The sequence below is a fragment of the Thalassophryne amazonica genome, chromosome 6 (genome assembly GCF_902500255.1).
Source record: "Thalassophryne amazonica chromosome 6, fThaAma1.1, whole genome shotgun sequence".
Lineage (NCBI taxonomy): Eukaryota > Metazoa > Chordata > Actinopteri > Batrachoidiformes > Batrachoididae > Thalassophryne > Thalassophryne amazonica.
Window position 1 is genome coordinate 10,158,747 of NC_047108.1, and position 132,599 is coordinate 10,291,345.

At 41.5% G+C, this 132,599-nt stretch overlaps 4 protein-coding genes across 5 annotated transcripts in view; all 4 read left to right on the plus strand.

The window, feature by feature from the left end:
* The window catches only part of LOC117511834 (helicase ARIP4-like), a 112,864-nt gene extending 107,991 nt beyond the window's left edge, over positions 1-4,873 (plus strand). For both annotated transcript variants that reach the window (XM_034171740.1, XM_034171741.1), the window contains exons 21-22: positions 452-547; positions 1,898-4,873. In XM_034171740.1, the coding sequence (XP_034027631.1) occupies positions 452-547; positions 1,898-2,982 (1,181 nt within the window). In that variant the 3' untranslated portion in view covers positions 2,983-4,873. The remainder of the gene's footprint in view (positions 1-451; positions 548-1,897) is intronic.
* A 17,691-nt stretch (positions 4,874-22,564) lies between these two features.
* Positions 22,565-29,307, plus strand: LOC117511406 (transmembrane protein 115-like). Its single transcript, XM_034171439.1, is given in 3 exon segments — positions 22,565-23,335; positions 28,886-29,066; positions 29,069-29,307. Coding segments are annotated over 3 exon segments (912 nt in total). The 5' UTR covers positions 22,565-22,843.
* Positions 29,308-48,036: 18,729 nt separating this feature from the next.
* Positions 48,037-70,448, plus strand: LOC117511835 (transmembrane protein 115-like). The gene is given in 5 exon segments (XM_034171742.1): positions 48,037-48,896; positions 48,898-48,955; positions 48,958-49,313; positions 54,860-55,224; positions 67,516-70,448. Coding segments are annotated over 5 exon segments (1,437 nt in total). The 5' UTR covers positions 48,037-48,542; the 3' UTR covers positions 67,820-70,448.
* Positions 70,449-75,063: 4,615 nt separating this feature from the next.
* On the plus strand, positions 75,064-117,350 carry rhoab (ras homolog gene family, member Ab). Its single transcript, XM_034171743.1, is given in 7 exon segments — positions 75,064-75,136; positions 111,520-111,677; positions 112,649-112,769; positions 115,269-115,333; positions 115,335-115,365; positions 115,368-115,399; positions 117,099-117,350. Coding segments are annotated over 6 exon segments (579 nt in total). The 5' UTR covers positions 75,064-75,136; positions 111,520-111,521; the 3' UTR covers positions 117,273-117,350.
* The last annotated feature ends 15,249 nt before the right edge of the window (positions 117,351-132,599 follow it).

Here is a 132,599-nt window from a genome sequence, read left to right on the forward strand (position 1 = left end):
GTAAAACTTGTTCCTGCCACGGTGCTGTGATGCAGTCCACATCTTCTGGATCAGGATTATTACGAAGCCTTTAAGCTTCATTGAACCTGCTGAAAGTCACTCATGACTGGAGATGATTTGTGAATTTGTCAATGTGTGGGATAAATCACATCTAATCTTCAGTGAGGAGGAGGAAGTTTTAAAAAGGATCTTTCAGAAAAAATCTCAAGAATATTGAAGAATTGTAGATAAAAAAAAAACCTTTTTTGTATTTGTCACTTGATCATAAAAGAAATTTAGCCCTACCTTTTCGGTTTTTATTTTTTTACCATTACTAGTATGACATGAAGCGTCATCAGAAAATGTAAATAATTGAGATGTAGTTGTTCTGTTAGTCAACGTAACAAAACCCTCTGTGCTATGTGCAGTTTTTTGTGTATTTGAAGTTGTATGGTTCTTCTTTTTGTGTCAGGGACATACATCAGAACGTCTGACGGGAGAATCTTTGCCATCAGAGCAGCTAACCGTGCTAAGACAGCAGAGGAGAGCACGACAGCGCCACCTGAAGGTATGCTGATTTGTATGTATACCACATCAAAACATCGTGAGAAGTCTTAGTGTGTCGTCAAAGCCAAGTGGATGATCTGGATTAGCAGTGTTTTTAGATGTTTGTTACTTTGGTGGATGTTGTTGTTGCTAAGTATCCAGTGACAAAAGTATCACATTTTTCTATTATTGTCGTTCTGTCAAATAAATCTAGAGTCATGTGTGCAGCACCACTAAAAACACAACTTTTCTGTTATTTGTAATTATTGATTCTATGCTACAACAACATTTGTCCATGGGTGATAAATCTTTTTGAGTTGTGTATTGATTGAAATATGTTGTATTGCTTATTGAAATGAATGGGGCAGATAAGGCTACTGTATATTAACTGTTCATACCAGACCAATATGGCAAAAGACCGAATTTGACCTATGGCCCCAGTAGAATGGTCAACCGGGGTCAATTATAACGCACTCACTGACCCACCAAGACATCTCCCAAGGCACAGGAGGCTCCCTCTGACCATTTAATTTAAATTGGAACTTTGACCTAGTCCATGCTTGACCGACCATTCACAGTCATCATGTTCCAACAGGTCCCCTAAACCATGTCCTGTATAGGGCAACAACCTGATTTGACCTATGAATGTGATGAAGGGGTCATCCAAGGGTCAACCATAACATACCCACTGATCCAACGAGACCTCTCCCAGGGCACAGGTGGGTTTCAGGGTTGACCTTTGGCCTGGTCAGTGCTTCACCGACCTTTTCAAGATTCACCTGTTGTACTACAATAAATAAAGTCCTATACTAAACAAATACCACCTTTGATATCGGTCAAGGGGTCATCCAAGGGTAAGAGTCAACCATAACACACCCATTATACCACCCCGACAGACCCCACGGTGTAGATGGGTCTCAAACTGCGGCTTAAGTTGACCTGTGGTGGTAACAGAAAACAAGTTTGATTTTGGACTCTGATCAGGAGTCATCTAAGGTCAAGGGTCAACCATAACATACACTGCGACCCACCTCTGCCCTTTGTGACAGCTGAGTCGCAGTGAAGCTTATAATCTAAAGTTGACCTTTGGCATGGTCATCAAGCCGATGCCTAAGATTCCCATCATGCAATGTGACGTCATCATGCAAGACATAAGAGATGGTTCAACTCATGGAGTCCACGGAGAACAAAGTTTCTGTCCACATATATGTGACACTGTGTTTTCTATACAATAATGAAATTTTAAAAAAGCTTGCAATGGAAAATTTGGGGATTTTCATTTTTTTTAGCAGCTAAAAGGAGCCAGACCTTCACAAGAGGTTTAAATGAATCTCCAAACCTGACTTGCACTCTATGTTGCTCTTGTTCTCAGACGCCCACACCTCGGTGTCAGCCAGTAACGGCTGTGTGATACCTGACAGGAGGCAGCAGATGGCCACAAAGACTTTGCCCCGCCCTCCTTCCTCTGACAACCCAGAGATCTTTCGCGAGCCGAAGCATGACACTGTCAGGCCCGGAGTTAACCCTGAGAGAGCATCAGAGAGCATCACCCCCGCCACTTTGAGCTTCAACAACCTGCCTTCAACCAAAGTGCTGGAAACCAAAGGCAGCGTCAGCAGTCTTGGCAGTGGAAACACGAGTACGGTTAGCACCCACCGCGACATCACTGTGACAAACGTAGTTCAGCCCAACATCGATGCAACTTCTGCTCAAGACATGCGAATGGGCACCAAGCGAAGGGCCTTGTCGCCATCATTGGACAAGTGTCCCAGGAAGCAGGTCCCTCCTGAAAAACCCTCCTCTGCTGCCAGCTTCCCTTTTGCAGGCGGGTACAGCCTCCCTCATCTGGGTCTCAACCCGGCGGTGCTGGGGTCTCCTGGTGGGTCCCTGGGATACCCGTTCTTCATGGGGGCAGGCTCGCCTTATCTCCAGCCCCCCTACAACCAGCTGGGTGACCCCAACTTCATGTATCCTGATCTTTATGGCTTGAGTGGAGTTGGCACGGTTGCTGCTACCTCCTCCTCCCCGTCAGTCATGACCGCGGCTCCTGTCGCCTCATCTTCTTCGTTGACATCAGCTAATGCCGTCGGCTCCATTCCAGGTGCCCTGCCACCTTTCTTGCTGAGCCCCGGCAGGGCGGGCATGTCCGGGCTGCTCCCTCCAGGTTTCGTCCTCCCTTACAGTCAGTCAATGGCTAACCTCTACACAGGATCGCTGCTCCCTGGCGGGTTGCCGAGTCCAGCTGCCACTCCTGGCCCTGCTGGAGCCAGCTTCCTTTCTCAGTTCCCCCCAAACACTGAGTCCTGCTCCTCCTCATCTTCCCCGTGCTCCTTCTCATTGGCGCTGTCCGAGAGCCAGCGTTGTCCGCCAGCGGTGGTGGACGGTGGCATGATTAACAGTGCCAGCAGCTCGGATGATGATAACGACGATGATGTGATGGAGGTCAGCAGACAGTAATGAATGAACAATGGATGATGTGCCGTTTGCCAAGCCAAGGGCCTGAATATTTTTTAAAAAATGGCGGCAACAGTGAGCTTCTGTTGTAGTGAAAACTTTGGAGAAAAAAAGAGTGCTGAAGATAAAAACCAGAGGACAAAAAATAATTATGGGATGAAGAAAGTGAAAATCTGACAAACTCAAGTTTTTCTTAGATTCTGTTTGAATATTGATCACTGGACTTGCACTGCTATGTGTGGGTCCACAGCGCCCTCACGTGGCCACTAAGTGAACATGAAAGCTTCTATGGCGTCACAATTTGTTTTCCAGCTACTAAAAAAGGTGACTAGTAAAATTTGGGTCTGGTCAGTAGCAGCATTGTTTAAAAGTCTGTCACCTAAAGGGTTTTGTTGGCTACTTGTCAAATATTACTACTGATTTTCATTTTTACTTTATTTTTTTCTCTTGAGATGTTCAAGATGGACAAATTGAACTTTCAGAAAGTGTTTTGGTTGAACTGAATAATTCACTGCCAGGACAGGTGGGTTGTGTGTATGTTTCAGTTCTTGCAGACACAAGATCATAGAAAATCTACAAACACTAACTGATGCAGCTGATGCTCGTCGAGGGTGAGACTAACCACAAATACTCAGACCTTAAACTCTGATCAACGAATGTACGCTTAAACATATGCCTTCAAACCAGGCCTTTTTTGAAGTACTCCTTCTCTTCAAACATCAGACGTGACCAGAGCTTTTGTGTATTTTCTATTTATTTCACATTTTATAGATTGTTGCCTGAAACCAGACAGGTGAAAACGAAGACAAGCTGTGTTCTCGCTGAGGCGTCCGGTGCCTCGCCGTGGACAAACAACAGAAAATGCCTTTTTTTTTTTTTTTCCTTTTGCCTCCACCTTTCTGAATGTTAACTGTGAGAGAGGGGAGGCTAAAGAGAGGTGGCTGCTCACTGCAGCTCTCTGTATCTCACCCGTAGTCTTACTGTAGCCTAGCGATTATTGATGCAAAACTCACTCCAGCCTATACATGTCTGCACAAGCCCGGAGAAATTAAGCTGCCACTTCTTCTTGTTCTTTTGTTTTTTTTTTCTTTTTGGTTTACGCTCGTGCCGTCACTGTTTGTTTTCTTGGTGAGGGAATCTCACAAAAACTATGTATAAACTTGTGTGAGTCTAGTTGCTAACTTGTGCTGCCGACGACACAGGTTCCATCTGCTGGGTTTTTTTTTTTTCGTTCACGCTTATCGTTTCAAAGTTGATGTGAAACCAAACTGATTTAGAAACTTTTGCCAAATTCCCAACATCAGCAAGCACATCGGCAACTTTTCGTTGATATGTGGGTTTTGTGTTGAAAGCATTAAACCAGGGGTCACCAACCCTGCCTCCCGGCTCCACCCACCGCTAATTCAGTAAGTCCGATGTGTTCAGCCAATAAGAAGCAAGGAAATACATGATTAATGAATCACATGTGGTTCCAGCAGGTACGCATGGACAACATGCAGGGCAGGAGGCACGTGGCCTCCAGGAGCATGGTCGGTGACCCCTCCATAGAAGAGGGCGGAGGTTACATTTGTTTGATTGTGTTCACTGAAAATGTAAACAGATTTGGATGAAATTTTGTGGAGAGATGCTCCTTTGTCGAGGAAGGTAAGAGATTCCTTTATTTGTCCTGCTTGGGGAAATGTGCAGTGATAGTAGAATCGTACAACAGCAGGGTGAAGACAGGTGTGCAAGCAAACGTAAACATCAAGACCTGACAAATCAAGCGAAAGAACTGATCCAGATCCCAGAATATCTTTGCTTAAAAAAAAAAACGACCTTATGACATCACAAAGAACGTTGTAATAATAAACTTTAAAAACAAAAGAATTTAAATCAAATCAGTATTATAATTAATGTTCTAATGCGCTTACAGTAGACATTAAAAATCATAAAATTATACACTAGTAACATACAAAATGTAGATCAGAGACACAAAAATCTTACATTAAATGCATTTTGGAATGTGCATCTTGAACCAGAAATATGTCGCTGATACTTGTGTAGCAAATTTAACCAATGACATTCATTGATTAAATTTATTTCAAACCTACATGTAATTAACTCTTCCTCGACCCAAAGATCTCTCCAGAAAGATTAGTCTGATCACGTAACCTTCATCATTTAATGCTTTTCAAATGAACTAAATCCCATATTGAAGACTTAATTTATCAAGAGACCAAATAATGTAAAGCAGAAATAAATTATAAAGCCTTTTTTGGGTGTGCAAACTGTAACTCTTGCAGTATTTTGACTTTCAAACATGTGGCACCTTGAACAACACTGAGGCGTGTGGTTGCAGAGTGATCGAGCTGGTCTGTAGATATTTAACTGCTCTCTGCGCTGGTAATCAGTTTCTTTTTTGATGCGTTTCACGTGTTGTGTGCATCCAATCAGGACAAATTGCTGCACCAAACCGGAGTCTGAATCTACAAGGTGTGTGTGGCTGTTCTGTTCCGCTGTCTCGATCGCCAACATTCGGAGTTCTCTAAGGTTGGCATGGAACCATCAGACCTGCCACTTCTAAATGTGGGCCTTCAACTTGTGTGTCTTTGTACTGAGCTGTGAAGACATTTTGTCGTAAACATCACACAGACACATGACGTTTTGTAAAACTTGCTTTCAAACGTGACGCCATGAAGTCACATTGGGGGGAAATTTGTCAAATAAAGTGCACGTTTGAAAGAAGTTTTTATCTGCAGCATACAGTAGTGTTCAGAATAATAGTAGTGCTGTGACTAAAAAGATTAATCCAGGTTTTGAGTATATTTCTTATTATTACATGGGAAACAAGGTACCAGTAGATTCTCACAAATCCAACAAGACCAAGCATTCATGATATGCACACTCTTAAGGCTATGAAATTGGTTTATTAGTAAAAAAAAAAAAAAAAAAAAAGTAGAAAAGGGGGTGTTCACAATAAGAGTAGCATCTGCTGTTGACGCTACAAACTCAAAACTGTTATGTTCAAACTACTTTTTTAGCAATCCTGTGAATCACTAAACTAGTATTTAGTTGTATAACCACAGTTTTCCGTGATTTCTTCACATCTGCGAGGTATGGAGTCAACCAACTTGTGGCACCTTTCAGCTGTTATTCCACTCCAAGATTCTTTAACAACATTCCACAATTCATTCACATTTCTTGGTTTTGCGTCAGAAACAGCTTTTTTGATGTCACCCACAATTTCTCAATTGGAATTTAGTTCCGGGATTTGGCAGGCTACTCCAAAACATTAATTTTGTTAGTTTAGAACCAAGATTTTGTTTGTTTACTAGTGTGCTTGGGGTCATTGTCCAGTGACCAAGCATTCATGATATGCACACTCTTAAGGCTATGAAATTGGGCTATTAGTAAAAAAAAAAGTAGAAAAGGTGTTCACAATAATAGTAGCATCTGCTGTTGACGCTACAAACTCAAAACTGTTATGTTCAAACTTCTTTTTTAGCAATCCTGTGAATCACTAAACTAGTATTTAGTTGTATAACCACAGTTTTTCATGATTTCTTCACATCTGCAAGGCATTAATTTTGTTGGTTTGGAACCAAGATTGTGCCCGTTTACTAGTGTGCTTGGGGTCATTGTCTTGTTGAAACACCCATTTCAAGGGCATGTCCTCTTCAGCATAAGGCAACATGACCTCTTCAAGTATTTTGACATATCCAAACTGATCCATGATACCTGGTATGCGATATATATAGGCCCAACACCATAGTAGGAGAAACATGCCCATATCATGATGCTTGCACCACCATGCTTCACTGTCTTCACTGTGAACTGTGGCTTGAATTCAGAGTTTGGGGGTCGTCTCACAAACTGTCTGCGGCCCTTGGACCCAAAAAGAACAATTTTACTCTCATCAGTCCACAAAATATTCCTCCATTTCTCTTTAGGCCAGTTGTGTTCTTTGACAAATTGTAACCGCTTCTGCATGTCTTTTATTTAACAGAGGGACTTTGCGGGGATTCTTGCAAATAAATTAGCTTCACACAGGCGTCTTCTGACTGTCACAGCACTTACAGGTAACTCCAGACTGTCTTGGATCATCCTGGAGCTGATCAATGGGTGAGACTTTGCCATTCTGGTTATTCTTCTATCCATTTTGATGGTTGTTTTCCGTTTTCTTCCACGCGTCTCTGATTTTTTGTCCATTTTAAAGCATTGGAGATCATTGTAGATGAACAACCTATAACTTTTGGCACCTGTTTTCCCCTCTCCAATCAACTTTTTAATCAAACTATGCTGTTCTTCTGAACAATGTCTTGAACGTCCCATTTTCTTCAGGCTTTCAAAGAGAAAAGCATGTTCAACAGGTGCTGGCTTCATCCTTAAATAAGGGACACCTGATTCACACCTGTTTGTTCCACAAAATTGACGCACTCACTGACTGAATGCCACACTACTATTATTGTGAACACCCCCTTTTCTACTTTTTTTTTTTTTACTAATAGCCCAATTTCATAGCCTTAAGAGTGTGCATATCATGAATGCTTGGTCTTGTTGGATTTGTGAGAATCTACTGAATCTACTGGTACCTTGTTTCCCATGTAACAATAAGAAATATACTCAAAATCTGGATTTATCTTTTTAGTCACATAGCACTACTATTATTCTGAACACTACTGTAGTTTGGAAAAACACACCCACGTGCACGGTGAAATATCTTGACATTTTGTAAAAACAGGGAAAAAAAAAAAAAAATGCCCAAGTGTTCCCGACTCTATTACCCATAAACCATCTGTCTGCTGTTGGAACGGAGGCGCTGTGATCTGACTGCTTGTACTGATCTGCTGCCTCACCTGCACGTGGAGGAGAACTGGACAGTCAACGCTGTCCCACGTGGAAATTCTCCTCCAAAAAAAAAGGAGAGCTTTAAATGCCATCATCATCACTGGCTCTCCTCCTTCCATCTTGAAACCTTCTGTTTACTTTTCATTGTTTTTACAAAGTTTGAACTCACTCACCAAATTTATTTATGATGATGCATATTTATTTGTATTTTTAATTTTGTACAGTTTTCCTTTTGTAAGATTTTGATTTTGTTTGTCTTTAGTATCATTACTAATTTGGAAAGCAGTTTGTTTTTTGTGTGTGTTGTGATTTTGTTTGTTTCTTCCTGTTGAACTTAACATCTGCAGGTTTGACCCATTGCACGGGAACTTTAAGCACAACACTCACACAATCCAGTAAAGCTCACACAGTCCTCATCGTTCAGAACCCCAAAATAGACGAGATTAAAATTAAAGAATGTTTGCAGCTCCATCAAAATCCAAAACATCTGGCGTGGAAATGACTCTTAGGCATTAACGAGTCGGATAATGATGTCATCGTCCAATCGTGTGTTGGCAGGACAGAGCGTATTTTGTTTCTTTGGTGTTGCTCTTCCATATCATCATGAATGTCCGTCTGTTTGTGTCGTCTCTCTCATGACAAACGAGCTGCGTCAGGCCGCTCAGGTGTCTGCTCGCCGTGTGCTGATCACTGCTCTTTGACTTCAGTGTTCTACTTGAATTTACATATTTATTTATGAAACTGATTTCCATTTTAGCTGGGGGTTTGAAGTTTGGTGTGAGTTTGAAGCTGCTGTCTGAGGACTCGAAGCCTGTTGTCTTTGTCAGGAGCCGATGTGTATGACCTTAGATTACTTTTTGATTTCTTTTTTAATTTTGTAAATAAACAGAAACATGTTTGAAACTATAACTTTCTCCCTTTCTTGACATTAAGGTGATCAATCTTTAAAGATAATCAAACTAATTCATATTAAAACTCATGAAATTATGCTCTTTCGGGCCACAATGAAATCTTTATAAAGTGATATAAAAATGAGGCTTGTAGCAGGGGAACAGATTCTGTACATCACAGGGTAAATTGTACATACGTACAATTAAATTTGTCCTCTGCATTTAATCCATTCTAATTAGAGCTGGACACAATCCAATCAGGCAGCACTTTACTGTTTAGCAGTGCTGCATTGCAGCAAGAAGGTTGTGGAATCGATTCCCAGCTGGGACCTTTCTGTGTGGAGTTTGCAGGTTCTCTCCAGGTGCTCCGGCTTCCTCCCAAATCCAAGGACATGCAGGTGAGGTGGACTGGAAACTTTAAATTGGCCGTAGATGATGTGTTTGTTTATGGGTGATTCTTAGACTATGGGCACTTATGTCCTTTGATCATATTGTATGAAAAACAGAAAAAAGGGGAAATTTCACACTTTTATAGTTATCTTTACAATGAAAGTGTGTTAAGAAATTTGTTCTAGTAGTCTATGATGACTTTTTTCACCTTTTTTCAGCATCATTATATGCAAATATTGCCGTTTTGTGCTTGTCCCACACCCAGACATTTGATCTTCAGTGATAAAAATGAATGGTAAAGAAACGTTTTTTCTAATGTTTTAAAATATCTCTGAATAAAATATCAATAAAATAAAACATAATTGGGGTATTCAATGTCATACAGCTGTTGTGATTTTTTTTTTTAAACAAAATGTAGTTGTCCCACACTATTGCTGTAATTTCCACCACAACACTGTAATGTCCCTAAACAGTTTGTATGAAAGATTGTTTGGGTAGTTTCTATGGAGATAAACAGTGACATCAGAGCACATGTATATAGCGCCAAATCACAGCAAACAGTTGCCCCAAGGCGCTTTATATTGTAAGGCAATGGTGTGGTGGAAATTACATTTACAAGGCCAATAGTGCCCGTAGTTAAAGAATCACCCTTATATGCCATTCTGTTCAGGATGTACCCCACCTCATGCCCTGTGACTGCTGGGATAGGCTCCAGCCCTCCCGTGACCCTTAATTGGAGTAAGCGGGTACAGAAAACGGATGGCTGGACACTCCAGCCACGAGGAGCAGCGTGCTGTCACAGTCCAACACCCAGGAACCAACTGCAGATGGAGAGCTGCTGCTTTGGTCAGGGTCAAGTGAAGGAGCAGACCCGACCCGAAATAAGCATGTTTTTGATAGTGGGAGGAAAATAGACATGGGGAGAGCATGCAAACTCCAACAGGAGTAGGGAAGCGATCCCAGGACCTTCCTTTTGTGAGGCAACAGTGGTAACCAGGAAGCCACTAAATAAGTTGCACTCCTGGGAGTTGAACCCATTACATCCAAACTTCACAGCAGCGGCCTGATCTTCTGAGCCACCTACAGACATACGAATGAGCACTACCATGAGTCAGATTCAAACCCACGAGGACATTTATTCATTGTAACTTGAGTGCAACACCTTAACCACTCGGCCATCCTGGTTCACTTGAAGGTTCTTTGACCACAGACTGAAGTATTCGGGAGTGATAAACACCATTCAAGGCTGCAGAGTTGTGACACTCACCTTAAATCATAAGTTCTGATGTTGACATCCTACCCAGTCTCACGGCATGTCATGATTCAGCAGCACGAAATATACATTAATCTATTGGTTTGTGGTATTGTCACGAAAACTGCAAAATTTTTGTCATGGGAGCACAAATTTATTCTAATTCACTGCGTTACAGGTGCACATAATTAAAATTGTAGCGGGGTGGGGGGGGGGTCGGAGTAGGGTGAGTAATAGTGAAAAACCCTGTCAGGAAAATTTTAATAATTTAGTGACAGAAGGACAACAAAAAAAATCGTGAGACTGGGCTGTGACATCATGAGGTGGTGTCCCCTGTATGAAGGAACCAGGTAGCACACATAAAGCAGTGTGGTTGCATGTCAAGTTTCTGGATATGCCACATGGTGTCAAACATGCCAGGTCATTGCTCAAACACCATTGTATCGACCCATTAATTTTTTTATGACAAAATTGCCAACAACTGGTGAAAATTTGAGAAGGAATGGAGAATCTACTGGGACCATCGGTTAAATGAAAGAAAATACAAACATACACACTTCTGAATCTCTTCTACCCAGAGCTGTTGAAAAGTCAGAATCGTTGTCTACGGGGAGGGGGGAATCATGAAAATCCAAGGATTTCTGCTCACAAAGTTCACTGAATTATGCTTGCCACTGAAAAATGTCATTATGGACAGGCATGCTTTTAACACCACCAGTCAGACGCCCGGGGAGTCGATCCAAGCATACGTCTCCACTTTGAAAAGAACAAAGAAGTGTGATTTTGGTGCACAGTGCGAGTCACTGATAAGGGACTGTATCATATGTGGGCTTGAGAGTGATGATGTCTACAAACGGCTGCTACGTGAAAAGAGCCTTATCCTTGAGCTGGCGGTTAGCGTTTGCATGCTCCATGAGCAGTTGGAGAAAAGCTCCAAGTAGCTGAACTTACAAAGCATGCTGCAGTGTGCACAGTTCAGAAAGATCACTGTGGCAATGGTCAACACTCCCCCAACTGTAGTAAAGGTTTTGCATTCAGCAGTGCAAGATCTGTGGAAAACAGAACCATTTTGCAAGCTGATGTTCCACACCTGCACAGGCCGCGGCCCGTCCCAAAGACCCAAATCAATCCACAAGATGACGGACACGCACAGTGAAGGAGTTGACAACAGAAAGGGACAATCCACAGGATGATACTTTTTACTCTGACTCAATACACACACCAACACAGAAGGGACAAATCGTTGCCACATTGACAGTGAAAAATGGAAAGGGGCATCTGAAGGTCAAAGTGGACACTGGGCGCCAACTGCAATGTGCTGCCCAGACATACGCTGCATGCAGTTCACCACTCGATACCAGTGAACCCAGTTAAACTAGTGGCATATGGGCGTAAAACATCAAATGAGATGGCACGGCAACATAGCACTGTCAATGGTAGCAACTCAAGTTTCACATGGTCAACAGGGATGTGAAGCCCATCCTGGCACAACAAGACAGTGTTACCATTGGATTCATACATCTTGGGCCAGATGTCCACACATTACAACATGAGGCTCCACAGGTTCGAGAGTACAAAAATCTCTTTGACACCATGGTCACTGCCTGTCATATACCACTTGAGGCTGGATGAAACTGTTGCCCCCATAATATGCACTCCCCACAAGGTCGCAGTTTTGATGAATCAGAATTAAAATCAAGTTCATTGCCAAGTAAGTTTTCACATACAGTACAAGGAATGTGCTTTTGTTGTATGACAACAAACGTACCGTGTATCTGGAAAGTATTCACACTGCTTCACTTTTTCCAGATTTTATGTCACGGCCTTTTTCCAAACTGGAGTAAATTAATTTTTTCCCTCAAAATTCTACTCACAATACCCCATAATGACAACATTAAAAAAAAATTTTTTTTTTTTGCAAATGTATTAAAAATAAAAAACTAAGACATTTTTGCAAATGAATATATAAGAAATCACATATACATAGGTATTCACACCCTTTGCTCAATACTTTGTTGATGCATCTTTGGCAGCAATTACAGCCTCAAGTCATCTTGAATATGATGCCACAAGCTTGGTGCACCTATCTCTGGGAAGTTTTGCTCATTCCTCTTTGCAGCACCTCTCAAGCTCCATCAGGTTGGATGAGGAGTGTCGGTGAACAGCCATTTTCAGATCTCTCCAGAGATGTTCATTCAGATTCAGGTCTGGGCTCTGGCTAGGCCACTCAAGAACATTCACAGTTGTCCTGATGCCACTCGTTTGATATCTTGGCTGTGTGCTTAGGGTGATTGTCCTGCTGAAAAATGAACCGTCGCCCCAGTCTGAGGTCAGGAGCACTCTGGAGCAGGTTTTCATCCAGGATGTCTCTGTACATTGCTGCATTCATCTTCCCTCAATCCTGACTAGTCTCCCAGTTTCCTGCTGCTGAAAAACATCCCACAGCTTGATGCTGCCACCACCATGCTTCACTGTAGGGATGGTGCCTGGTTTCCTCCAAACATGACGCCTGGCATTCATGCAATTGTATCAGGAGTTGAATCAGGAAGGGCATCCGGCATAAAACTTGTGCAGGTCCACCTAGGATCTGCTGTGGCGACCTCGAGTGAAAACAAGGGAGCAGCCGAAGGGACTTACTTTTACAAGAATATTATTAGTCTTTAAACAAAATTATCAAAAATTTCAAGAAGCACATAGAACCTTTCTTATTAAACACACATAACAGAGCCTGTTTACTGACATTGTTCAATCAATTTCAATTCAATCAATCAATTTTATTTATATAGCGCCAAATCACAACAAACAGTTGCCCCAAGGCGCTTTATATTGTAAGGCAAGGCCATACAATAATTATGTAAAACCCCAACGGTCAAAACGACCCCCTGTGAGCAAGCACTTGGCTACAGTGGGAAGGAAAAAAACTCCCTTTTAACAGGAAGAAAACCTCCAGCAGAACCAGGCTCAGGGAGGGGCAGTCTTCTGCTGGGACTGGTTGGGGCTGAGGGAGAGAACCGGGAAAAAGACATGCTGTGGAGGGGAGCAGAGATCGATCACTAATGATTAAATGCAGAGTGGTGCATACAGAGCAAAAAGAGAAAGAAACAGTGCATCATGGGAACCCCCCAGCAGTCTACGTCTATAGCAGCATAACTAAGGGATGGTTCAGGGTCACCTGATCCAGCCCTAACTATAAGCTTTAGCAAAAAGGAAAGTTTTAAGCCTAATCTTAAAAGTAGAGAGGGTGTCTGTCTCCCTGATCTGAATTGGGAGCTGGTTCCACAGGAGAGGAGCCTGAAAGCTGAAGGCTCTGCCACCCATTCTACTCTTACAAACCCTAGGAACTACAAGTAAGCCTGCAGTCTGAGAGCGAAGCGCTCTAATGGGGTGATATGGTACTACGAGGTCCCTAAGATACGATGGGACCTGATTATTCAAAACCTTATAAGTAAGAAGAAGAATTTTAAATTCTATTCTAGAATTAACAGGAAGCCAATGAAGAGAGGCCAATATGGGTGAGATATGCTCTCTCCTGCTAGTCCCCGTCAGTACTCTAGCTGCAGCATTTTGAATTAACTGAAGGCTTTTTAGGGAACTTTTAGGACAACCTGATAATAATGAATTACAATAGTCCAGCCTAGAGGAAATAAATGCATGAATTAGTTTTTCAGCATCACTCGAGACAAGACCTTTCTGATTTTAGAGATATTGCGTAAATGCAAAAAAGCCAGTCCTACATATTTGTTTAATATGCGCTTTGAATGACATATCCTGATCAAAAATGACTCCAAGATTTCTCACAGTATTACTAGAGGTCAGGGTAATGCCATCCAGAGTAAGGATCTGGTTAGACACCATGTTTCTAAGATTTGTGGGGCCAAGTACAATAACTTCAGTTTTATCTGAGTTTAAAAGCAGGAAATTAGAGGGTCATCCATGTCTTTATGTCTGTAAGACAATCCTGCAGTTTAGCTAATTGGTGTGTGTCCTCTGGCTTCATGGATAGATAAAGCTGGGTATCATCTGCGTAACAATGAAAATTTAAGCAATACCGTCTAATAATACTGCCTAAGGGAAGCATGTATAAGTGAATAAAATTGGTCCTAGCACAGAACCTTGTGGAACTCCACAATTAACTTTAGTCTGTGAAGAAGATTCCCCATTTACATGAACAAACTGTAATCTATTAGACAAATATGATTCAAACCACCGCAGCGCAGTGCCTTTAATACCTATGGCATGCTCTAATCTCTGTAATAAAATTTTATGGTCAACAGTATCAAAAGCAGCACTGAGGTCTAACAGAACAAGCACAGAGATGAGTCCACTGTCCGAGGCCATAAGAAGATCATTGTAACCTTCACTAATGCTGTTTCTGTACTATGATGAATTCTAAAACCTGACTGAAACTCTTCAAATAGACCATTCCTCTGCAGATGATCAGTTAGCTGTTTTACAACTACCCTTTCAAGAATTTTTGAGAGAAAAGGAAGGTTGGAGATTGGCCTATAATTAGCTAAGATAGCTGGGTCAAGTGATGGCTTTTTAAGTAATGGTTTAATTACTGCCACCTTAAAAGCCTGTGGTACATAGCCAACTAACAAAGATAGATTGATCATATTTAAGATCGAAGCATTAAATAATGGTAGGGCTTCCTTGAGCAGCCTGGCAGGAATGGGGTCTAATAAACATGTTGATGGTTTGGATGAAGTAACTAATGAAAATAACTCAGAGCAATCGGAGAGAAAGAGTCTAACCAAATACCGGCATCACTGAGAGCAGCCAAAGATAACGATACGTCTTTGGGATGGTTATGAGTATTTTTTTCTCTAATAGTTAAAATTTTGTTAGCAAAGAAAGTCATGAAGTCATTACTAGTTAAAGTTAATGGAATACTCAGCTCAATAGAGCTCTGACTCTTTGTCAGCCTGGCTACAGTGCTGAAAAGAAACCTGGGGTTGTTCTTATTTTCTTCAATTAGTGATGAGTAGAAAGATGTCCTAGCTTTACGGAGGGCTTTTTTATAGAGCAACAGACTCTTTTTCCAGGCTAAGTGAAGATCTTCTAAATTAGTGAGACGCCATTTCCTCTCCAACTTACGGGTTATCTGCTTTAAGCTACGAGTTTGTGAGTTATACCACAGAGTCAGACACTTCTGATTTAAAGCTCTCTTTTTCAGAGGAGCTACAGCATCCAAAGTTGTCTTCAATGAGGATGTAAAACTATTGACGAGATACTCTATCTCCCTTACAGAGTTTAGGTAGCTACTCTGCACTGTGTTGGTATATGGCATTAGAGAACATAAAGAAGGAATCATATCCTTAAACCTAGTTACAACGCTTTCTGAAAGACTTCTAGTGTAATGAAACTTATTCCCCACTGCTGGGTAGTCCATCAGAGTAAATGTAAATGTTATTAAGAAATGATCAGACAGAAGGGAGTTTTCAGGGAATACTGTTAAGTCTTCAATTTCCATACCATAAGTCAGAACAAGATCTAAGATATGATTAAAGTGGTGGGTGGACTCATTTACTTTTTGAGCAAAGCCAATAGAGTCAAATAATAGATTAAATGCAGTGTTGAGGCTGTCATTCTCAGCATCTGTGTGGATGTTAAAATCGCCCACTATAATTATCTTATCTGAGCTAAGCACTAAGTCAGACAAAAGGTCTGAAAATTCACAGAGAAACTCACAGTAACGACCAGGTGGACGATAGATAATAACAAATAAAACTGGTTTTTGGGACTTCCAATTTGGATGGACAAGACTAAGAGACAAGCTTTCAAATGAATTAAAGCTCTGTCTGGGTTTTGATTAATTAATAAGCTGGAATGGAAGATTGCTGCTAATCCTCCGCCCCGGCCCGTGCTACGAGCATTCTGACAGTTAGTGTGACTCGGGGGTGTTGACTCATTTAAACTAACATATTCATCCTGCTGTAACCAGGTTTCTGTTAGGCAGAATAAATCAATATGTTGATCAATTATTATATCATTTACCAACAGGGACTTAGAAGAGAGAGACCTAATGTTTAATAGACCACATTTAACTGTTTTAGTCTGTGGTGCAGTTGAAGGTGCTATATTATTTTTCTTTTGAATTTTTATGCTTAAATAGATTTTTGCTGGTTATTGGTAGTCTGGGAGCAGGCACCGTCTCTACGGGGATGGGGTAATGAGGGGATGGCAGGGGAGAGAAGCTGCAGAGAGGTGTGTAAGACTACAACTCTGCTTCCTGGTCCCAACCCTGGATAGTCACGGTTTGGAAGATTTAAGAAAATTGGCCAGATTTCTAGAAATGAGAGCTGCTCCATCCAAAGTGTGATGGATGCCGTCTCTCCTAACAAGACCAGGTTTTCCCCAGAAGCTTTGCCAATTATCTATGAAGCCACCTCATTTTTTGGACACCACTCAGACAGCCAGCAATTCAAGGAGAACATGCGGCTAAACATGTCACTCCCGGTCCGATTGGGGAGGGGCCCAGAGAAAACTACAGAGTCCGACATTGTTTTTGCAAAGTTACACACCGATTTAATGTTAATTTTAGTGACCTCCGATTGGCGTAACCGAGTGTCATTACTGCCGACGTGAATTACAATCTTACCAAATTTACGCTTAGCCTTAGCCAGCAGTTTCAAATTTCCTTCAATGTCGCCTGCTCTGGCCCCCGGAAGACAATTGACAATGGTTGCTGGTGTCGCTAACTTCACATTTCTCAAAACAGAGTCGCCAATAACCAGAGTTTGATCCTCGGCGGGTGTATTGTCGAGTGGGGAAAAACGGTTAGAGATGTGAACGGGTTGACGGTGTACACGGGGCTTCTGTTTAGGGCTACACTTCCTCCTCACAGTCACCCAGTCAGCCTGCTGGGTTTGTTCCATGCAAATGTTATTTTGTTCCATGCAAATGTTATTTTAAAGACTGGCTAGCAGATGTCGCCATATATAACTGTATCAAAGCTTCAAAATACTGAATCGTTGTTTCATATTGATTCAGTGTTTCAAAACATTTCGTTTTCTCCATCACTAATTGAATTCAGCACTCAAGGCTATACTGGATAAGGTTGTGCCTCCTCTTTTAAGGCCACGCCTTCCCAGGGCGCAGTCGCCTTGGTTCAATGGTTACTTGCGTGACCTTAGGCAGAAGGCTCGAGGTTTGGAACAGAAATGGCGTAGTTCTAAATTAGAGGTGTTCCACCTTGCATGGCGTGATGCTGTCTTAGATTATAAGCATGCACTACTGGCTACAAAGTGTGCCTATTATTCTGATTTGATCAATAAAAACAAGCTTAATTCAAAGTTTTTGTTTGAAACTGTAGCATTTCTCATTTATGGACAGCCACCTGTTATTCACTCTCCCTTTTCAGCACAGGACTTCTTGGACTATTTCAAGAAGAAAATTGAAGATATTAGGTTGAGCATATCTCCGCAGGCTTTGGTCCAGCCACCGCATACTGCTGTGGAGGTGGATTGTGCCCACTGAGGTGTTACCCAGATTACAGATTTGATGGTATCTCGCTAGGCACGCTGGCGAAGCTCATGACGTCTACTAAAAGCACAACCTGTTTATTTGATCCTATACCAACAAAACTGTTTAAGGACCTGTGGCCCATTCTTGGACCGACTGTGCTGGAAATGATAAATCTCTCATTAACTTCTGGATCTGTTCCTAAATGTTTCAAGTCTGCATTGATTACTTTTACCATTACTTAAGAAATCCAATCTCGACCCTATTGTATTGAAAAATTATAGACCGATATCAAATCTATCATTTTGTTCTAAAATCCTGGAAAAAGTGGTTTCGCAACAGCTCGTGGACTACCTCACTGAGAATAATCTTTCTGATCCACTGCAATCTGCTTTTAGAAAATATCACTCCACAGAGACAGCACTTACTAAAGTAGTGAATGACCTTTTGCGAGCAATGGACTCAGATACCGCTACAGTCTTAGTGCTGTTGGAGCATAGTGCTGCGTTTGATACTGCGGATCATCATATTTTACTCAATAGGCTGGAGAATCACTTTGGGATTACTGGAACTGCTCTTGCATGGTTGATGTCATACCTGTCCAGTCATTCTTACTGTGTATTGTGTAATGGCACCTCCTCTGATCGTAGGGACATGAAGTTTGGGGTTCCGCAGGGATCCGTTTTAGGCCCCCTGCTTTTTTCCCCTTATGTAGCACCCCTTGGGAATATACTGCGGCACTTTGGGATTCCCTTTCATTGCTGTGCTGATGACACTCAACTGTACATGCCAATAACTGCTGGTAATCGCATTCACATAAAATCCTTGGAAGATTGCCTTGTATCAGTAAAAAGTTGGATATCTAGTAACTTCCTACTTTTAAATTCTGATAAGACTGAAGTTATGGTTCTTGGTCCAGCGAGGTATGGGCATCAATTTGATCAGCTAGCACTTAGCTTAGGTTTGTGTGTTATACACACATTAGAGACATTACAAGGACTGCTTCTTCCATTGCGAAATATAGCGAGATTCGTCCCATCCTGTCTATGGCTGATGCTGAGACTTTGATTCATGCATTTGTCTCTTCTAGATTGGACTATTGTAATGCTCTATTTTCTGGCTTACCGCAGTCCAGGATTAGGGGCCTTCAACTGGTTCAAAACGCTGCTGCCAGACTTTTACACAAAGCAGAAAGTTTGACCACATTACGCCCGTTTGGCCTTCCTGCACTGGCTTCCAGTTGCTGCAAGATCGGATTTTAAGGTACTGTTATTAGTTTATAAAATTGTTCATGGACTTGCACCTCCCTATCTGGCTGACCTGGTAAGCCCCTATGTACCAGCTCGGGCCCTGGACTTCTGTGTGTTCCCAGGGTGAATAAAAAGTCTGCCGGTCACAGAGCTTTCTCCTACCGTGCCCCAGCTCTGTGGAACGATCTCCTGGCACACATTCAGCAGTCTGATACTGTGGAGACTTTTAAATCACGTTTAAAGACTCATTTGTTATCCTTGTTTTATCACTAGTGTTATGATGTGTTTTTATTCTTGTATTCTTTTATAGTTTTGTCTTTTTATTGTGTTTTTAAATTTTTAATTCAGTTTTTTTGTTGTTGTTTTATGTTGTGTGAAGCGCCTTGAGACGAGTTCATCGTGAATTGGCGCTATACGAGTATAAATTAATAAATTTTTAAATTTGACTAATTTTCATGAATAAAATGCATCAGCAACCGCTGATTATTACCACATATGCCCAGATAGACTTATAATTATGAATACTTTAATGTTGTTTTGTGAACCAGGACGTTAATTAACGTGCGACGAGTTTTAAAACTTTTAAGACTTTTAAACACTTACTGAAGAACGAAGCAGAGACTAACTCACCGAGATCTTCTCACATAACATCTAATCCAGTGTGTTTCTCTGTGCGCCTTTAAAACACTGATTTATAGCGCACGCAAAACACTTTGGCATAAATTTAAAAATGCATAAATACGCAAAAATATGCAAACTGATTCTCATTCCTGTAGCTGTCAATCAAAATGGGATTCAGCCTTTCAACTGATCATCCAATCGTGCAGAACTCCAGCGTCCAGGCCCGCCCCCAGGGGTCAAATGTTGCTTCAATTTTGATTAAAAAAAAGTGGTGCAAATTATTGGTTGAACTAATGGGATTATTAAATGAAATAGTTTTGACTCTTGAATGTTTGGTCTCCAAAGTAAAGGTTAAACAATGTTGACGTCCATTGGATTCTGTGAAATGTGACATGTTACCCCATAACATAACTAAGCATGACGGGGCAAACTAGTCCTTTTTAAAATCCTGTTAACCAATAATTTACGGGTGATTCTTTAACTACGGGCACTATTGGCCTTGTAAATGTAATTTCCACCACACCATTGCCTTACAATATAAAGCGCCTTGGGGCAACTGTTTGTTGTGATTTGGCGCTATATACATGTGCTCTGATGTCACTGTTTATCTCCATAGAAACTACCCAAACAATCTTTCATACAAACTGTTTAAAGGGACATTACAGTGTTGTGGTGGAAATTACGGCAGTAGTGTGGGACAACTACATTTTGTTTAAAAAAAAAATCACAACAGTTGTATGACATTGAATACCCCAATTATGTTTTGATTATTTTACTGATATTTTATTCAGAGATATTTTAAAACATTAGAAAAACCATTCATTTTTATCATTGAAGATCAAAAGTCTGGGTGTGGGACAAGCACAAAATGACAATATTTGCATATAATGATGCTGAAAAAAGGTGAAAAAGTCATCATAGACTACTAGAACAAATTTCTCAACACTTTCATTATAAAGATAATTATAAAAGTGTGAAATTTCCCCTTTTTTCTGTTTTTCATACAATATGATCAAAGGACATAATAAGTGCCCGTAGTCTAAGAATCACCCTTACATCACTTTTTACCAAAATTGAATCAACTTTAAGGGCCTGTTCACATGTAACTGAAGCCGACTAACGCACAAAGGAGGAATTGCATGCCATTCGTGAAAACTCGACGTTGCTTCAAACGCCTTGTACACCTGTCGCCACAACTTTCACGCACACAAGCGGCCGAATGCCCTGCGCACGCTCATTTGATCCCCCGCTCGGCAGGTGTCGGCCTGCAGAGAGAGGTATAGTCACGGGGGAGAGTGGGGTGGGGGGGTGCGAAATGTTTGCTTCTTCCGGGGGCAGAAAATAATTGAGAAGCACTGCATCAGATGGGGCAGCACGGTGGCTTAGTGGTTAGCACTGTTGCCTCACAGCAAGAAGGTCATGGGTTCAGTTCCCGCCTGTGGCCTTTCTGTGTGGAGTTTCATGTTCTCCCCGTGTTTGCATGGGTTTCCTCCGGGTGCTCCGGTTTCCTCCCACAGGATTGGATTGGAATCTTTAAATTGTCCATAGGTGTGCGAGTGTGAATGTGTCTGTTTGTGGCCCTGTGACAGACTGGCGTCCTGTCCTGAGAAAGTGTTAAGTCATTATCTATCAAAGTACCCACGTTTCCTGAAAGCAACATCATGTGAGGACTGATTGCTCTCCTGTCACTCACAATTCCACACCCCTCTCAATCGAAGCCACGCCCTCCCAAGCCAGAGTAAGTAAGTCAAGTAAGTCCTTTTGGCTGCTCCCCTGTTCGCACTCGGGGTCGCCACAGCAAATCCAAGGTGGATGTGCATGTTGAACTGGCACAGGTTTTTGGCACAGGCCAGATGCCCTTCCTGACGCAACTCCACATTACATGGAGAAAAGTGGCAGGGGTGGGATTTGAACCCGGAACCTTCTGAACTGAAACCAAGCGCATTTACCACTTGGCCACCACCCCTAGTTTGAAACTGAAAAAATAAGACCTGAAGGTGAAAAAAGAAATCCGAATGAAAATAAATTATTTGATCAAATAATTACAGAGCTGAATCAAAAATATATTTAAACTGAAAAAGATATATCTTACACTATTTTTATTTTAATAATACTTTTTAAATGATTATAAATTCAAGAACAAACATTGAATTTTCAGTTTCAAAATATATTTTTCAATCTTTTTTTATTTTGAGATTACAAAACTTTGGCCTGGAGTTAGTGCCATACAGGCGAAGTCAGAAGCATATTTCCATGGTCAGAAGAGTTTTTCTCCTTATTGAGAACTCAGTTTCCAGCATGCTTTGGTGCTAAAAAGATTGCGTGACTTGACGTTTTTTTTTATTGACGGTGTGGCAGTCAGCGCATGTCAGGGTGAATGTTCAAGGAGTGCCTGGAAATACAAGATAAAAACGGGTTTTTTTTTTTTTTGTTGCGATCTGCCGCACAGTAACAGCAGAACAGGGATGGAAAATTTAGCGAGGTAGATGTAAAGGCTCTGAAGTATGTGGGGATTTATGCTGCGTAGCCTCAGGAACGTTAGCTCTGTTGAGAAGGCCTTCGTGAATTCCTCGGACTCGCTTCCCGTCGCACACCAAACCGAGACGACACAGATGATCCGGACGGCAGCCTCGCCCCGGACTGGTTCCGATGTTATGTATTCTTTGTAAATATAGGTAGAGGCAAACGTCTTTTGCTCGTCTGTGACGGACATAAATCAGTGAAAGACGCTTCCTGTCTGTCGGCTAGTTAGCATTAGCTCCCCTGTGTTTACAAGCTAACTCAGCAGACGTCAAGTGAAGAAGTTGGAAGTTGGATTTGTTTCTGTAAGGATTTGCATGCTTGGCTATGATTCTGTTCCACTGAAGAATCAAGACGGGTACGTAAAAACTACATGAAAACGTGGCTGAGGTTATCCCCTGCATTTTTTTTTCGATGATTGGCAGTGGCAGTCAGTTCTTTTCAGGGTTACATGTACTGAAAAATGACTCCACCATTTACTTTTTAATGCAGAGCCTTCAGTTACACACAGTATCGCGGATGAAGACTCACAGAGAAGAGTGGATTTTCACAGGTGTCACCTGTTCTGCTTGGCATTGTTAATCTCGCACCCTGTGCTGCGGCTAAAGATCTGCTTTTGCCGTCTCGACCTGAAGAAACAGTCGTGCACAATGAATCGGTACCTGCCTGTGGCCCGGCAGCACTTTCTGGCTGCCCTGGCCAGTACCAGCGTGGTGGTGAAATCCATAAGTGTTGTGGTGGTTCTCCTCTACCTGCTATCATGGGCCGTCAACACTCCATACGTGCTGGGGGTGACGCCGGGCTACCTCTTTCCTCCCAACTTCTGGGTGTGGACACTGGTGACCCATGGAGTGGTGGAGGAGCACATCTGGTGTGTGGCAACCAGTGTGGGCCTGGTTATGGCCTGTGGGCGCCTGCTTGAACCTCTGTGGGGCGCGCTGGAGCTTCTTATCTTTTTCACAGTGGTTAATGTCTCCGCAGGCCTCCTTGCAGGTTTCTCCTACCTCCTAACCTATGTGGCCACCTTTAACCTGGACTACCTGTTTGGCGTGCGTGTCCACGGAGCAGCTGGGTTCCTGGGAGGGGTTCTAGTGGCACTGAAGCAGACCATGGGGGATACTACAGTGCTCAAAGTGCCACAGGTAAAGCATACAAAAACATTCTGTTCTGCAGTGGTAGTTCATCGTGGCTCACGTGTAGTGAGTTGTGACATTATATCCAGTCACATTTGTCATAGACCCCTGCCCGGCTTTTAGCAAGCATGTCAGTCGCAGTTCCTTAAGCTACTTTGACACTTTGTACAATTTTTTTTTTTTCCTGCACTGCTGCTCAAGTCATCATGCCAGTGTGAGCCACTTTGTCCCGCTGGACGGCATGTTACATAAGAGAAATTATATGCAGCTGCAGCCTCTCTCGTGCGTCGTATGGTGGAGAACACATTTTGAATTGTCTGAAAGGTATTTATAATATATATTGTAGTGGATTGGTAAAACAGTTGCATTTTCATTCTTTATGAGTTTGATAATGTATCTGTAAAATTACATTTATTATAGCTGTAACATCTCATCTATAATCGTTCAGATGCGCTGCGGCAATGACACACAGTGACACACACAGTGCTTTCGAATAGGTTGGACAATGTTCACGACTAGTTCACAAAATTAATGCGTGCCAGAAGTTTTGAACTTTTCAAAATTTTCTTTGCGCACCTGCTCACAGCCGTGCACAGTTAATGCGCAGTTTACGGGTTTACTTACCGGCACACCAGATTGCGTGGCAGTGCGGGGATCACATTTGTGCAAGTGTCAAGGCACCTTAACACTTGTAGTTTATGGTTCAGTCCACATAGTTCACTGTTTCAGTATCTTGTGAAATGCTCCAGGTTTTCATTATTGTACCTGATAGGCCACTTGCCATATATTCATTTCAAGTTCCGATTTGTTAGGATACATCTCTAGTTACTTCACGACAGCTTAAAAACTTTACAACTTTCATGTGTACAAAAACAGTCACTGTTAGTATGAGTCTTGTAACCCAATAACAATATCTGTAATATAATGATGCATGCAGCTAGTAGGTCCAAATCTATATTTGTCCTATATGGCCAGTTATATCAAAATAGCCAAGAAAGTCTCCACAATAAATCTTGACAAACATTAACATGTCAAAATCCATTGCTCTCAATCGCATGACATGTAGAAGGTAATTCCTCATCTGTTAAGACTCAAAATGACATAGCTCAAAGTCACAGCATGCACTTTCAACACTTGACACACCAATAATGTTGTTCTTTCGGCTCCTCCTGTTTGTTTGGGGTCACCACAGTGGATACAGCCAGACCTGTATTACTATTTGGCACAAGTTTTACACTGGATGTCCTTCCTGACGGAACTCCAGTTTTACATTGAGAAACACACACAGCCCCGTGTTCCAAAGACATCTCCCATCCAGGTATTAACCAGGTCCACACTGCTTAGCTTCTGAGGTCTGACAGGATCAGGTTTATATAGAGTAGACTGGCTGGCTAACACCTGACACACCAATATGATATAGAAATAATTTTTAATCAAGGTTTTGAACCGGTTTGTGGAACGAAAACCAGAAACCTTTGGCATTTTGCTAGGAACAAAAGCAAATCCAGAAACTTGATTTTTTTTTTTTTTTTTAAATGTTCCAAAACAGAACCATTCATTCATTTTATATACCTGCTTATTCCAGTTAGGGGTCATGCGAGTGCTGGAAACTTTCCCAGCAGTCATGGGGTATGAGGCCGAAACAACCGTTTATTTAAAATAATGCCAACCAGTTAATGCCATTATTTATTTATTTTGTTCCTGAAAAGGTTTCCATTTACAATGACCCACCTGGTGAGGATGTCAGGCTGTTAATGGTCTGCACCCAAATGGTTGATGGTGGTAATATGCCGTGTCGGTTTGCAAACCACCTATAAACTCGACAGTAGAGAAGACCCGGCCTGTTGTTTATTTTTAATGTTGTTGGCAGTACAAAGCGCTGCTATCCTATGTTTCACACTGAGCAACGCACCCAGAGCAGACAAACATCGATGGAATTCTTTAAAAACATTGCATTTATTTGAGTCATTATTATGCTTTAATTTTTATTTTTTTGTCTTAGTGGATCAAATTGGATTTCTTTTCATTGTGAGCAGAATTCTGAAGATATGTCAGATGGCTGAACACTGTCGGGAAAATATTTCAACTTTTAAAATAACTTATATACGAGGTCTGTTAGAGAACTATCCGACCTTTTTATTTTTTGCAAAAACCATATGGATTTGAATCACGTGTGATTGCATCAGCCAAGCTTAAACCTTCATGCGCATGCGTGAGTTTTTTTTCACGCCTGTCGGTTGCGTCATTCGCCTGTGAGCAGGCTTTGTGTGAGCACTGGTCCACCCCCTCTTCGGATTTTTATTGCGGATAAAATGTCTGAACGATTTGGAGCTTTGCTGCATCAAATTTTTCCAGAAACTGAGAGACCTCCAGGTGGACACCATTCGGAAAATTCAGATGGCTTTCAGGGACGATTTTATGGGGATTACACAGATTAAGGAGTGCTCCAGCCGGTTTAAAGACCACCCACAGTGGCTGAGAGCGCGGCGCACTCCGAGCACCGATCGACACGCTGAAACCCCGCTGAAACAACCAGATCATTTCCAAAGTGAAGGCTTTGTTGATCTGGGACGTCGTCTGACTTCCACAGAAATAGGCAGAAGACGTGGACATCAGCAGTTTTTTGGCACATTCCACTGTTACAGGAGTTTTTGTCATGGAAAGAGAAGTGGAGGGATGCGCCACGGAGCTGCTCATGGCGCGGGACAAAAGCACGTCCCCCTGTGGTCTCCCTCCACAGCTTAAGTGAAGTGGTATTTTTTTACACTGTTGCAAGCAAAAATTTGGAAAGTTGATAGAAATCATCCCATCCATCTGTCGTGAGTCTTCTAAGCCTAAATCTCTTCTTGTGATTGGATCTTCACCCAGCAAAAATACTTCAGGAAGCAATCTTTGGAAACTGCTCTAATGATGAAACTTAAAAAAAAAAAAAAGAAGTATTTGCTTAAACTTTGATGACAGCCCCATTTATTTGCAATAAAATCACAAAACCTGGCTGAATCTGTACATGGAGTCTCTGAAAAGTGAGAAATTTGTTGTCTGTAAAACTTATCAATGATTTTTAATCTTACATTAGCCAACTCTTCATGCAGTGATGAATGTAGACTTCACTGACCCACAGTTTAATAATCATCATCATCATCAAGATGAAAAGAATCACAGACGTCGTAAGTGCAGTTAGACATGTTCTCACCTTTCCCACGTTTAGGGTGTGCACTGTCACGGCAAGTGCAAATCAAACTGTTTACTTCTGTGAGTTCACTGGATAAATGCCAAGCTGTGTCCAGTATATACTAACCTTGAGTACATCGATGTGTCACACCTTGTCTAATAATTTTCCATTTAAATATTCTTTTTTGATATTGGTGATTTGACTACAAGTTCATGTCATAAACATGTATAAGAAGGTCCAGGCTAACAGGTTTTCAAGTAGTACATCACAACCTTAGGGCTGTTCCACAAGGTGTCTTTCTACTACGGTCACCCACGATCCAAAAAAAGTGCAAAAGTAAGAAACTGCGCCCTCGGCTAGATATGATCAAAACCGCAACAAACAGTGCTTCGGCTTCAGATTTTACCACGATGGAGCACGATCAAAGACGTTTCAACCTGTAGTCACTACTAATACCCCATTTACAGAAGTAGGAACATTACTGAAGGCGTTAAAACTGCAAATACCCACAGGTTACAACGTACTGTCAACGATTTTGAGAATCGGGATGAATTTTTGAACAGTTCAAAATTGTATCGTGGTTTTCAAATCTGGTGGCGATGATGGCTGTAACTACTACGCATACCAAATCTATTCAAGATTGACAAAGCTGGATAAGAAGTTACTGTGATGCTTCAAAACATGCACTGATTTGCTATTCAGTATTGAACTGTAAGGAACGGTGCTCTGTGGAATAGCCCCATAATCAGTTGCTGCAGTTCTTTGCTTGCTGCCACTACTTGTCTGTAACTGATGGGACAAAAACAGTTGGATTTCATCATTTAAGGTTTCCAGTTGTGACAACCACTTACAATCCAGTGAATCAATCAAACTGACCTAGTTATTACTCCAGAATTGCATCAGAAGTAAACCTTTCAACTGTAACATTGATTGCACAAGAGCTGATAAGATCAGTGATGTCATGAGGAAAACATGGTGATTGGTGGTCTGGCTCAAAATATTTCGCTGTAACGATAAATACCAGAGACAAAAACCCTCAATGGATATGCAAAAGCAGATAATTAGTGGGCGGTGGTTGTTTTTTGATAAATCGATTATCAAAGTCACTACTGGTTATCTTTTTTTTCTGTGGAAGTGATTGTTTTTGGTGGGTGAACAAAAACAGTTCTGTGTTCCTTGTTTGTTGTATTTTCAAACTTTGTCATCTTTCTTTCCTTTAATGTGTATAATGTTGTCCTTTGTTTGAATGAGCAAAGGTTTTCCAAGAATCTGAGGGAGCAGTTTAACTGCAGACAGTCCCTGTGTCGAAGCGTGATGTTTAGTTCTGCCCTTGGGACTTTCTGGACATGAGCCCATCTACATCATTTCCTCTGTTTTTCTAATTGTTGTCTTTCTACACTGTATTATATGCAGGGAAAAGATTATAAAATGCATCACCAAATTCCTGATGACTCCATGAACATGTAGTAGGCATTACTTAAACTGCCTTACTAACTTTGGATGAGGTCGATTGTCTGACTTCTTGTGTCTAAATCCAGATTGCTGTTGCTGCTGAGCATCAAAGTGCTCATACTGAGCCTTACTGAGAACGACATTTCCAAGTTCCATGCCATGGATTTAATACGCCTATAGTTGGAATCCAGGCGATCACCCTTTCCTTTAGACTCATTTTTATATTTAGAGGGCATTTTCACCCCATTTTATGGTTTTATCCACTTGTAGAGGAAAAAACAAGCTGGAGCTGTATCAGATTGTGGTCAGAAAATTCATATGGCTTCCAGTTTTTCTGATGTTTCTCCATTATGCAGTATTCACTGTTATGACACCTAAATGGTTTGGTGTTGTTTGATAGGTGGATTCCATGTCAAGTGACATTGATTATTTGTCCCTTTGCATTGGCGACGTCACTCACGTGAATTTTTGGTGCTGTTTGCCGACGTGCATTGTTCTCCCATCCGTTTGGCTCTGTTGCACGGCTCCACTAGCTTCTAATAAAAAAGCTTCAATGATACGAGGAAGTTAAATCGAGCAGCCTGTCCTGTGCTGAACTTGGTCAGCTACACATTTCATGCTCCTAACTACCAGCTAGCTCAGATGTACCTTCTGTTATTGTTGATTATGTGCTTATTTAAAAATGAATGTTTTTTAAAACTGGTTTACCTCTTCAAGCCCTTGATTCCTCAGCTGAGTGAATAGGGAAATGAAACACAGGTTTACATTTTTAGAATTGCTTCTGCCCGCCACCTTGGAACAGATCCATCCATTGTTGATGTTCCCGTTTAGCTTCGGCTGTATTGTTGCTTCATTGAAGGCAGAAAGTGGACTGAGTTTTAATTTATTTTTGCAGCTGATCAGAATTAAATCTCTCCCCCTTCATTTCTTCTCAGGTGAGACTCAAAGCAGCACCGGCTTTGCTGCTCCTCCTTATGGCCTTACTACGCCTATCAGGACTACTCGCTAGCTCTGCCCCTCTGGCGGCATACAGCTATGGCGCCTTGTCCGGCTGGGTCTACCTGCGGTTCTACCAGCGGCACAGCCGGGGCCGCGGAGATATGTCGGACCACTTTGCCTTGCTAGTTTCTTCCCGGAGGCGTTGCAACCGGCTGTGGGGCTGCTGGCCGGGCTGATCCACTCGGCCCTGGTGAAGATGAAGGTCTGCAGAAAGATGGTGAAACGCTACGATGTAGGCGCGCCTTCTTCCATCACTATTAGCTTGCCCGGAACTGACCCACAGGATGCTGAAAGAAGAAGGCGGAGTATTATATTTATTTATTCATTTTACTTTATTCAATCAGGTTACTCCTACTGAGATCAAAATCTTTTTTTCAAGAGAGACCTGGCCAAGAATACAAATACCTACAGCAGGGCACATAATATTTAAAATATCACTACGATTGTGTATTTTATGGTAACGGCATCAAAGTTTCTACACTGAAAGATAATAAAAAAAAAAAAAGTTAAGCCAAGCTTCTTTTTTGTGTCAATGTAATTGTGGTTGGAATGGCTGCAGCATGTAAGAAAACATTAAAAAAAACACTTAATTTGTGTTTGTATGACAGCTTTTTTTTTCACGCTGACTCCATTGCAACTACAATTACATGTAGTTTTATAAAAATGAAGGGGAAAAAAACTGGCACATCTACAACCCCTGGCAAAAATTATAGAATCACCGGCCTCAGAGGATGTTCATTCAGTTGTTTAATTTTGTAGAAAAAAAGCAGATCACAGACATGACACAAAACTAAAGTCATTTCAAATGGCAACTTTCTGGCTTTAAGAAACACTATAAGAAATCAAGAAAAAAAATTGTGGCAGTCAGTAACGGTTACTTTTTTAGACCAAGCAGAGGGAAAAAAAATATGGAATCACTCAATTGAGGAAAACATTATGGAATCACCCTGTAAATTTTCATCCCCAAAACTAACACCTGCATCATATCAGATCTGCTCGTTAGTCTGCAGCTAAAAAGGAGTGATCACACTTTGGAGAGCTGTTGCACCAAGTGGACTGACATGAATCATGGCTCCAACACGAGAGATGTCAATTGAAACAAGGAGAGGATTATCAAATTCTTAAGAGGGTAAATCATCACGCAATGTTGCAAAAGATGTTGGTTGTTCACAGTCAGCTGTGTCTAAACTCTGGACCAAATACAAACAACATGGGAAGGTTGTTAAAGGCAAACATACTGGTAGACCAAGGAAGACATCAAAGCATCAAGACAGAAAACTTAAAGCAATATGTCTCAAAAATTGAAAATGCACAACAAAACAAATGAGGAATGAATGGGAGGAAACTGGAGTCAACGTCTGTGACCGAACTGTAAGAACCGCCTAAAGGAAATGGGATTTACATACAGAAAAGCTAAACGAAAGCCATCATTAACACTTAAACAGAAAAAAACAAGGTTACAATGGGCTAAGGAAAAGCAATCATGGACTGTGGATGACTGGATGAAAGTCATATTCAGTGATGAATCTCGAATCTGCATCGGGCAAGGTGATGATGCTGGAACTTTTGTTTGGTGCCGTTCCAATGAGATTTATAAAGATGACTGCCTGAAGAGAACATGTAAATTTCCACAGTCATTGATGATATGGGGCTGCATGTCAGGTAAAGGCACTGGGGAGATGGCTGTCATTACATCATCAATAAATGCACAAGTTTACGTTGCTATTTTGGACACTTTTCTTATCCCATCAATTGAAAGGATGTTTGGGGATGATATCATTTTTCAAGATGATAATGCATCTTGCCATAGAGCAAAAACTTTGAAAACATTCCTTGGAAAAAGACACATAGGGTCAATGTCATAGCCTGCAAATAGTTCGGATCTTAATCCAATTGAAAATCTTTGGAAGTTGAAGAAAAATGGTCCATGACAAGGCTCCAACCTGCAAAGCTGATCTGGCAACAGCAATCAGAGAAAGTTGGAGCCAGATTGATGAAGAGTACTGTTTGTCATGCATTAAGTCCATGCCTCAGAGACTGCAAACTGTTATAAAAGCCAGAGGTGGTGCAACAAAATACTAGTGATGTGTTGGAGCGTTCTTTTGTTTTCATGATTCCATAATTTTTTTCCTCAGAATTGAGTGATTCCACATTTTTTTTCCCTCTGCTTGGTCTAAAAAAGTAACCGTTACTGACTGCCACAATTTTTTTTTTCCTGATTTCTTATTGTGTTTCTTAAAGCCAGAAAGTTGCCATTTGAAATGACTTTAGTTTTGTGTCATGTCTGTGATCTGCTTTTTTTCTACAAAATTAAACAACTGAATGAACATCCTCCGAGGCCGGTGATTCCATAATTTTTGCCAGGGGTTGTACATTTAACATAAATATCACATACAAATACACACCTCAAAATTAAATCGAGCTAAAGTGCAAGGAAAACAATATTAATCTAAACATCTACACATTTCAGTTAGACTACATGAACTTTACAGTTCCTTTAAATTCAGTGAGTGAAATGAGGTCTGTCAGTCCGAGCTTTTTGTGGAGATTGTTATAGCAGCTGATCCTGAAAACATGAAGCCCTTCTTCTCATAGCTGGCAGTACGTGCTGTTGTACAAATACTGCCATGAGTACATGATTGGTTTAACACATGCCCACACATCCTCAGCGTCCAGCATAAAGGTTCAGATGTGGGCAGGCCCTTTCATCATTTTAGTATCTTGGGTTTCCATGACAAAGCTCAATATTTTTATGGCCTGTGGCTGGCCGCAAAAGTTTTCTCTGTGGCTACCATGATTCAACCCTTCTGAGATGTGGTGTTACTTAACAGTTACACAACTATTCAAAATTCCTACAGTTCTATAAACACCGCAGTCCTTCACGCCTAGTAATTCAAAATGCTACAAAAACAGTGAGCTGTACAGTAATGTGAAGTAACATGTGACTGCAGATTGTCCAGTCACGTCAACCAAACATACAAATAACTTGATTATTTTTTAATTGATTGAAGTATCACAGATAAGGAAAGAAATAAGTTAACTGGACTTTTCTGTATTATTCTTAAATAGATTTATATTTGGACCACCAAGAATGTACTTTGGCTATCAAAGTTGAGTGTTGAACTTTTAACCCTGAGCGCAAACATCAGACTTTTTAAATTCTCACACAGACACACAGTATTTTCAAACTTTGGGGATTGTAAAAGTGAAACAGTAGACTAAACTCTCAAATTAGTCATCTAGCTGGGTGGTTGCCATCCAGGACCCCAGGTTAGTTCCAGAGTGTGGTGGATGCAGTACAGTTATGCACTCATACGGGTTTAAGCAGAACACGTTTGCATCGTAGGGCTGAAATAAAGTCACGCCCACAGTCGCTTGAATCCATCAGTCAACACTCTGTGTCACTGTTATTTACTCAGGGAAGGTTTAGTGTTCTGCTTCAGTTGGTACAAGTTCCTGACTGAGAGCTAAAGACCCCCCCCCCGAGTGGACCATGTTCTCCACCTCCATTGTCAGTGCGGCCGCTTGTAGCTGTGGTCACAACGTCTCTGGTGCTTGTCGCGGCGGCAATCCCCGAACCTGGTGGTGGATGCTGGAAGTAAGGGATGCTGTCAAGCTGAAGGAGGAGTCCTACTTGTCTTTGTTGGTAAGTGGGACCCCAGAGGTAGCTGACAGGTACCGGCAGGCCAAGCGTGCTGCAGCCCGTGCAGTCGCAGAGGCAAAAACTCGGGTCTGGGAGGAGTTCAGGGAGGCCATGGAGGAGGACTATCGGCCGGCCTCGAAGAAATTCTGGCAAACCGTCCGACACCTCAGGCGGAAGCAGCTCTCCACCGGCACTGTCTACGGTGCGGGTGGGGAGCTGTTGACCCTGACTCGGGATGTTGTCGGGCGGTGGAAGGAGTACTTCGAGGATCTCCTCAATCCCATCGTCACGTCTTCCGAAGAGCAGAGACTGGGGACTCGGAGGCGGACTCATCCATCACCCAGGCCGAAGTCACAGAGGTGGTCAGAAAGCTCCTCAGTGGCAAGGCTCCTGGGGTGGATGAAATCCGTCCTGAGTATCTTAAGTCTCTGGATGTTGTGGGACTGTCTTGGTTGACACGCCTCTGCAACATCGCATGGCGGTCGGGGACAGTGCGTCTGGATTGGCAGACCGGGGTGGTGGTCCCTCTGTTTAAGACTGGAGGGTGTGTTCCAACTACAGGGATCACACTTCTCAGCCTCCCCTGTAAGGTCTATTCCAGAGTACTGGAGAGGAGAATTCGAACGATAATCGAACCTTGGATTCAGGAGGAGCAGTGTGGTTTTCGTCCTGGTTGCGGCGCACTGGACCAGCTCTACACACTCCATCGGGTTCTCAAGGGTTCATGGGAGTTCGCCCAACCAGTCCACATGGGCTTTGTGGATCTGGAGAAGGCGTTCGACCGTGTCCCTCGGGGCACCCTGTGGGGGGTGCTCCGGGAGTATGGGGTCCGGGGTCCTTTGCTAAGGGCTATCCGGTCCTTGTACGACCGCAGCAGGAGCTTGGTTCGCATTGCCGGTAGTAAGTCAAACCTGTTTCCAGTGCACGTTGGCCTCCGTCAGGGCTGCCCTTTGTAACCGGTTCTGTTCATTATTTTTATGGACAGAATTTCTAAGCGCAGTCAGGGTGTAGAGGGGTCCGGTTTGGGAACTGCAGAATCTCATCTCTGCTGTTTGCGGACGATGTGGTTCTGTTGGCTTCGTCAAATCAGGACCTTCAGTGTGCACTGGAGCGGTTTGCAGCTGAGTGTAAAAAAAAAAATGCCCAAGTGTTCCCGACTCTATTACCCATAAACCATCTGTCTGCTGTTGGAACGGAGGCGCTGTGATCTGACTGCTTGTACTGATCTGCTGCCTCACCTGCACGTGGAGGAGAACTGGACAGTCAACGCTGTCCCACGTGGAAATTCTCCTCCAAAAAAAAAGGAGAGCTTTAAATGCCATCATCATCACTGGCTCTCCTCCTTCCATCTTGAAACCTTCTGTTTACTTTTCATTGTTTTTACAAAGTTTGAACTCACTCACCAAATTTATTTATGATGATGCATATTTATTGTATTTTTAATTTGTACAGTTTTCCTTTTAAGATTTTGATTTTGTTTGTCTTTAGTATCATTACTAATTTGGAAAGCAGTTTGTTTTTTGTGTGTGTGTGATTTTGTTTGTTTCTTCCTGTTGAACTTAACATCTGCAGGTTTGACCCATTGCACGGGAACTTTAAGCACAACACTCACACAATCCAGTAAAGCTCACACAGTCCTCATCGTTCAGAACCCCAAAATAGACGAGATTAAAATTAAAGAATGTTTGCAGCTCCATCAAAATCCAAAACATCTGGCGTGGAAATGACTCTTAGGCATTAACGAGTCGGATAATGATGTCATCGTCCAATCGTGTGTTGGCAGGACAGAGCGTATTTTGTTTCTTTGGTGTTGCTCTTCCATATCATCATGAATGTCCGTCTGTTTGTGTCGTCTCTCTCATGACAAACGAGCTGCGTCAGGCCGCTCAGGTGTCTGCTCGCCGTGTGCTGATCACTGCTCTTTGACTTCAGTGTTCTACTTGAATTACATATTTATTTATGAAACTGATTTCCATTTTAGCTGGGGGTTTGAAGTTTGGTGTGAGTTTGAAGCTGCTGTCTGAGGACTCGAAGCCTGTTGTCTTTGTCAGGAGCCGATGTGTATGACCTTAGATTACTTTTTGATTTCTTTTTTTTTTGTAAATAAACAGAAACATGTTTGAAACTATAACTTTCTCCCTTTCTTGACATTAAGGTGATCAATCTTTAAAGATAATCAAACTAATTCATATTAAAACTCATGAAATTATGCTCTTTCGGGCCACAATGAAATCTTTATAAAGTGATATAAAAATGAGGCTTGTAGCAGGGGAACAGATTCTGTACATCACAGGGTAAATTGTACATACGTACAATTAAATTTGTCCTCTGCATTTAATCCATTCTAATTAGAGCTGGACACAATCCAATCAGGCAGCACTTTACTGTTTAGCAGTGCTGCATTGCAGCAAGAAGGTTGTGGAATCGATTCCCAGCTGGGACCTTTCTGTGTGGAGTTTGCAGGTTCTCTCCAGGTGCTCCGGCTTCCTCCCAAATCCAAGGACATGCAGGTGAGGTGGACTGGAAACTTTAAATTGGCCGTAGATGATGTGTTTGTTTATGGGTGATTCTTAGACTATGGGCACTTATGTCCTTTGATCATATTGTATGAAAAACAGAAAAAAGGGGAAATTTCACACTTTTATAGTTATCTTTACAATGAAAGTGTGTTAAGAAATTTGTTCTAGTAGTCTATGATGACTTTTTCACCTTTTTTCAGCATCATTATATGCAAATATTGCCGTTTTGTGCTTGTCCCACACCCAGACATTTGATCTTCAGTGATAAAAATGAATGGTAAAGAAACGTTTTTTCTAATGTTTTAAAATATCTCTGAATAAATATCAATAAATAAAACATAATTGGGGTATTCAATGTCATACAGCTGTTGTGATTTTTTTTTTAAACAAAATGTAGTTGTCCCACACTATTGCTGTAATTTCCACCACACTGTAATGTCCCTAAACAGTTTGTATGAAAGATTGTTTGGGTAGTTTCTATGGAGATAAACAGTGACATCAGAGCACATGTATATAGCGCCAAATCACAGCAAACAGTTGCCCCAAGGCGCTTATATTGTAAGGCAATGGTGTGGTGGAAATTACATTTACAAGGCCAATAGTGCCCGTAGTTAAAGAATCACCCTTATATGCCATTCTGTTCAGGATGTACCCCACCTCATGCCCTGTGACTGCTGGGATAGGCTCCAGCCCTCCCGTGACCCTTAATTGGAGTAAGCGGGTACAGAAAACGGATGGCTGGACACTCCAGCCACGAGGAGCAGCGTGCTGTCACAGTCCAACACCCAGGAACCAACTGCAGATGGAGAGCTGCTGCTTTGGTCAGGGTCAAGTGAAGGAGCAGACCCGACCCGAAATAAGCATGTTTTTGATAGTGGGAGGAAATAGACATGGGGAGAGCATGCAAACTCCAACAGGAGTAGGGAAGCGATCCCAGGACCTTCCTTTTGTGAGGCAACAGTGGTAACCAGGAAGCCACTAAATAAGTTGCACTCCTGGGAGTTGAACCCATTACATCCAAACTTCACAGCAGCGGCCTGATCTTCTGAGCCACCTACAGACATACGAATGAGCACTACCATGAGTCAGATTCAAACCCACGAGGACATTTATTCATTGTAACTTGAGTGCAACACCTTAACCACTCGGCCATCCTGGTTCACTTGAAGGTTCTTTGACCACAGACTGAAGTATTCGGGAGTGATAAACACCATTCAAGGCTGCAGAGTTGTGACACTCACCTTAAATCATAAGTTCTGATGTTGACATCCTACCCAGTCTCACGGCATGTCATGATTCAGCAGCACGAAATATACATTAATCTATTGGTTTGTGGTATTGTCACGAAAACTGCAAAATTTTTGTCATGGGAGCACAAATTTATTCTAATTCACTGCGTTACAGGTGCACATAATTAAAATTGTAGCGGGGTGGGGGGGGGTCGGAGTAGGGTGAGTAATAGTGAAAAACCCTGTCAGGAAAATTTTAATAATTTAGTGACAGAAGGACAACAAAAAAAATCGTGAGACTGGGCTGTGACATCATGAGGTGGTGTCCCCTGTATGAAGGAACCAGGTAGCACATAAAGCAGTGTGGTTGCATGTCAAGTTTCTGGATATGCCACATGGTGTCAAACATGCCAGGTCATTGCTCAAACACCATTGTATCGACCCATTAATTTTTTTATGACAAAATTGCCAACAACTGGTGAAAATTTGAGAAGGAATGGAGAATCTACTGGGACCATCGGTTAAATGAAAGAAAATACAAACATACACACTTCTGAATCTCTTCTACCCAGAGCTGTTGAAAAGTCAGAATCGTTTGTCTACGGGGAGGGGGGAATCATGAAAATCCAAGGATTTCTGCTCACAAAGTTCACTGAATTATGCTTGCCACTGAAAAATGTCATTATGGACAGGCATGCTTTTAACACCACCAGTCAGACGCCCGGGGAGTCGATCCAAGCATACGTCTCCACTTTGAAAAGAACAAAGAAGTGTGATTTTGGTGCACAGTGCGAGTCACTGATAAGGGACTGTATCATATGTGGGCTTGAGAGTGATGATGTCTACAAACGGCTGCTACGTGAAAAGAGCCTTATCCTTGAGCTGGCGGTTAGCGTTTGCATGCTCCATGAGCAGTTGGAGAAAAGCTCCAAGTAGCTGAACTTACAAAGCATGCTGCAGTGTGCACAGTTCAGAAAGATCACTGTGGCAATGGTCAACACTCCCCCAACTGTAGTAAAGGTTTTGCATTCAGCAGTGCAAGATCTGTGGAAAACAGAACCATTTTGCAAGCTGATGTTCCACACCTGCACAGGCCGCGGCCCGTCCCAAAGACCCAAATCAATCCACAAGATGACGGACACGCACAGTGAAGGAGTTGACAACAGAAAGGGACAATCCACAGGATGATACTTTTTACTCTGACTCAATACACACACCAACACAGAAGGGACAAATCGTTGCCACATTGACAGTGAAAAATGGAAAGGGGCATCTGAAGGTCAAAGTGGACACTGGCGCCAACTGCAATGTGCTGCCCAGACATACGCTGCATGCAGTTCACCACTCGATACCAGTGAACCCAGTTAAACTAGTGGCATATGGGCGTAAAACATCAAATGAGATGGCACGGCAACATAGCACTGTCAATGGTAGCAACTCAAGTTTCACATGGTCAACAGGGATGTGAAGCCCATCCTGGCACAACAAGACAGTGTTACCATTGGATTCATACATCTTGGGCCAGATGTCCACACATTACAACATGAGGCCACAGGTTCGAGAGTACAAAAATCTCTTTGACACCATGGTCACTGCCTGTCATATACCACTTGAGGCTGGATGAAACTGTTGCCCCCATAATATGCACTCCCCACAAGGTCGCAGTTTTGATGAATCAGAATTAAAATCAAGTTCATTGCCAAGTAAGTTTTCACATACAGTACAAGGAATGTGCTTTTGTTGTATGACAACAAACGTACCGTGTATCTGGAAAGTATTCACACTGCTTCACTTTTTCCAGATTTTATGTCACGGCCTTTTTCCAAACTGGAGTAAATTAATTTTTTCCCTCAAATTCTACTCACAATACCCCATAATGACAACATTAAAAAAAAATTTTTTTTTTTTGCAAATGTATTAAAAATAAAAAACTAAGACATTTTTGCAAATAATATATAAGAAATCACATATACATAGGTATTCACACCCTTTGCTCAATACTTTGTTGATGCATCTTTGGCAGCAATTACAGCCTCAAGTCATCTTGAATATGATGCCACAAGCTTGGTGCACCTATCTCTGGGAAGTTTTGCTCATTCCTCTTTGCAGCACCTCTCAAGCTCCATCAGGTTGGATGAGGAGTGTCGGTGAACAGCCATTTTCAGATCTCTCCAGAGATGTTCATTCAGATTCAGGTCTGGGCTCTGGCTAGGCCACTCAAGAACATTCACAGTTGTCCTGATGCCACTCGTTTGATATCTTGGCTGTGTGCTTAGGGTGATTGTCCTGCTGAAAAATGAACCGTCGCCCCAGTCTGAGGTCAGGAGCACTCTGGAGCAGGTTTTCATCCAGGATGTCTCTGTACATTGCTGCATTCATCTTTCCCTCAATCCTGACTAGTCTCCCAGTTCCTGCTGCTGAAAAACATCCCACAGCTTGATGCTGCCACCACCATGCTTCACTGTAGGGATGGTGCCTGGTTTCCTCCAAACATGACGCCTGGCATTCATGCAATTGTATCAGGAGTTGAATCAGGAAGGGCATCCGGCATAAAACTTGTGCAGGTCCACCTAGGATCTGCTGTGGCGACCTCGAGTGAAAACAAGGGAGCAGCCGAAGGGACTTACTTTTACAAGAATATTATTAGTCTTTAAACAAAATTATCAAAAATTTCAAGAAGCACATAGAACCTTTCTTATTAAACACACATAACAGAGCCTGTTTACTGACATTGTTCAATCAATTTCAATTCAATCAATCAATTTTATTTATATCGCCAAATCACAACAAACAGTTGCCCCAAGGCGCTTTATATTGTAAGGCAAGGCCATACAATAATTATGTAAAACCCCAACGGTCAAAACGACCCCCTGTGAGCAAGCACTTGGCTACAGTGGGAAGGAAAAACTCCCTTTTAACAGGAAGAAACCTCCAGCAGAACCAGGCTCAGGGAGGGGCAGTCTTCTGCTGGGGACTGGTTGGGGCTGAGGGGAGAGAACCGGGAAAAGACATGCTGTGGAGGGGAGCAGAGATCGATCACTAATGATTAAATGCAGAGTGGTGCAATACAGAGCAAAAAGAGAAAGAAACAGTGCCATCATGGGAACCCCCCAGCAAAGTCCTAACGTCTATAGCAGCACATAACTAAGGGATGGTTCAGGGTCACCTGATCCAGCCCTAACTATAACGTTAGCAAAAGGGAAAAGTTTAAGCCTATCTTAAAAGTAGGAGGAGGTGTCTGTCTCCCTGATCTGAATTGGGAGCTGGTTCCAAAAGGAGAGGAGCCTGAAAGCTGAAGCTCTGCCACCCATTCTACTCTTACAAAACCCTAGACTACAAGTAAGCCTGCAGTCTGAGAGCGAAGCGCTCTAATGGGGTGATATGTTACTACGAGGTCCCTAAGAACGATGGGACCTGATTATTCAAAACCTTATAAGTACGAGAAGAATTTTAAATTCTATTCTAGAATTAACAGGAGCCAATGAAGAGAGGCCATATGGTGGATATGCTCTCTCCTGCTAGTCCCCGTCAGTACTCTAGCGCAGCATTTTGAATTAACTGAAGGCTGTTTAGGGAACTTTTAGGACAACCTGATAAGAATGACTTACAATAGTCCAGCCTAGAGAAATAAATTGCATGAATTAGTTTTTCAGCATCAACTCTGAGACAAGACCTTTCTGATTTTAGAGATATTGCGTAATGCAAAAAAGCAGGTCCTACATATTTGTTAATAGTGCGCTTTGAAGTACATATCCTGATCAAAAATGACGCCAAGATTTCTCACAGTATTACTAGAGGTCAGGGTAATGCCATCCAGAGAAGGATCTGGTTAGACACCATGTTTCTAAGATTTGTGGGGCCAGACAATAACTTCAGTTTTATCTGAGTTTAAAAAGCAGGAATTAGAGTCATCCATGTCTTTATGTCTGTAAGACAATCCTGCAGTTTAGCTAAGTGGGTGTGTCCTCTGACTTCATGGATAGATAAGCTGGGTATCATCTGCGTAACAATGAAAATTTAAGCAATACCGTCTAATAATACTGCCTAGGGAAGCATGTATAAGTGAATAAAATTGGTCCTATCACAGAACCTTGTGGAACTCCACAATTAACTTTAGTCTGTGAAGAAGATTCCCCCTTTACATGAACAACTGTAATCTATTAGACAAATATGATTCAAACCACCGCAGCGCAGTGCCTTTAATACCTATGGCATGCTCTAATCTCTGTAATAAAATTTTATGGTCAACAGTATCAAAAGCAGCACTGAGGTCTAACAGAACAAGCACAGAGATGAGTCCACTGTCCGAGGGCCATAAGAAGACATTTGTAACCTTCACTATGCTGTTTCTGTACTATGATGAATTCTAAAACCTGACTGAAACTCTTCAAATAGACATTCCTCTGCAGATGATCAGTTAGCTGTTTTACAACTACCCTTTCAAGAATTTTTGAGAGAAAGGAAGGTTGGAGATTGGCCTATAATTTAGCTAAGATAGCTGGGTCAAGTGATGGCTTTTTAAGTAATGGTTTAATTACTGCCACCTTAAAAGCCTGTGGTACATAGCCACCTAACAAAGATAGATTGATCATATTTACAGATCGAAGCATTAAATATGGTAGGGCTTCTTGAAGCAGCCTGGCAGGCAATGGGGTCTAATAAACATGTGATGAAGGTTTGGATGAAGTAACTAATGAAAATAATCAGAGCAATCGGAGAGAAAGAGTCTAACCAAATCCCGGCATCACTGAGAGCAGCCTAAAAGATAACGATACGTCTTTGGGATGGTGATGAGTATTTTTTCTCTAATAGTTAAAATTTTGGTAGCAAAGAAAGTCATGAAGGCATTACTAGTTAAAGTTACATGTGATACTCAGCGGCATAGAGCTCTGACTCTTTGTCAGCCTGGCTACAGTGCTGAAAAGAAACCTGGGGTTGTTCTTATTTCGTCATTAGTGTGAGTAAAAGATGTCCTAGCTTTACGGAGGGCTTTTTTATAGAGCAACAGACTCTTTTTCCAGGCTAAGTGAAGATCGTCTAAATTAGTGAGACGCCATTTCCTCTCCAACTTACGGGTTATCTGCTTTAAGCTACGAGTTTGTGAGTTATACACAGAGTCAGAACAACTTCTGATTTAAAGCTCTCTTTTTTCAGAGGAGCTACAGCATCCAAAGTTGTCTTCATGAGGATGTAAAACTATTGACGAGATACTCTATCTCCCTACAGATTTTAGGTAGCTACTCTGCACTGTGTGGGTAGTGGCATTAGAGAACAGAAGAAGGAATCAATCCTTAACCTAGTTAGCAAACGCTTTCTGAAAGACTCTAGTGTAATGAAACGTTAAGTCCCCACTGCTGGGTAGTCCATCAGAGTAAATGTAAATGTTATTAAGAAATGATCAGCAGAAGGGAGTTTTCAGGGAATACTGTTAAGTCTTCAATTTCCATACCATAAGTCAGAACAAGATCTAAGATATGATTAAAGTTGTGGTTGGACTCAGTTACTTTGTGAGCAAAGCCAATAAGAGTCAAATAATAGATTAAATGCAGTGTTGAGGCTGTCATTCTCAGCATCTGTGTGGATGTTAAAATCGCCCACTATAATATCTTATCTGAGCTAAGCACTAAGTCAGACAAAAGGTCTGAAAATTCCCATAGAAACTCACAGTAACGACCAGGTGGACGATAGATAATAACAAATAAACTGGTTTTTGGGACTTCCATTTGGATGGACAAGAACTAAGAGACAAGCTTTCAAATGAATTAAAGCTCTGTCTGGGTTTTTGATTAATTAATAAGCTGGAATGGAAGATTGCTGCTATCCTCCGCCCCGGCCCGTGCTACGAGCATTCTGACAGTTAGTGTGACTCGGGGTGTTGACTCATTTAACTAACATATTCATCCTGCTGTAACCAGGTTTCTGTTAGGCAGAATAAATCAATATGTTTGATCAATTATTATATCATTTACCAACAGGGACTTAGAAGAGAGAGACCTAAGGTTAATAGACCACATTTAACTGTTTTAGTCTGTGGGGCAGTTGAAGGTGCTATATATTATTTTTTCTTTGAATTTTATGCTTAAATAGATTTTGCTGGTTATTGGTAGTCCTGGGAGCAGGCACCGTCTCTACGGGGATGGGGTAATGAGGGGATGGCAGGGGGGGAGAGAAGCTGCAGAGAGGTGTGTAAGACTACAACTCTGCTTCCTGGTCCCAACCCTGGGATAGTCACGGTTGGAAGGATTTAAGAAAAAATTAGCCATGATTTCTAGAAATGAGAGCTGCTCCATCCAAAGTGTGATGATGCCGTCTCTCCTACCAAGACCAGTTTTTCCCCAGAAGCTTTGCCAATTATCTATGAAGCCCACCTCATTTTTGGACACCACTCAGACAGCCAGCAATTCAAGGAGAACATGCGGCTAAACATGTCCACTCCCGTCTGATTGGGGAGGGGCCCAGAGAAAACTACAGAGTCCGACATTGTTTTTGCAAAGTACACACCGATTAATGTTAATTTTAGTGACCTCCGATTGGCGTAACCGCGTGTCTTACTGGGGCCGACGTGAATTACAATCTTACCAAATTTACGCTTAGCCGTAGCCAGCATTTCAAATTTCCTTCAATGTCGCCTGCTCTGGCCCCCGGAAGACAATTGACATGGTTGCTGGTGTCGCTAACTTCACATTTCTCAAAACAGAGTCGCCAATAACCAGAGTTTGATCCTCGGCGGTGTATTGTCGAGTGGGGAAAAACGGTTAGAGATGTGAACGGGTTGACGGTGTACACGGGGCTTCTGTTTAGGGCTACTTCCTCCTCACAGTCACCCAGTCAGCCTGCTGGGTTTGTTCCATGCAAATGTTATTTTGTTCCATGCAAATGTTATTTTAAAGACTGGCTAGCAGATGTCGCCATATATAACTGTATCAAGCTTCAAAATACTGAATCGTTGTTTCATATTGATTCAGTGTTTCAAAACATTTCGTTTCTCCATCACTAATTGAATTCAGCACTCAAGGCTATACTGGATAAGGTTGTGCCTCCTCTTTTAAGGCCACGCCTTCCCAGGGCGCAGTCGCCTTGGTTCAATGGTTACTTGCGTGACCTTAGGCAGAAGGCTCGAGGTTTGGAACAGAAATGGCGTAGTTCTAAATTAGAGGTGTTCCACCTTGCATGGCGTGATGCTGTCTTAGATTATAAGCATGCACTACTGGCTACAAAGTGTGCCTATTATTCTGATTTGATCAATAAAAACAAGCTTAATTCAAAGTTTTTGTTTGAAACTGTAGCATTTCTCATTTGGACAGCCACCTGTTATTCACTCTCCCTTTTCAGCACAGGACTTCTTGGACTATTTCAAGAAGAAAATTGAAGATATTAGGTTGAGCATATCTCCGCAGGCTTTGGTCCAGCCACCGCATACTGCTGTGGAGGTGGATGTGCCCACTGAGGTGTTACCCAGATTTACAGATTTTGATGGTATCTCGCTAGGCACGCTGGCGAAGCTCATGACGTCTACTAAAAGCACAACCTGTTTATTTGATCCTATACCAACAAAACTGTTTAAGGACCTGTGGCCCATTCTTGGACCGACTGTGCTGGAAATGATAAATCTCTCATTAACTTCTGGATCTGTTCCTAAATGTTTCAAGTCTGCATTGATTACTTTTACCATTACTTAAGAAATCCAATCTCGACCCTATTGTATTGAAAAATTATAGACCGATATCAAATCTATCATTTGTTCTAAAATCCTGGAAAAAGTGGTTTCGCAACAGCTCGTGGACTACCTCACTGAGAATAATCTTCTGATCCACTGCAATCTGCTTTTAGAAAATATCACTCCACAGAGACAGCACTTACTAAAGTAGTGAATGACCTTTTGCGAGCAATGGACTCAGATACCGCTACAGTCTTAGTGCTGTTGGAGCATAGTGCTGCGTTTGATACTGCGGATCATCATATTTTACTCAATAGGCTGGAGAATCACTTTGGGATTACTGGAACTGCTCTTGCATGGTTGATGTCATACCTGTCCAGTCATTCTTACTGTGTATTGTGTAATGGCACCTCCTCTGATCGTAGGGACATGAAGTTTGGGGTTCCGCAGGGATCCGTTTTAGGCCCCCTGCTTTTTTCCCCTTATGTAGCACCCCTTGGGAATATACTGCGGCACTTTGGGATTCCCTTTCATTGCTGTGCTGATGACACTCAACTGTACATGCCAATAACTGCTGGTAATCTCATTCACATAAAATCCTTGGAAGATTGCCTTGTATCAGTAAAAAGTTGGATATCTAGTAACTTCCTACTTTTAAATTCTGATAAGACTGAAGTTATGGTTCTTGGTCCAGCGAGGTATGGGCATCAATTTGATCAGCTAGCACTTAGCTTAGGTTTGTGTGTTATACACACATTAGAGACATTACAAGGACTGCTTTCTTCCATTTGCGAAATATAGCGAAGATTCGTCCCATCCTGTCTATGGCTGATGCTGAGACTTTGATTCATGCATTTGTCTCTTCTAGATTGGACTATTGTAATGCTCTATTTTCTGGCTTACCGCAGTCCAGGATTAGGGGCCTTCAACTGGTTCAAAACGCTGCTGCCAGACTTTTTACACAAAGCAGAAAGTTTGACCACATTACGCCCGTTTTGGCCTTCCTGCACTGGCTTCCAGTTGCTGCAAGATCGGATTTTAAGGTACTGTTATTAGTTTATAAAATTGTTCATGGACTTGCACCTCCCTATCTGGCTGACCTGGTAAGCCCCTATGTACCAGCTCGGGCCCTGGACTTCTGTGTGTTCCCAGGGTGAATAAAAAGTCTGCCGGTCACAGAGCTTTCTCCTACCGTGCCCCAGCTCTGTGGAACGATCTCCTGGCACACATTCAGCAGTCTGATACTGTGGAGACTTTTAAATCACGTTTAAAGACTCATTTGTTATCCTTGTTTTATCACTAGTGTTATGATGTGTTTTTATTCTTGTATTCTTTATAGTTTTGTCTTTTTATTGTGTTTTTAAATTTTTAATTCAGTTTTTTTGTTGTTGTTTTATGTTGTGTGAAGCGCCTTGAGACGAGTTCATCGTGAATTGGCGCTATACGAGTATAAATTAATAAATTTTTAAATTTGACTAATTTTCATGAATAAAATGCATCAGCAACCGCTGATTATTACCACATATGCCCGGATAGACTTATAATTATGAATACTTTAATGTTGTTTTGTGAACCAGGACGTTAATTAACGTGCGACGACTTTTAAAACTTTAAGACTTTTAAACACTTACTGAAGAACGAAGCAGAGACTAACTCACCGAGATCTTCTCACATAACATCTAATCCAGTGTGTTTCTCTGTGCGCCTTTAAAACACTGATTTATAGCGCACGCAAAACACTTTGGCATAAATTTAAAAATGCATAAATACGCAAAAATATGCAAACTGATTCTCATTCCTGTAGCTGTCAATCAAAATGGGATTCAGCCTTTCAACTGATCATCCAATCGTGCAGAACTCCAGCGTCCAGGCCGCCCCCAGGGGTCAAATGTTGCTTCAATTTTGATTAAAAAAAAGTGGTGCAAATTATTGGTTGAACTAATGGGATTATTAAATGAAATAGTTTTGACTCTTGAATGTTTGGTCTCCAAAGTAAAGGTTAAACAATGTTGACGTCCATTGGATTCTGTGAAATGTGACATGTTACCCCATAACATAACTAAGCATGACGGGGCAAACTAGTCCTTTTTAAAATCCTGTTAACCAATAATTTACGGGTGATTCTTTAACTACGGGCACTATTGGCCTTGTAAATGTAATTTCCACCACACCATTGCCTTACAATATAAAGCGCCTTGGGGCAACTGTTTGTTGTGATTTGGCGCTATATACATGTGCTCTGATGTCACTGTTTATCTCCATAGAAACTACCCAAACAATCTTTCATACAAACTGTTTAAAGGGACATTACAGTGTTGTGGTGGAAATTACGGCAGTAGTGTGGGACAACTACATTTTGTTTAAAAAAAAAATCACAACAGTTGTATGACATTGAATACCCCAATTATGTTTTGATTATTTTACTGATATTTTATTCAGAGATATTTTAAAACATTAGAAAAACCATTCATTTTTATCATTGAAGATCAAAAGTCTGGGTGTGGGACAAGCACAAAATGACAATATTTGCATATAATGATGCTGAAAAAAGGTGAAAAAGTCATCATAGACTACTAGAACAAATTTCTCACACTTTCATTATAAAGATAATTATAAAAGTGTGAAATTTCCCCTTTTTTCTGTTTTTCATACAATATGATCAAAGGACATAATAAGTGCCCGTAGTCTAAGAATCACCCTTACATCACTTTTTACCAAAATTGAATCAACTTTAAGGGCCTGTTCACATGTACTGAAGCCGACTAACGCACAAAGGAGGAATTGCATGCCATTCGTGAAAACTCGACGTTGCTTCAACGCCTTGTACACCTGTCGCCACAACTTTCACGCACACAAGCGGCCGAATGCCCTGCGCACGCTCATTTGATCCCCCGCTCGGCAGGTGTCGGCCTGCAGAGAGAGGTATAGTTCACGGGGGAGAGTGGGGTGGGGGGTGCGAAATGTTTTCTTCTTCCGGGGGGCAGAAATAATTGAGAAGCACCTGCATCAGATGGGGCAGCAACGGTGGCTTAGTGGTTAGCACTGTTGCCTCACAGCAAGAAGGTCATGGTTCAGTTCCCGCCTGTGGCCTTCTGTGTGGAGTTTCATGTTCTCCCCGTGTTTGCATGGGTTTCCTCCGGGTGCTCCGGTTTCCTCCCACAGGATTGGATTGGAATCTTTAAATTGTCCATAGGTGTGGCGAGTGTGAATGTGTCCTGTTTGTGGCCCTGTGACAGACTGGCGTCCTGTCCTGAGAAAGTGTTAAGTCATTATCTATCAAAGTACCCACGTTTCCTGAAAGCAACATCATGTGAGGACTGATTGCTCTCCTGTCACTCACAATTCCACACCCCTCTCAATCGATGCCACGCCCTCCCAAGCCAGAGTAAGTAAGTCAGTAAGTCCTTTGGCTGCTCCCCTGTTCGCACTCGGGGTCGCCACAGCAAATCCAAGGTGGATGTGCATGTTGAACTGGCACAGGTTTTTGGCACAGGCCAGATGCCCTTCCTGACGCAACTCCACATTACATGGAGAAAAGTGGCAGGGGTGGGATTTGAACCCGGAACCTTCTGAACTGAAACCAAGCGCATTTACCACTTGGCCACCACCCCTAGTTTGAAACTGAAAAAATAAGACCTGAAGGTGAAAAAAGAAATCCGAATGAAAATAAATTATTTGATCAAAATAATTACAGAGCTGAATCAAAAATATATTTAAACTGAAAAATATATATCTTACACTTATTTTTATTTAATAATACTTTTTAAGATGATTATAAAATTCAAGAACAAACATTGAATTTTCAGTTTCAAAATATATTTTTTCAATCTTTTTTTATTTTGAGATTACAAAACTTTTGGCCTGGAGTTAGTGCCATACAGGCGAAGTCAGAAGCATATTTCCATGGTCAGAAGAGTTTTTCTCCTTATTGAGAACTCAGTTTCCCAGCATGCTTTGGTGCTAAAAAGATTGCGTGACTTGACGTTTTTTTTATTGACGGTGTGGCAGTCAGCGCATGTCAGGGTGAATGTTCAAGGAGTGCCTGGAAATACAAGATAAAACGGGTTTTTTTTTTTTTTTGTTGCGATCTGCCGCACAGTAACAGCAGAACAGGGATGGAAAATTTAGCGAGGTAGATGTAAAAGGCTCTGAAGTATGTGGGGATTTATGCTGCGTTAGCCTCAGGAACGTTAGCTCTGTTGAGAAGGCCTTCGTGAATTCCTCGGACTCGCTTCCCGTCGCACACCAAACCGAGACGACACAGATGATCCGGACGGCAGCCTCGCCCCGGACTGGTTCCGATGTTATGTATTCTTTGTAAATATAGGTAGAGGCAAACGTCTTTTGCTCGTCTGTGACGGACATAAATCAGTGAAAGACGCTTCCTGTCTGTCGGCTAGTTAGCATTAGCTCCCCTGTGTTTACAAGCTAACTCAGCAGACGTCAAGTGAAGAAGTTGGAAGTTGGATTTGTTTCTGTAAGGATTTGCATGCTTGGCTATGATTCTGTTCCACTGAAGAATCAAGACGGGTAACGTAAAACTACATGAAAACGTGGCTGAGGTTATCCCCTGCATTTTTTTTTTCGATGATTGGCAGTGGCAGTCAGTTCTTTTCAGGGTTACATGTACTGAAAAATGACTCCACCATTTACTTTTTAATGCAGAGACCTTCAGTTACACACAGTATCGCGGATGAAGACTCACAGAGAAGAGTGGATTTTCACAGGTGTCACCTGTTCTGCTTGGCATTGTTAATCTCGCACCCTGTGCTGCGGCTAAAGATCTGCTTTTGCCGTCTCGACCTGAAGAAACAGTCGTGCACAATGAATCGGTACCTGCCTGTGGCCCGGCAGCACTTTCTGGCTGCCCTGGCCAGTACCAGCGTGGTGGTGAAATCCCATAAGTGTTGTGGTGGTTCTCCTCTACCTGCTATCATGGGCCGTCAACACTCCATACGTGCTGGGGTGACGCCGGGCTACCTCTTTCCTCCCAACTTCTGGGTGTGGACACTGGTGACCCATGGAGTGGTGGAGGAGCACATCTGGTGTGTGGCAACCAGTGTGGGCCTGGTTATGGCCTGTGGGCGCCTGCTTGAACCTCTGTGGGGCGCGCTGGAGCTTCTTATCTTTTTCACAGTGGTTAATGTCTCCGCAGGCCTCCTTGCAGGTTTCTCCTACCTCCTAACCTATGTGGCCACCTTTAACCTGGACTACCTGTTTGGCGTGCGTGTCCACGGAGCAGCTGGGTTCCTGGGAGGGGTTCTAGTGGCACTGAAGCAGACCATGGGGGATACTACAGTGCTCAAAGTGCCACAGGTAAAGCATACAAAACATTCTGTTCTGCAGTGGTAGTTCATCGTGGCTCACGTGTAGTGAGTTGTGACATTATATCCAGTCACATTTGTCATAGACCCCTGCCCGGCTTTTAGCAAGCATGTCAGTCGCAGTTCCTTAAGCTACTTTGACACTTTGTACAATTTTTTTTTTTTTCCTGCACTGCTGCTCAAGTCATCATGCAGTGTGAGCCACTTTGTCCCGCTGGACGGCATGTTACATAAGAGAAATTATATGCAGCTGCAGCCTCTCTCGTGCGTCGTATGGTGGAGAACACATTTTGAATTGTCTGAAAGGTATTTATAATATATATGTAGTGGATTGGTAAAACAGTTGCATTTTCATTCTTTATGAGTTTGATAATGTATCTGTAAAATTACATTTATTATAGCTGTAACATCTCATCTATAATCGTTCAGATGCGCTGCGGCAATGACACACAGTGACACACACAGTGCTTTCGAATAGGTTGGACAATGTTCACGACTAGTTCACAAAATTAATGCGTGCCAGAAGTTTTGAACTTTTCAAAATTTCTTTGCGCACCTGCTCACAGCCGTGCACAGTTAATGCGCAGTTTTACGGGTTTACTTACCGGCACACCAGATTGCGTGGCAGTGCGGGGATCACATTTGTGCAAGTGTCAAGGCACCTTAACACTTGTAGTTTATGGTTCAGTCCACATAGTTCACTGTTTCAGTATCTTGTGAAATGCTCCAGGTTTTCATTATTGTACCTGATAGGCCACTTGCCATATATTCATTTCAAGTTCCGATTTGTTAGGATACATCTCTAGTTACTTCACGACAGCTTAAAAACTTTACAACTTTCATGTGTACAAAACAGTCACTGTTAGTATGAGTCTTGTAACCCAATAACATATCTGTAATATAATGATGCATGCAGCTAGTAGGTCCAAATCTATATTTGTCCTATATGGCCAGTTATATCAAAATAGCCAAGAAAGTCTCCACAATAAATCTTGACAAACATTAACATGTCAAAATCCATTGCTCTCAATCGCATGACATGTAGAAGGTAATTCCTCATCTGTTAAGACTCAAATGACATAGCTCAAAGTCACAGCATGCACTTTCAACACTTGACACACCAATAATGTTGTTCTTTCGGCTCCTCCTGTTTGTTGGGGTCACCACAGTGGATACAGCCAGACCTGTATTACTATTGGCACAAGTTTTACACTGGATGTCCTTCCTGACGGAACTCCAGTTTTACATTGAGAAACACACACAGCCCCGTGTTCCAAAGACATCTCCCATCCAGGTATTAACCAGGTCCACACTGCTTAGCTTCTGAGGTCTGACAGGATCAGGTTTATATAGAGTAGACTGGCTGGCTAACACCTGACACACCAATATGATATAGAAATAATTTTTAATCAAGGTTTTGAACCGGTTTGTGGAACGAAAACCAGAAACCTTTGGCATTTTGCTAGGAACAAAAGCAAATCCAGAAACTTGATTTTTTTTTTTTTTTTTTAAATGTTCCAAAACAGAACCATTCATTCATTTTATATACCTGCTTATTCCAGTTAGGGGTCATGCGAGTGCTGGAAAACTTTCCCAGCAGTCATGGGGTATGAGGCCCGAAACAACCGTTTATTTAAAATAATGCCAACCAGTTAATGCCATTATTTATTTATTTTGTTCCTGAAAAGGTTTCCATTTACAATGACCCACCTGGTGAGGATGTCAGGCTGTTAATGGTCTGCACCCAAATGGTTGATGGTGGTAATATGCCGTGTCGGTTTGCAAACCACCTATAAACTCGACAGTAGAGAAGACCCGGCCTGTTGTTTATTTTTAATGTTGTTGGCAGTACAAAGCGCTGCTATCCTATGTTTCACACTGAGCAACGCACCCAGAGCAGACAAACATCGATGGAATTCTTTAAAAACATTGCATTTATTTGAGTCATTATTATGCTTTAATTTTTATTTTTTGTCTTAGTGGATCAAATTGGATTTCTTTTCATTGTGAGCAGAATTCTGAAGATATGTCAGATGGCTGAACACTGTCGGGAAAATATTTCAACTTTTAAAATAACTTATATACGAGGTCTGTTAGAGAACTATCCGACCTTTTTTATTTTTGCAAAAACCATATGGATTTGAATCACGTGTGATTGCATCAGCCAAGCTTAAACCTTCATGCGCATGCGTGAGTTTTTTTCACGCCTGTCGGTTGCGTCATTCGCCTGTGAGCAGGCTTTGTGTGAGCACTGGTCCACCCCCTCTTCGGATTTTTATTGCGGATTAAAATGTCTGAACGATTTGGAGCTTTGCTGCATCAAATTTTTCCAGAAACTGAGAGACCTCCAGGTGGACACCATTCGGAAAATTCAGATGGCTTTCAGGGACGATTTTATGGGATTACACAGATTAAGGAGTGCTCCAGCCGGTTTAAAGACCACCCACAGTGGCTGAGAGCGCGGCGCACTCCGAGCACCGATCGACACGCTGAAACCCCGCTGAACAACCAGATCATTTCCAAAGTGAAGGCTTTGTTGATCTGGGACGTCGTCTGACTTCCACAGAAATAGGCAGAAGACGTGGACATCAGCAGTTTTTTGGCACATTCCACTGTTACAGGAGTTTTTGTCATGGAAAAGAGAAGTGGAGGATGCGCCACGGAGCTGCTCATGGCGCGGGACAAAAGCACGTCCCCCTGTGGTCTCCCTCCACAGCTTAAGTGAAGTGGTATTTTTTTACACTGTTGCAAGCAAAAATTTGGAAAGTTGATAGAAATCATCCCATCCATCTGTCGTGAGTCTTCTAAGCCTAAATCTCTTCTTGTGATTGGATCTTCACCCAGCAAAAATACTTCAGGAAGCAATCTTTGGAAACTGCTCTAATGATGAAACTTAAAAAAAAAAAAAGAAGTATTTGCTTAAACTTTGATGACAGCCCCATTTATTTGCAATAAAATCACAAAACCTGGCTGAATCTGTACATGGAGTCTCTGAAAAGTGAGAAATTTGTTGTCTGTAAAACTTATCAATGATTTTTAATCTTACATTAGCCAACTCTTCATGCAGTGATGAATGTAGACTTCACTGACCCACAGTTTAATAATCATCATCATCATCAAGATGAAAAGAATCACAGACGTCGTAAGTGCAGTTAGACATGTTCTCACCTTTCCCACGTTTAGGGTGTGCACTGTCACGGCAAGTGCAAATCAAACTGTTTACTTCTGTGAGTTCACTGGATAAATGCCAAGCTGTGTCCAGTATATACTAACCTTGAGTACATCGATGTGTCACACCTTGTCTAATAATTTTCCATTTAAATATTCTTTTTTGATATTGGTGATTTGACTACAAGTTCATGTCATAAACATGTATAAGAAGGTCCAGGCTAACAGGTTTTTCAAGTAGTACATCACAACCTTAGGGCTGTTCCACAAGGTGTCTTTCTACTACGGTCACCCACGATCCAAAAAAAGTGCAAAAGTAAGAAACTGCGCCCTCGGCTAGATATGATCAAAACCGCAACAAACAGTGCTTCGGCTTCAGATTTTACCACGATGGAGCACGATCAAAGACGTTTCAACCTGTAGTCACTACTAATACCCCATTTACAGAAGTAGGAACATTACTGAAGGCGTTAAAACTGCAAATACCCACAGGTTACAACGTACTGTCAACGATTTTGAGAATCGGGATGAAATTTTTGAACAGTTCAAAATTGTATCGTGGTTTTCAAATCTGGTGGCGATGATGGCTGTAACTACTACGCATACCAAATCTATTCAAGATTGACAAAGCTGGATCAAGAAGTTACTGTGATGCTTCAAAACATGCACTGATTTGCTATTCAGTATTGAACTGTAAGGAACGGTGCTCTGTGGAATAGCCCCATAATCAGTTGCTGCAGTTCTTTGCTTGCTGCCACTACTTGTCTGTAACTGATGGGACAAAAACAGTTGGATTTCATCATTTAAGGTTTCCAGTTGTGACAACCACTTACAATCCAGTGAATCAATCAAACTGACCTAGTTATTACTCCAGAATTGCATCAGAAGTAAACCTTTCAACTGTAACATTGATTGCACAAGAGCTGATAAGATCAGTGATGTCATGAGGAAAACATGGTGATTGGTGGTCTGGCTCAAAATATTTCGCTGTAACGATAAATACCAGAGACAAAAACCCTCAATGGATATGCAAAAGCAGATAATTAGTGGGCGGTGGTTGTTTTTTGATAAATCGATTATCAAAGTCACTACTGGTTATCTTTTTTTTCTGTGGAAGTGATTGTTTTTGGTGGGTGAACAAAAACAGTTCTGTGTTCCTTGTTTGTTGTATTTTCAAACTTTGTCATCTTTCTTTCCTTTAATGTGTATAATGTTGTCCTTTGTTTGAATGAGCAAAGGTTTTCCAAGAATCTGAGGGAGCAGTTTAACTGCAGACAGTCCCTGTGTCGAAGCGTGATGTTTAGTTCTGCCCTTGGGACTTTCTGGACATGAGCCCATCTACATCATTTCCTCTGTTTTTCTAATTGTTGTCTTTCTACACTGTATTATATGCAGGGAAAAGATTATAAAATGCATCACCAAATTCCTGATGACTCCATGAACATGTAGTAGGCATTACTTAAACTGCCTTACTAACTTTGGATGAGGTCGATTGTCTGACTTCTTGTGTCTAAATCCAGATTGCTGTTGCTGCTGAGCATCAAAGTGCTCATACTGAGCCTTACTGAGAACGACATTTCCAAGTTCCATGCCATGGATTTAATACGCCTATAGTTGGAATCCAGGCGATCACCCTTTCCTTTAGACTCATTTTTATATTTTAGAGGGCATTTTCACCCCATTTTATGGTTTTATCCACTTGTAGAGGAAAAACAAGCTGGAGCTGTATCAGATTGTGGTCAGAAAATTCATATGGCTTCCAGTTTTTCTGATGTTTCTCCATTATGCAGTATTCACTGTTATGACACCTAAATGGTTTGGTGTTGTTTGATAGGTGGATTCCATGTCAAGTGACATTGATTATTTGTCCCTTTGCATTGGCGACGTCACTCACGTGAATTTTTGGTGCTGTTTGCCGACGTGCATTGTTCTCCCATCCGTTTGGCTCTGTTGCACGGCTCCACTAGCTTCTAATAAAAAAGCTTCAATGATACGAGGAAGTTAAATCGAGCAGCCTGTCCTGTGCTGAACTTGGTCAGCTACACATTTTCATGCTCCTTAACTACCAGCTAGCTCAGATGTACCTTCTGTTATTGTTGATTATGTGCTTATTTAAAAATGAATGTTTTTTAAAACTGGTTTACCTCTTCAAGCCCTTGATTCCTCAGCTGAGTGAATAGGGAAATGAACACAGGTTACATTTTTAGAATTGCTTCTGCCCGCCACCTTGGAACAGATCCATCCATTGTTTGATGTTCCCGTTTAGCTTCGGCTGTATTGTTGCTTCATTGAAGGCAGAAAGTGGACTGAGTTTTAATTTATTTTTGCAGCTGATCAGAATTAAATCTCTCCCCCTTCATTTCTTCTCAGGTGAGACTCAAAGCAGCACCGGCTTTGCTGCTCCTCCTTATGGCCTTACTACGCCTATCAGGACTACTCGCTAGCTCTGCCCCTCTGGCGGCATACAGCTATGGCGCCTTGTCCGGCTGGGTCTACCTGCGGTTCTACCAGCGGCACAGCCGGGGCCGCGGAGATATGTCGGACCACTTTGCCTTTGCTAGTTTCTTCCCGGAGGCGTTGCAACCGGCTGTGGGGCTGCTGGCCGGGCTGATCCACTCGGCCCTGGTGAAGATGAAGGTCTGCAGAAAGATGGTGAAACGCTACGATGTAGGCGCGCCTTCTTCCATCACTATTAGCTTGCCCGGAACTGACCCACAGGATGCTGAAAGAAGAAGGCGAGTATTATATTTATTTATTCATTTTTACTTTATTCAATCAGGTTACTCCTACTGAGATCAAAATCTTTTTTTCAAGAGAGACCTGGCCAAGAATACAAATACCTACAGCAGGGCACATAATATTTAAAATATCACTACGATTGTGTATTTTATGGTAACGGCATCAAAGTTTCTACACTGAAAGATAATAAAAAAAAAAAAGTTAAGCCAAGCTTCTTTTTTGTGTCAATGTAATTGTGGTTGGAATGGCTGCAGCATGTAAGAAAACATTAAAAAAAACACTTAATTTGTGTTTGTATGACAGCTTTTTTTTTCACGCTGACTCCATTGCAACTACAATTACATGTAGTTTTATAAAAATGAAGGGGAAAAAAACTGGCACATCTACAACCCCTGGCAAAAATTATAGAATCACCGGCCTCAGAGGATGTTCATTCAGTTGTTTAATTTTGTAGAAAAAAAGCAGATCACAGACATGACACAAAACTAAAGTCATTTCAAATGGCAACTTTCTGGCTTTAAGAAACACTATAAGAAATCAAGAAAAAAAATTGTGGCAGTCAGTAACGGTTACTTTTTTAGACCAAGCAGAGGGAAAAAAAATATGGAATCACTCAATTGAGGAAAACATTATGGAATCACCCTGTAAATTTTCATCCCCAAAACTAACACCTGCATCATATCAGATCTGCTCGTTAGTCTGCAGCTAAAAAGGAGTGATCACACTTTGGAGAGCTGTTGCACCAAGTGGACTGACATGAATCATGGCTCCAACACGAGAGATGTCAATTGAAACAAAGGAGAGGATTATCAAATTCTTAAGAGGGTAAATCATCACGCAATGTTGCAAAAGATGTTGGTTGTTCACAGTCAGCTGTGTCTAAACTCTGGACCAAATACAAACAACATGGGAAGGTTGTTAAAGGCAAACATACTGGTAGACCAAGGAAGACATCAAAGCATCAAGACAGAAAACTTAAAGCAATATGTCTCAAAAATTGAAAATGCACAACAAAACAAATGAGGAATGAATGGGAGGAAACTGGAGTCAACGTCTGTGACCGAACTGTAAGAAACCGCCTAAAGGAAATGGGATTTACATACAGAAAAGCTAAACGAAAGCCATCATTAACACTTAAACAGAAAAAAACAAGGTTACAATGGGCTAAGGAAAAGCAATCATGGACTGTGGATGACTGGATGAAAGTCATATTCAGTGATGAATCTCGAATCTGCATCGGGCAAGGTGATGATGCTGGAACTTTTGTTTGGTGCCGTTCCAATGAGATTTATAAAGATGACTGCCTGAAGAGAACATGTAAATTTCCACAGTCATTGATGATATGGGGCTGCATGTCAGGTAAAGGCACTGGGGAGATGGCTGTCATTACATCATCAATAAATGCACAAGTTTACGTTGCTATTTTGGACACTTTTCTTATCCCATCAATTGAAAGGATGTTTGGGGATGATATCATTTTTCAAGATGATAATGCATCTTGCCATAGAGCAAAAACTTTGAAAACATTCCTTGGAAAAAGACACATAGGGTCAATGTCATAGCCTGCAAATAGTTCGGATCTTAATCCAATTGAAAATCTTTGGAAGTTGAAGAAAAATGGTCCATGACAAGGCTCCAACCTGCAAAGCTGATCTGGCAACAGCAATCAGAGAAAGTTGGAGCCAGATTGATGAAGAGTACTGTTTGTCATGCATTAAGTCCATGCCTCAGAGACTGCAAACTGTTATAAAAGCCAGAGGTGGTGCAACAAAATACTAGTGATGTGTTGGAGCGTTCTTTTGTTTTTCATGATTCCATAATTTTTTTCCTCAGAATTGAGTGATTCCACATTTTTTTTCCCTCTGCTTGGTCTAAAAAAAGTAACCGTTACTGACTGCCACAATTTTTTTTTTCCTGATTTCTTATTGTGTTTCTTAAAGCCAGAAAGTTGCCATTTGAAATGACTTTAGTTTTGTGTCATGTCTGTGATCTGCTTTTTTTCTACAAAATTAAACAACTGAATGAACATCCTCCGAGGCCGGTGATTCCATAATTTTTGCCAGGGGTTGTACATTTAACATAAATATCACATACAAATACACACCTCAAAATTAAATCGAGCTAAAGTGCAAGGAAAACAATATTAATCTAAACATCTACACATTTCAGTTAGACTACATGAACTTTACAGTTCCTTTAAATTCAGTGAGTGAAATGAGGTCTGTCAGTCCGAGCTTTTTGTGGAGATTGTTATAGCAGCTGATCCTGAAAACATGAAGCCCTTCTTCTCATAGCTGGCAGTACGTGCTGTTGTACAAATACTGCCATGAGTACATGATTGGTTTAACACATGCCCACACATGCTCAGCGTCCAGCATAAAGGTTCAGATGTGGGCAGGCCCTTTCATCATTTTAGTATCTTGGGTTTCCATGACAAAGCTCAATATTTTTATGGCCTGTGGCTGGCCGCAAAAGTTTTCTCTGTGGCTACCATGATTCAACCCTTCTGAGATGTGGTGTTACTTAACAGTTACACAACTATTCAAAATTCCTACAGTTCTATAAACACCGCAGTCCTTCACGCCTAGTAATTCAAAATGCTACAAAAACAGTGAGCTGTACAGTAATGTGAAGTAACATGTGACTGCAGATTGTCCAGTCACGTCAACCAAACATACAAATAACTTGATTATTTTTTAATTGATTGAAGTATCACAGATAAGGAAAGAAATAAGTTAACTGGACTTTTCTGTATTATTCTTAAATAGATTTATATTTGGACCACCAAGAATGTACTTTGGCTATCAAAGTTGAGTGTTGAACTTTTTAACCCTGAGCGCAAACATCAGACTTTTTAAATTCTCACACAGACACACAGTATTTTCAAACTTTGGGGATTGTAAAAGTGAAACAGTAGACTAAACTCTCAAATTAGTCATCTAGCTGGTGGTTGCCATCCAGGACCCCAGGTTAGTTCCAGAGTGTGGTGGATGCAGTACAGTTATGCACTCATACGGGTTTAAGCAGAACACGTTTGCATCGTAGGGCTGAAATAAAGTCACGCCCACAGTCGCTTGAATCCATCAGTCAACACTCTGTGTCACTGTTATTTACTCAGGGAAGGTTTAGTGTTCTGCTTCAGTTGGTACAAGTTCCTGACTGAGAGCTAAAGACCCCCCCCCCCGAGTGGACCATGTTCTCCACCTCCATTGTCAGTGCGGCCGCTTGTAGCTGTGGTCACAACGTCTCTGGTGCTTGTCGCGGCGGCAATCCCCGAACCTGGTGGTGGATGCTGGAAGTAAGGGATGCTGTCAAGCTGAAGGAGGAGTCCTACTTGTCTTTGTTGGTAAGTGGGACCCCAGAGGTAGCTGACAGGTACCGGCAGGCCAAGCGTGCTGCAGCCCGTGCAGTCGCAGAGGCAAAAACTCGGGTCTGGGAGGAGTTCAGGGAGGCCATGGAGGAGGACTATCGGCCGGCCTCGAAGAAATTCTGGCAAACCGTCCGACACCTCAGGCGGAAGCAGCTCTCCACCGGCACTGTCTACGGTGCGGGTGGGGAGCTGTTGACCCTGACTCGGGATGTTGTCGGGCGGTGGAAGGAGTACTTCGAGGATCTCCTCAATCCCATCGTCACGTCTTCCGAAGAGGAAGCAGAGACTGGGGACTCGGAGGCGGACTCATCCATCACCCAGGCCGAAGTCACAGAGGTGGTCAGAAAGCTCCTCAGTGGCAAGGCTCCTGGGGTGGATGAAATCCGTCCTGAGTATCTTAAGTCTCTGGATGTTGTGGGACTGTCTTGGTTGACACGCCTCTGCAACATCGCATGGCGGTCGGGGACAGTGCGTCTGGATTGGCAGACCGGGGTGGTGGTCCCTCTGTTTAAGACTGGAGGGTGTGTTCCAACTACAAGGGATCACACTTCTCAGCCTCCCCTGTAAGGTCTATTCCAGAGTACTGGAGAGGAGAATTCGAACGATAATCGAACCTTGGATTCAGGAGGAGCAGTGTGGTTTTCGTCCTGGTTGCGGCGCACTGGACCAGCTCTACACACTCCATCGGGTTCTCAAAGGTTCATGGGAGTTCGCCAAACCAGTCCACATGTGCTTTGTGGATCTGGAGAAGGCGTTCGACCGTGTCCCTCGGGGCACCCTGTGGGGGGTGCTCCGGGAGTATGGGGTCCGGGGTCCTTTGCTAAGGGCTATCCCTGTACGACCGCAGCAGGAGCTTGGTTTGCATTGCCGGTAGTAAGTCAAACCTGTTTCCAGTGCACGTTGGCCTCCGTCAGGGCTGCCCTTTGTCACCGGTTCTGTTCATTATTTTTATGGACAGAATTTCTAAGCGCAGTCAGGGTGTAGAGGGGGTCCGGTTTGGGAACTGCAGAATCTCATCTCTGCTGTTTGCGGACGATGTGGTTCTGTTGGCTTCGTCAAATCAGGACCTTCAGTGTGCACTGGAGCGGTTTGCAGCTGAGTGTGAAGCATCCGGGATGAAAATCAGCACCTCCAAATCCGAGGCCATGGTTCTCGACTGGAAAAAGGTGCCTTGCCCTCTTCAGGTCAGTGGAGTGTCCTTGCCTCAAGTGGAGGAGTTTAAGTATCTCGGGGTCTTGTTCACGAGTGAGGGACGGATGGAGCGTGAGATCGATAGACGGATCGGTGCAGCATCTGCAGTGATGCTGTCGCTGTATCGGGCCGTCGTGGTGAAGAGAGAGCTGAGCAGGGGGGCAAAGCTCTCGATTTACCGATCGATCTACGTTCCGACCCTTACCTATGGTCATGAGATTTGGCTCATGACCGAAAGAACGAGATTGTGAGTACAAGCGGCCGAGATGAGTATTCTCTGCAGGGTGGCTGGGCACTCCCTTAGAGATAGGGTGAGGAGCTCGGTCACTCGGGAGGAGCTCGGAGTTGAGCCGCTGCTCCTCCACGTCGAAAGGAGCCAGCTGAGGTGGCTCGGGCATCTTTTCCGGATGCCCCCTGGACGCCTCGCTGGAGAGGTGTTCCGGGCACGTCCCATCAGGAGGAGGCCCCAGGGAAGACCCAGGACACGCTGGAGGGACTACGTCTCTCGGTTGGGTTGGGACCACCTCGGGGTTCCCCCGGAGGAGCTGGGGGAGGTGTGTGTGGATCGGGAGGTCTGGGCGGCTTTGCTTGAGCTGCTACCCCCACAGCCCGACTCCGGATAAAGGGGAAGAAAATGGATGGATGTTATTGATATTTTACCATGATTTTTAAAGTATTCTCCAAGCTTTAAGCTGTGGTTTTTGAAATGCTTTAACAGTCTTTTCAGTCTTCATGAATTTCATGCAGTTTAATCATTCTGAGTTAATACATAATTTGGTTTACAACTGAAAGGAAACTTATTGCAGGTCCATGTCATATTATTTTAACATTATCATTTACAGATCAACTGAAAGGTTGACTCTAGGATCATTTGAATGTGGACTTCTTTTGAGATTTTTCTTCCAGGAGATCCTGAAAATGTATCATTTGACACTGAATTAATTTGGCCCCAGACCCCCTGCAAATTTTACTTGGAATTTACAATTTTCATTTCCCAGCCCTGCATCACACATACATAAACTACCATACAAACATGCTAATGTATATGTTTCTGTGTAGGCTCTCAGTTGTCCAGGTGGTTTCCATAGTAGAGAAGCTTGAATCTTCGACTGGACTGGGTTGCTTGACGTGAGGACGTTTCGCTTCAAATCGCAGAAGCTTCCTCAGCTAAAATTCTTGCTCTGGTGGTCTGACTTCTGTCTTGACTCTTGTAGAGAAGAATAATCAAGAAGTCACAAAAGCTGGAGTTTTAAACCTAACCAGACCCCTCCTACAGAGAGGCAGACTGCTATAGGCTAGTGACTAAACAGAAGCTCTAATTAGCACCATTTGTGCTCCAGTTGGCACCCTCCTAATGACAGGGCAGCTGTCCCTCTCCTGATGGCTCCCTTGACGACTCTGCTGATGACGTGAATGACTCATTACCATGAACAAAAGACTGAAACTGCTTTGATCTGAGTACCCCATTGTAAACAGGGGATAAAGCGTGTCTCAGACCCCCTCCCCGGTTAAGGCTGGGTTTCAAACGTTTCACAAAGAATGCCTCCTTGACCCCTCTCTCAAACCATTTCTTCTCTCTGGCTAATATTTAACTTCCTTGTCCTCAAACGTGTGGTTAGTGTCTTTAAGGTGGAGATTCAAGCTTCTCTACTATGCAAATGTATAATTAATCAGGAATCCTTATACATTTTTAAACTCCAAAAAGATTTTTTAATGGTGATTTTCTTTATTGCAACTTCAGACCAGAGTTCTAACAATTTATCCAGAATCTGTTTGATATTTTACACTTTTAAATTTGACTCACTGCTGATTTTCAGGCAGCACGGTGGTTTAGTGGTTAGCACTGTTGCCTCACAGCAAGAAGGCCATGGGTTCAATTCCCACCTGTGGCCTTTCTGTGTGGAGTTTGCATGTTCTCCCCGTGTTTGCGTGGGTTTCCTCCAGGTGCTCCGGTTTCCTCCCACATCCAAAGACATGCAGGTTAGGTGGATTGGAATCTTTAAATTGTCCATAGGTGTGCGAGTGGGTGTGAATGTGTTTGTTTGTCTGTTTGGGGCCCTGCAACAGACTGGTGTCCTGTCCTGGGTGTACCCTGCCTCGCGCTCTATGGCTGCTGGGATAGGCTCCATCCCCCGGCGACCCTTGACTGGACAAAGCGGTTGAAGGTGTGTGTGTGTGTGTGTGTGTGTTGATTTTTAGTCATGTTTCTGCACATCAGATAAAAACACTAAAAAAGCTTGATTGAATGTTTAAGTTTTGATAAACTAACAGGCGTGTTTGAGATGTTTGTCTTCTGCTAGAAGGTTGCTTACTTAGTGGTGACACACTTGAAGTATTTGCTGCTCAACCCCAAAGAGTAATTTTCTTCTTGAAACTCCTTCAAAAAAAAAAGATTTAATGAGTCATTTTACTTTAAAACAAATGCTCGTGACTTAAAGCAGACTGATAGATTTATGTGTGGGGGTTTTTCCTGTTTGTTCTGACTGTAAACGTTGCCATGATCCAGGATGTCTGTAGGGCAGTTTACACACGTGATTGACGCCTGTAGTGTTTCTGAGGTCGAGTGACATTGTTTGTCCATGTTTCATATGTTGTTGTTCAGGGTGTTAGCATGCAGCGTGGTGCATGAGACCTCAGCCTGTCCTGATAATTACTATATTGACATTGTTTTATTATATAAAGATTAACACCATCATTCTGGCCTTCCTTTATCACCCTTTACATGCATGTTTGTTTCCATAAGTCACCAAAATTTTGTCGAGTTGCACTGCTTCTCTCCCTTTCATGTGTGGGAAGTGCTCATGCAACAGTGAAGCAGCCGGTTAAAGTGAAGTAACTGCATTATTAAATCTGGAACGTTTGGAAGAATAAACTGAACTGGCTCTCTTGCCTTTTTTCTTGGACCTAAAATTCAAAGCGTACCAAATCCGATCCACATTTGTACTGAATCGCTGTGCCTATATGAATCAAACTGACACTGCGTGTCAGTTTGGGCAGGCGCCACCAGCAGTTAATTAGAGGCGTTTTGTATGAGATTTCAGGGATGGTTAATAGGGTTGTGAATCTTACAACAACTCACGATTAAATTTGATTCCGATTCTTGGGGTGACGATTCGATTCAGAATCGATTTTCGATTGAAAGAGCTCTGAGAAATGTTTAAGAAAATGCAGCTTTACAAGGTTAATCAAGTGATTGTAGATGTAAATTTACTTATCTGCTTTGCTCGTTCAGAGTTGGCTGGCAGTTTAGCGAATCGCTGGTCAGTAGTCGGCAGAGACCGCTGCGCTGCTTCTTTTAGCTCCGGGTGATGGCGTAGCATGTGGGCTTGTGGATTTGAAGTGTTCCTGAAGTACTTGACTTTCATTTTGCAGATTTTGCACACTGCATAAGTCATGTCAAGCTCCTTCTTACGCAGAAAATAATAAAATCCAAAATGTGCCCAAACATTTGTCTTCAGCAAAGACGGTGTTGGCTGAACTAGCTCTTTGTCCACCATGCTAAGCTGCAGCTCACAAATGCTTGAAGCACGCCAGACCCTCTTCTCGCGGGAACACTGTAGTACAGAGGCTGTTGCCTGACAAACAGTACACGCAGCGAGTAAGTAAGAAAATGTAAAAAAAAAAATGCTTTTTAAAAATCGATTCAGAATCTTAATAAATGAGAATCGCGATTCAGACGTGAATCAAATTTTTCTTGCACCCTTAATGGTTAAATAAATAGCGGTACCGTCTGTGATGATTTTAAATCTGCACATTGAGGTTTTATGACATAACCGCCATTTGCACAAAAAACAAAGTTAAAATTGACAAAATATTGAAGGCAGTTTGGTGCGGCAAGTTGCGAAAACCCACTTAACGCACTGCAAGGTCAGTAGACCGTTCTCAATGCACATGGTCAGTAGTGCGTAAATCTGGTGTGACTAAGCGTGAGCTCCCACCTTCGCTCTCCATTTGTTCAAAACACGAATGAGGAGCACCTCTTGCAGCTTATTCCACAGGGCGCTGTTCTGCTATGATCACCCACGATTTAAAAAAAAAAAAAAAGGAAAAAAAAAGTCCTGAAACAGGATGAAAGGGCTTAATCCGGTTTTCCTTCTAACAGGCTGGTTTATAAAGTGCAGACCTTTTAACGCCTTTTATTGTTCCATAATGCTTGAAAAATAATGAGTTGGCTTGTTCTTTTCAGGACAGCTCCAGCAGCACACTTTAATGTTTTAGAGTGATTCTTTAACTACGGGCACTTTTGGCCTTGTAATGTAATTTCCACCACACCATTGCCTTACAATATAAAGCGCCTTGGGGCAACTGTTTGTTGTGATTTGGCGCTATATACATGTGCTCTGATGTCACTGTTTATCTCCATAGAAACTACCCAAACAATCTTTCATACAAACTGTTTAGGGACATTACAGTGTTGTGGTGGAAATTACGGCAACAGTGTGGGACAACTACATTTTGTTTAAAAAAAATCACAACAGTTGTATGACATTGAATACCCCAATTATGTTTTGATTATTTTACTGATATTTTATTCAGAGATATTTTAAAACATTAGAAAAAATGTTTCTTTACCATTAATTTTTATCATTGAAGATCAAAAGTCTGGGTGTGGGACAAGCACAAAACGGCAATATTTGCATATAATGATGCTGAAAAAAGGTGAAAAAGTCATCATAGACTACTAGAACAAATTTCTTAACACACTTTCATTGTAAAGATAACTATAAAAGTGTGAAATTTCCCCTTTTTTCTGTTTTTCATACAATATGATCAAAGGACATAAGTGCCCGTAGTCTAAGAATCACCCTTTAGTGGAATGAATAAATGGAATGTTGCATTGTTATGGCGTTCTGCACTCTGCCTGACAACACTTTCTGATGGAAAATTATGCTGTTTTTCCAGCTTTCCTCCCAAAACACAGCTTTCATTTGTTTGATGCACGTTTGAATCAAAACATTATAGTTTTCACACAAGCTATTTTTACTGTTTTAATACTGAATGATTTTCACCAATAAAGTTGTGACAGAAATGTGCACACAGTGTGTACAGATTACAGCTGACGGCACCAATGTTATCTACTAAATACTGTCTTAATTGTTCTGATTATCACATCTGGGACATGTTTCAGGGACTTTGTCCACCTTTCTTTGGAAAGTTGCAGGCGTTTGTCTCAGTGTTATCCACAGATTCAGTCATGTCCGTGTAGTTACACGGAGCCTGCACGCCCGCGTTAAAAGGCTCTGCACAGCGTTCTACATGAGCGACCTGCGCAGTACTCAGCGCGCATGCGCCAAACAGTGTAACATCGCTCTATTCAGCCAATGAGAATGACCAGCGGTGTATGACAATTCAAAAACATTTAATGAAAAATGAAAGTTTACTTTTCCTGCTCCTGACAGAGCTCAGCTGTCTGCCTGACAAGATAAAACTACAGTATATTTCTGACCTATGCTTAATGTTGAATGAGAGTTATATGTAAAGGTTTGGGCACCCCTGATGATTTCCATGATTTTCCTTTATAAATCATTGATTGTTTGGATCAGCAATTTCAGTTAAATATATCATATAGCAGACAAACACAGTGATATTTGAGAAGTAGATCCTCCATTTGCAGAAATAACAGTCTCTAACACTTCCTATGGCTTCCAGTGAGAGTCTGGATTCTGGTTGAAGGTATTTTGGGCCATTCACTTTTACAAAACATCTCAGGTTTGTTGGTTTCCAAGCATGGACAGCCCGCTTAAAATCACACCACAGATTTTCAGTAATACTCAGGTCAGGGGACTTGAGAGGGCCATTCCAGAACGTTATACTTATCCTCTGCATAAATGCCTTAGATTTTGAATAGTGTTTAGGGTCATCTTATTGAAACATCCAGCCTCGGTGAAACGTCAACTTTGTCACTGATTCATGAACATTGTTCTCAAGAATAAAGATGAACACCATCATTCTTTCTGGCCTTCCTTTATCACCCAATTCCTGGACCATGACCAAAATCCCTGCTGCAGTGTGTGCAAACCTGGTGAAAAACTACAGGAAACGTTTGACCTCTGTAATTGCAAACAAAGGCTACTGTCCCAGATATTAACATTGATTTTCACAGGTGTTCAAATACTTATTTGCAGGAGTAACATACAAATAAATTATTAAAAAAGAAAAATCATACATTGTGATTTCCGGATTTTTTTCTTTTAGATTACGTCTCTCACAGTGGACCCCTCCATGATTTCTAAGTGGGAGAACTTGCAAAACTGCAGGGTGTTCAAATACTTATTTTCCTCACTGTATATATACGAATATTAGGGATGTGAATCTTACAACTCACGATTCAATTAGATTCCAATTCTTGGGGTGACAATTCGATTCAGAATTGATTTTCAATTGAAAGAGCTCTGAAAAATAGTTATATTAAAAAATGTTTATGTTTAAGAAAATCCAGCTTTACAAGGTTAATCAAGTGATTCTAAAGATGTAAATTTACTTATCTGCTTTGCTCGAGTTGGCTGGCAGTTTAGTGAAGCGATTGTGTGTGAGCTGGTCAGTAGTCGGCAGAGACCGCTGCTCCCCTTCTTTTAGCTCCGGGTGATGGCATAGCATGTGGGCTCAAGGATTTTAAGTGTTTCCAAAGTACTTAACTTTCATTTTGCACACTGCATAAGTCATGTCAAGCTCCTTCTTACGCAGCAAATAATAAAATCCAAAATGCGCCCAAACATTTGCCTTCAGCAAAGACTGTGCTGGCTGAATTAGCTCTTCGTCCGCCATGCTATGCTTCAGCTCACGAATGTTTGAAGCACGTCGGACCCTCCCCTAGCGGGGATGCTGTAGTATGGAAGCCATTGCCTGACAAACAGTACACGCAGCGAGTAAGCAAGAAAATGTTAGAAAAAAAATTATTTTTAAAAATCAATTCTTGGACATTTTGGATCGATTCAGAATCTTAATAAATAAGAACCATGATGATTTTTTTTTTCTTCTCGGCACCCCTTATTTTTACACAAATCTTGAATTATTAATTTTATTCCACTTTGCCTTTGGCACGTTGATGTCTGAGAAGGGCCGATCATGGGGACAAAATGGCCCATTGCTTCAGGCACTGAGGGGACATTAGCCCATACCACCCTTTGGTAATATGAATTTTTTTTTTGCATTTCGATTCCAGTTTTGAATATTTTTGAGAATTAAAAGTTTGTTGGTCTTTGAAAGGACATACTTGCATTTTTATGCTATGCAATTGTATCAATGGCATAAATGGTCTTAATTGGACGTTAACAATCCTATCGTGAATTATCATTTATTGATTTTTCTGAGCCAATATATCGTTGAGCAAATTTTATCATCAGTAGCCAGTGGTCATTGCAGAGAATGAATTACCTGTCGACTTCCAGCTTAGGTTGTCAAAAAGATGGGTTGGCTGGTCTCTGGATAACACGTAGTTGCTGTGTGTTTAGTATCTTTGCCCATCTTCACTGTGACTATCTTTGATTGCTCCTCATGTGTATCTCAGCTGAGTTCTAACAGTCTGGCAGTTTTTGTCCTGAATCATCATTTGACTCAGTCTAAAAGATCCTCCTGCCAACAAAATTTCAGTGGCATGTGTTCATAACATTTTGAGATGTCCTGCTGATGGACAGTGACAACTGAATTATTTTTCCCTAATCTTGTTTATTTTATTTATGTTTTGTGATACTAATGATGATGTGCATGTCTGTCTTCCTGTCTGCAGACAACTAGCCCTGAAAGCCTTGAACGAGCGCCTGAAGCGTGTGGAGGACCAGTCTGCCTGGCCCAGCATGGACGACGAGGAGGATGACGAGGATGATGAGGTCAGGACCGAAACGCGGCCGCTTCTCCAGGGGGGGCGGAACCCTTCCTCCACTTCCACACTGAGGCACTCAGGGGGCCCTGCAAGCCCCTCTGTCTCCAGCTCTGGTTCTTTGCCACAGAGTAGCGGAGCGCCATCTGCAGGTGGCACACAACATCCAGAGTCCAGCATTATCAGCTTTGAGGATGCACCTTCAAGATTGTAACGAATGAAATGCTCGGTGCGTTTGGCGTCACTGAGAAGTGTACAAATGCGTTCAGTGATTAGGCATACACTCTGTTTCCCGTAGGCGCCAACACGCACGCTCCACGTGGTAAAGCAGTTTGTGCACCAGGCGGTGCGCTCACAAACGGTGGCTGTGGAGCACACGGGTATGTCAGCGGTGCAGAGCTTTCACTTAACACGTTTCGGTTGTAAATGTTGTGTGTAGTTGGGCAAACTGGAGTCTTAATCCTTCTTCCACTCATACAACCAGAAGTTGGCCAGAAATTCTCTCTAGTCCAGACTCGACTCCCAGCGTAGCATCCTGCAGCTCTGTCCTGTTCCATGTGGCATTTTCTCTTGCTTTCAAAATAAATGATTGGTTGTATAATATTCTTTTTTTTTTTTTCTAAAAACAAAACAAAAAGTGTCTTGATAGACTCTGTGTCATTTTCTTGATTTGCAAAAATCAAAGTGAACAGACTGTAACGGGTGCAGGTAGGCTAGAAACTGCGAACGATTCAGTGGTTGCGAAGCTACAGCCTGGAGTAGGTAATGTATGAAAGCACCATCTGCAGGACAGGAGGGGAGGCACAGCTACACCTTTGTCCTGTGGTTAAGAATTTCCTGGACTGCGGTCGCTGAAGGACGGTTTCTTTCATCAGCCGTTAAGTGAAAACACTATCAGGACATTTATGATGGTTCTGTTGTTTCTTCTCCTTTTCTGACACGTTTTTGAAAATTTTAACATAAATTTAGAGCAAAATGCTGGATTTGGAATAGAGCTGCAAGAATTAGTTGATTGATGATTAAATTTAATCATCTATTTTGATCAGTTGATATTTGGTTTGGGGGGGTACTACCCAAATTCACTGATTTCAGCTTAAATGTGAATATCTGGTTTATTTTCTTTAATTCTGTCAGTAAACTGAATGTTTTTGGGTTGAGGACAAAATGTTTGAAGGCTTCATCTTGTGCTCTGAAAATGGTGGCCAGCATTTTTCATTATTTTCTAACATTTTTGACTGAAGAACTGCTTGATTAATCATTTAGGAAAATAATCATTGGTTCTCGTTCTAATCTGTATTTATCAGGGAATCAGTGGTGGTGGTTCAGGTTGAGTGTTTCTTCTTATGGTGTGATCAATGTCCAGAGTTCAAACCCATGTTTGGTTCCAACGCTGGACAAAGTCAAAGAGAAGGATGAGGGAAGAGAGATAATTTTATTTTTTGTTTAAAAAAAATAAAAAATAGTCGTTTGTTGTGTGCCATGTCAGAATTTAAGCCCTTTTCGTATCACTGAGATTCTTTTACCTGCTATGTGTTTCTAAAAGAAAAAAAAAAATCAGTTTCAGTTAGAAGAAGTTACTGCTGCTTTAAATTATTCTGGCTCATAGTTTCTAACAAATCATACAGTTTCTCACTTGTCTTGAGTAAAGTACTTCAGACTGCTAAATTCATGGTGCTGTGGCAACCATGAGGAAATTGGTGGAAGTGTGTTGCTCTTAAATTTTCTTTATCAGCTTTTATCAGTTGAGTTTCTGTCTCCAGAACTGAAGAAAAATTTTAGCAAAGTATAAAACGTCATGTGTTCTCAAAACGTCAACATTTTATATATTAAAAAAAAAAGAAGAAAAAAAAGACTGCTGATGGAATGTTTGGTGACAGATTTGGACTTGTGACTTTCTGACTGCTGCTGATCCCACAAATAAAATGTGTGCAGTAACTTTGAAATAATGTCTGTAATGTATAGTTTGGATGACTGTGGCTGTTACTCGGCTGGGGATTATTACAGTTTCCATGATATCGCATGGGAGAAGGTCAGCTGCAGGAAAATATCTGAAATTTCAAACCGTTTTAATGACTTAATTTACAGCAGCAATTAATTTAAACCACATTCTTGCATATGAGTGCAGGTTGTTTTCATGATGCTTGGCTGAACACTCACTGATTTTATGACCAAATGTTGATCGTTAAGATTTTATTTGAATGAAATTGAGCCGCGGAGGAAAGAATATTACACGTTATTTTCACGTGTTTTTAGGATTGTGTGTTTCCCCCTTGCTTTCTTTTAAATGTTATGGGAAAAGAAAGAAACACTGGCTGTATTTATGAATCACACTAATGTGCAGTTAGAAAACTGTTCAGAACCATTGTGCTGTCACAGTTCTTCCGTTACTAAAGTCTCGTCTGTCTGCAGGTGTCGTTTTTGTTTGACCCAAACACTCATTCCTCCAAAAACCTTTAAAGTGCAGAGCAGCCACTTAAGTTAGAAAAGGACACAAAGTCACAACTGCCTTTTCTGTTTAAACAAAAAAAAATTGCAGGTGTTTAATTAGCAGAGCACTGATTACACTGCATACCTCTGCTAAAGCCCAGTCTATGCATACGAGTATTTCAAAATTACATTACATTTTTTTAAGAATGTCTACATGAATGGTTTTCCATCTGTTTCTGATCTGACTACAGTGTAGTTCAGCTCCTGAGCCCAGTGCATGCCGGGATAGGCCCCAACACCACCACCATGACCAACAGAATAACAAGAATGTTTGCTTTAAAATTTTGTCCTCTTGTCCTCCTCCGCCTCGTTATCAATCTCAAAATATTTTATGCTGCACTCAACATTTTCACTCTAATTTTTTTTTTTAAATGTGCAATTGGGTCACTTCATGAAAAGGGGTCACCATTACACAAGCCGACATATTGGTCAGTAAAAACAGAACAGCCCTATATGCAGGAAAAAAAATATAAAATGATTCTCTCTCTCTCTCTCGAACTGTGATAACATAGAATAATAAAATATCTTTTTTTTTTTTTTTTTTTTTTTTATTTATCTGGAAGGGGGAACACCAAACCCCACCAAATTTGTGACACACAACACCTAGCTAAGTATTATTTTGGTAAAAATAAAACAAATCACTTCAACTAATTTATCTGAATTTACTTCTGATTTGACGGGCACACGGTAAAATTAATTTCTCCCCATAGACCAGTGTCTTCATCGCTCATGCCAAAAATGTGGTGTTGAATGTAACCTGTAGTGTCCCAGTCTTACATTTATAACCCATGTTCCTAAACTTCTAATTTATTCCATAAATAAAACTAGTTGTGTTGTTTGAAAGCACCACTCTCGAGGGCCTTTAACCCATGGGGAGATCGAATTTAGTTCAACAATGAAGTAACAGTCATCAATTATTTGCTTTATGTTTGGTTCATGCTCATGTCCCAATATAGGTGCCAAAAAATGGCACTTTGGGGCTTTCCCGCAAGCCCATCCAAAAAAAAAGTATTTGTATCAATAGTGGATTTTATGTATTCCCAGTGGTCTGTATATCTTAGTCTATAGCACCTTGCTAGAAAATTTAAAAATTGACCCTCATGTCACATATTGGTGACTCCCTTTTCATGAAATGGCCCAATTATGAGTTCCTACAACAAACTGAGCAAGAATAGCCCACCCACCCCACCCCACCCCCAATTTAAAAAATGTCTGGCCTTTTGGGGGGGATGGGGGAGAATCATAATTTTTCGATCTTGCCAACTTTTTTTATAGACTATATTTTTGTGTGCGCATACAACACACATCTAACGAGTTCCTACAACAAAAATTATACAGATTTTTCACCCTTTCAAAAAAAAAAAAATTGTGGTCTCTCTTCTGGGAAGCAATTGTAATTTTGGGGTCTTGCCAACTTTGTGCATGTGTGTATACATACATTATGTGTACTTGTACTTAAGGAGTTCCTGCAGCAAAATTGCTCAAGAATATCTCCAAAACACTTCCAAACTTTTTTCTCCAAAAGTGATTGTTGTATTTTCTGTAATAATTTAATTTCTGTTCGAGGAGGTGGAGCTGAAACTCTATTATTACTTCAAATGGCTGTTTGGCAAGGAACTTGTGACTTTAACTAGAAGGGCACTCGGGTCAAACCTGTAGTTTCAAAAACAGTCACATTTTATTTTTAGTTTAATAAAGAGTCATTCTTTAGTAACTTCCTCTTCACATTAAGACGCAATATTGGCTCCGCCCCTTTTGAGAATCACCCCTGCATTTTGTGGCATTCCAGACCAGAGCCAACTTTTTCAAGCACGTTGATGGGTTGTTTTGTCTGAAACTCAAACCTGCTTGATAAATTTTAAAGACATAATTATTGGGTGATACTGACACGTGTGACAGCTGTTTCCCTCCGTTGATGAACAACAGATTACTGATGATGCCACACTCTGTTCTATCAGCAAATGCCCTTGTTCACATTTACATCTTTGTCATTTTGGACTTTTCACTGCTTCTTTTCTGCCTGTATTTTTGCACATTGTGTTCACTCTGATGACGGCCTCTGTGAGTGTAGCTCCGATTTTACTTTTCACCTTTCCTTATCTCGATATGAAATAAAAGATGATTATATGAAATAAAGGTGTTTGTCATTTGTGCACCTTTTTATGACTTGAACAGCGCAGGATCGAACAAGCTGGCCTTTTGGTTAACACGCTCGACCGAAAAAGTCCTCTTATAGTTAGAAACTACACAGTTGTACCTGAGAAAGGACTGTGGCAGCAGGATGCAGCAGTGGTGGATCTAGAGGTGGGGGTTACAACCACCACCACCCCCCCAAAGGTATAATAAAATTGCCAAAGGCTGACTGAGGAATGCCGCAACATGCAGAAATACAAGATTTCCAGTGTTTCAAATTGTGTATCGAAAATGGTAACTAGAGAATCAGTATTTCACTTCTCATATTGCCTTAAAATGCAAGAAACAGGCAGTAGATTGTTGTAAAAAAAAAAAAAAAAACCCGTGGGAGTGGATAATGCCCCTGTTCCCTCTAGTCCGGGGGCATTACCACATCCAACCAAGTCAACACCCCCCCCCCCAGTAGATACACTCCTGTATTATTACCTTTTTATGAGAGAGTTTCCTGCTAAATAACACAATTTATTGCCTAGTGGAAATCTGACCTTTGACCCCAAAATCATTGACCTTCACCTAAATTATTGACCTTTGGTTAACTGCTGGTGCATCAAATGAGGTCCAAACCATGTTGAAAATCAAATTTTCTGACCTTATCTCCAAAATGAGTCCTTCAAGGGCAAATCTGGGGTCAACCTTCATACACAAGTTTGGTGGAACTTCATCAAAGGAACTGAAAAGGAGTATTCCAACAGATATGACCTTGACCTGGCCACAGTGATTGACCATTGTGTGCCAAGTTTGATGCATATTGGAGTGAAAAAAAAAAGTTACAATTTTGACCTCGGTGACCTTGATCTTTACCAAAATGAGAAATCTAGGAGCAATTTCAGGATCAGCTTTTATCCACCAAACATGGTTTGTTGATGATGGTTGACCTCGGTGGAGAAGGGAAACAAACAGCAGAATGTTACACAAATTATACATCCAGATCTGCTCTGAAATGTACCAATTCCACACCTTTACTAGTAGTACCGTTCAAAATACAGCTAAGTACACTGTTCTTTTATTAGCTGGTTATTGTGGGTTGTTGCTCAGACTGACCAGCAGGTGGCAGACTAAGTCCATACTTGACTGGTCAGGATTCCTCACAGGAAAAAATTACAGCTTATGTTGGACAAACTACAATGGTTATTGATGTTTTTAATTATTGTGATTCCAGTGATAGTTGTTAATAACAAAATCATCAATGATATTGACCATTTAAAAAATAAATCCAGATGGAGGCCTGTGGGCCAGATTTGAACCATGACCATTATTCACTTTGTCTCCCTTTTTCTAAAGTGCACTTTACTGCTGTGATGTTTCTCGTCTTATAAGATGATGTTTTTAATTAACATACTGAAACACAACAGTCACTGTCTGTTTTGTGTTCTGCAGCAGAGTTTTGTTTGTTGTGCACAGAACCAGAACATTTTGTCCTGTTTTTCTTTGCATTTGATTAAAATGAAATCTGCTGGTTTTCTTGCATTTTGGTCAGGTTTATTTGTGCTTGTGTGAAACCTGTTGTTCAGATGCTGATGTGGACCAGTCAACCTCTCTGAAACCACACCAGGAGGTTTCAATTTTAAATGGTACACATTTTTAAACTAATCTAATATCGACAACAAGTCGTATAAAATTATCTGCCAAAATGCACAGTGACAAAGTTGATCCTTTAAAAATCTATTTTGACATCTGAGAAAACATGTCAGTACCTTGAAATGAAAAAGAACAGCTGCTTCTCTGTGCAGATGGGACTCCTCCCCTGCCCCAAAGACCATGTGGATCTGCCACACAGAGGAAGTAGGAATCAAGAGAGGGATATGAAAAGAACCAATTTAGCCCATGTCAGACTGGAAAATCACTCTGGGCCGTTGGTGAAATGGTCCATTTAACTGGAGACCAATAAGAAACATAGCACATATTTTAAATTGCAGATTCCAACTCACCTCTCTCCTACTTACAGTACGCTGACTTTGACATAGCCTCCTCCACCCCACCTCCACCAACTGGTCCCTTCTAGAGCCTTCATCCAACAACAGGATCTGAGATCTGTGTACCTCTGTGAACTCTTCACGGGCGTAAGGTTCACCAAAAACTGTTCTACTCTTGGTTCGTGACACCTGACTATCTGCCTTTTTGGCTCAAAAAATAGTTGGATACCCAATTTGCGACTTGTAAGCGGTAAAACTAGAGTTGTAGAACCACGAGCGATCGGGAAACTTTTGAACATCTTAAAAAATTTGTGACATCGGGATAGATTGTTAATCAAAAAAGTGAATAGTTAAATGTGGGCAGTATTTGCCAAACATAGGTAATGATGGAGATTCTGGTGCAATATGTAGTAAAAGGGGCGACCAAGTACAAATACAGAGTATCTTACTTTGCCTGGTATGCTTAATTAGTTAAATTATTAAGTCATATTTAACAATAACTGTTATTAGGAGAGTAGTATCACTGTTATTAGTAGTATTGCACTGTATGTACTGCAGTACTATATTGTGACGCGCTGTACATATTATGAAACACGTTATTAAGACACCACAACATTCCAAAACTCTTTATAAAGTGATGTTTTGCACAGTTTTGGTTAATGTCAAGTCTAAAAATAGAAGGCGTTTTATGGTTTCCACGCAGTCGGTGCGTCAGTAGAAAACATTTGAGAGTAAAGTAGAAACAGCCCCGCGACGTGAACGCGCAGGTGTGGCTCAGGCTCGTGACCGCCAGCTCCCCCCCCCCCCCCCCGTCTCCACACACTACAAACGGCGGCTGCGCGCGCGCCCGTCATCTAATTCATTGTGGACGGAGCCGCGGGTGGACGCAGCGTCTCAGAAAAGACTGAAAAACCGACTGCTGGCCGCATAAACTACAGGTATGTTACTTTCTAAAGTGTTGAGCTGTAATTAGATGTTACTTTAGTTGGTTTTACAGCAGTTACAGTGTACGTAAAGTTTTTTTTTCCCCCCTCCAGTTTTAAAGCAGCGTTCTGGCTTGCATAAAAGCTAACGGAGTTAGCTCTTTCCATCTAAAGGACAGTCGGATTTTGTCGCCGCAGGGTCCCCTCTTTTTTACGCGCTTTTGCGAATGTGTGAACGCGCACGACATAACGCTGTAGCTCGTTTTTTTTTTTTTTTTTTTTTTTTTTTTTTTTTTAAATCGCATATGTAAACATGAATATTTATTCCCGATGCATGCGTGACGTCACGAGGTCGCCTCCGTTGTGGAGCAGAGAAAAAAAAAAAAAACTAATCTGCCGTACAGTCGTGTTTCTCAAGAAATGTTAACATGAGAATGGAATAACACTTCCGATCCTACAAAGAACCAGTCGGTAAAACTTCTCTCTCTCTCTCTCTCTGTCTCTGTGTGTGTGTGTGTGTGTGTGTGTGTGAATAGCATCACATTTTATAATTGGTCGTCAAACTCGAGGATTACTGGATTATCTTCTGTGTGTTCATACCAGGATAAATGGTGGAAACGCATCACTGGATCACTGTAGCATCTCTTAGTAAATACTATATCATTTAAAAAGTGTCCGGTAAATAAACATAAAAAAAAAACACAATATTAAAGGTATGTGGAATTCGCTCTATTGACGTATCCCATAATCCCTTGCGTGCCAGAGTCGCTGCAGTCAAACAACATAGAGAATCCACATGACAATTGTAAATGAATATTATACTACAGAAATGTAATTTTTTTAATGCTTTTTGTCACGTTAATAAGAGACTGCTGCATGATACCCTGAAAACTTGCTGAAACAATAACAAATAATCTGTGTCTGCTACGTTTAATCTGCGTGGAATTTAATAAACGCAAACCGAATTTCAGACGTATATATTAGTCTGGAACAAAGAGGACAAAGAGTGTTGTAAAGAACAATAATTAAGATGTTAAAGAGCAAACTTCACTTTCCCCCAGAACGACATGATCAAGGAAGCGAACGAAGCTCACAGCAGCTCCCATTGGCAGCCTGTGCTTCTCGCATGTTTACATAAAATAAACGCAATAACGTCTATAAACCCAGAGAATATATTCATGAGAGTTTTAGGCACAATATAAAAATAGTTTTATATTGCGATGTTAATGGTGTTGTCCATGTGCAGCGGTTAAAGTGAAGCCCGATCAGAGCGTCTCAATGCAGTTCTCAGTGCTAATGAGATCTCGCAGCGCGGCGGCCTCTTCGAAGTTTTGCGGGATTTGAAACGTCAATAGGGCGAATGTGTTGAATGCCATCATTAGAAACAAGCCATGCAGACCATTTTGTCAATGATGACGCTCTAAATAATATGAAAGTTAAGGGCTTTAATAAATACTTTGTAAATATTTGGCCTGAAAATTTATTTGGCAGAAAAAATGGTTGTCACACGCAACCAAAGAAGGGGTGGAGCAAGACTATCTGGATAGTGTCTCAGTCCAGTAGATGAAAAGGAAATGATAGACCTTGTTAATGAATGCAAGAACAACAAAAAACTACCATTTAGACTAACATTGATGTGATAGTGATTTTAAAAAGTTATTGACAAAATTGCAAAACAATTAAAGTTATATCTTTTAATCTGTCTTTTCAAACCCATTTCCCAACAAATTTAAAACCGCCAAAGTAATTCCAATATCCAAAACTGGGGACAGACACCATTTTACAAAATAAAAGCCTGTTAATTTACTTAGGCAGTTCTCCAATATATAAAAAAAAAACTCCTCACTGCTAGACTCAACAACTTCATTGATGAACACAACTTGTTAGCAGATAGCCCATATGGGTGCAGAACAAATGTACTCAGTGGGAGTTTTCATAGATGGGGGGGAAAAAAAGCATTTGACACCATTAACCACTATATTATTTGAAAAATGGGAAGGTATGGCATCAGGAGAACTGTATGATACTGGTTGAAAAGTTATTTAAGAAATGGGTAGCAATTTGTACAGGCGGTAAATCATGTATGAATATCACCTGTGGTGTACCTCATGGATACATTTTAGGTCAAAAGTTACCCACACTTAGAGTGTGTAACAGAAAAATAATCATTTCTTTACGTTAATTGTGGACCTGCTGCTTCTGATTTAGAAGCAGCGCGTCCACAATGTTATTCATCAACCTATATCAAAGCCATTTAAATATGTCAGTCATGACTCACCTTTTCTGCTGATTAAAGTTGCTAAACAGGATTCTTTTTCTGTTGATGCGGGCAGGAGCGAGAATCGTCCACCACTTCACAAAGACAGTTTATATTAGTTCGGCATTAACATGCATTTTTTTGTGGGGCTGCCAATGACACTGTTCTCTGCCGTGGAGTGGAGCATTAATATCTCCCGCTTCTATGGTTCATCAACTAAAGTTACTGTCCCTCATGAAAGTAATAATAACAATGATAATATCCTCCGGTGTGTGTATTTTGTGGAATTTGCTGTGGCTTTCTGCCGAGTAAAGGTGGAAAGACGGCTCATTCTGGAATCAAAAACTTCAAAGAAAATTGCCGTTTTAAATCAAATGACACCTTTTTCCAGACGTTGTAAAACAGACATACTACAACAAGGATACAAAATGTATGCTTTTGGTGGATTTCCCCTTCTTTCCATCAGGCATCTTGTTGGGCAGCAAGGGGCCCTTGAAACAAACCTGTTTGTTTGTTTTTTTTGCATTCTCTTAATTTTTACCTTACTAAACCTTGAAGAGCATATGACTGAGAGTAACATTTGCCTTTTTATGTTAAACTGACCTGTTATGGTCTTCTGAAACAGCTGATATATGTATTTTATAACTTAAAAACAGCAGTGATGCTAACACATTAGCATGTCTATGGCATTTTCAATGTTAAAGTAAGCGTTAAGCTGTCGCCTGTCAACACATTTGTGTGCATTTGTTTTCCGTATAATAACTAATGACGGCGTTTGTTGATGTAAAAGAGTCAAATGCATTACAAATTGTTTTTTTGTTTTTTTTATGTATTGTCGGGTTCAAAACCCACCCCTGCCACATTTCTCCATGTAATGTGGAGTTGCGTCAGGAAGGGCATCCGGCGTAAAACCTATGCCAATTCAACATGCAGATCCACCTTGGATTTGCTGTGGCGACCCCGAATGCAAACAAGGGAGCAGCCGAAGGGACTTACTAGTTTTACAGTGATCCTCACAGTCTCAAACTTACCCGGTGACTCTTGGATGTTTACTGTTGAACTATTTATTGAAGGTTTATTTTGAACAAAACAAGAAATAAGTGCAGAGTGACGTGCGATCCAGAACATGTTTTTATTTTTTAACACTGAAATGCTTCTTGATAATTTGTCTTGTAAATATTTGATGTGTGGTTTCCAACTGGTTTTCTCAATTATTGCCCCAAGGAATTTATTTTCATTAACCCTTTCAGTTTACACCCCATCTGTCTGTATTTGTACTTGCTGATTCCTTCTGCAGTTCCCAAATAACATTAGTTTTGTTTTATTTAAGTTTAATGACAATTTGTTTTGGTCAGACTATATTTTCAGTTTGTTCACTTATTCAGTGATTTCCTCCAGAACTATCTGCCAAGCTAGAAAACTGCTGCATTTTGAATTAGGAAAGTTGTTTTTTTTTTTTTTGTTTTTTTCCTCACCAAAAAGGATGCTCCAGATTGCATTTCGGAGCTTCTAGAATTCAAAAATGTTTGGGGGGGGGGTGTAATTTAGGGTTTCAGCTTTTTTTTTTTTTTTTTTTTTTTTCTTTTCCCCCACCACTTTCATCCCTGCTACAACTGATGAAAACTGTTTTTCCTGACAATGAGATGTCCTCCTTTCCGTCTGGGAGAACTCATCCCGGTGTCAGAGTCTCAGTATAGCTGTACTGTAGGGGAGACCGGCGTCAAAGAAACTTCTTATTTATTTATTTCTATATTATTTATATCCGTCTGAAGCACTATTGCCTGCATTTTGAGGGCCATGTTTTAAGTAAAGCCATAGTTAGTTTTTTATAATCTTTGTTACAACCTTACTTTAAAGCCAAAAGAAACAAGGCATCAGGCCACAACATAGAGTGTAGAAATGCACAGGAGCATCAGAATTGCTCATTTGTACACAGCAGTTTGCAATAGAAAATTCTTACAAATGTTTTTTTTTTATTATTTAATTTCTGATTACATTTTGAAGTTTAAAAAACCACCAAAGAAGGCCCTTTATAAGCCCATAAAGCAGAAGCTTCAGTGGGGTCAAAGCCTAAGCAGTGCCCAAACCTTCTTAAGGTGATTTTTTTTTTTTTTTTTTTTTTTTCCCCATCCCATTACGCTGAGAAAAAAAAAAAGCGTAGAAGCGTAAAAGACGAGCAGGTTCACAATGACAGACGAGTTATGTACAGATGAAAAACTTCTTTGTTTGCTGATAATTGTTTGATTTATTTGTGTATGTATTTTTGTTTATTTTTCATCATTGAGTGGGTATTGGACTGTAAATATTTTGGATTTAAGTAGTGATGTAATTGAGTTGTTGCTTTAATTTATGAATTGTGAGAAGGCAGGGTATACTAGCTCCATGGGCTCTAGAAGGGACAATAAAGCGTATCGTATTGAACGCAGGTCTTGCAAAACGTGAATATCATTCATGATATATATATATATATATATATATATATATATATATATATATATATATATATATATATATATATATATATATATATATATATATATATATATATATATATATATATATATATATATATATATATATATATATACATATACACACACTGTGTGTATGTGTGTGTGTTTTCACTTTAAGTAGTTAATAGATTTTACAGTACGGGTCAATTACTGCAGGAAATGTTGATTGCAAACTCAATCTCCACAAAAATGATTCCCCCCCGGGGGTCGCTACAGCCTGGGAAGTGGGGAGGTGATCCGACCAGCTCTTGCTTCTGGTGTCAAGCACCTGGTTCCGCTGGGTATGTCCCACTCATCCCGTGTTGGATGAGGAGATTGACTGGGCCAGTACACCTGTCAAACTCACAGAGGACAGAAACCTCCCCCTCCCATTAACAGCTCAGTCATCGTAAAGTTGACCTGCATTGAAATAAATGCAGTCAGATCTTTGGACCAAAAAATGACTTATATTTACACATAGGCAGTGGCTATGGGTACAGACCCGTATCTACAGATACCGTTCTAAAGATACGGAGGGTGTCTTATTGACCAATCAGAATGCGCAAATATGTCCGTACCCGCACCATATGCAGCTAAAGGTCCGGTGTCACGTACAATTCTTTCTGCCTCGCTTAGAAAACAGCCCTTTGAACTTGAGGTGGATGGACGATGAAAGAAGCAAAACACCTTCGCAATTTACGTTGATATTTTGATGAATTTCTTCATTTGCATTTGATGAATTTCTTAAATTACAGCAGCTTCATTAAACAAATGTACTTGAATGATTATCAGGACGACGGTGAGCTTACAGGCTAACCTCCACTAACACTAGAAGACAGTTGCCAATTATGGCTTCTGAAACAAGGCAGAAAAAAAGAAACAGCACAGTTCAGCTGAAGCGTTGTTGTTGTTGTTGGCAGTTTCCTCACTTGCGAGGATAGTGGGAAGGCCTTTTTTTTTTTTTTTTTTTTTTTTCTACAAGCCCTCTGGTGGCTGAAAAGTCCGATGCGGGATGCACAAGACCTGTTACACTTGGGGCAAATGAACACTTGAGTAGGCTGGGCTTGTGCTGCTGCCCGCTCTTTCTGTCTTTGACGCTTCTGGCGTGAGGCCTCACTTCTTTCTGCCTCAAACTTAAGGCTGGCGGATTTGATGCTGGAACGCCAGCTGAGTCTATCTTTAGCTAGATGCTGCCATGACTGATGCTGAATGTCTGCAAGGGAGAGCTGTTTCTTCAGCTGGTCCTTATAGCGCTTTTTGGGGGCCCCTTGGTTTCGTCTCCCTTCCTTGAGCTCGCCAAAGAGAATTAATTTCGGCATGCGTGTATCATTCATCCTGGCTACGTGACCTGCCCAACGAAGCTGTTGTTTGAGTATAATAGACTCCATGCTGGGCAGTTTGGCTCTGGTAAGGATGTCCTCATTTGAGACATAGTCCTGCCACTTGATCCCGAAGATGTTTCGGAGACAACGCTGATGAAAGCATTCCAGTAATCTGATCTGCTGGCGATACAGAACCCAGGTTTAACCTCCATACAGGAGGGTAGGGACCACAATGGCTCTGTAGACCTGCACTTTTGGGGAAAGGCGCAGTGCATGATTCTACCAGACTTTCTTTGAGAGTCAACCAAAAGAACTGCTGGCCTTGGCAAGGCGACTGTCTAGGTCCTTGGCAACAAGAGCATCGTTTGAGATAACACTACAGAGATACATGAAGTGCTCTACTGCATTCAGGCTGGTACCCTCGATGTTGATTTGGGGTAGGGTATATGCTGTATGGGGGACCGGTTGATATAGCACTTCTGTCTTTCTCAGGCTGATGGTGAGGCCGAAGGCTCTTGCTGCTTCAGCAAAACAGTTGACAATGTGCTGCAAGGCTTGCTCTGTATGGGCGACGAGGGCGCAGTCATCTGCGAAGAGCAGCTCCATGATTAGCTGTTCTGTGATCTTAGTGTGGGACGAATGAAGCATTAGTGGACGTAAAATATTCTGTGTCTGTTAAGAGCTTCACCGCTTGTTCCACGTGTGTATTTCCCACCGGTGTCACGTACATCCACTCAGTGAACCTCGGTCTGTACCTTTAGCAGTCCCGCGGAAGATACGGATGTACATACCCGTAGCCACTTCGTTACACATAAGATCCTTCTGAATGTAGTAAAGTAAATCTGCAAGCCCAGATCTGTCATTCAACGGAGAAGTCTTCGTTTAAAAATGACAAATTTGCAGCTAAAATTTAGCCCTCTGCAAAACTGTCAGCACATCCGGGATGTCAAAGAGAAGACCCTATCCCAGCATGCATTGTGAGCGCCAACTGTAATTTGTGGATTTACGTCAGTTTGCATCTCTTACAAAAGCACCATTTTGTTGTCTTATACGGAAGGATCGACTTTTTTTTTAAGACTTCATATTGTCTTGCGGTACGTTTGGTGAGTATACATTTCTTTTGTTTTTGCATGAAAATGATTTTTGGGGACTTTTTCATACGCCCATTTGATTGAGAGGTGTCGCATTGAAAATCTACTGTCTTTAGCCTCCGGTGTTACCATTGCAGGGTACGGATGCGGAACCCGCAAAGAATCCAAGTCATTAAAGAGATACAAGCCTTTCTCAGTGGCCACGGAGCTCTGCAGCTGCGATTACCGAGACCGTGCGGCGCTGCGGATTTTTCCGCAAGAAGTCTGTCCTTGCGGGCGGCCGGCCGCTCCGCATCAAAACAGCGAGCATAGTCTGTGGACTTGTTGCCAAGTTGACCGCACCTCCATTCAGTAGACAGGGAGGTGGTGCCGGAGTTGGCCGTAGCTCTGCACAGCAGAAACGGGGGCGGTGTGAGTGGCCCGCTGCGGTGCTTAAAGAGCCCGCAGACTTGGTAAGTGCATCGGAGGCAGTGAGAGCAAAGCGTCAGGGAAGAACGTCGCCCGCTGTCGATGTCGCCGCTGATCTGAGCATTCAGAGCTGTATCTCGCATTCATTGCAGCTTACTTTTGGATGTTGAAACCAGGATGTGTATAACAGTAACATTACTAACAGATAAAATCAATTTCAATGCGGGATCAGTCTGAAGGTGCTAGCGCTCTGTCTTCTGCCTCACGTCACTGCAATGTCCCAGAAGTACAAACAGTTTTCATGTAGGGCCAAATTTTAGCTGCAAAATTGTCATTTTTAAACGAAGATTTCTCCGCTGAATTACAAATTTGGGCTTGCAGATTTACTTTACTGCATTCATAAGGGTCTTATAAATACATATCAGCGATTTCTTTCTGAGATCTGACCACATTTATTTCAGTGCATGTAGTCAGATCTTTTGACCAAAAAATGACTTATATTTACACATAAGATCCTACTGAATGTAGTAAAATAAATCTGCAAGCCCAGATCTGTCATTCAACGGAGAAATCTTCATTTAAAAATGACAAATTTACAGCTAAAATTTAGCCCTCCGCAAAACTGTCATCTCATCCAGAACGCTGCAGAGACATCAGAGAGAAGACCCTATCCCAGCATGCATTGCGCGCGCCAACTCTAATTTGTGGATTTACGTCAGTTTGCATCTGCACCTTTTTCTTGTCTTTTACGGAAGGATATACTTTTTTAAAACTTCATATTGTCTTGCGGCACATTTGGTGAGTACACATTTCTTTTATTTGTGCTTGAAAATTATTTTGGGGGACTTTTCCATACGCCCGTTTGACTAAGTGGTGTCGCATTGAAAATCTACTGTCTTTCGCCTCCGGTACCGTCGCGGGGTACAGAGGTGGGACCTGCAAAGAATTCAAGTCATTAAAAAGATATAAACCTCTCTCAGCGTCCATGGAGCTCTGGGGCTCCGATTACTGAGATGTGCGGCACTGCGGATTTTGCTGCAAGAAGTCTGTCCTTGCGAGCAACAGGTGTTACCGGGCGCTCGATCCACATCAAAACGGCGAGCGTAGTCTCTGGACTTGTGCCAAGTTGGCTGCACCTCCATTCAGTAGACAGAGAGGTGGTGCCGGCTGCAAAGCAGACACGGGCGGTGTGAGTGGCCCGCGTCGGCGGTTACCGAGCCTGTTACCGAGCATGCAGACTTAGTAAGCGCAGCGGAGGCAGAGAGGGAGGCGTCGGGGAAGAACGGCGCCCGCTGTCAATGTCGCTCGCCGCTGATCTGAGCATGCAGAGCTGTATCTCACATTCATTGCAGCATAATTTTGGATGTTGAAACCAGGATGTGTATAACAGTAACATAACAGATAAAATCACTTTCAATGCGGGATCGGACTGAAGGCGTGAGCGCTCCGTCTTCTGCCGAACGTCACTGCAATGACCCGGATGTACAAACAGTTTTCGCTGAGGGCCAAATTTTAGCTGCAAATTTGTCATTTTTAAACGAAGACTTCTCCGCTGAATTACAAATTTGGGCTTGCAGATTTACTTTACTGCATTCATAAGGGTCTTATAAATACATATCAGCTATTTCTTTCTGAGATCTGACCACATTTATTTCAATGCAGGTCTACTTTAAGAGAAACGCTGTAGAAAAAAACACTAGTTTCTAACCTCAGGAAGTTAGACAATGAGCTACAACCTTATTTTTAATCCATATGAGCTGTCCTCTGAGCTGGAAAAATAACTATCTGTAGGAGCAGGCGGCTGAGAAACTGAAGATTAGGGACCGTCTGCAAAGTGCAAAAACGAAAAGAGACACCAGAAAAATGTTGAATAAATTCAGGCGTGGTGTCACAGAATTCACTGAACACATCAATGGTCTCCTGCTGGATATACTACAGCATTCAGTTTGGAAAAATGTTGTTGTAAAAAACTTTGGAGAATTTTTTATTGTGTAAAATTTCAATAGTGTCAGTGTTGTACATTGTAGTGACACAAAATTTCCTGCACACATCAGTGGGGTCCTGCTGGTTGTACTACAGCACTCAGTTTGGAAAAAAAATGTGCAGAAATGGAATTTTAGTGGGGGTTTTTTTTTTTTTAATCATTAAAATAAGTGATAAAATGAGCAATAAAATTCAATTTTTGCATATTTATTGTTCATAAATTTTATTTAATGGGTGAATTACTCCTGAAGCACAATTGTGTGAATGACACTTAACCCTTTTGTGCAGTGTTCTTCTTGTTACTGAGTCGGTATTTAACATGTGGAAAAAGATCAGTAGTGTTGTATGTCTAGTTGGGACTGCAGCCTCCCAGGCTTCTTCCACTGCAGACACACTGGCTATCTGTTACCTCTCATGACGGCATCGTTCTGGTGATCCTCCCAGTGGATAACCGCTTATTAAGAAACACTTTGACAAACATGAGCACCTCTTGCAGACACGACACCCAATATTTTCTGTTCTTGTCCATCTGAATTTCACTTAACTCTTTCCATCCAACAAGCTGTTAATTTGTAATGACTGAGTTAGCACTGGGCTGTTGGTTACTAATGAATATTTGACATTTTCTTGCTTATGTGGTTGGGTTCAGTTCATGTCGTGTGGTCAGTTCCTTCTCTAGTTAATGAGCAACATTTGTACACCAAAGATATTAATATGTCAACATCACTGTTCATGATGGAAGATCATCATTCTGAGCTTTGAAGGTACGCCTGTCAGAACAGCAAATCTTGTTGGACAAGGTCTTGCCTCATAAAATATCATAATAAATGATCATATCACAATATTATCAACATTCTTTTAAGGCCATTTTATGCCACAGACATAGCATAAAAATGCAAGCACATTCTTTTAAAAAGCAACAAAAGTTAAATTCTCAGGAATATTCAACATTGGAACTGAAATGTAGTCATAATAAAAATATTATAAATCAGTCATTCACATTTCAAAAGGGTGGTCTAAGCTAATGTCCCCACAGGCCCTGAACTAATGGGCTTTATTCTCTATATGATGGGCCCTTCTCAGACATTGGTGCAAATGTTGTTATTTCATATCATTTGACGCTATGCGTAAGCAGGGTTTGTGCTTACGCCGTTCTGATGGTGTTAATTTTGTCGCCCATTTTTCAGTTTAGTTTTAGTCTTGTGTCAAAGTTCACTGTTAGTCTTAGTCACATTTAGTCATTCACATATCATTTTTTTGTTAGTCGTAATTTAGTCGACTAAAAGTCTCAACATTTTATTCTAGTTTTAGTCAACCGAGAACTTAAGGTGTTTTAGTCTAAACATTTGTCTTTTTTATGTCAGAAATAATTTTTGTTTATTCATTCCAATTGACTTGTATTCCACAGCTGAAATATTGATTAAATGTGTGGAATGACAAACATCTTGAATGAATGAATCTTCAATGCAACTTTGCTAAGTGTCTTGTTTTGTCATGTCTGTTTTACAGTGTTTGGAAAGAGGTGTCATTTGATTTAAAATGGCAGTTTGCTTTGAAGTTATTGCAGAATGATCTGTCTTCCCACCTTGACTCGGCAGAGAGCCACAGGGCAAATCCACAATGGACACGGACCGGATGATATTATTATCATCATGAGGGACAGTAACATTCGTTTAGGAACCAGAGAAGCAGGAGATATTAACGTTCCAGTCCACAGCAGAGAACCGTGTCGTTGGCTGCCCTACAAGAAAGGCATGTTAATGATGCACGAATAAAAACTGTCTGTGCAAAACGGTGGACGATTCTCGCAGAATCGCGCAGCAAGAGGATACGTAATGTAGCCCACAGTACAGTAGAACCGCTGGCACAAGCACATGACAGCTGGACTGGATGTTACGTTTCTTCTTGTGTAGTAGAAGAAAATGAGGAGGGAGTTTTTGTTTATTTTTATTTCTTGCAAAACATTTTCGTCTCATTTTTATTCGTCAACAATAACTCACATTTACACAGTTTTAGTCAGTGTTTTTAGAATATCTCTCGTCTTAGTCATGGGGAAAAGGGTTGTTGACGAACATATTTTTTTCTCGTTTCATCTGATGAAATTAGCACTACGTCTTGACACAAAATCAACAAGGGTGGTTGCAATACACAAAATGTACCATGTCCCTGTGATGTGCATTCTCGAAAGCATGGGACATGTATGGGACTAAACCAGCGCATTCAAAACATTTGCAAAAGATTTTTAAAATAACGTTTTTGTTTTTCTTCTCACTCCCTTCAGCGAGTTGCTGCTTCCATCTCCTTTCGGCAGGAGGCGGGGCAGCCTGCTCTGTGTGTGAGTGCCGTGTAGAATGGACAGCATACAATAGCAAACAGGTCTGCATCTCTCGATCTAGAAAGTTTGGAAGAATAAATGGAATTTAAATTGTTTTGGGGTTTTTTTTCCTCTGAAATGAGGAACCTGAAAGACAAAGTGTACTGATCCACTTTTGTGTTGAATCACTGTCCCCGTCTGAGATCTGATTATGCTGTGTGCACATTTAAGAAGACAATGCCACCAGCTTATTACATTACTTATTTTTAACTTTTAACATTTTATATGAATTGGTGTAAGATTTTATGGATGGGATGTTCTCTGAATAGCGATACTGTCCATGATGATTTTTAATCCGTACGGAGTGATGCTTTATATGATGAGTGATGCTGTAATAATAAAACCATAATACTCAAACCTCTGTACAGAGGTTTTGTTTTAATAAAGCTGCCAAATTTCAACCAAGACCTTGTCATTTCAGATTTTTCAGCACAAAAACTTAAAATGACAAAATTATTGAAGGTGGTCTGGCACGACACATTGTGCTACTAGTCCAAAAACAAAAAAAACCCTGCTGCAGAGTAATTTCATCCAACACGAATGACAAGAGGTGTGATCCAATTCAAAAACATTTAATGAAAAAAGGTGTTATTTTCTCTGCCTCATGGTATTAAACTGTCTGATGCAGCTCTCTGCGCATCATATTTAACTTTAAATTCTGCCAAGAGATGAAAACATGACAAATCTTGATTTTATTTTATTCTGCTTTGCTTAAAAAAAATCCATCCAATTCTGAATGTGTCAAAAGAATAACTAGGTCCAATACCTTTCATTTCAAAAGACCTGCTCCCCTACATCATTGTGGAAAAGGGACGCATTTATTTATAGATTTACTTTAGTCTTTTCCAAATATGAAACTACATGATCTTCCACACACACTTTGTTTTCATGGCTTAATTTGCAGCACCACCTTTCTTGGCACACTGCAGCACACTTGAGTAGCTCTTGAAATTAGCAGCTCTGTGTACTTAATTCAGCGATGTCTTGAGGTGCTGGGATTAGGGGCTGGGCCTTGGGACTTTTATTTTGTCGAGTGTGTCACAGGACCAGCAGAGACCAAAAATTCAAATGCAAGCCCTGATAGGTCATAAACAATGTTTAAAACATTAAAAACACATTACTATTGAATGGATATACCATTTGCTTCTGTATTCAAGACTTAAATGTAGTAGCTTTAATCTTGTGAGCAGCAGAGACCTGCATCAGATGGTGTAAATTTGTTTTGTTTTTTAATGTTGAATTGGATTACAGCTCTTATTCACATTAGATGAATTTATTGTGTCTATGCATATTAATTTTCTTTGACGTGTTGCACCCGACCGCCTTCAGTATTTTTAATTTTAAGTTTTTAATTTTTTAAGTTTTTAATTTTGTGCAAGATGATTGTATCTCATAGAATCTTGCTGTACAGATTTGAAATTATTGTGGCCTGCTTGCTATTTGGGCACCATCCCATCTGTGAAATCTTACATTAATTGAAGTAAAATGGCAGCTTTTATAAAATTTGGTAATATTGTCTGCTTATATTCACATGCTCATCACTTAAATGTTGTGACTAAAGCCTGATTTGTGCTTCTACAACCACCAGGGCTGTGAAATCCACAGAATTCTGCGGATTTCGTCATTTTGGGGGGGGGGGGGGTGTTCGTGTTGTACTTTGTAATCATGATCGTCACAGAGTTTGTAAAATCCTGTCACAGAGCGTTCTTTTTTTTATGACGTGCAAGTTTTAGAAATCTGTGGATACTGATATGTATAACAGATACACATCAGTATCCACGGAGTATCATGTCTCGGTCAAAACGTGGCTGTTACTACAGTTGTTGTAAAGTGGGACTGGTTGGTTGCTATGGCGACGCTGTGTGCCTGCTGCTGTTCTTAAGCAGTAGCATGTGGCATTGCATACTTGTAGAGCCATCGAGTTTTTAAAAGAAGAATTTTGTGGTATGTCTGTGTCACGGAGCGGCATCGACAGAGAGAAGATGGGGTGAAAGACGGTGTGAAAAAGTGTGATAAGAAATCAAGAATCTGTGGAATTGGCGCTGGTTTGAATTTAAAGTAATCTTCATGAACACATCTGAAAAATAAAAGAAACAGGAAAAGCTCACTGCATCTTGTGCCATCAGGACGCTAAATGTGGTAAGAATTTTTCTCTCCCTGGAAAACATTGTGCTGTTCAAACAGGATTTCAGACAAGATTATGTGACTCTTTATTCATGTAGACTTTCTTTAATTGGGGAAAAAAGACACTTTGGCCTTTAATGGATTGACAGTACAACTCCAATTCCAATGAAGTTGGGACCTTGTGTGAAATGTAAACAAAACAGAATACAATGATTTGCAAATCCTCTTCAACCTATATTCAACTGAATACACCACAAAGACAAGATATTTAATGTTCAAATTGTTAAACATTGTTTTTGTGCAAATATTTGCTTATTTTGAAATGGATGCCTGCAACATGTTTCAAAAAAGCTGGGACAGTGGTATGTTTACCACTGTGTTACATCATCTTTCCTTCTAACAACACTCAATAAGTGTTTGGGAAGTGAGGACACTAATGTGAGTGTCATGATTAGGCATCCCCAAAAGGCTTAGTCATTCACAAGCAAAGATGGGGAGAGAATCACCACTTTGTGAACAACTGTGTGGAAAAAAAATAGTCCCAACAGTTTAAGAACAATGTTTCTCAACGTTCAGTTGCAAGGAATTTAGGGATTCCATCATCTATAGTCCATAATATAATCAGACGTTTCAGAGAATCTGGAGAACTTTCTACATGTAAGCGGCAAGGTCGAAAACCAACATTGTGAATGCCCGTGACCTTTGATCCCTCAGGTGGCAGTGCATTAAAAACTGACGACATTGTGTAAAGGATCTTACCGCGTGGGCTCAGGAAAACTTCAGAAAAACATTGTCAGTTAGTTAACACAGTTCGTCACTATATCTACAAGTGCATGTTAAAACTCTACCATGCAAAGTGAAAGCCATACATCAACAACATCCAGAAACACCGCCACCTTCTCTGGGCCCGAGCTCATTTGAAATGGACAGACGCAAAGTGGAAAAGTGTGCTGTGGTCTGAGTCCACATTTCAAATTGTTTTTGGAAATCATGGATGTTGTGCCCTCAGGACAAAAGAGGAAAAAGACCATCCAGATTACCAGCACAAAGTTCAAAAGCCAGCATCTGTGATGGTATGGGAGTGTGTTAGTGCCCATGGCATGAGCAACTTACACATCTGTGATGGCACCATCAATGCTGAAAGGTACATCCAGGTTTTGGAGCAACACATGCTGCCATCCAAGCAACGTCTTTTTCAGGGACGTCCCTGCTTATTTCAGCAAGACAATGCCAAGCCACATTCTGCACGTGTTACAACAGCGTGGCTTCATAGTAAGATTGCGGGTACTAGACTGGTCTGCTTGCATTCTAGACCTGTTGCCCATTGAAAATGTTTGGCGGATTACGAAGCACAAAATACGACCATGGAGACCCGGACTGTTGAACAACTGAAATCATACATCAAGCAAGAATGGGAAGGAATTCCACCTACAAAGCTTCAGCAATTAGTGTCCTCAGTTCCCAAACGCTTATTGAGTGTTGTTAGAAGGAAAGGTGATGTAACACAGTAGTATGTTTACCACTGTCACAGATTTTTTGAAACGTGTTGCAGGCATCCATTTCAAAATGAGCAAATATCAGGGATGCTTATTCGCCGTCTTTGGACGGTTTTCTGTGTTTTTGTAAATTCTTGCTGTCTAAAAGAAATGTAGGGCTGTGAAAAATCCGTGGATCTGCGAAATTCCATGGATTTCATCATGGATTTCATCATGGATTTCATCATGGATTTCATCATGGATTTCATCATGGATTTCATCATGCTTTAGCTAAAGGTAGCATGTGGACATCGCAAACCTTTAGAGCGCTAAAGTTTTTAAAAGAAGACTTGTGCAGCATGTCTCTGTCACGGACCAACGTCGGACAGAGAGAAGATGGCGAGAAAGATAAAAGAAACGGGAAAAGTGAACTGTGGCTTCAGGAAACACGGTAAGAATTTTTCTCTTTGGAAAATAAACATTATGTTGTTCAAACAGGATTTTAGAAAAGATTATGTGACTTTTTTCATTAATCTAGACTTTCTTTCATTAGGAAAAAGACTGACTTTGAATGGATTTAGGCTGCATGAATTTACACAAGAATGTAAATGAGTTTTTTATTAATGTAGACGTTTTACATGGGGAAAAAGACTGGCTTTGAGTGGATTTACAGGAATTTACACAAGAATGTGGCTTTTTTACTATAAGGTATGTTAATCAGAGTATGTCAATCAATAAATAAATTTCCGTATAAAATAAATTCAGGTTCAGATTCTTAGAGGTGTTTGGGCTCAGACTGAGATGGATAATTTAAACAAATTTAACATTTTATTGTTGTGCATTATTGAATGAATAATAGTAATCGAGTGGCTTCAGTATTATGGTATGATATTAAGATATATCTCTTTACCTATTCTGAAAGCAGTTACGAAGTTATTTCTAACATTTTAGTTGAGAGTTATGGTTTTTAATTGCCTAGTCTTTGAGCCCAATCACAAACAAACTAAATAAAGTTTTCATGAAGATTTAGCTATATTTGTAAACTGTTGTGTTATATTCTGTACATGCATCCTACAGGATGCACAACATGCATTCAAAAGCCACATGTTGTGCCATACTGCATGAGATCACAAGAGAAATTTAACAGCTGTTTCAGGTCCAAATTTAGTCCAAAGAAACACACAGGGCACCTGTATTCTCAAAATTTTCTTGGGGGGGGGGGTCTCCCCTAGCTTGTCTTTGTGGTCTATTCACTTGAATATAGGTTGAAGAGGATTTGCAAATCCAGTTTTAAATTTTACACAGCATCCCAACTTCTTTGGAATTGGGGTTGTAGAAATGAACAAAATCTGTAGTTTTTGTCAAAAGCATTTCCTTTCAGATATTCATGGCATGAAAGTCACTCCATATCTCTGAGATGAACTCAGCTGGCTTCGCTGCATGTCAGCATCAATGTAATTCATAAAGAACACAGGACGTCTCATTCTGGGAGGAAAAAACATTTTGTTAGATTGTAGTTTGTTTGTGTTACAACGTTTGGATAGATGTCATTTGATTTTAAATGGCGATTCACTTTAAAGTTATTAATTCTGGCCGGACTCTAACATGACTCGGCAGAGAGCGGCACAGCGTTTGGAGCTGTGCAAACGGAATGGAGGACGGTTCTCGTTTTTTTGCCTGCAACAAAACAAGAGTTAGTCACTTTACTTTTGCAGAAAACTGACTCATGATTGACATCTTTAAATGACTTGGAGAGGGGTTAAGAAGCGGATTTACTGCTTCTGAAAAGCAGTGAAGCAAAGAACCAATGAAGCAACGGGTCGGAGCACTCCTTCGTTGGTTCAGGCTTCAAAGCGGAGTTGTTACAGAAGTGGTTGATTGCAGACCCGCTGCATGGTCTGCAATCAGTGTAGAGAAATGATCATTTTCCCAATCATTAAGCAGAAAGGCTATTGATGTTGGTGGATAGAATAATTTCTTAACGATTCTCGAAAAGAACCAGTTCTCGATACTCATCCCTAGTCGTTTCGATGTATAGTTTGAATCTTTTGGAGGTGCGCGTCAGGCTACGTAGAGGGGGACACAGCTGGCTTTGCTTTGCTGCGGAAGCGGACTAGCATAAATCAGGCTTTATAGGAACAATGTGTTCTCAATCATGAACATACCGTATTATTGGAAAAATTACAGATGTATGGTATTAGAGGACTGGCCTTTAACTGGATAGCTAGCTATTTACGTAATAGATATCAGTGTGTTCATCTTGGTGGGATAAAATTGGAATTCTTGAGGATTACGTGTGGAGTGCACCAGGGGTCAGTTCTCGGGCCATTATTGTTTTTGTTGTATATTAATGATATAGGTTTGGTTTCTAAGTCATTGAGTTGTATTTTGTTTGCTGATGATACAACTGTGATTAGTAGTGGAGATAATTTGAGACAGCTCGGTGGAGCAGGAACTGCAAAAATGTAAATATTGGTTTGACTCTAATAAATTATCACTTCATTTCGGTAAAACTAAGTGCATTATATTTGGACATAAGCCTAGAAATTTAAGCAGTAAATTATCGTTGAATGGAATTGAAATTGTATCTCAAACTAAATTTCTTGGAGTTTTTATTAAGCTCAGCAGGAAAACCCATATAAAACATATTGAGTCCAAAAGTTACTGGTATCTTGTACAATACTTTCTCCCCCAGCATCTGTTGGTTTCATTGTATCACTCATTACTTGTCCCTTATGACTTATTGCGTTGAAGTTTGGGGAAATACATATAAAACAAATACTAATCCAATATTTCTGTTACAAAAAAAAGCTGTGAGTGATGAGTAACAAAAACCATATCGTGAACCAACAAATTCATTGTTTGTTCGTCTTCAGTTTTTGAAATTTTATGACTTGGTTGATTATTTTACAATACAGATAATGTATAAAGTTAAAAATGGACTCTTGCCTCAACATGTCCAGGAGCTGTTTAAAATGAGAGAGTCCATATATTATAATTTGCGTGGACCTTTGGTGTTTGATAGAAGAAAGATTCAAACTACTGTTAAAGGTCATTGCATTTCGGTAAAGGGTGTTAGTGTGGAATGATTGTTTAGAATGTATTAAAGTATATAGTACATTGGCTTGTTTTAAATGACTGTATAAAAATAATATACGTATTAACTTGTTATAGTATGAGTAATTAAGTAAATTGCCTGTGTGGCTATTTTTTGTTTTGTCTGTTGTATTACTTTGTTTCACTGTGTTACATTACTGACTGGTATTTGTTTTTTGTGTTTATTCTTTGTTTGTACACAGAAACTGATGTACGGGGTGGGCGTTTAAAAGCCCACACCCTTTCAGCCGCGCTAAATTGGTAAATTGTTTGAGTTTTGTTATCTATGTTTAATTTTTGTTTTCTCTTGACTTGTTTTGTAAAGGAGAGATTTTGTTCGTGCGTGCGTGCTGAATAACTCATTCATTCATAAATGCATGTAAAAGGCGACATCGAGGCCAGCACAATTACCATGTTCATCTTTTATATGTCGAATAAGTGTATACAGTAATTAGTACAAGAGACTTGTAGATGGTTTGGATGACATCTAGCAGCAAGGTTTCATATTGCATTTTGTTTTTTTCACATTGAGGAATACTGAAAGATTAGGATCACTCAGTTTCAGCATCACTATCCTCCACACTGTCAACTACATTGGTGCAAATAACATATTTGGACAAAACTGATTGTGCGTACTTGTCCCTTGTCATCACTGAGATCTCAGGATGCATGTGTACTTGTTTTCCTTCAGAGTTTAAGTTCAGACACCCCGGTAAAGCCCCAGTCACAACCCACCGTGCGTTTTTTTTTTTTTTCGCCGTACGTTTTCTGTGGATGCCACGGCCACTACGTTTTTGTGAAAAAGAATGGAGGCAGTAGCAAGAGGAGGGAGGGAGTACGTTCAACGCACGTCTCTAAGAGTGTAACGATAAAGGGAGTTGACAGTAAAGCTGTGCGTGTGGTCGCTTTTCTTTTTTATGTGCGGGACCGGAGCGGCAGGTGTTTTTCGGCATCAGCGATGCATGAGCATGTCCAGCCTGCAGCGGTCAGTTGTACGAGTGTTTACTTGCCTCAAAGTTACAGCTAGTTAACAGACTGAAGCTGTGGAGTGTGTGTTGCTGATGTTTGGAAATAAAGTCCAAGTTCAAGTGAGAAGCTGCGTTGTGCATGCAAGTCCATCGGCCTCCATAGTATGTGGTGAGTGCCGTAATCCGTACTGCCTACGTACGGATTTGGTTAATTCAATAGTAATTGAATGAAAATGTGCTGCTTTGAATCCGTACTGAGGCAGTACTCACAACGTGCGTCATCTGTACTGCTGGTGAATCCGCAGCCTGACCGCAGCGAAAATTCTGCATGCACTAAAACCTCTACGGCGTGCCTGCGTGCTCCTAAATTCATACTGAGGCAGTACTTACGACGTACGGATCTCCAAATTTAGCCCACATTTTTGCAAGTAGACTGCATGCACGTGCAAGTACGGCGGGTTGTGACCACGGCTTAAAGCTTGCACACAGCAAAACAGGTTGGTCCAAAAGGTTGCTCATGGGATGCCAGTTATTTACCCCAGTTCATGTAGGGCAGCACATCCAGGGTTTCACTGGCTTATTGCTGTAACTTTAACTCTGGACTGACTGTCAGTCTGGTCCATATGACTGACTGCGCCCACCAAAGTTATGGTTGGAAATGTCATTGTCTGATGCTCTGCGTTGGTCGTATGGATACGTTATGCACAGCATGAAAGAGTTTTTGGTTCTGATTGACAGCCACACAGATGGATCCTTTGGTCTGTCCTCAGCTTCTGAAAGCAACCATCTGTCTGCCACAGACAGGTGTTACATGGGTGTTCACTCAGTTTACACTAGTAATGGTGTCTTCTGCAATAAGGCACTTGCATGCTACATCGTGCTCATACAAAGTGTGCTGCGTTACTGTGACATTGCTGTAAATGTACTTGGCCTCATCAGGGACTCCCTGATTAGCCGCCCATTTAAGTGATGGTCGTAGGACTACTGGACTGACTGACACATATACGAGGGCTGTCAATAAAGTAACGGTCCTTTTTATTTTTTTCAAAAACTATATGGATTTCATTCATATGTTTTTACGTCAGACATGCTTGAACCCTCGTGCGCATGCGTGAGTTTTTCCACGCCTGTCGGTGACGTCATTCGCCTGTGAGCACTCCTTGTGGGAGGAGTCGTCCAGCCCCTCGTCGGAATTCCTTTGTCTGAGAAGTTGCTGAGAGACTGGCGCGTTGTTTGATCAAAATTTTTTCTAAACCTGTGAGACACATCGAAGTGGACACGGTTCGAAAAATTAAGCTGGTTTTCAGTGAAAATTTTAACGGCTGATGAGAGATTTTGAGGTGATTCTGTCGCTTTAAGGACTTCCCATGGTGCGAGACGTCGCTCAGCGTTCTCAGCCGCCGTCGTCAGCCTGTTCAAGCTGAAAACCTCCACATTTCAGGCTCTATTGATCCAGGACGTCGTGAGAGAACAGAGAAGTTTCAGAAGAAGTCGGTTTCAGCATTTTATCCGGATATTCCACTGTTAAAGGAGATTTTTTTAATGAAAGACGTGCAGACGGGTCCGCGCGTCACGCGATGCTCCGCCACAGGAAAAACACCTCTGTTGAAAGCCTTAAGGACAAGTTGGAACATGTCCTGCTGTTAAACAATTTCTCATATACTCACTCCACTGAAAGCCATCAAAAGCCGCCTGGATTTTACAAATGGTTATCAACACGGAGGTGTTTTTCCTGTCCCGACGCGCGGATCCGTCCGCACGTCTTTCATTAAAAAAATCTCCTTTAACAGTGGAATATCCGGATAAAATGCTGAAACCGACTTCTTCTGAAACTTCTCTATTCTCTCACGACGTCCTGGATCAATAGAGCCTGAAATGTGGAGGTTTTCAGCTTGAACAGGCTGACGACGGCGGCTGAGAGCGCTGAGCGACGTCTCGCACCGTGGGAAGTCCTTAAAGCGACAGAATCGCCTCAAAATCTTTCATCAGCCGTTAAAATTTTCACTGAAAACCATCTTAATTTTTCGAACCGTGTCCACTTCGATGTGTCTCACAGGTTTAGAAAAAAGTTTGATCAAACAACGCGCCAGTCTCTCAGCAACTTCTCAGACAAAGGAATTCCGACGAGGGGCTGGACGACTCCTCCCACAAGGAGTGCTCACAGGCGAATGACGTCACCGACAGGCGTGGAAAAACTCACGCATGCGCACGAGGGTTCAAGCATGTCTGACGTAAAAAATATGAATGAATCCATATAGTTTTTGAAAAAAATAAAAAGGACCGTTGCTTTATTGACAGACCTCGTAAATTTAAAAACTGCTTTACTCCCAAATGCAAGATGCCAGCTCAAGAGCTGTAAAGAAACAGCTGGCATGAGGGATTACGATATCATCTTGAAAAATGATTTCATCATCCCCAAACATCCTTTCAATTGATGGCATAAGAAAAGTGTCCAAAATATCAACATAAACTTGTGCATTTATTGATGATGTAATGACAGCCATCTCCCCAGTGCCTTTACCTGACATGCAGCCCCATATCATCAATGACTGTGGAAATGTACATGTTCTTTTCAGGCAGTCATCTTTATAAATCTCATTGGAACGGCACCAAACAAAAGTTCCAGCATCATCACCTTGCCCAATGCAGATTCCACTATTGCTTTTCCTTAGCCCATTGTAACCTTGTTTTTTTCTGTTTAGGTGTTAATGATGGCTTTCGTTTAGCTTTTCTGTATGTAAATCCCATTTCCTTTAGGCGGTTTCTTACACTTCGGTCACAGACGTTGACTCCAGTTTCCTCCCATTCGCTCCTCATTTGTTTTGTTGTGCATTTTTGATTTTTTGAGACATATTGCTTTAAATTTTCTGTCTTGACGCTTTGATGTCTTCCTTGGTCTACCAGTATGTTTGCCTTTAACAACCTTCCCATGTTGTTTGTATTTGGTCCAGAGTTTAGACACAGCTGGCTGTGAACAACCAACATCTTTTGCAACACTGAATAGTGTCCACTCGGATATCCTTCACAGGTCCTGAAAAAATTTTGATAAAGCAACGCGCGCCATCTCCAGCAGCGTCTCAGACAAAGGATTTCAGCTGAGAGGGCTGGACCAGTGCTCACTCAAAGCCTGCCCACAGGCGGATGACGTCACGGACACGCGTGAAAAAAAACTCACGCATGCGCACGAGGGTTCAAGCATGTCTGGTGTAATCGCACGTGATTCAAATCCATATAGTTGTTTGTTTTTTTGTTGTTTATAAAACTGCCGGTTAGTTTTCTAATAAACCTCGTATCCACTAATTTTGAGATTTGTTCTTCCAGGAGATGCTGAAAAAGTATCATGAGATAAAATTCAATTCTGGGGCCCCACAGGGCCCTAGACTCCTGGGGAGCTACCCGACACCCCCCCCCCCCCCTGCAAATTTTCCTCGGGTTTCACATTTTTCATTCTTATCAATCCATCCCATCCCAAAATCTTCATTTTAGTGTGATGACATAATTTTTAAAAGTCATTTTTCTTTCTCATCAGTCATATTTTGTGCTTAAACACTACATTAAGCTTAAGATTGAATAAACACATACCTTTGGAAAATAACAGCTGTTAAAGTTCAGAGTTCTCGCCTGCTTTTTGTGATCTGTGCATCTGAACATCACCACAGCTTTTCCACATCAGGATTTTATTTTTCTGATTTAAGGCTCTCTTTTTCAGAGGAGCTACAGCATCCAAAGTTGTCTTCAATGAGGATGTAAAACTATTGACGAGATACTCTATCTCACTTACAGAGTTTAGGTAGCTACTCTGCACTGTGTTGGTATATGGCATTAGAGAACATAAAGAAGGAATCATATCCTTAAACCTAGTTACAGCGCTTTCTGAAAGACTTCTAGTGTAATGAAACTTATTCCCCACTGCTGGGTAGTCCATCAGAGTAAATGTTATTAAGAAATGATCAGACAGAAGGGAGTTTTCAGGGAATACGGTTAAGTCTTCAATTTCCATACCATAAGTCAGAACAAGATCTAAGATATGATTAAAGTGGTGAGTGGACTCATTTACATTTTGAGCAAAGCCAATTGAGTCTAACAGTAGATTAAATGCAGTGCTGAGGCTGTCATTCTCAGCATCTGTGTGGATGTTAAAATCGCCCACTATAATTATCTTATCTGAGCTAAGCACTAAGTCAGACAAAAGGTCTGAAAATTCACAGAGAAACTCACAGTAACGACCAGGTGGACGATAGATAATAACAAATAAAACTGGTTTTTGGGACTTACAATTTGGATGGACAACACTAAGAGTCAAGCTTTCAAATGAATTAAAGCTCTGTCTGGGTTTAGGATTAATTAATAAGATGAAATGGAATATTGCTGCTAATCCTCCGCCTCGGCCCGTGCTACGAGCGTTCTGGCAGTTAGTGTGACTCGAGGGTGTTAACTCATTTAAACTAACATTCATCCTGCTGCAACCAGGTTTCTGTAAGGCAGAATAAATCAATATGTTGATCAATTATTATATCATTTACTAACAGGGACTTAGAAGAGAGAGACCTAATATTTAATAGACCACATTTAACTGTTTTAGTCTGTGGTGGAGTTGAAGGTGCTATATTATTTTTTCTTTTTGAATTTTTATGCTTAAATAGATTTTTGCTGGTTATTGGTGGTCTGGGAGCAGGCACCGTCTCTACGGGGATGGGGTAATGAGGGGATGGCAGGGGGAGAGAAGCTGCAGAGAGGTGTGTAAAACTACAACTCTGCTTCCTGGTCCCAACCCTGGATAGTCACGGTTTGGAGGATTTAAGAAAATTGGCCAGATTTCTAGAAATGAGAGCTGCTCCATCCAAAGTGGGATGGATGCCGTCTCTCCTAACAAGACCAGGTTTTCCCCAGAAGCTTTGCCAATTATCTATGAAGCCCACCTCATTTTTTGGACACCAATCAGACAGCCAGCAATTCAGGGAGAACATGTGGGTAAACATAAAACATAGCTGGTCTCACTACTGTTTTGTAAACTTTCCCCTTCACTCTTGCTGATATTCTTCGGTCACAAATCACTCCTGCCACCTTTCTCCACCCACTCCACCCTGCCTGCACTCTCTTCTTCACCTCTCTACCACACTCTCCATTACTTTGAACAGTTGACCCCAAATATTTAAACTCATCTACTTTCACCACTTCTACTCCTTGTAACTGCACTATTCCACTGGGCTCCCTCTCATTCACACACATGTACTCAGTCTTGCTTCTACTGACTTTCATTCCCCTTCTCTCCAAAGCATAGCTCCACTTCTCCAGACTAGACTCAACTTGCTCTCTACTCTCACTACAGATCACAATGTCATCTGCAAACTTCATAGTCCATGGGGACTCCTGTCTGATCTCATCTGTCAACCTGTCCATCACCACGACAAACAAGAAAGGACTCAGAGCTGATCCTTGGTGTAATCCCACCTCCACCTTGAATGAGTCTGTCATTCCGACTGCGCATCTCACCACTGTCACACTATTCTTGTACATGTCCTGCACTACCCTAACATACTTCTCTGCCACTCCATACTTCCTCATACAATGCCACAACTCTTCTATTGGCACCCTATCATAAGCTTTTTCTAAGTCCACAAACACACAATGTAACTCTTTCTGTCCTTCTCTGTACTTTTCCAACAGTATTCTCAGAGCAGACATCGCATCTGTAGTGCTCTTTCTCGGCATGAAACCATATTGCTGCTCAGTGCTTCACCTGTTTTCTAAGCCTAGCTTCTACTACTCTTTCCCATAACTTCATGCTGTGGCTGATCAGCTTTATGCCTCTGTAGTTACTGCAGCTCTGCACATCACCCTTGTTCTTGAAAATAGGAACCAGCACACTTCGTCTCCACTCCTCAGGCATCCTCTCACTTTCCAAGATTTTATTAAACAATCTGGTTAGAAACTCTACTGCCATCTCTCCTAGACATTTCCATGCCTCCATTGGAATGTCATCTGGACCAACTGCCTTTCCACTCTTCATCCTCTTCATAGCAGCCCTCACTTCTTCCTTGCTAATCTCTTTTCCTGATTTACTCTCACCACATCATCCAGCCTTTTCTCTCGCTCATTTTCTTTATTCATCAACTCTTAAAAATATTCCCTCCACCTTCTCAGCACACACTCCTCACTTGTCAGCACATTACCATGTGCATCTTTTACCACCCTAACCTGCTGCACATCCTTTCCAGCTCTGTCCCTTTGTCTGGCCAATCGGTACAAGTCCTTTTCTCCTTCCTTACTATTCAACTTCTTGTACAGCTCGCAATATGCCTTTTCCTTTGCTTTTGCCACTTCTCTTTTCGCATTACGCCGCATCTCCTTGTACTCCTGTCTACTTTCTTCATCTCTCCAACTATCCCAAAACTTTTTCGCCAACCTCTTTCTCCTTATGCTTTCCTGGACCTCTTCATTCCACCACCAAGTCTCCTCATCTTCCTTCCACTGTCCAGATGTAAAATCAAATCAATTTTATTTATATAGCACCAAATCACAACAAACAGTTGCCCCAAGGCGCTTTATATTGCAAGGCAAAGCCATACAATAATTACGGAAAAACCCCAACGGTCAAAACGACCCCCTGTGAGCAAGCACTTGGCGACAGTGGGAAGGAAAAACTCCCTTTTAACAGAAAGAAACCTCCAGCAGAACCAGGCTCAGGGAGGGGCAGTCTTCTGCTGGGACTGGTTGGGGCTGAGAGAGAGAATCAGGAAAAAGACATGCTGTGGAGGGGTGCAGAGATCAATCACTAATGATTAAATGCAGAGTGGTGCATACAGAGCAAAAGGAGAAAGAAACACTAAGTGCATCATGGGAAACCCCCCAGCAGTCTAAGTCTATAGCAGCATAACTAAGGGATGGTTCAGGGCCACCTGATCCAGCCCTAACTATAAGCTTTAGCAAAAAGGAAAGGTTTAAGCCTAATCTTAAAAGTAGAGAGGGTGTCTGTCTCCCTGATCCGAATTGGGAGCTGGTTCCAGAGGAGAGGAGCCTGAAAGCTGAAGGCTCTGCCTCCCATTCTACTCTTAAAAACCCTAGGAACTACAAGTAAGCCTGCAGTCTGAGAGCGAAGTGCTCTATTGGGGTGATATGGTACTATGAGGTCCCTAAGATAAGATGGGAGCTGATTATTCAAAACCTTATAAGTAAGAAGAAGAATTTTAAATTCTATTCTAGAATTAACAGGAAGCCAATGAAGAGAAGCCAATATGGGTGAAATATGCTCTCTCCTTCTAGTCCCTGTCAGTACTCTAGCTGCAGCATTTTGAATTAACTGAAGGCTTTTCAGGGAACTTCTAGGACAACCTGATAATAATGAATTACAGTAGTCCAGCCTAGAGGAAATAAATGCATGAATTAGTTTTTCAGCATCACTCTGAGACAAGACCCCTCTGATTTTAGAGATATTGCGCAAATGCAAAAAAGCAGTCCTACATATTTGTTTAATATGCGCATTGAATGACATATCCTGATCAAAAATGACTCCAAGATTTCTCACAGTATTACTAGAGGTCAGGGTAATGCCATCCAGAGTAGGGATCTGGTTAGACACCATGTTTCTAAGATTTGTGGGGCCAAGTACAATAACTTCAGTTTTATCTGAGTTTAAAAGCAGGAAATTAGGTCATCCATGTCTTTATGTCTGTAAGACAATCCTGCAGTTTAGCTAATTGGTGTGTGTCCTCTGGCTTCATGGATAGATAAAGCTGGGTATCATCTGCGTAACAATGAAAATTTAAGCAATGCTGTCTAATAATACTGCCTAAAGGGAAGCATGTATAAAGTGAATAAAATTGGTCCTAGCACAGAACCTTGTGGAACTCCATAATTAACCTTAGTCTGTGAAGACGTTTCCCCATTTACATGAACAAATTGTAATCTATTAGATAAATATGATTCAAACCACTGCAGCGCAGTGCCTTTAATACCTATGGCATGCTCTAATCTCTGTAATAAAATTTTATGGTCAGTAGTATCAAAAGCAGCACTAAGGTCTAACAGAACAAGTACAGAGATGAGTCCACTGTCTGAGGCCATAAGAAGATCATTTGTAACCTTCACTAATGCTGTTTCTGTACTATGATGAATTCTGAACCCTGACTGAAACTCTTCAAATAGACCATTCCTCTGCAGAAGATCAGTTAGCTGTTTTACAACTACCCTTTCAAGAATTTTGAGAGAAAAGGAAGGTTGGAGATTGGCCTATAATTTGCTAAGATAGCTGGGTCAAGTGATGGCTTTTTAAGTAATGGTTTAATTACTGCCACCTTAAAAGCCTGTGGTACATAGCCAACTAATAAAGGTAGATTGATCATATTTAAGATTGAAGCATTAAATATTAATATAATGGTAGGGCTTCCTTGAGCAGCCTCAGACAGAACAATCGGAGAGAAAGAGTCTAACCAAATACCGGCATCACTGAAAGCAGCCAAAGATAACGATATGTCTTTGGGATGGTTATGAGTAATTTTTTTCTCTAATACTTAGAATTTTATTAGCAAAGAAAGTCATGAAGTCATTACTAGTTAAAGTTAAAGGAATACTCGGCTCAATAGAGCTCTGACTCTTTGTCAGCCTGGCTACAGTGCTGAAAAGAAACCTGGGGTTCTTATTTTCTTCAATTAGTGATGAGTAGTAAGATGTCCTAGCTTTACGGACGGCTTTTTTATAGAGCAACAGACTCGTTTTCCAGGCTAAGTGAAGATCTTCTAAATTAGTGAGATGCCATTTCCTCTCCAACTTACGGGTTATCTGCTTTAAGCTGCGAGTTTGTGAGTTATACCACGGAGTCAGGCACTTCTGATTTAAGGTTCTCTTTTTCAGAGGAGCTACAGCATCCAAAGTTGTCCTCAAAGAGGATATAAAACTATTGACAAGATAATCTATCTCACTCACAGAGTTTAGGTAGCTACTCTGCCCTGTGTTGGTATATGGCATTGGAGAACATAAAGAAGGAATCATATCCTTAAACCTAGTTACAGTGCTTTCTGAAAGACTTCTGCTGTAATGAAACTTATTCCCCACTGCTGGGTAGTCCATCAGAGTAAATGTAAATGTTATTAAGAAATGATCAGACAGAAGGGAGTTTTCAGGGAATACTGTTAAGTCTTCAATTTCCATACCATAAGTCAGAACAAGATCTAAGGTATGATTAAAGTGGTGGGTGGACTCATTTACATTTTGAGCAAAGCCAATCGAGTCTAACAATAGATTAAATGCAGTGTTGAGGCTGTCATTCTCAGCATCTGTGTGGATGTTAAAATCGCCCACTATAATGATCTTATCTGAGCTAAGCACTAAGTCAGACAAAAGGTCTGAAAATTCACAGAGAAACTCACAGTAACGACCAGGTGGACGATAGATAACAACAAATAAAACTGGTTTTTGGGACTTCCAATTTGGATGGACAACACTAAGAGTCGAGCTTTCAAATGAATTAAAGCTCTGTCTGGGTTTTTGATTAATTAATAAGATGGAGTGGAAGATTGCTGCTAATCCTCCTCCTCGGCCCGTGCTACGAGTGTTCTGACAGTTAGCAGTTTCAAATTTCCTTCAATGTCGCCTGCTCTGGCCCCCGGAAGACAATTGACTATGGTTGCTGGTGTCGCTAACCTCACATTTTTCAAAACGGAGTCGCCAATAACCAGAGTTTGTTCCTCGGCGGGTGTGTCGCAGAGTGGAGTAAAACGGTTAGAAATGTGAACTGGTTGGCGGTGTACACGGGGCTTCTATTTAGAACTACGCTTCCTCCTCAGTCACCCAATCGGCCTGCTTTCCCGGCTGCTCGGGATCTGCCGGAGGGGAACTAACGGCGGCTAAGCTACCTTGGTCCACACCGACTACAGGGGCCTGGCTAGCTGTAGGATTTTCCAAGGTGCGGAGTCGAGTCTCCAGTTCGCCCAGCCTGGCCTCCAAAGCTACGAATAAGCTACGCTTATTACAAGTACCATTACTGCTAAAGGAGGCCGAGGAATAACTAAACATTTCACACCCAGAGCAGAGAAGTGCGGGAGAGACTGGAGAAGCCGCCATGCTAAACCGGCTAAGAGCTAGTAGCTGCGCTAAGCTAGTGGATTCCTAAAAACACACAAAGTGAATAATGTGTAAATAATTTAGAGGTGATTCAGCAGAGGGAGTGCTTTAGTTAAGGCACGTGAAGATTACACTGTGAAACAAATCGTTATCTAGGTAACTAGATCAATCTAACTGCGCAGATTAAACAGCTAACAGATACAGCAAAACACCGCTGTGCTCCGGAACAAGAAGTGATACAACACCGCAGTGAGAGCCAACCACCCTGTCATACCCAGCCAATGTCATACCCAGTACTGCCCTAGCTGTCTCTCTCACCACATCTGCAGTACTTTTCCAGTTGTCCACAACTGCTTCCCCTCCAACTAGTGCTTCTCTCACCTGCTATCTAAATTTCACACAACAGTCTTCCTCCTTCAGCTTCCACCATCTGATCCTTTGTTGAGCTCTCACTCTCTTCTTCTTGTTTACCTCTAAAGTCATCCTACAAACAACCATCCTGTGCTGTCTAGTGACACTCTCTCCTGCTACCACCTTACAGTCTGGTCCCAACCAGTCCCAGCAGAAGACTGCCCCTCCCTGAGCCTGGTTCTGCTGGAGGTTTCTTCCTGTTAAAAGGGAGTTTTTCCTTCCCACTGTCGCCAAATGCTTGCTCACAGGGGGTCTTTTTGACCGTTGGGGTTTTTACGTAATTATTGTATGGCCTTGCCTTACAATATTAAGCGCCTTGGGGCAACTGTTTGTTGTGATTTGGCGCTATATAAATAAAATTGATGATGATGATGATGGTTTCTTTTAGCTTGCATCTCCTATAAAGAATGTAGTCCACCTGTGTGCACCTTCCTCCACTCTTATATGTTACCCTGTGCTCCTCCCTTTTCTTAAAGTAGGTATTCACCACAGCCATTTCCATCCTTTTTTGCAAAATCAACTACCATCTGTCCTTCCGCATTCCTATCCTTGATCCCATATCTACCCATTACTTCCTCATCACCTCTGTTCCCTTCACCAACATGCCCATTGAAGTCTGCTCCTATCACCACTCTTTCATGCTTGGGCACACTCTCCACCACCTCATCTAACACACCAGAAATCTTCTTTCTCCTTCATCTCACAACCTACCTGTGGGGCATATGCACTGATGATATTCATCATCACCCCTTCAATTTCCAACTTCACACTCATCACCCTGTCAGACACTCGCTTAACCTCCAACACACTTTTAACATACTCTTCCTTTAAAATGACCCCAACACCACTTCTCTTCCTGTCCTCACCATGGTACAACAACTTGTACCCACCGCCGGTGCTCCTGCTCTTACTTCCCTTCCACTTGGTCTCTTGCACACACAATATGTCTACCTTTCTACTCTCCATCATATCAGCCAGCTCTCTCCCTTTACCAGTCATACTACCAACATTCAAAGTCCCCACTCTCATTTCCACCCTTCTAGTTCTCTTCTTCGTCGTCTTCGCCCAGCAGTAGCCCAATTTCCACCGGCACCCTGTTGGGCAATAGCACCGGTGGTGGACGTTGTTAACCCGGGCTGCGACCGATCCGGTATGGGAATTTGATTCTGAGTCTGCATAGTTGGGTTGGCTTGTTTTATGCCGGATGCCCTTCCTGACGCAACCCTCCTCATTTATCCGGGCTTGGGACCGGCACTCAGAATGTACTGGCTGCACACCCCATGTGGCTGAGTTACACTTATTGCAAGTACCATTACTGCTAAAGGAGGCCAAGGAATAACTAAACATTTCACACCCAGAGCAGAAAAGTGCGGGAGAGACAGGAGAAGCCGCCATGCTAAACCGGCTAAGAGCTAATAGCTGCGCTAAGCTAGCGGATTCCTAAAAACACACAAAGTGAATAATGTGTAAATAATTTAGAGGTGATTCAGCAGACGGAGTGCTTTAGTTAAGGCACGTGAAGATTACACTGTGAAACAAATCGTTATCTAGATCAATCTAACTGCGCAGATTAAACAGCTAACACATACAGCAAAACACTGCTGTGCTCCGGAACAGGAAGTGATACAATACCGCAGTGAGAGCCAACCACCAGTAGAGGCAAGCAAGACCACAGACATGACACAAAACTAAAGTCATTTCAAATGGCAACTTTCTGGCTTTAAGAAACACTATAAGAAATCAGGAAAAAAAAATTGTGGCAGTCAGTAACGGTTACTTTTTTAGACCAAGCAGAGGGAAAAAAATATGGAATAACTCAATTCTGAGGAAAAAATTATGGGATCATGAAAAACAACCCTCCAACACATCACTAGTATTTTGTTGCACCACCTCTGGCTTTTATAACAGCTTGCAGTCTCTGAGGCATGGACTTAATGAGTGACAAACAGTACTCTTCATCAATCTGGCTCTAACTTTGCTGATTGCTGATCTGATTGCTGTTGCCAGATCATCTTTGCAGGTTGGAGCCTTGTCATGGACCATTTTCTTCAACTTCCACCAAAGATTTTCAATTGGATTAAGATCCGGACTATTTGCAGGCCATGACATTGACCCTATGTGTCTTTTTGCAAGGAATGTTTTCACAGTTTTTGCTCTATGGCAAGATGCATTATCATCTTGAAAAATTTCATCATCCCCAAACATCCTTTCAATTGATGGGATAAGAAAAGTGTCCAAAATATCAACGTAAACTTGTGCATTTATTGATGATGTAATGGCAGCCATCTCCCCAGCGCCTTTGCCTGACATGCAGCCTCATATCATCAATGACTGTGGAAATTTACATGTTCTCTTCAGGCAGTCATCTTTATAAATCTCATTGGAACTGCACCAAACAATTCATCACTGAATATGACTTTCATCCAGTCATCCACAGTCCACGATTGCTTTTCCTTAGCCCATTGTAACCTTGTTTTTTTCTGTTTAGGTGTTAATGATGGCTTTCGTTTAGCTTTTCTATATGTAAATCCCATTTCCTTTAGGCGGTTTCTTACAGTTCGGTCACAAACGTTGACTCCAGTTTCCTCCCATTCGTTCCTCATTTGTTTTGTTGTGCATTTTCGATTTTTGAGACATATTGCTTTAAGTTTTCTGTCTTTACGCTTTGTCTTCCTTGGTCTTCCAGTATGTTTGCCTTTAACAACCTTCCCATGTTGTTTGTATTTGGTACAGAGTTTAGACACAGCTGTGAACAACCAACATCTTTTGCAACATTGCGTGATGATTTACCCTCTTTTAAGAGTTTGATAATCCTCTCCTTTGTTTCAATTGACATCTCTCGTGTTGGAGCCATGATTCATGTCAGTCCACTTGGTGCAACAGCTCTCCAAGGCGTGATCACTCCTTTTTAGATGCAGACTAACGAGCAGATCTGATTTGATGCAGGTGTTAGTTTTGGGGATGAAAATTTACAGGGTGATTCCATAATTTATTCCTCAGAATTGAGTGAGTCCATATTTTTTTCCCTCTGCTTGGTCTAAAAAAGTAACCGTTACTGACTGCCACAATTATTTTTCCTGATTTCTTATAGTGTTTCTTAAAGCCAGAAAGTTGCCATTTGAAATGACTTTAGTTTTGTGTCATGTCTGTGATCTGCTTTTTTTCTACAAAATTAAACAACTGAATGAACATCCTCCGAGGCCGGTGGTTCCATAATTTTTGCCAGGGGTTGTATTTCTGGTGTTTTTTTTGTTTGTTTTTTTTTGTAGCTGCTTGTGTTTGGAGACTGACTTCTATCACTTTCTGACTTCTATCGCAGTTTCTGTCCCTACCGAGCAGCGGGTGCTGCTGAGCTCTTCCACCGTCACAAAGCACTCAAAGGCAGACAAACTTCACACTAGCCTCGCACCAGTCCCAGCTAGCTAGGTAGCAAGCTGCACATAATGGCAGACAATTTGAATGTTGTGGACCGGATTTTGGCAAAGCCATTTGATAGCCTTCCTTATGAAGAAGCCATGGCTGCTGTCATGGCTTCAGCTCTCAATGGTTTGCAGGCCAAAGTTAAAGCAATAGCCCGCAGTGCAATGTTTGTGCATTGCTATGCACACAGACTGAATCTAGTTCTGTCTCATGGGGTTAAATGCTTAGAATATCCTCAGAATATTTTTTGCATCACTCTCTGGGTTTGCCACATTTTTCTCAAAATCCACAGAGGATGTCTTTTCTTGAGTCTGCAGGCTGCTTAAGGTTGCTCAAGTAAATCACTCTAGGACCACCACTGATCAGATGACAAAAGCATAATCCACCTCTGGTTTGAATAAAGCACATGTGAAGTGCCGTCCCACAACGATAATCCAGCTGCAGTTGTGTTAAGATGTGTGTCAAGTAAAATGACAAAAAAAAAAAAAGTTTAAAAAAGAGAAAGTCCACTGGCTGCATCTGAAAGTTGCACACATGGGAAGTTGGCACATTGCCAGCACAAATCAGTAGCAGTTACGGAGTCCAACCGGATGAATAACATCCAGCAATGCATGTGTATATACTGATCAAACACCTAAAGGGATTTTTCACCGGACTAACAGCAGGTGTCACTGACAGTTGTCAGCCTGTTTGTGCGCTCTCTGGATGGACATCTCTGATGCTCACGTGCACACACGGAGGGGCTGGTACAGTGTTTATGAACACAGATACACGCAGCTGAGCCAACATTTTGGCCACACACTCGCACACTGCTTTGATCACCGGTTCTACACACGCGGCTCGTTCAGCCATTGTGAACACACGCACAGCTGAGTGGACACACACTCATCACTCAGATTACCTGTTCAACGCGCGCACCCCGTCATGTGAGACACACTGAGAGGTCAGTTTAGCACTGGGAATGTGAGGACGAGTGGAGATGTGAGTGACTGACTGAAATATGTTTGGGCTGCATCCTGCAGGTGTGCACGAGGCAGTCCGGATGCGTTCGGACCACGGCTGACCACACCTCTTTTCCTTTCGACTAGGGCTGTCACAATTATTACAATATTCGCCAATCGCGATTATTTTTCATATTTGCAATTGCCATGAATTATTTATTTTATCCACAAAGCATAAAATGACTCAGAATCTGACATCATTGTGCTGCAGCCTCACTCGCTCTGTTTTGCTCTTGTCTTAAGGCAGGACAATAACATGGAGGGTGAGGAGCGATCCGTTCTGCCGTTTGGATAAGACGGCCGATTAAAACAGTGGCCGTCTTCTTCAAAGCCGTCTAAAATGTGGAGTTTACCAAAGGAGCTGTGCGTGCGTGCGTGCGCGCGTGCGGAGTCAACAGGCTGCGAGGGAGGGGTGGGGGAGGGAGATTCCTGAATGTAGGCACGACATGTTAAGGTCTCCTGAGAACCATCAGTGCACGCAGCAAGCGCGGAGCAGAGAGAGGATTTTAACCCGAGTGAACAAAAAACCAAACCGAGGCGCTGCCTTTACTTCTCTCTGAACTCTCTCCCGGTGTGATTCTGCCGTTACCGTCCTGTTCGCACCATGTGCGCATCGTATACTGAATTTATGAGATCATGAGATGAAATAAATGGTCAAATATCTTTAAAAACATATTTAAAAAATAAGAATATATGAATAAACTGAGAAAAAAATACGCATACACGGGTGAAAAAAACCCTGACGTGGAGAAGCTGTGGTGATGTTCAGATGCACATATCACAGAAAGCGGGTGAGAACTCTGAACTTTAACAGCTGTTATTTTGCAAAGGTATTTATTTGTTAAATCTTGAGCTTAATGTAGTGTTTAAGCACAAAACACGACTGATGAGGAGAAATAATTTCAGAAATGCAACAGAAACAACCACAAATCAGAAAAAGTTGGGACTGTATGTAAAATGAAGATAAAAATAAAAATGTTGCATTATTCCCAGTTTCTCCACTCAGAAGACAAACGTTCTTCCAGAGTTGTGTATACTACGATAGTAGAATATAGAGAAGGGAAAAAAGAAATAAAATAGACAATATATTCGTCAATCGCAATTATTTGTCTGACAATTAATCGTCTCCAGAAATTACTAATTGTGACAGCCCTACTTCCTACTGCGTCTGATTATGGCAATATTTGCTGTGTTGGAATGGTTCCTCCACATTCTTATGTGTGACGGGGGCTTGACCCTGTGAGTGGAGACCGCTGTGGTACCAAGTCGTCATCTCACATTGAGGCGGCAACTCCCAACCAAGTGCACGCTCAAATCAGTGTTACATTAAAATGCACTAAGAAAAATCCTTTGTCCACCCATTATGCTTTAAATGGACACTCACAAAATCCATGAAATTTTATTCATAACTACATATCAAGGGGTATCATCCCCCTGATTCCACCCACCCCTGAGACTTTCTGAGGATGTCTCACACATTCAGGTGATTCTTTCAAAGCACAAATAGAACATTGTGTAGTTGGTGCTGATCTGCTGGTTTGTAGAGTTTCTTCCACTTGGTTCTGGTAGGACTTTCTTTTTGTTGTGTGACTCAGTTTGTGTCCAAAGTGTCAGTGTTTTTCTTTTTCTTTTTTTCTTATTTATGACTACTTCCAAACTACACGCTGTTGTCTCTTTGTGACTGTTCACATCTGTGCACGTTTTACTGCATGGATCTGTCATCTGATCAATGGCGAGTACCAATTATCAAGCTGGTTTAACGATGGGGGGAGCAAATGACAGTGTGCTAATCCACGTAGAGCACAAACAACTTTGACCAGCTGTATATTGAAGTGGTTTCCCCTGTCGGCCGTCTCTGTGTCGTGCACTAGAGCCCGCTCACTCTTACCCCCCTCCCCCTTTTTTTTCCTCCTGTAGAGATGGCAGCCATCCGTAAGAAGCTGGTGATTGTGGGCGACGGGGCGTGTGGGAAGACCTGTCTGCTGATTGTCTTTAGCAAAGACCAGTTCCCTGAAGTCTACGTTCCCACTGTGTTTGAGAACTACGTGGCTGACATCGAGGTGGACGGAAAGCAGGTAAATATGCAAACTGCCATTCATTGTTCTTGTGTTTTTGTTTTTAATTTTATTTTATTTATTTATTTGGCAGTAAAGGTGATTACAGTAGACTTGGAACATTATTTAAATGAAAATGCATCACTCCCCTTTTTTGTTCCCAAACTTCTACCATTGTTTAACTTGAGTAAACTTGCTACTTGACAAACTAAGAACACCCTGCATAGCAGGAAGCTCAGTTATCCTCTGCAGTCAAAACATTTCTTTATTTCTGGGTTCATGAGGGTGGAAATGCAGCTCCCATCTCATTTGGTACTAAACCCTCTGTGTGACCTTTTCTGCGTTAATGCGACAGTGAAATTTTGTTTTTATTGGTTGACTCTGGTGCTGTAGAGGACGTACGTAGACTTTGCCTCGTGTTATGTCACACTTTTCAAAATGTCTCAACCTGGATTTCCCCCCCCCCCCCCCTCCTAATTGGCATCACAGCCCACTCAGACTTCTGTCACAGAGCTTGAGCGCTTAGTCAGTCTGAACCTTTTAAACATGAGACTAGCAGCATTGTTTGTTTTTTTTTTGTTTTTTTTTACAAAGCATAAATAAGAGGACATTCACCAGATTTCTTTTACATATTTTGTAGATGGATGTGCCATTTTAATAACATAATTCAAATATGTAAAAGCTCCACACTGGCAAAGTTTATTGTGCTGTTGATGTCAGGAAGAGAGAGGATGTGATTTCATTGGCCTTACTTCTGTTTAACGGGTAAATGTTAACCAAACCTGATTATGTTTGTTGCTTTCAAATTGAATTCTGAATTCTTGTACTCACTCCATGAGTCACTTTTTCTCAGAATAACAACAATCCAACACTCTACCCCAGTCTGTTCCGGATACAGTCTGTCTGAACTACTCTTTTTATTTCCCCCCGGTCCCTCTGTTCTCTGCACTGCCATCCCCCCTCCTCCTTGCTCTGTTTGGTCTGCGTGTCAGGTGGAGTTGGCTCTGTGGGACACGGCGGGTCAAGAAGACTACGACAGGCTGAGACCTCTCTCCTACCCGGACACTGACGTCATTCTCATGTGCTTCTCTATAGACAGCCCTGACAGCTTGGGTGAGTACGAAACCTGGAGAGCGCCGTCACCTGAGTTTGTTGCCCTTGAAGGGTTCCCTTTGGGCACTAGTGCAGCAGACAACTAAAACAATCCTGCAGATGGTGATAGAAGCACCAAATTTGGCACAAATACTCCTTATGGCCCAGTCACACTGCACTTAATGAAGGGTGACGAAGCCCTGACGAAACAAGAAATCTTGACTGTCGTTGGCATCGTTTAACCTTTGCGCAGCCTCGTTCCTGCAGCGGGCGCTTCGTCAGGATTTTTAAACTTTTGAAAAATTTTGAACGAAGGGCAACAAAAACCTCAATTCGTCTGTGTTTTGTTTTGCTGTTGTTCTTGATGTTTTTTAATCGTTTGTGTAGTTTTTGTAAGGTTATTGTTTAATTTGACTTCATTGGAGCAGCTGAACGTTTTCACACAGTGCAGAAGCCGGTTTGTGAGCGCTGAGGCTGCTGCTGCGTTCATGTACCTTCGGAAATTACAGGGCAAACTCAGCCTGCTTACTTGGATTTTTTTTATCTGTGTGGGGGGGCAGCTTCAATGGGCTCAGGCACCTTACATAGGCCAGAATTAATCTTTTGTGTGGATATAATTCATTATTTTGCCACAAGCAACTGTTGAATTTGAAACAACGAAAAAGTTGTGTAATTTCCGACGGTACTTGAATGCAGCATCAGCGGCAGCAGGAGCTGCTCCATGCGCTTATTATTTTGTATTAAATATAACAATATGAGTGTAGGAATGATAATCCAGGCCTTCTGTACATGTGGCAACAGGTAGATGAATCAAAATGATGATATAAAGAGCTGTTCTGGAAGGAAGAATTCACGTTGTGGATCAGTGATCAGCTGGTGGAATAACCGCACATGTGAGTCAATGCGCGCGTTCACACGCACTGATTAATTTACTGTTTTGATATATTCAATCATCTTTACACTTATATTTATTCTCCCTTTTAACAGTTTTCTGTTATAAATAAATATACGTATATGGCTTAGAACATAATTCAGTGATACAGCAGTGACCACGGAACACTTTTTTTTTTTTTTTTTTTTTTAATTGGAGCACGACGGAGCGCGCAGTGTGTTGAGACAGTGTGGATTCTGATGATGATGATGGAGATGATCCCTCTTTTGTTCTGGACAAGGAACCAGAGCAGGTGGTCCATCGACATGCACACAGATCTCCACAGATTCTGTTTGCAGTTTCTCCAGGACTCAGGCGCTATGAGCTCCGTTCCAGTGCCGAGTGCTGGAGCAGACACGCTGTGCTCTCAGCTGTGTCTCCAGGTGCGTTTCGTTGAGATCGTAAGCTTCGGTTTTGTTAAGTTCCTCTTTCGTCCCTTTTGCACTCTTGCTTCGCAGACTGTTCGGTGATAAAAGCTCTTTCGTCCACCTTTTCTCAACGAATTGTGACGTTTTTTACTTTTTCCCTTCGTTCAGGAATCGTCGTGTGCCGTGTGACTGGACCATTAGACATTAACTCTTTTGAAAAACTGATTGGCAACTTGAATTTTCAAAAGGCAGCCAGGTAGAGGTCAATTGAAGAATTACACAAAAGTCAAAACTACAGGATGCTCCAATCATATTGAAAACTACACCACATTATTTGCCTGATGATAAATATTCTAAAAAGGTATAGTTTGGACTATCTGTGACTGAAGTTATAGGATAAAAATAGCAAGAATGGTAACTAAGGTCAATTTAAGTTTGTACAGGGGCCACAAATTAAAATTGTTCCAATTTTGGTAAAAACTGGTGCAAATTATTGGTTGAATTTAAAGGATTAATGAATGGAATAGTTTTGATGGTTGAATGTTTGGTCTGCAAAATAAGTCAATGTCAACGTCCATTGGATTCTATGACATGTGACATATGTTACCCTGTAACGTGATAACTAAACATGACACAGTGCAAACTATTCCTTTTTAAAACCCTGTTAACACAACCAATAATTTGCATCACATTTTACCTCAGTTAGAGCAACGTTAACTTTTGACCCCTGTACAAACTGAAGTTGACCTTTGTCACCATTCTTGCTATTTTACCCCATAACTCCATAACATTCAGTCACAGATGGTCCAAACTATACCTTTTAGGAATCTTTTGTGATTAGACAAATGATGTGATAGCTTTTAATTTTGACCCCTGTGTAATTTTTCGGTTGACCCCTACCTGGCTGCCTATTGAAAATTCAAATGGCCAATTGTTTTATTTATTTTTTTTCTTTCAAAGGAGTGATGCCAGATTTGGTGCTTCCATCACCATTTGTAGAATTCCTCTGTAAATATTCTGTTATCTGCTGCACTATTCTGGGAACCACCACTGCTGTCATTTTCTACTGTTAAAGCCACAAATTGATAGGGTCAGGGGGGCGATGATGGGTTCATTACCAACATACAGGTGTGCAACCAGATAATTCTGACATGGTGGGAAAAAAGTTGGAGCTTCCCAGATCTGTCTTGTTGTACTGATCAGACTCTCCTCTTTTCTCAGAAAACATTCCAGAGAAGTGGACCCCGGAGGTCAAACACTTCTGTCCCAATGTTACCCTCATCCTGGGTAGGAAACAAGAAAGACCTGCGTAATGATGAAACACGCGTTGGGAGCTCGCCAAGATGAAGCAGGTACCTGAAGTCAGAGCAAAGTGACTGAATAGACCCTGTGCAATAATGTCACTGGGTACCGCCCCCGCCTGTTGGAGGACAAGCAAACACTCCAACATGGCGGACGATGTAGAAAGAAGCGTTGAAGAGAGTGAATATCAAGCTAATTTACGCGTGGAGGATAAAGTTACATACAAAGAAAAGTTGAAAATCACTCGGAAAAAAAGCGCGCACCAAACACATTAAAAAGCACACACGCGCAAAAAAGCGTGCACAAAACACATTAAAAACACATTAAAAGTACACGCACACACACGCCAAACACTCGGAAAAAGCGTGCACCAAACACATTAAAGCACACACACACACACGCCAAACACTCGGAAAAAAAGCGGGCACCAAACACATTAAAAAGCACACACGCAGTGTGGTTACTCAACTGCATGTAGATATTATGACAATTTTACATATTCTAGGATTTATAAGTGAAATAAATACTGTACATGAAACACACTAGTTAAATAGGGAGACTGACCTTTAATGAAATGATCCGAACAGATCCGTAGATTGGCCAAACTGGACTCGGATGTAAGGTCACTTCTAGCTATCTGTGCTAGCCAGATTGCTCGCCTCTTTGAAGACAGTTCTCGCGTATTTTCTCCTTGATGCTCGATTATTGCCGGTAACCTGAAGAAACTGTGATTAGTTTCCCTGTTCTTACGATTACTACAGCCGATTATACCACAAAAACTCGGCATTTTATCGCAAATATCTGCAGCTAGCTAGTGTGCGTCTGTAGTGTGCGGGTCTTGTTTGTCCCCCAACAAGGCGGAACGGAAGTTTCGTGACGTCATTTGCACAGGGTCTATAATTCTTAGTTTTTGAGCTTAAACGGTGGTTGAATTTTGAGTTTTATCATCTTTGCAGACTTCTTTTGAAATACATCCTACTGAAAATCTAAACCCAGATATTCAGCCAGTGGGATGAGGGATCACATTTTGTATTGATGAGTCACAAGATTGAATAATTGGATAATCCTAAAACTTTGTGTATCTGTTTGGTGCTTAAAATGAAGCAGATTGGCTTTTGTGTATTTGCATCTGTGAAAGATGAAAGTCTTCAGAGTGCGAGTAGTTTGAGTCCTGTGACTTGTATACCAAAAAAAAAAATCACACATTTGTTAACATAACTATTTATATCGAGCTTCTCCAGGAATCAACGTACAAAACAAACTCTAATAATGAAAGTACAATGTACAAAAATCCTAAATTAAAGAACAGATTTAAAAAACAAACAAATGGACTCATATTTTTATTGTTTCTACTGTTTTTTTGTTGTTGTTTGTTTTTTTTAATGTAAAATTTGCCCCCAGGGAAGCGTTTAAAAAAAAAAAAAAAAAAAAGTTTTCCATATACAAAGAACTTGCTTTCTCATGATCCAGTCGACAGTATTCTTTGTCTGACTTGATGCGTTTTGAAGGATCTTCAACAAATCAGAAGCAGGTAACGACAAAAGGGTGATTTTTAATTAGTAGATCATTCTGTCCGTGGTGATTTTAAACCCCTCTTATATCTCTGTAATTTAAAAAAAATTCTAAAAATTGCAGCCACTGATTTTACATAAATTGTTGATTTAGCATTTTGTAGGTTTGTGGAAATCCAAAAGCACTTGATGCTTTTTTTTTTTTTTCCTGACCAGACTTCCTCTTCCTGTCCAACAGGAGCCGGTGAAGATGGATGAGGGTCGGGAAATGGCCCACCGAATTGCAGCGTTCGGCTACATGGAGTGCTCTGCCAAGACGAAGGATGGTGTGCGGGAGGTGTTTGAGATGGCCACTAGGGCGGCGCTGCAGGCCCGCCGCTTAAAGAAGAGCAGGAAGTGTGTCGTGCTCTAAAAAGACTGACACATTTGGACTGTTTTGATCCTGGGCAGCTGTGCCAGGGTTTGAGTTTGGGTGGGATGGAGGAAATACTAGATAGGGAAGAAAAATGTGCAGTAAAGATGACCGCTATAAAACAGCCATTTGTTGGACTGACGGGACCCTGGGACTTGGGTTTGGGAGCTTCAGTTGGGTGGATGGCAGCAGGAGGCGAGGCTGCCGTAAACCTGTTCACCTTTAGGTGGCGTTAGCTTTTCTATGAGCCACTTCTCCACTCATCACCAAGAGGTCCCGATTCTCTGTAAGGCAGACGCGTGAACCGTGGCGCCTCCACCGGACACTCTGAGGTTAGCTTCCTGCCTGGGTGACTCTGTGGGTTCAGCGGAGAGCTCCGAGTGCAGCCGCCATCGTTGGACTACTTTATCATAGCTGTTGGAATGTGTGTTCGGTGTAGACGGATGGACAAGAAACATTACTTAAAAAGCCATCACTTGACCCAGCTATCTTAGATAATTATAGGCCAATCTCCAACCTTCCTTTTCTCTCAAAAATTCTTGAAAAGGTAGTTGTAAAACAGCTAACTGATCATCTGCAGAGGAATGGTCTATTTGAAGAGTTTCAGTCAGGTTTAGAATTCATCATGTACAGAAACAGCATTAGTGAAGGTTACAAATGATCTTCTTATGGCCTCAGACAGTGGACTCATCTCTGTGCTTGTTCTGTTAGACCTCAGTGCTGCTTTTGATACTGTTGACCATAAAATTTTATTACAGAGATTAGAGCATGCCATAGGTATTAAAGGCACTGCGCTGCGGTGGTTTGAATCATATTTATCTAATAGATTACAATTTGTTCATGTAAATGGGGAATCTTCTTCACAGACTAAGGTTAATTATGGAGTTCCACAAGGTTCTGTGCTAGGACCAATTTTATTCACTTTATACATGCTTCCCTTAGGCAGTATTATTAGACGGCATTGCTTAAATTTTCATTGTTACGCAGATGATACCCAGCTTTATCTATCCATGAAGCCAGAGGACACACACCAATTAGCTAAACTGCAGGATTGTCTTACAGACATAAAGACATGGATGACCTCTAATTTCCTGCTTTTAAACTCAGATAAAACTGAAGTTATTGTACTTGGCCCCACAAATCTTAGAAACATGGTTTCTAACCAGATCCTTACTCTGGATGGCATTACCCTGACCTCTAGTAATACTGTGAGAAATCTTGGAGTCATTTTTGATCAGGATATGTCATTCAAAGCGCATATTAAACAAATATGTAGGACTGCTTTTTTGCATTTGCACAATATCTCTAAAATTAGAAAGGTCTTGTCTCAGAGTGATGCTGAAAAACTAATTCATGCATTTATTTCCTCTAGGCTGGACTATTGTAATTCATTATTATCAGGTTGTCCTAAAAGTTCCCTGAAAAGCCTTCAGTTAATTCAAAATGCTGCAGCTAGAGTACTAACGGGGACTAGAAGGAGAGAGCATATCTCACCCATATTGGCCTCCCTTCATTGGCTTCCTGTTAATTCTAGAATAGAATTTAAAATTCTTCTTCTTACTTATAAGGTTTTGAATAATCAGGTCCCATCTTATCTTAGGGACCTCATAGTACCATCTCACCCCAATAGAGCGCTTCGCTCTCAGACTGCAGGCTTACTTGTAGTTCCTAGGGTTTGTAAGAGTAGAATGGGAGGCAGAGCCTTCAGCTTTCAGGCTCCTCTCCTGTGGAACCAGCTCCCAATTCGGATCAGGGAGACAGACACCCTCTCTACTTTTAAGATTAGGCTTAAAACTTTCCTTTTTGCTAAAGCTTATAGTTAGGGCTGGATCAGGTGACCCTGAACCATCCCTTAGGTATGCTGCTATAGACTTAGACTGTGGGGGGGTTCCCATGATGCACTGAGTGTTTCTTTCTCTTTTTGCTCTGTATGCACCACTCTGCATTTAATCATTAGTGATCGATCTCTGCTCCCCTCCACAGCATGTCTTTTTCCTGGTTCTCTCCCCTCAGCCCCAACCAGTCCCAGCAGAAGACTGCCCCTCCCTGAGCCTGGTTCTGCTGGAGGTTTCTTCCTGTTAAAAGGGAGTTTTTCCTTCCCTCTGTCGCCAAGTGCTTGCTCACGGGGGGTCGTTTTGACCGTTGGGGTCTTTACGTAATTATTGTATGGCTTTGCCTTACAATATAAAGCGCCTTGGGGCATCTGTTTGTTGTGATTTGGCGCTATATAAAAAAAAATTGATTGATTGATTGACAAGAGGCCGAGCAGGTAATCGGGTGGAAATGACGCTGGTGCTAAAACGCTGCCAACCCAGGACAGAAGCTGACATTTAACATCGAATACTCTGGACTTATTTTGGTGTTCAGACTGCCCCGAAAGTAGACAAATCGCCAGGAGAAACATGCTAATAACTGTTCCCGAGAACGGTGCTTTGGACAGATTTGATTTAAAAAAAAAAAAAAAGGCAGCAGCTCATTTTTAATCTGAGGAGCAGCGAGCTCACACCTGCAGCGCTTCAAACTGCATTTTATTCAGAGTAGGTTTGTGGAGCCAAAAATGACAAAAATGTGACTACTGACATAATGAAGTGGAGTGAAGCTGCAGCGACAGTCTCTGAGCGGCGCTAATAATCCTTACAGACAAATATCAGATGATCGTGCTTACAACGTTTATTCAGATAGATGTGAACTCGCCCGTTGGCTTGTAAACAGGCAAACTGGACTTGTTTTTGAGTTAGCATGCTACCTGACATCTTGTTGTTATGATTGCACTTTTCTGGTTGGCTCAGTCACAACTCTGAAAACTCATTGTTGAAGGACATTTATTTATTTTTTTATAACTTTTTTTTCTCTGGATAACTCTGGTTGCGTGTAATGTTAACCGTTTGCATCTGTCAAATTGTTGATGACTCCACACTGAAGTTTGACATTCATTCATTCTAAATGTCCTCTTATTTGAAGGTGGATTTAAGCTTTTGAAACGTGTCTGTGGACCTCAGTCTGTGCTCCTAATCCAGATGATCCACTGATCGTGATCATCTGGATTACACTAAGGTGGTTGGAGGGTAGAATGACGCTGTGGACCAACTGCAAGTCTGAGAGCCACCATGTGACAGTCCACACCGACCCAGGGACCTGATGGCACGCCGGCTTCCAGGTGGCGCCATCTGATTGGCTGTCAGATTGCCGCCTCTTGACATCTGCTGTTTCTTTTTTTTTTTTTTTTTTTTTTTTTTAAATTGGTTTGAAATGATGCGCATAAATCCAGAGTATTCAGCGCTGTGAGTTCTGATCCAGTTCAGACCGTGTGATCAAAGCACGAGTGCAGTATTCACTCGGCGCGTTCTTCGACATCTGACCTGTACGATATTTAGTGGTTTGTTTTTGTTTTTTTTCCTTCGATAAGAGTCCACAGACCTGATGGTACAAGTGTTTTATGAGTGAACTCAGCCTGCAGAACTGATCTCCTGTGTCCACAGTGACTCATGATTTGTTTTTGAGACCAAATATCAGAAATCTCACCCCAGCTAGTTTTTGAGGATGGTGCTACATGGTGCAAAACGAGCTTCCTGCTGCTGGTTTGTCTACTTTTGGCGCCCTCAGCTGGAGCCTCTTAAACCCTCTGAGTTGGACTCGGTCAGAGAAGTTGCTTCCTGCCCTGTTCTATAAGACTGGACCAGGTTCTGTCTGCAGCTCAGCTCTCATCCCGTCCTGCTCCATGTGACTGAGCGCTGGTGCTAATCTTCCCCTGATTTTTAGACCACGACAAAGGACAGACGACTGAGACGTCACTCCTCTCCAAGCTCTGATAAAACTTTTTATTTTTAAAGGCATGTGTGAAGTTTAGTGGGAAAATGATGCCTGTGGATATAAAATGTTCAGCCGTATTAAACACTTCTGCCTTTACCTGCATCAGTCATCTGCAGGAAACATAATGTCACCTTTTAATTTACGGTGTACAAACACTACAATTGTCAGGACATCCGTCACATTGATTGTTGTTTCTGCAGTTCAGCTGAGATCAGTTGTACATGCATGACCCCCCCCCAGCGCCGCTGCTCAAACTAGCCATTTACTGTCTTGGTGACTTTTTGTTGGTGGTGATGTTTATGAGAATTACAACTTTGTATCGCAGAACATATTTATTCCTGCAAGAACAGAATATTTTTTATCTTGACCTCTGGTTTTGTTTTTACAGTGTGGTTGCAACCCCAACCCCCCCTCCCCCAAAATGACCTATATCCAGTTTACCAGCTGCTGACTTTGCCATTCTGCAGCCACGTTCAGGTTCGGTGGTATTTTACCCGCCTGTTGTTCTTCCTAGCCTGTAGGGGGAGCCCATTCCATTTTTTCCTCCCCCTTTCTGTGCTTAAAAAAAAAAAATTTAGATAACATTGTCTTGGTATTTTAAAATAGAAGATAGACTCTGGGACAGCTTCTGTGATTTCTACCTTTGGTGTTTTACTGAACGTTTTCATTATGATCGACAGTCAATGCCGCCTGTCAAAGTCTATTATTTGGCAGTCATGAGAAAGGCCGGCCCCCTCTGCTGTCATGTCATTCAGTTTGCTGAAAAGACAAAGTAACTGACATTCTGTACAAATGCTTTAGATTGGATGGTGTTTTTATTTATCTCTCTCTCTCTCTCTCTCTCTCTCTCTCTCTATATAGATAGATAGATAGATAGATAGATAGATAGATATGAGAGAGCTTAATCTGGTTGCTGCAACATTAATGTTAAAAAAAAAAAAAAACAACCGAGCTAGACGCAGAGGTTTGTTCACACCAGACTACATGCACAGGACTGGAAACTATTTGTAAACTAGCTTTGGTTTATGTAATAAATTACTTTCTACAACAATCAGTTTGTGTTTGTTTTGGGAGAGAACACACACACACGTTCTCATCACAATTCATAAAACTCAAATCCTACAAAAGCACATCACGACTAAATACGGTGCAAACTGTTTCTGCACATCGTCACATAAGTCCACAAGCTGCTTCTGGGTTTGATTTCACCAGCAGCAGGTTTTTTTGTGCACAGAAAAAGCTGAGATGATATTCGCATGAAAATTAAATGTTATAGATTTTTGCACCACTCCTTTAAAGATGTATTTTTAATGATCCATGCTGCTCTTTCCAGTCTGAACTGATTAAGTCCACTTCCATCATAAGTGCCTGTTGGAAGAGATGAAAGGCTGTTTGGTCGACTCCCTGGAAGCGGGTCCAGGCACCTGCTGTTCACTTGTATTTTGTGTTATTTGTGGTGCTCCACTCCTCCGCTCTGTTACACAACCGCTGTCTGTTTTCTTCAGAGGAGTTCGATGTTGCTCCACCACATCCAGCGTGGTTCCACATCAGCTGCCTCGCCCCCGCTTCCCACACGCAGATCCCCGCGTGCGGATCGCTTCTCTGCAGCCAGCAAATAAAACCACCAGAAGACCTGCGTTTACAAGTACTGTACAGGATAAATACCTCCAGAAACGGACCAGACTGCACACGTCAACTCCGCTACGTGTCGATTACTGTATATTTTCAATAAAACTACAACCTTTGATGTTTCACAGACATAATGTTTACAGCTGTGCCTGAGAGGTGAATCCTTGCAGTTTGAGCTGTTGGAATGACAAAAATAGAAAAATTCTGAAATTGTGCAGTTTAAACTCGGTGCCGAAAGTAAAATAAAAATATAAAAGCCAAAATGATGCACGACACCCTTTAACAAATCATCACTTTCACAGCCAGCTGTCTTCAGTCAGGTCTGCAGACGTATGCATTAACATTTCCAAGTCACTGAGTAATTACATCAATTTTTAAGAAATACAAACCATGTGGTAAACCTAAGCCAAGGATGCAGCTCTCAAAAACAGTGACCACACAAGAAGGCAGTAAGTGAGGAAAGCCAACAAGATTGAAGACTGCATAGTGAAAGTTTTGTATTGTGCATCAGCAGTTCCAGCTCCATGAAGTGTTCCAGAAGATTTTCTTGAGTTGAAAGTTCATCTACACTTTGCCAGAAGGCACATGGGAGAGCTGTTTTATTCCAGCTGTGACTTGCCAGTAAGGAATGTTTTGATGACCTCAGTGACTTCCAGCAGGGAGATTCACTTATTTTGTTTCAGTCCACGTCCTGCACAGTGACAGTCCTGTATTGCCAGTTTGCATGCTACCATCTCTGTATGGTGTCTTGTAAATCAGAAGTGTTGCCTGGTTACAAAAACAGCATTTTGCTAACTTTTCCAAAATATACAGGAAACAGATTTGTAGAGAAACACAGCTGTTTCAGAGCATATTCTGCCATCTTGGGTAATTTTGATCACGTAAGCAACCAGATGACGCGCTGTCTTCACCCGGATTGGCAGGTGTCATGCTGCATCGCTCACCATTTGCATAGCACAGACTTCTCCTTTAGCTGGCGCCATAGCCACCATTGTTTCTTGTCGCTGCAAAATGCTCGCTTGTTTGTAGCTAATGTGACCGTAACTTGACTCTACGGTCAAATGACCTACAAGCAACAGCCAGCGACAGAGGAAAAGTGAAGACCTGGTATTCTTTTTCAACAAGAGTGGGCGGTTTACAGTAGAGGTGGGCGGATCGATCCTAATATCGATATTATCAATACCAATGCTGGTATTGATAATGAACGAGCCTCGTGTAAAAAGATCGATACTCAAGCTTTTTTTTTTCTCTCCCGCACGCACTGACTGCTGCGCACGCAGATTCATCAAAGTCTACTCTCTGTCTGTAAGAGCAGCGTTGCACTGTGTCACACAACACGGAGCACCCCCCCCCCCCCCCCCGTCTTTTGTTGTTGCACCGTCACGTGGCTGGCTCAGCTGCACCAGCCAACAGCCATGCCAACAGGTAGGCTCAGCCTGGCCCGCCCACTCAGTGCTCTCCTCAAGTCAGCCCTCTACCTCAGGAGATTTTGTTTTAAGTTGTGTTGAGTGATATTTTTTAAACAAAAATGTTGATTGTGATAAAGTTTTTGTTGTCATGTGCAATGTTTGTCGAAATTCTATCCTAGGTCTTTTGGAATCTTTGGATCTATGAAGCTTAAATATGCAAAGGTATTGGTATCGGTATCGATATCTGCGATACTGGGCCTGTATTTACTTGGTATCCGATCAATACCAAAATTCCCGGTTTTGCCCACCTCTAGTTTGCAGCACCGAGACAACAGTCGCTAATCACCGCCAGCTAGGCGGGGCCAACATAGACCTTAAGTCTATTTCATGCATGGTGACATCCAGTCCAAGTGAACAGGCAGCAACACATCAGATGGTTGTTCACTTGAACAAAATAACCCAAGATGGCGGAATACGCGCCAAAACAGCTGTATTTCTATGCAAATCAAATATGTTTTTCATATCATAGAAGTATGTTTTGTAAATGTTAGTGGAAAAACAAACACTTCTAAATCTAAAAACACTGTTTGTGTAACCACACATCGTATGGAGATGTTAGCATCTACGCCTAGGGAACGCTCATCAAGCGACAAAGACAACTGCTTGTCAAGGTCATATGTAGCTATAATGTGACCGTCGGGTCACTCCCAATGTGTGGCCGTCACAGAAAATGTTTGAATATGGACTTATGACATGTTGCAGACATCCGAAACAAACCACCTGAGGCCTAAAATTCACTTTGTAGAAGATAGTTTCCACATGTACACAGAAAATTGTGACACTTTTAGGATATAGTAGAATTTTGGCACTTATTTCTTTGATAATGTACACTCGCCAGCCATTTTATTAGGTACACATGTTCAATTGCTTGTTAACACAAACAGGTAATGGCACCAAGTCAGTGCATTTAGACTTCTAGATGTGGGGAAGACAACTTTTGATGTTCAAATGGAGTATCAGAAAGGGGATATAAGAGACTTTGAAAGTGGCGTGGTTGTTTGTGCCAGACAGGCTGGTCTAAGTATTTCAGAAACTGATGATCTACAGGATTTTCATGCACAGCCATCTCCAGGGTTTACAGAGAAGGGTCCAAAAAAAGAGAAGATATCCAGTGAGCAGCAGTTGTGTGGAAGAAAATGCCTTGTTGATATCAGAGGTCAGAAGAGAATGGACAGACTGGTTGAATTAGAAATATTACTAGGACTGCTTTCTTCCACCTGTGAAATATAGCAAAGATTCGTCCCATCCTGTCTATGGCTGATGCTGAGACCCTGATCCATGCGTTTATCTCTTCTAGTTTGGATTACTGCAATGTTCTATTTTCTGGTTTACCGCAGTCCAGCATTAGGGCTCTCCAATTGGTTCAGAATGCTGCAGCCAGACTTTTGACACGAAGCAGAAAGTTCGACCACATTACACCCATTTTGGCGTCTCTTCACTGGCTTCCTGTCCCAGTGAGATCAGATTTAAGGTTCTGCTACTAACCTATAAAATTATTCATGGACTGGCACCTCCCTACCTAGCTGACCTAATTAAACCTTACGTACCGGCCCGGGCTTTACGTTCTCAGGGTGCAGGACTACTTTGTGTCCCTAAGGTGAATAAGAAGTCTGCGGGTCACAGAGCTTTATCTTATCGTGCCCCTGTTCTGTGGAATGATCTCCCTGCATCAATAAAACAGTCAGATTCTGTGGAGACTTTCAAGTCCAGACTTAAGACGCACTTATTTTCCCTTTCATATGGCTAGCATACTGGTACAGTTGTTTTACGCTTTTTACTCTTTTAATTCATTTATCAATAATTGGAGCGGGCTGCAGCCTCAACTTTACCTAAATTCTGGGTCTTTTAGTGAAGCTTAGTGGCCGGCGATTACCTTAGTATTTCTCTGTTTTTCTTGTTGTTTAATGCTGGCAAATTATACAGTATTTTTTTTTTGTCTTTCTGATGCCTGATTCTGTTTTTTTTTTCTCTGTTTAAGGTGCAGCTCCATCCAGAGATGGGAGTTTTATTCGTGTTGGTGAGCCTCCTGTCCTGTGCGCCAACAGCATTTCTTGTATATTCGTCCGTGAATTGTTCTGTGAATTGTTCTGTAATTCATGTCTGTAGCATGGCCCAAGCAGAGGGTCACCCCTTTGAGTCTGGTCTGCTTGAGGTTTCTTCCTCAGAGGAAGTTTTTCCTTACCACTGTTGCTCTGGGGGTTGGCAACTCTGTTGTGATTTGGCGCCATATACATGAAAATAAATTGAAATTGAATGGACAACTGTATGATGCCACCATGTCTGTATGGACCAACATAGCTGAGGACTGTTTCCAACACTTTGTTGAATCAATGCCACGAAGAATTAAGACAGTTCTGGAAGGAAAAAAGAGGGGAGGTTTCCAACTTGGTACTAGCAATAAAGTGGCCGGTGAGTTGCCCCTTTAACGGTGATGGGCTGTTTAATGGTTCAGGAAAAAAAATACATTAGTTGGTCTGTTTTCACAATGAAATGACGTCACTGCGGCCGAAGGAAATGAGTTTCAGGGCGAAGGCAGAGTGACTAAAAGGAAGAAAGGTCGTCACTGCCTCCTCCACCCTAAACTAACAGTCGAGCATCATTGCTTCTGCTCAGTAAGTCCTGAGGACAGCGCTTCTCTCTCTCTTTCTCTCTATTTTCTTCCTTCTTTCCTTCTCGCTTTTCCCGTTGAACTACTGCGCTGCTGTTCGACCGCGGCGTTTATATACTGCTCTATTTTTAGCCCCTCGCCAGCTCTACTATTTTTAACCAATATGAGCTCATCACTCTTTCACGCTAACCAATAGGAGAGAAAATGGGCGGGCTTATCTCAGAAGCCTGTCGGGATAGTAAAATAAAGACATCTCACTCTGTTTACTCCCTATAAGTAACAACATGAAGGACATTGTTCATTTTTATATCCATATAGTTTTATTGTAACTTAGACTACTGGTATATGTTGAATATATGTCTTGATAGTTTTAATGCTCTTTCCGTAAATGTATTTATCGCAACTCATGAAACTCTCAACATGTACATTAATTAATAATTATCACTTGTGCGATTCTTTAATGTCTCGCATAAAAAACACACTTTTCTCACAAATACACACATAAAGAACTCAGAGGACTGTCCAAATATTTCAGGCATATTTAAACAGCTTCGAAATATCTGATTTATGCTCATGTTTAAGTAAAATATGAGTGACTGCTTCACTTAAAAAAAAAATACATTTATTTTAAGGGATTAGTTTCCTTTGAATTGTCATTTTATTATTGAGGATTTAATCAGTCTTTGTGAAAAAATGATTTAATTAGAAAACAAGGTTTTTAACCTAATTTAGCTTTTATATTTGAATTTCAACAAAATTTTTATTTTTTGTTGTTTTGTTTTATTTATTAGAAATGTTTAAATAGTTTGAAATTTGAGTTTTGAAAAGAAATGAACCCAATGTCACACGGAGCGTTCACAGCATAATTTATAGAAAAGTTCAGCAGGGTTGTGTGGAGGTTATTGGAGTTTTAGAATAATCACTGTTTTTTTTAATCCAAACTATAACTAAACCAAAGACAAAATAAAAAAACACATCAATATGTAACAAAAACACAGAGCAAATGACTGCTGAGACCACACGAGGGACAGACAGACAGCAAACCTCAACCAACCAAATGGCTGTGAAAAGGTCAGGGGTGTCAGAGAACACTTAGTTTTCTGATTTAGTACACATCTAAGCACTCATTACTGATAGCCACACCTGCTCCTAATCCATCATCAAGCCTGCATTCACTAACCATCCAGCAGGTGGCAAACACGCTTATAAGATATTAACGAAGTAAAACATGGTTGCTTTTTTCAACTGATCTGGTGTTTCAAAGTTCACCAAACTCAAATTGTTTTTTCATTCATTCATTTAATTTCCTGCCACTTATCCAGGTCCTGCTCCCGGTGGCAACAGACCAAGCAGCTCATCCCACACTTCCCTGTCCTCGTCTTAGTCCTGTAACTCTTCCTGGGGGATCCAGAGGCGTTCCCAAAACAGCTGGGAAAATAATCCCACCCAGCGTGTCTTGGGTCTTCCCCGGGGCCATAGGGAATCAACCAGGGTTTTTTTTTCTATACATGACCTTGGTGACAGACAAGATGCTAGAATGTATTTATTCATTTTTAATAACTGTGTTAAACTGCAGATCTATCTATCTATCTATCTATCTATCTATCTATCTATCTATCTATCTATCTATCTATCTATCTATCTATCTATCTATCTATCTATCTATCTATCTATCTATCTATCTATCTATCTATCTATCTATCTATCTATCTATCTATCTATCTATCTATCTATCTATCTATCTATCTATCTATCTATCTATCTATCTATCTATCTATCTATCTAAATAAACTACATTGCAATTAATCTTGCTGACGTGTTTTCTTCCCCCTGCAGAGCAGCTCATCTTTGCAGTAAACGATCTTCGGCGATGCCTGGGACGGTTTGTGTCGAAGCTCTGCGTGTCAGTTGTGTTTTTTATTGACTGTTTATTGTGCTGATCCGCGTGACTGGGATTACCCCGCGTGTCTGTGACTCACCCGCACACCCACCGACTCTGTTGTTGTTTCCCAAAGTTATATTTTTAGACCGGCCGAGAGCGTCCCCTGTGTTCACAGCGCACACACCGAACACGGCACTCTGCGGGCGTGTGTCCGTTAAGTCCGGTTTTATGAAACCTGACACACTTTTTAATTGCTCCGAGGTGTTAATTCTGTCACAGCTGTCCTCTCCCACTCTGCCGCACCATGCTCGCTCCCGTCGTTCGCGCTCACGCACAGATGGCGTCGGGTGCGCGCAGAGGAGTCAAACTCAAACCCGCAGTTTCCAAAACGCGAATTCCATCATGGGGGGAGAGTTGTTTAAAAAATGATTTATGTCGTTATTAGAATTCATGACATATTATTTGTATTTGTATTATTTATATTATTATATGTTTTATTCTTATTTCTCATAATGGCCTTTACAGTTTAGCGTGTAAACAGCAAAAGCTAAATCATAGCTGTTTCCAACATTTTTGTCGTTATAACACATTAAGAAGCGCATTTCATGTATTTTAAACTTTTCAATTCGACTAACGGTTTACTCAAGTTACACAATGCCACACTGACCTCTAGTGGCACCCTCTTGTCATTACACAGGCAGGTAGTAGAGCTGCACATAGAATGTTTCGCAAACCAAATTTTATTTGCGAATTATATATATATATAATTATTATTATATAATTATATAATTATATATATATATATATATATATATATATATATATATATATATATATATATATATATATATATATATCGCTCGTCATTTTTTCTGTCATTTAATTTGCCCCAAGGTAGAAGTGAGGAATATAACCGCCTTATTGCCTTATTGATATACTACTGATTGACTGATTGATTGATTTGTGTAGTGGCGAGTTTGTCTTCAAAGTTATAATGAACTCAAATTGAAACTCAACATCAAACAGTCGCTGAGGCCCCTGAGGAGTGGATCTTCTATCTTACAGTCTCTGTGCAAGCAAGTAAACAAACAAACAAGAAAACAAACATAATGACGTCATCTCTCCCTCTTGCCCTGGTAAAAACAAAGACAAAGACAAAAAACAAAAACAAACAAAAAAAAACCCCCAAAAACAAAACATGAGTCCTTTCTGGTGCCATGGGTGCCTTTTGCCTGTCAATCAATTTATAAATGATAAATTTGCCATGGTGCCCAGTATCTTCAAAACAAAGGCATAAACAACTTCCCATAATTGTACTTTTCAAAATAGAACAGTTACCCATTTTTACTAAATATGTGACTACACTTTACTACAAATACTGCAAAATTTAATAAACACCCCCCCAAAATGTATTTTATTTTATTTTATTGCCTTTTATTTCCGTTCTAATTGTATGGCTTTAATTTCACCCCTCTATTATCATTATTATGATTATTCTTATATTGTTATTTTTGTTTGTTCTGTACTATACTGCGCCTTGTGGGCACTCCCAAATTGCATTTATTGGAGGAATTTGTACACTTGTAAGATTTTATTTCTGGTCTCGCGGGATGTGAACGTTTTATCACCGCGAGATTACACATCCGGTAACACGCGGGAAAAATCACAAGATGTCAGCAGTGTTCTGCTTGTCCGTCTCTCGGTAAGAGAGTCTTAAATGGTAGTTTTTTGTCATTTAGCTTGTTTTTAACTTAAGACCTTCTGTCGTTGGTCACTTGTCCCACTGTTATATTCAAGAAGTAATTAAAAAAAACACTGATAATCACATTCTGCTAATCTGTAGCTGAAGCACTTAGACACAAAACATTCAAAGTCCATTTTTTTTAATTTAGAAAAATACATTTAATATGTAAATTTAAAGAAAACTTATTTGGAAATGTACAGATTTCCTTCAGTAAAATGAAAAATAGTATGTCCACAGTTTTTAATCTTTTGCATGTGCATGATGGATGAAACTAAAAAATAGTGGATTTGGACTGAGTGCATGTGAGGTCTTCATCTCTTCCTTCTAGTCAGGATTTCATCATGTTCATTACCTGTAATGGTTTTGTCCTTTTCAGAAGATACAACCTGAAAGAATGTGAAATTTGTAAGGTGGTGCCGACGGGGAGCGTAGACGGGTTGGGGTTCGTGGTTTGTAGGGTGACTTGGATCAGATGGGAGAAGCTGAAGGAGGAAGACTGTGTGTGAATTTTGGGGAGGAGGCGAGAAAGATGCTGGAAGACTGGACAAGAAGTGAAGTGTGAGACAGCCAAGAAGGTTTAAGTTGTGACATCTGGATAGAGGAAGGAAGACTAGGAGACGTGGTGGTGGAATGATGAAGTACAGGATGGTATAAGGATGAAGGACAGGTCAGGTCTGGTTAGAATGTGCTGGTTTCGTGCGTTGCTGGTTCGACCACTTCACAGAACTGCCCTGGGTCCTGGATGGCAATCATCCAGGTAGATAACTGATCCATCACCACCTCTCAAAAGTAACTAGGGATGCACCGATCCACAATTTTTTACTTCCAGTCTGATCCCGATACCTGAATTTGGATATCTGCAGATACCGATACTTTTCCGATCCAATACCAGAGCCCTGTTTGCTTTAATATTATTACACTCAACAAAAATATAAACGCAACACTTTTGCTTTTGCTCCCATTTTGTATGAGATGAACTCAAAGATCTAAAACTTTTTCCACATACACAATATCACCATTTCCCTCAAATATTGTTCACAAACCAGTCTAAATCTGTGATAGTGAGCACTTCTCCTTTGCTGAGATAATCCATCCCACCTCACAGGTGTGCCATATCAAGATGCTGATTAGACACCATGATTAGTGCACAGGTGTGCCTTAGACTGCCCACAATAAAAGGCCACTCTGAAAGGTGCAGTTTTGTTTTATTGGGGGGGATACCAGTCAGTATCTGGTGGGACCACCATTTGCCTCATGCAGTGCAACACATCTCCTTCGCATAGAGTTGATCAGGTTGTCAATTGTGGCCTGTGGAATGTTGGTCCACTCCTCTTCAATGGCTGTGCGAAGTTGCTGGATATTGGCAGGAACTGGCACACGCTGTCGTATACGTCGGTCCAGAGCATCCCAAACATGCTCAATGGGTGACATGTCCGGTGAGTATGCCGGCCATGCAAGAACTAGGACATTTTCAGCTTCCAAGAATTGTGTACAGATCCTTGCAACATGGGACCGTGCATTATCCTGCTGCAACATGAGGTGATGTTCTTGGATGTATGGCACAACAATGGGCCTCAGGATCTCGTCACGGTATCTCTGTGCATTCAAAATGCCATCAATAAAATGCACCTGTGTTCTTCGTCCATAACAGACGCCTGCCCATACCATAACCCCACCGCCACCATGGGCCACTCGATCCACAACATTGACATCAGAAAACTGCTCACCCACACGACGCCACACATGCTGTCTGCCATCTGCCCTGAACAGTGTGAACCGGGATTCATCCGTGAAGAGAACACCTCTCCAACGTGCCAAACGCCAGCGAATGTGAGCATTTGCCCACTCAAGTCGATTACAACCATGAACTGGAGTCAGGTCGAGACCCCGATGAGGACGACGAGCATGCAGATGAGCTTCCCTGAGACGGTTTCTGACAGTTTGTGCAGAAATTCTTTGGATATGCAAACCGATTGTTTTAGCAGCTGTCCGAGTGGCTGGTCTCAGACGATGTTGGAGGTGAACATGCTGGATGTGGAGGTCCTGGGCTGGTGTGGTTACACGTGGTCTGCGGTTGTGAGGCTAGTTGGATGTACTGCCAAATTCTCTGAAACGCCTTTGGAGACGGCTTATGGTAGAGAAATGAACATTCAATACACGAGCAACAGCTCTGGTTGACATTCCT